We start from the raw sequence: 121,896 nt of genomic DNA on the forward strand, positions 1-121,896 counted from the left end.
TGTCTGATGGGAGAAGAGGGGGTGACGGGTGTGAGGGCCCTAGATTATGCCCGGCTGCTTTTTCGGGGCAGCGTGATGTAGATGGAGTCGCTGGGGGTTTAATGCTTCTGCTTCACCCTTAGAAGTGAAGACTTGCAGACAGTCAGTGGAGGGACACCAGCAGATGGTGGGAGTCCCGGCCGGACAGAGCAGTCTGGGCCAGACTCTGAGCTCGACAGGTGGGAGAGATTGGTGTTGTAGCTGCCTCCTCCACCAGCCCTCCCCCTCCCTCCCTCGCCCCTCCCTCCCCCCTCCCTCGCCTGGCTTCTCCCTCCCTCACCCCTCCCTCCCTCGCCCTCCCTCCCCACCCTCCCTCCCTCTCTCACCCTCCCTGCCCTCCCCTCGCCCCTCCCTCCCTGGCTCCTCCCTCCCTGGCTTCTCCCTCCCTCGTCCCTCCCTCCCTCGCCCTCCCTCCCCACCCTCCCTCCCTCTCTCACCCTCCCTGCCCTCCACTCCCTCCCTCGCCCTCCCTCTCCCATTCTCCTCACTCTCCACCACCTTCCTACCTTCCTCTCCCTCCTCCCTCATGCCCATCCTCCACTCCTCCCTATCTGCTCCTCCTCCTTTCTCTCCTCCATCCACTCCACCCCTCCTCTCCTCCCCTTCAACACCTCCCTCTCCCTTACATCCCTCTCCTCCTTCCTCTCCGCCCTCCTCATCTCCACCCTCTTCCTTTCCTCTGTTGTGTCTTTCCTCCTCTCCCCCTCCCTCTCCCTGCGCCCACTCACCAGTGTCTCCCCCTTCTCCCCCAGTGATGACGAGCTGGTTCCCTACGACCTGTCCAGAGACTCTGAGCTGGGGGAGGGGAGTGCCCCTGTCTACCTCACCGGCTGTCTAGAAGGTGAGACTGCTGGGGGGTGGGGCTGGGAACAGGGGGAGAGGGAAGGGGCTGGGAGGTTAGGGTGGGGTGAGCATGGGGTGGGAGGGGGAGGGAGTTGGAAGGAGTATGGTTAGGGGGGAGGAGGAGGGTGGAGCCGCTTAAGGATGTTGGATGGGTGGGCTATGACCTCCTCCATCCGTGCCTGATGTTACCTCCCCCCCCCCCCCACAGTGCTGCTGAACTTGGAGAGCGCAGGGCGGGTGGGGGCTACGCTGAACGCGCTGGAGAGGCTGGTGAGGAGCAACCCGACAGCAGCCCGAGAGGTGAGGGGCTGAGGGGGGGGCGGAGGAGGGGTGTGAGGGGCCGGAGAGGGTGCACTAGGGGGGGTGTGGGAGGGGAGGGGCTGGGGGGGGTTGAGGTATCCACAAGGGAGAGAAGGACCCAGGTGGTGGTGAGGGCTGAGGAGAGGTTCAAGGGAGGGGAGGGCTTCAGGAAATGGGGGGGCAGGGGCTCAGGAGAGCGGAGGGGTGGCCATGGTGCCTCTGGGACTGTCAACCTGCTTCCACCCGCCCATTGGTTCGGGTCAAGTCAAGTCAATTTTATTTGTATAGCACATTTAAAAAACAACCCACGTTGACCAAAGTGCTGCACATCTGATTAGGTACTAAGGAAAAAATGAAACATACAGTAGCACGCAAACATAACAGCACATACAAAACAGTTCACAGCAACAGTTCACAGCGCCTCCTCAATGAGCCTCAAACGCTAGGGAGTAGAAATAGGTTTTGAGCCTGGACTTAAAGGAGTCGATGGAGGGGGCAGTTCTGATGGGGAGAGGGATGCTGTTCCACAGTCTAGGAGCTGCAACCGCAAAAGCGCGGTCACCCCTGAGCTTAAGCCTAGACCGTGGGATAGTGAGTAGCCCCAAGTCGGCCGACCTGAGGGACCTGGAGTTAGAGAGGTGGGTTAGAAGATTTTTGATGTAGGGGGGGGAATGTCCATTTAGGGCTTTATATGTGAATAGGAGGAGCTTGAAGTTGATTTTGTACCGTACAGGGAGCCAGTGGAGAGAGGCCAGAATCGGCGTGATGTGGTCCCTTTTACGGGTACCCGTCAGGAGTCTCGCTGCGGCGTTTTGGACCAGTTGCAGGCGGGACAGGGAAGATTGGCTGATCCCAGTGTATAGGGAGTTGCAGTAGTCTAGGCGGGAGGAAATGAAAGCATGAATGATTTTTTCAGTGTCGTCGAATTGGAGGAAAGGTTTGATTTTAGCTATGGTACGAAGTTGGAAGAAGCTGGCTTTTACCACAGCGTTGACTTGCTTGTCAAATTTTAATGCAGAGTCAAATATCACGCCGAGGTTTTTGACATGCGGTTTGACTAGGCAGGATAGGCTTCCAAGACTGCCTGTTATCGATTTGATGGAGTCGGGGGGGCCGAATAGGATGACCTCAGACTTGCTCTCGTTTAATTGGAGGAAGTTCTGTGCCATCCAACATTTTATGTCCTCAAGGCAGTGTAAGAGGCTGTTTAAATTTGACTGGTTGTTGGGTTTCAGGGGGAGGTAAAGCTGAGTGTCATCGGCATAGCAGTGGAAAGAAATGCCGTGCCTTTGAATGATTTGGCCAAGGGGGAGCATGTATAGAGAGAAGAGAATGGGGCCTAGGATGGAGCCTTGTGGAACTCCGCAAGAGAGGCTAGCTGGAGCAGAGGAATAACTGCCTATGTTGATGGCGAAACTCCTATCTTTGAGGTAGGAAACGAACCAGCTCAGGGCAGTGCCATCAATGCCAACCGCGTACCGGAGACGGTCAATAAGGATGGTGTAGTCCACTGTATCGAACGCTGCGCTGAGGTCGAGAAGGAGCAGGATTGCACAGTCGCCGGTGTCGATGGCGAGACCAGGTCGTTGTGTACCTTCAACAAGGCAGACTCTGTGCTGTGGTGGGCTCTGAAACCTGACTGGAAACTTTCCAGGATGGTGTTTTGGTGTAGGTAGGGCACTAATTGGTTTAGAATTGCCTTTTCAAGGACTTTTGACAGGAATGGCAGTTTGGAAATGGGTCTGTAGTTGCTAGGCAAGGTGGGGTCTAAGTTAGGTTTTTTCAGTAGGGGCTGGACCACCGCGTGCTTGAAACAGGTTGGAACAGTGCCAGTGGCCAGAGAACTGTTGATAATAGAGAGGATGCTGGGACCGGCTATTGCAATAACATCCTTCAGAAGGGCAGTGGGGGCAGGATCAAGGGGGCAGGTTGCAGGTTTCATAGCGGAGACAAGCATTGCAAGGGAGGATAGAGTGACGGGTTGGAAACAGTCCAATTTAGATGAACAGACTAGTGAGACAGCTAGGTCACGGGTGGGAGGGGAAATGTTCATTCTAATGTTCTCAACTTTGCTGGTGAAAAATTTAGCGAATTCTTCGCACTTAGCAGGGGACCCAACTAAGCTGGTACTGGGGGCGGGACATATGACAGAGGTAATTGTGCTAAATAGGACCTTGGAGTTATGAGAGTTTTTGGAGATAAGGTTGGAGAAGTATTGTGCTCTAGCAGACTTTACTGCTTCCTGGTATTTGAGAAGATTGTTTCTCAGAATTTCTCAGAATTTCGAAGGAAATTTGAAGCTTGTCACATTTCCACCTCCAGCGATGGTGCCCTGTGTGTATGTGTGTGTGCAGCTGCTAAGCTGGCTGCTGGAGGCTCACTTCCCAGTCTCTGCTCCCTGTCCACAGGTAGGCGAGGAGCTCACCAAGGTGCTGCTGCACCTGGAGGACAGGTTCAGTACGCCGGGCTATGCGGGACTGCGGCAGCAAGCAATGGTGGCCCTGGCTGTCACCGTCACCGTCCCTGTAAGTACAGAGTGGGGAGGTTGGGTTGGGGGGTGGGGAGGTTGGGTGAGGGGGGGGGGGGGGGGGAGTCGGGGTGGGGGCCACAGGGTACAGATTGCGACCTTCACCTTCTGTCCTTGCCGGCAGGTCACTCAGTACCTCACCGCCGAGTTCTACGCTGTCAACTACAGCCTCTCGCAACGGCTCCACATCCTGGACGTGAGTGTCTGCCCCCTCGCCCACCCTCTCCACTCCACCATCCCATTTTCCCCCCTCCACCCTATCTCTCTTCCCCACTCTGCCGTTCCCCGCTCCCCTCTTCCCTCCATTCTGCCGCACCTTTCCTTTATCCTGCCCCTCCACTCCACCATGTCTCCCTCCGCCGCCCCTCTTACCCTTCCCCCTCCGTCGTCCCTCACCACCACCCTGAGTACCGACGGGGGAGAGGAGGTGTGTGTACGTGCAGGTTCTCACACTTCTGTTGTCGTCCTCCCACACTCACGTGGGCTCCCCCTCTTGCACTTTCCCCCAAACCACCCTTCCTCATGCACCCCCGCTACCCAGCCTGTTGACTGTGTGTGTGTGTGTGTAGGTGCTGGCACTGGCTGCCCAGGAGTTAGCTGATCCTGGGCTCCGCGCCAAGGGTGGGGACTCAGCGGGGGAGAGGGGCGGCCGCCACCCTCAGCTCCCAGATCCACCCCCCGCCGACCCCAGCCCTGGGTGGAGGCAGATCGTCGAGCAGCGGCTGCAGAGCAAGACTCGACGCTTCAGCAAGGTAGGCTTGGGGGGGGGGGGGGGGGGTGGGGGGTTGGAGGAACAACAGGGATGGGGGGATGGGGAGAGGGGAGGAGGGGTTGGGGGCAGGAGGGGAGGGATGTTGGAGGAGGCGGCCATTGCCGAGAGTGGGTGGAGGGTGGCGGGGGCACCCGAGGGTGTGGGTCGGCGTTCTGTGGCAAGTATCGAACAGCTTCAACCGAGAGACAAGGCAACCCTCTGAGCTCACCGTGTCATTCTATATGTCTCTCTCTTCCTCTCCCCCCTCTCTCCCCTCTGAGCCCCCCCTCTCTAACCCTTACCTCCACCCTCCCTCTGCCTCCTGCCCTCCCTGCTGTCACTACTGCTCTCCCCAGGGGGTGTGGATCCCGGGACCCCAGGCCACTGCCAACCGTTTTGCCCCCGTCGCCGGGCACTTCTTCTTCCCCCTCATCAACAACTACGACAGGTAACCCCCCCCCCGCAACGGCCAATCACGTCCCTCCGGACCAGTCGCCTGTGACCAATCATGCCTGTCCAGACCAGTCTGACCAATCGTGTCCCTTCCTGGCTGCGCCGGACCGTTTCCCTCCCTCCAGCCATCAGATTGACCAATTGTGTCTGTCCAGACTGGTTGTGTTTGGCCAATTACGTCCCTCTCTGACCGTGGTTGGTTGGTTGGGGGGGAGCAACATGGGGTAGAGCTTGGGATGGGGAGACTTGGAATCACCCCCACACTCCCCTGCCGAGCCCATCACCACAGTGCACTCCCACCTCCTGCCCCATCCCTCTCCCACCCTCCATCTCTCCCCTCCCCCACCCCCATCTCTCCCCCTCCCCCGCACTGACGCTGCTGCTCCCCAGGCCACAGGCCGCGTACAACTTCCTGGCAGAGGAGCCGCTGGTGCTGGGCCGGCTGGTGCACACGCTGGGCCTCCTCGTGTTCCTCGCCCTACACGCCCCGGTGAGTGGGAAGTCTGCAGGGGGGGGGGGTGGGGGGGTCCTGAGGGGTGGGCATTGTGTCTGTGGCATTGCCGCGGTGGGGGGGGGGGGGGGGAGAGATGGTTGAGGAGAGAACCGAGGAAGGGAGGAGGAGGAGGGTTGACTGGGATGCTGGAGGGTAATGAATGGAGGACATCGAGGGTGGGGGAGAAGGAGCTGGAGGGGAGGGGAGGGGGAAGGGTGAGTGTCGAGGGAGGAGCTGGACGGTGGGGAATGGAGGACATCGAGGAGGGGGAGAGCGGTGGGAGACAGAGTCGTGGGGAGGGGTTCTCGGAGTGAGGTGGGATCTCTCCCCAGCCACCAGCTGACCTCTGCCTCCTCCCCCAGATCGCCATCCACCTGGGCAGGGCGCTGCTCGGCTTCACCTGGGCCCTTCGCTACCACCCCGACACGTGAGTAGTGACCCCACCCTAACCCCCTCCCACGCACCCTCCCATCCTGACCCCCCCACCCCCTTCGTTCCCTGCCGCTGTCAGAGGGTACTGGCCCAGGTGGGGGAGGTTGCTCTAGTGAGGCTCACCGGCAGTGACCCGGAGTCTGATCAGTCCAGGCAGTCACACTGAGCTCACGTTACTTCATTCAGGCTTCAAAATTAATTTAGTTTATTGTCACGTGTACCGAGGTACAATGAAAAGCTTTTCTTGCGTGCTAACCAGTTTAATTGAAAAGACAATACATGATTACAATCAAGCCGTCCACAATGCACAGGTACATGGTAAAGGGAATAACATTTAGTGTAATATAAAGTCCGATTAAAGATAGTCTGACGGTCTCCAATAGAGTAGCTCAGGACCGCTCTCGAGTTTTTGATAGGATGGTTCAGTTGCCTGGGAACACCTGGGAAGAAACTGTTCCTGAATCTGGAGATATGTGTTTTCACACTTCTGTACCATTGCCTGATGGGAAAGGGGAGAAGAGTGAGTGACCAGGGTGAGACTGTTCCTTGAATATGCTGCTGGCTTTGCCACGGCAGCATGGTGTAGATGCAGTCAGTGGATGGGAGGTTGGTTTGTGTGATGGTCTGGGCTGGTTTGGTTGAAAGATACAGCATGGAAACAGGCCACGCCGACCATCGATCATCCATTCACACTAGTTCTGTGTTATCCCACTTTCTCATCCACTCACTGCACACTAGGGGCAATTTACCAAAGCCAATTAACCCTCAAACCTGCATGTTGTTGGGGTGTGGGAGGAAACCATACCCAGCCACAGCACCCGGACTAAACCCACGTGGTCAGAGGGGGAATGTGCAGACAGCACTCGAGGTCAGGATTGTGCCTGGGTCTCTGGCGCTGAGAGGCAGCGGGTCCACCCGCTTCCCACTGTCGCCTGTGGTTGGTGATATTTATATCTAGTAGCTTGAAGCTTTTGACCATTTCCACTTCGGCACCAGTGCTGCTGATTGGGGCATGTACTCAACCATGCTTTCTGAAGTCAATAACTAGCTCCTACATCTTGCTGACATCGGGGAGGTTGTTGTTCTGACACCATGTCACTAAGTTCTCTATTTCCTTCCTGTGTCTTGTCATTGTTCTTGGTCCGGCCCAACACTGTGGCGTCATCTGCAAACCTTAAGACTGAGTTAGAGCTGAATTTGGCCACACAGCTGTGACCTGGGTTGCAAGGTGGTGACCTGAACTGAGGGGTGACCTTATAAACCTTTATACGTCATCCCTCAGGATTCTGAACGACCCTTCCATGAGATCGAGTACTGTCCGATTCACCTCCACCTTATTGTGGACTTTGAACTTTTTGATGGAACTGATGCACTACAATGCTGAGAACTATATTCTGCACTCTGTATCTTCCCCTTTGCTCTACCTATTGTACCGGAGTTTGACGATTGTATTTAAATATGGTTTCACTGATCTGTTTTAATAGCATACAAAACAAAGCCTTACACTGTACATCAGTGCACGTGACAATAATAAACCTAAAGCTGTGGAGAATTGGGGTGGGGGGGACGGGACTCTGGGTGTGTGGGGACCCAGTGGGTGTGTGTGCGGCCCCTTTGTGTGTAGGGACCCTGTGGCTGTGTGTGTGTAGGGACCCTGTGTGTCTGTGTGTAGAGACCCTGTTGCTGTATGTGTGTGTAGGGATTGTGCGTGTGTGCACGCCCTGTGGCTGTGTGTGTAGGGACCCTGTGGCTGTGTGGGTGTGTGTGGACCCTGTGGATGTGTGAGGACCCTGTGGGTATGTGTGGGGACTCTGTCTTGTGTTTGGGGCCAGGGCCGCTCTGGTTTGTACATGGTCTGCCCCATGTCAGGTCCACCTCTCTGCCCCCACAGGTATGTGCGACAGGGAACGCTGTTCGCCATGTCCTCGCTGTTGCTGAGCGTTCCCAGCGACAGGCTCCTGGAAGACGTTCCTGATGAACTGCTGGAAGCGAGGTCGTGGCTGACGGGTGAGTCTGGCAAGTTTGCCCGGGCAACAGAGCAGTTTGCATGCGGCTGGTGCCCACACCAGGTTAAACCCAGCCCAACTTATAACATGTCCCACCCTGGTCTTTCCATCTTCTTGCTCCTGTTGGAAAGATGGTACAGAAGCTTGAAAGTGCACACCACCAGACTCAGGAACAGCTTCTTTCCCTCTGTTATCAGCCTTCTGAACGGTCCTTCCATAAGCTAGGGTACTGTCCAATACATCTCTACGCCATTGCGGACATTGGACTTTGTCTATGAACTGATGCGCTCCAATGCTGAGAACTACATTCTGCACTCTGCATCTTCCCCTCTGTTCTATCTATTGTACTTAAGTTTGACGTGATTGTATGGTGTTATCTGATCTGGTAGCATGCAAAACAGCTTTTCACTCTACCTCTGCATACGTGACAATAATAAACTTAGTAAAGTTGTGGGGGGGTGGATTGGGGGGAGAGGATGAGGATGAGAGGGCGAGAGGAATGCTGCACTGTCAAGGGAACACCAGAAGGTTCTGGAAATTCCTGCTTTGACCCTGGCCCAGTTTTGTGAGGGAATGGGGCAATGTGCTGGTGTTGTGGGAGGAGCGGTGGCTGTGGGTGGATCCCTGCCCCCTCTGACCCCTGCTGACCCTGTGTGTGGTCTCTCTCTCTCAACCAGATGTTGCAGGGAACGATCCCGACGACACCTGCCGTCGACAGGCTCTGCAAAGCCTGCTGCTGCTCGGAAACCTTCAGAAGAAACTCACTGGCCTCCCGGAGTAAGTCTATGGCCCGGACCCAGAGAGCTCCTCCCCCGCGCGTTCCTGGGCAACACCGACTAGGAGAAGAATGGAGGTGGCGATGGGGATGGTATTGGAGGCTGGTGAATGCTGCTGGGATGTTGTCGGACTGAGCAAAAACGGGCTGCTGGGCAAGCTGTGGTCTCCAGCGCTGCCTGTGGTGGCCATGGTCTGTGAGTCGACCTGGAGCGATGCCAGACCCTGATCCCCGCGCCTGAGAGTCTGCGGGCGACGGTAGCAGGTCCGGCCGGGTCAGGGGCTAACGGACAGGGGAGCTTCATCACTGCTCCTTGCTCAAGCTGGGAAACCATGGGTGGGGGCAGGTTTGGGGTGAGCACGATACTGTGTCGGACGATCCTGCAACCTGTGGTACAACTTTGAGCCCCTGGACGGTGGGTGAGTGGCTGCAAAGTATCCAGCCTGTCACGGTCCCACCGTCTACACAGGAACGTGACCGTCCCACCATTGTCAGACTAGGGGGGCAGGAGGCTGTACACACCTTCACAGTTTACCGTGGAAGAAACAAATATCACAATTGTACAGAATTATAAAACTGGTAATGCCAATAAATAAAACCTTGTTATTTTATCGTATAAAGTTTGAAATTTAATATAAACAGGTTAATTCTAATGCTAGGTAATCATATAGAAAAATATACACATCAATAATAAAACTTCCCCTCACTGTTGTAAAAAACCCTGGTGTCAAACTCTGGAGGTGTGAATGAGCTCACGATCTCCCTCCCACCGTTGCTGCGAGGTTTAGAGACGTAACTGTACTGGTAACACGATGTATGTGTGTGGACTGGCGTTTATTCATTGAGCTGAGCTACCCTCTACCCTACACTCCACCGTACCGCTCACCCACACTCTCCCCTCTGTCCCACGAGCTGGGCTGTGCCTTTAATGTTCGACAGACTGTTTCCCTCTGCACAAACGGCCCTGACACAGCTCCAACCAACAGCCTTGGGGGAGCTCAGCGGGTCAAGGAGGGTGAAAGACAGTTGATGTTATGGGCGGGGGCCTTTCAAACAAACTGAAGGAGTGGAAGGTAGATGGCCGGTATAAAGAGGTGAGGGAAAGAGGTGGCAAGTGGTGGGTGGCCTCCACTGTCTTCTGTGACAGAGAATTCCACAGATTCACAACTTTCTGGGTGAAAAGGTTTTTCCTCATCTCAGTCCTAAATGGCCTACCCCTTATTCTTAAACTGTGACCCCTGGTTCTGGACTCCCCCAACATCAGGAACATTTTTCCTGCATCTAACCTGTCCAATCCTTTAAGAATTTTATGTTTCTATAAGATCCCCTCTCATCCTAAATTCTAGTGAATACAAGCCCAGTCGACCCATTCTTTCATCATATGTCAGTCCCGCCATCCCGGGAAATAACCTGGTGAACCTACGTTGCACTCCCTCAATAGCAATAATGTCCCTCAAATTGTGAGACCAAAATTGCACACAATACTCCAGGTGCGGTCTCACCAGGGCCCTGGACAAATGCAGTAGGACCTCCTTGCACCTAAACTTAAATCCTCTCGCAATGAAGGCCAACATGCCATTAGCTTCCTTCACTGCCTGCTGTACCTGCATGTTTACTTTCGGTGACTGTACAAGCACATCCAGGTCTCGTTGCACCTCCCTTTTTCCCAATCTGACACCATTCAGATAATAATCTGCCTTCCTGTTCATGCCACATGACTAGATAACCACGTTTATCCACATTATACGGTATCTACCGTGCATCTGCCCACTCACCCAACCTATCCAAGTCACCTTGCAGCCTCATAATATTCTCCTCGCAGCTCACACTGCCACTCAGCTTTGTGTCATCCGCAATCTTGGAGATGTTACATTTAATTCCCTCGTCTAAATCGTTAATATATATTGAAAATAACTGGGGTCCCACCACTGAGCCTTCGGCACCCCACTAGTCACTGCCTGCCATTCTGAAAAGGACCCGTTAATTCCTACTCTTTGCTTCCTGTCTGCCAACCAGTTCTCTATCCATGTTAATACCCTACCCCCAATACCATGTGCTCTTATTTTGCACGCTAATCTCTTGTGTCTAATTTTGCACACTAATGCTTTTGCAGCATCTAGACGGATCCTTGAATGAACAGGGCTCAGAGGGTATGGAATTAATGTAGACAGCTGGGATTAGGATAGACAGGCCGTATGGTTGGCAACGACACAGTTTAAAAAAACGCAATCTGTGACTCTTGCAGGAATGTCCTGGGGATGGGAGAAATGGCCTTCAACAAGTGTGACCACTTTCCATAAAAAACAGTGCAGCACAAGAACGGGCCCTTCAATCCACAATGTCTGTGGCGAACATGATGCCAAAACTATCTCTTATCGCCATATCCCTCCATTCTCTGCATATCCATGTGCCTATCCAAAATGCTCTTAAATACCACTATCGTATCTGCCTCCACCACCACCACCCCTGGCAGCGCGTTCCAGGCACCCACTATCCTCTGCGTTTAAAAAAACCCACTTGGCCTGCACATCTTTAAACTTTTGCCCCTCACCTTAAAGCTATGCCCTCTAATATTTGATGTTTCCATCCTGGGAAAAAGGTTCTGATTTTTATTTTCTCTGTGTTTAAATCCAAGATGGCATTTTTTCTGCTTGTCAATTTTCAGAGTCGGCAATTGAACTCCTCAACACTTTAGCTGTATTTGCATTGTGGTTTTTGAACCGGATAGTTCAGCTAAAACAATTCTGCATCTAAGCTGCACAATAGTGCATTGTGTAATATATGACATCAGACTTTTATCATTCTGGAACAGAAATTTATCTCGGTTTCAACACTGCAGATTTGAAGAAGGGTCCCGACCCAAAATGTCCATGTCCTCCAGAGAGGCTGCCTGACCCGCTGACCAGCATTTTGTGTACAACACTGCAGGTTCCCTGGTGTGAAAGTATTGAAGATGATGGTACATTGTTCAGAGCTCCGAAACGGCAGACCCCACTACGCCTTTATTTATTTATTCTAAGGCTGGCAAGGCTGGATTTAGTTTAGTTTAGTTTAGAGACATAGTGTATCCTACACCCTGGGGACAATTTACAAAGGCCAATTAACCTACAAACCCGCTCGTCTATGGGATAAGGGAGGAAACCGGAGCATCCTGAAAATACCCACACGGTCACAGGGAAACGTACAAAATTTACAGACAGACCCATAGCCAGGATCGAACCCGGGTCTCTGGAGCTGCAAGGCAGCAGCTCTACTGCTGCACAATTGTGCCGCCCTTATTGCCCATGTTGGGTTCCTGGTGGGACATCGCCTAGTGTTCTCCCGTGTGCTCGTGGGGAAGATGCTACCTCCTTGATGTTATGGAGGATGTCCCAACACTTTCCAAGACATTTGATGGAGAGCTGGAAGTGACACAAGCTGGTGTGTTTGGCGTCTCAGCCCCAGTCCCTGGGTCCCGGCCTCTGGCGATGCTCCAGGGTGGTGTTCTGTACTTGCTGGGACCCCCCCTCTGCTACCTCGGCCAATACCCACATGTGAGCTCACAATGCAACAATGCTCTGGCAAGCCCAGTCTCAAACCTACACAAACGGCCGTCACTGTGTCTGCGATCGGGACCTAGGATTTGTCGGATCTTGCCCCTCTCCATTCTTCAGAGAGGTCAGCATAATACTGCCTATCTTCGGGGCTTGCGTCAGACTGTCTGGACAACTAAGTCTGAAGAAGGGTTCTAACCCGAAACATCACCTATTCCTTTTCGCCAGAGATGCTACCTGACCTGCTGATTTACTCTAGCACTTTGTATCTATGCCTGAACAATTGAATCTGATCCACATTTGTTTTATCCCCTCACTGGTTTATCTCATAGAATATTTTTCTTAAAGAACTTCTATTGCATCCAAAGTCAATGCAACACTCTGTTCCGACCGGGACTATTTTACAGTCTTATTGTTCCTGATATCAGCTGAGTGACGGGCAGTTTGGTGACTGCCAGTGACAAGGGCAGCAGGAAAGTAAGTCCATCTGTCTTGTGGACCGTTAGCTGCAATGAATGTGTAAGCCTCTGTGAAATTCTGTGCAGGCATAGATCGCCCACGCAATAAAAGGCAAGCACACAGATTTTTAGCCATGTCTGTGATTCGGTCTGTTTTGGAAAATGCTTCCACCACCACCACCCCTTGCAGCGCGTTCCAGGCACCCACCACTCTATGTGGAAAAAAACTAACCCTGCACATCTCCTTAAAACTTTGGATAGACACGAAGTGCTGGAGTAACTCAGCGGGGCAGGCAACATTATCTATCTAGAAACAGGGTAGGTGATGTTTTGGGTTGGAACGCCTTCCTCAGACTGCCTTTAAACTTTTCCCCTCTCACTTTAAAGCTATGCCCTGTATATTTGATGTGTCCACCCTGGGGAAAAGGGTTCGGACTGTTTACCCTGTCCATGCCTCTCCTAATTTTATAAACTTCCATCAGGTTTCCCCTCAAAATGTTCCAGAGAAAACAGTCCAGGTCCATCCACCATTGTTGCAAGGCATGTGGATAGATGTACGGATAGGGAAGGGGGGGGGGGGGTGAGGTCTAAATGCAGGCTAATGGGACTGGCCCAGTGTGTCGTGGTCAGCACGGGCAAGGTGGGCCGAAGGGCCTGAGCTGAGCGCCGCGTGGGCTGGGCCTCGGCGCCATGGCAACGCCCCTTCCTGCCGCGGGTGCGGCGCGATGAAGTCACGTCCGCTTGACGACCTTCCGAAAGGAGGAGACAGCGATGCGGAGGTTGGGGCTAAGGGGAGGGAAGAGGTGGGTGAGGGATGGGCGAGGAGGTGAAAGGGGAGGGAGGAGAGGGAAGAGGTGGGTGAGGGGAGGGAGGAGGGAGGAGGGATGGGCGAGGGGGGTGGAAAGGGGAGGGAGGAGAGGGAAGAGGTGGGTGAGGGATGGGCGAGGGGGGTGGAAAGGGGAGGGAGGAAAGGGAAGAGGTGGGCGAGGGATGGGCGAGGAGGTGAAAGGGGAGGGAGGAGAGGGAAGAGGTGGGTGAGGGATGGGCGAGGGGGGTGGAAAGGGGAGGGAGGAAAGGGAAGAGGTGGGTGAAGGGCCATGGGGAGGGAGGGAGGTCGATCAGTCAGGAAAGGAAAGGAAGAATTGTGGGGAGAGAAAGAAGAGTTGTAACTGGTGGGCGGTTGCCTGGGTGTTAGGGTGAGGTGTGAGGCTGGATTGAGGAATGTTGCGGAAGGGAAGATGGTTGGGAGGTGGCGGGGGGATGGGGATGAGGGATTGGGAGGTGGGGAGGAATGTAGGAGGGAGGTGGCGGGGTTTGGGAGATGGGGAGAGGTATCGGAGGACGATTGAGAGGTGGGGAGGAATGTCGGGGGGTTTGGGAGATGAAGGGTGCTATGTATGGGGAGGCGGGGACAGTTGGTGTGACAATGTTGGGAGGTGAGGAGGAATGTTGTTGAAGGGAGGTAGGTGGGGGCGGTGAGGGGTGTGTTGTGCGGTGGGGCATTGTACTGGTCTTTTACCCTTCAGTTGCGTTATTTTCAGTGATTTCTGTCTCACTGCCACCTCTGATGTTCCAGGGACCCTGCTACCTCCCGATTACCTGATTCTGAGCCATGAGCGTTCTGAGCTCCTCCATCCAGTAAGCAGCAGTAACAGCCCTGAACAATGGCGGCCGGTGAAGAGGAGGAGTACAAAATGGACGGGGACCCAGTCAGGTTTGTGGTGTTCTGCACTGGACTATTAGCCAATTCTCTCGAGTAATGGTTCAACGTTGTGCGTGTTTAACGGTTCTTGATGCTGCGTTAATTGAAAGATAATCTTCAGCATTTGTAGTCCTGGTGAAGTAATTCCCATGCTGGTGTTTGTGGTGGTTTCTAATGGATTTAGACCAAGTGGTAATGATATAATGGCTGTAAATGCACCGTGTGATGTAGAGGGGAGCCCAAGTTTGTGGTGTTTATGTACTCCCTTTGACAGCGAGCTGCTCGGGCGTAACAGTAGCAGGTTTGGGACAGGTGAAGGGTCCTTGGGGAGCACCAGGGCTCGTGTAGAAAGGATTCTGGTTCATCTGCATGGTCCCAGGTGTTGTAGAACTTGTTGTGTAGTTGAAGTTACCCTCATCCAGGCATGGGGAAGTGCTGGTTGTGGGTTGAGCACGGTGAGAGCCACATACCCTCACCCAGGTGGGGCAGGAGGCAGCGGACGGTTGGGTGTGGGTAGTGGGTGAAGTGGTCTGCTCCTTCACTCTGCCTCTGCCCCTTCGTGTTCCAAGTGCATGATCCTCGGAGTCTCGGTATCATTCTGAATGCTCCTCAGCTTTGAGCAATCGCAGGCCGGCGTTCCCAGGAGTCGTTGCGGGTTGCCATATGCAGTTCTAAAACTTTTCGGTGACAGGTCTGAGTGTCATAGAGTCATAAAGTCATAGATACAGTGTGGAAATGGTGTCTATTTTGAATGTGTAACATTAGCTGTGTGAACTATGTTCTATGGGTGCCTTACATTCATCCTCCACAATGAGATCTGGAATGTTTACTTCTGCGGCTTCACCATCTTCCCTTGTCTGTTTCAGATTGCAGTTACGTTTGTATACATTTGTGTGCACTCTTGTCTCCTGATAGAATTGGGTTTTCACCACCCTGCACACTTTATCCTTTCTCTTTGACTTTCTGAATTTCACTCACGAGAAACTGTACCTCAGTACACATGACAATAATAACCCTAAACCTAAGTGGGGCAGATTGAAATATCAGCCCGGGGTAGCAGATACAGAGGGCCAAATGGCCAACTACCATTTCCTGTGTTAGGAAGCTGGGGAGAGCAAGAACTAGAGCTTGCTTTGACATTGTGCATGAGTGTGAGCCTCACTATTCCATCATGTGTGTGAGACACAGGGTTGGCTGGCGTGACAAGGGAATAGCACACAGGGACTGGAGTCCAATTGCTCTGGTACTGCATGGGATCCTGAGCTGGGAATGCGATCCACCGCTCTATATCTCTTGTTTCCCTTTCCCCTGACACTCAGTCTGAAGAAGGGTCTCGACCTATCCCTTTTCTCCAGAGATGCTGTCTGACTCACTGAGTTATTCCAACTTTTTATGCCTGTCTTCACCTCTCTACAAGTAACGTTGCAGTATTTTGCTTGCTTTGAGAGAAGCACCCTGTGACCATGTGCGGCCCCCTCAGTCTCTGCCCAGTAGTTTGCTGGCTGTAGTATGCTCACTGCCACTTCTGTGTTTTCCCTCCAACCGGTCCCTCTCCACCCCAGCCCCACGGACCTGTCAGAGATCCTGAAGGAAGGAACGAAGGAGTCACACGATCGAGCAGAGAACACTCAGTTTGTGAAGGACTTCCTGAAGGGCAAGATTCATCGAGAGCTCTTCAAGGTGGGACAGATTGTGGTGGCTGCCTGCAATGGGTGGGTTGTGAGGGGTTAGGACATGGTTTAGTCCAGCCCTTCAGCTCGATTCCAACTTCAGTTTAAACTGATGCCATCTCTGCACAATGTCCCAATCCCTCAATTCCCGGCCTATCCACATCTTTGTGTGAAAACATTTTTGTGCAGCATGTTGTGACACATGTGATACACCTCTGGGACACTGTGGGCAGCATTGACCCTCCTACCCACAGAAAGATTCAGCAACTTTGGAGGCGATAGAAAGGAGATTGACTAGGCAAGGAGGAGGAAGGAGATTGAGAGGGTTGTCTCACTGAGAGGGGTTAGAACATAGAACAGCCCAACCTTCAGCCCACGAGTCACACAGCATGGTCACAGGCCCTTTGGCCCAACACATCTGTGCTGACAAAGATGCCCCATCTGAGCGAGTCCCACCTCCTATGTTTGCATAACTCAGGGCCGAGTTAAGCTCCTGTCCCATTGTGGAGGACTCTCTCTGTTCCAGGAACCCTGGGGGGCTAAGAGAGGCAGGGGTGGGTGGTGGATGAATCTGCCCTGCACCGATCTCCTGCCCGTTACATCTCTGCCCCCACCCCCTGTGTTCCAGCTGGGCACGGTGGCCCTGTACTTCACCTATTCGGCCATGGAGGAGGAGATGGAGAGGAATGCTGAGCATCCTGGCTTTGCCCCCCTCTACTTTCCCCTCGAACTGCATCGCAAGGAGGCTCTGGCCAAGGACCTGGAGTTCCTGTATGGGCCCGGCTGGGAGGAGAGGGTGGAGAGCTCGGAGGCCACGCAGCGATATGTGGAGCGGATCCACCAGGTGGGGCAGCATGAGCCGGGGCTGCTGGCTGCCCACGCCTACACCCGCTACATGGGCGACCTGTCGGGGGGGCAAGTGCTGAAGAAGGTGGCCCAGCGAGCCCTGGGCCTGCCGGCCACCGGCGAAGGGGTCCAGTTCTACACCTTCAACAATATCTCCAACCCGAGTCGCTTCAAGCAGCTGTACCGCGCCAGGCTCAACAGCCTGGAGACCAGCGAGGAGAACAGGAGGAGGATTGTGGATGAGTCTAACAGGGCCTTCCACTTCAACATAGAGGTGAGCAGCACCGTGTTATATCAACTCCCCACCTCTTCCGCCCCTCACCCTCCCTGGCATTAGGTTGCCTGGATCGACCCTGTGTAGGATGGGAGCTTCCCACCACCGTCCATCACAGACCTGCACTTCACGGTGCCTCAGGAAAGCAGCCAGCATAATCAAAGACCATTCACACCCCTGTCATTCTTCTCCCTTCTCAAGCCAGGCAGAAGAAGCAAGGATTCTGAAACAGCTTCTTCCCCACGGTTAACAGACTACTGAACAGTCCTCTCATAAACTAAGAGTGTATTCCCAAACTCCCGATTTACATCGATTCTCTGCAATTTTCTGGGGACTTGGATGGAGCTGAGACGCGCATCTGTAGATGTTTGCTTTCCTTTGAGCCCTCGGTTTAGATTCAGTGCCCAAAATAATCTCTGTGTGACTGCTGGAGAGCAATGACTGTCACTCTCTGAGCTTTGTTCCAATCATGCAATCTTGCAGGTCTTTGAGGAGTTGGATAAGATTGGGAAAACCCTTGGCGGAACTGGCCAAGAAAACAGAGTCCCACTTCACAATGGAAAAGGAGATGCTCGGAAGTGCCCCTTTTATGCTGAGAAAGGTAAGGGAAAGGTGGCGAGCTGAGTGGAATGTAACTGGGGCCAGGCAGGATCGATGGTCCGGCAGAGGGGATCCTCAGGCGAATGATGCGAGAAATCCAGGAGTTGGCTTGGGAGGTGCACATCCAGAAGTGGAATAGTGGGAGGGGAAAGCGGTTCTAGAAATATGTACAAAATCATGAGAGGAAAGGATCAGGTAAATGCAGTCTCTTGCCCAGAGTGGGGGAATCGAGAACCAGAGGATATAGGTTTAAGGTGAGGGGGGAAAGATTTAATAGGAACCTGAGGAGTAACTTTTTATCGCAAATGGTGGTGGGTGTATGGAACGAGGTAGTTGAGGCTGGCACTATCGCAATGTTTAAGAAACATTTAGACAGGTACATGGAAAGGAAAGGTTTAGAAGGATATATGGGTCAAAGGCAGGCAGGACTAGTGTAGAAGAGACATGTTGGTTCATGTGGGCAAGTTGGGCCAAAGGGCCTGTTTCCACGCTGTATGACTCTGTGGGGCATGGGGTAATAGTTGGCAGTTTGACAAACAGCCAGTATATATCCCAGGAATCTATTAACTGCAGAGCAACCATCCTAAAAATCAAAGCTCTCAGTTCCCACCCTACTTTATTCCTAGGACCGCTGCATTGAACCACTGCTGGCATGGTCTCCTGACTGCTCCCCCTGTAGCATGGTGTTGTCCAACTGTTGTCTCAACCGCCCATTCACTACCCAAGTTGGCACCTGTGAGTTCTGGACTCCTGGAAAATGTCTTCAACATTGTTTTATAATAAGAAAAACCAATTATTTACCCTCTCATTATTTCAATATATCATTCAAGTCTTTTTAAGGAACCTAGCGGCTGAGGGGAGACCTGACAGAAATATACGGTTGAGAGGCATAAATTGGGTAGACAATCAGAACCATTAATCCCAGGGCAGAAATGTCAAAGACATACCTTTTAACATCGAGAGGAAATTTAAAGGTGTGCAGGGCAAGATACTTTACACAGGGTGGTGGGGCCCTGCAATACACTGCCAAGGGTGGTGGTGGAGGCAGATATGATAGTGGGGTTTAAGAGGCTTTTGGATAGGCACATGGATGAGGGGGGATCTTATTGAAACATATAAGATAATTAGGGGATTGGACACATTAGAGGCAGGAAACATGTTCCCAATGTTGGGGGAGTCCAGAACAAGGGGCCACAGTTTAAGAATAAGGGGTAGGCCATTTAGAACGGAGATGAGGAACAACTTTTTCAGTCAGAGAGTGATGAAGGTGTGGAATTCTCTGCCTCAGAAGGCAGTGGAGGCCAGTTCGTTGGATGCTTTCAAGAGAGAGCTGGATAGAGCTCTTAAGGATAGCGGAGTGAGGGGGTATGGGGAGAAGGCAGGAACGGGGTACTGATTGAGAGTGATCAGCCATGATCGCATTGAATGGTGGTGCTGGCTCGAAGGGCTGAATGGCCTACTCCTGCACCTATTGTCTATTGATATGCAGGGAATGGAGTGATATGGATCACGTGCAGGAAGAGCTTAACCTGGCCTCATGTTCGACACATATAGTTGCCCGTGCTGGAGGTTGAATGGGCAGCTGAATATTACTTGCTGCACTGCACGGCCTTCTGCCCTGTCATTCATTCCTTGGGTCTTTCTCTCTCCAGGCAATGGTGAAATGGTCTGCCCACTCCACTCAGCCATGGCAGTAGTGCAGAGCTCTTCCTTCCAGCTGGTGCTAGCTGCTCTTGTGGCGCTCGTCGCCATCTGGTATCTGCTGTAAGGGTGACTGCCAGAGATGGACTGTCCAACAAAAGTGATGCAACCCCCCCCCCCCCCACTCATCCCCTCTGCCCTCTCCTACCCCAATTCATCCCCTCTGCCCTCTCCTACCCCACTTCGTCCAAGAAGAAATATGTGCAATTAAAATCCAGCAGGACTGGCAACAAGAGTTGGATCATGCACATCTGTTCCAGCGCTCCCCTTGAACAGAACATTTGACAGTGACTTGGTTCTTGTGTAATGGTTTAGTAAATCCTAGATTTAACACTGTCATAGCAAGAACCTATGAATGCATTAATGCAACTAACGAGGTGCATGGAGTTCCCTCACCATTCCAAGCTGCCACAAGACTGATTCCATTTTATCGAAGGGGTAGAGTTGTTCACAATTGACAAAACTCTTTACTGAAGCAACCTGTCAACCCAGATGGCCCTCACTCAATTAACAGGCTTCAGAGTGACCACATCGGCCTGGAACCATGGATGTTTCCCAGCATTAAGTGCTGGGATATAAAGTGTAACACTGAATTTCCACTTTCTACAGGTTTATGATCCCAACTCACTTCAGTGCTTTTCTTTACCCTATGTAATTATGTATGAACATTAAACATTCTAACAAGCTCGGGCTCTCTGTCATTATTTATAAACACAAAAATGGTGAAATTTATATACCCCGTGAATCCCTGGTCCACAGTCAATGTCAAATTATTTACTGTTTCGTGAAGTGTGAGATATGTTTGGAGTTATGAAAAAGACAACTCCAACTAGCAGCACAATTTTATCTTGTCCAAAACATCAATCACATAGTGCAACAGCTGTGATTAAATCCTGGATCTATCACTATATTTACATGGCTATTGACACTATACAGAGTAATCAAAAACGAAAATAAAATGTAATGGCTTTCAGATTGGAAAATGAAGGCTCCAGCTAGTCTCTGTGCATGCTCCATGGACAAGGAGTTCCTGCCGCAGCCCCTGCCCCAGTGGCAGTCGTGCATCCTCACACCAGCTTGGCTCAGTTCCCACTCGAACGCTTTCCTGCAATCAAAGTGCAACCAGTGAAATGTGCAGGATTTCCCAACAGGTTTAGAAAAGCTGGGCCATGTGAAAGTTCAAGGTAGTGGTAGGATATTTCACAGAGCACCCACACAGCAAGCATGAGAGATAACCAATGAGTGAGTGTGGTATCTGAACCACACACTGTTCAATCACGAAGATCATGGCTGATCTGATCATGGCCTCTGTTCCAGTTTGTCTGTTCACCTCAATCCTCGATTCCGCTACCCTTCAAAGGCCATGTCTTGCCCTTGAATGACTCACCTTCACAGCCGAGAGATACACAGGTCGGATGAGAAATTTCTCATCTCTGTCTTAAATGATAAACTTCTGAATGCAGGCTTCTGCATAGTGGATTCCCCAATGAGGGGGAACATTCACTGAGTCTAGAATCTCATCTAATCTCCTGTCCAACTTTGAGGCACAACCTTTCCTCACATGACTAACCGTTCATCTCAGCAGTCAATCTAATGAACCTTCTCAACTGTGTCAACAGCTAGTGTATCCCTTAAAAACACCAAAACTGTACAAAGTATTCCAGATGCACTCTTATTAACAGCCTACTCAGGTACGAAAAAAAAACTGCTGGAGTAACTCAGTGGGTCAGGCAAATTCTCTGGAGTAGATGTGGGTCTCCAGCATTGTTTTTTTGTAAACCAGCATCTGCAGTTCCTTGTGTCTCCTTGTAACCTACGTTAGCAATAATCGCCTACTCTCTGTCCCCTTTGCTCTATGTGTAAGCTGGCTTTCTTTTGTGAACAAGGACACAGATCTCCAAAACGGTCTGTAATCTCTCACCATGCAAAACCTTTTACTGCCCAGGTGGATTACCTCACATGTCTCCACAATGTATTCACCTCCAATTCGTTGCCCATTCAGTCTATTACCTTATGCAGACTGAGTACGCATCACAACTTGCTTCCCCTCCTATATTTGCACAATCACATTTCCTTGTCCCATCAAGTTAAAACAGATCATAAATAGTTGAGGTGTAGTAAGGAACTGTAGATGCTGGTATATACCAAAGATAGACACAAAGTGCTAGAGTACCTCATCGGGTCAGACAGCATCTCTGGAAAAAAAAGATGGGTGACGTATCAAGATCGGGAACCTTCTCCAGACTAGTGAAGGATCCTGACCCGAAACATCACCCAAAAATAGTGAGGGCTCTGCACTGATCCGTGCTCTCCACAGGAGAACATGTTTTGCACTGTGACTGATGCACCAAGAATCAGCCTGTCAAAACCTACATCCCTTGTGACAACAATATCCCACCTGAGGATTCCATCTGTGATCCATTACTTACTCATTTAACTGGCTCATTTAACCGGTGAACAGGATGGGTCAGAGCCAGGCTTCAAGTATCACAGTTTCAATAAAGCTCCAATAGTGACGGGAAAACAAAAAGATGACAGACACAAAATGCTGGAGTAACTCATCCTTCAGACTGATCCTAAACAAAAAGATTTATTCACAAAATGCTGGAGTAACTCAGCAGGTCAGGCAGCATCTCGGGAGAGAAGGAATGGGTGACGTTTCGGGTCGAGACCCTTCTTCAGACTGATGTCAGGGGGCGGGACAAAGGAAGGATATAGGTGGAGAAAGGAAGATAGAGGGAGATCTGGGAAGGAGGAGGGGAAGGGAGGGACAGAGGAACTATCTGAAGTTGGAGAAGTCGATGTTCATACCACTGGGCTGCAAACTGCCCAGGCGAAATATGAGGTGCTGTTCCTCCAATTTCCGGTGGGCCTCACTATGGCACTGGAGGAGGCCCATGACAGAAAGGTCAGACTGGGAATGGGAGGGGGAGTTGAAGTGCTCGGCCACCGGGAGATCAGTTTGGTTAATGCGGACCGAGCGCAGGTGTTCAGCGAAGCGATCGCCGAGCCTGCGCTTGGTTTCGCCGATGTAAATAAGTTGACATCTAGAGCAGCGGATGCAATAGATGAGGTTGGAGGAGGTGCAGGTGAACCTTTGTCTCACCTGGAAAGACTGTTTGGGTCCTTGGATGGAGTTGAGGGGGGAGGTAAAGGGACAGGTGTTGCATCTCGTGCGGTTGCAGGGGAAAGTGCCCGGGGTTGGGGTGGTTTGGGTAGGAAGAGACGAGTGGACCAGGGAGTTACGGAGGGAACGGTCTCTGCGGAACGCAGAGAGGGGAGGGGATGGGAAGATATGGCCAGTGGTGGGGTCCCATTGTAGGTGACGGAAATGTTGGTGGATGATATGTTGGATCCGCTGGCTGGTGGGGTAGAAGGTGAGAACGAGGGGGATTCTGTCCTTGTTGCGAGTGGGGGGAGGGGGAGCAAGAGTGGAGCTGCGGGATGTAGAAGAGACCCTAGTGAGACCCTAAACAAAAAGATCTCCTACCTCTGACACACATCAACTAAACATGCGCTTTAATTTGGTCAGGAATCCTTCCTTGTTTTCCCCAGGCTCTGGTTTCTCTGCCCGTCTTTCTCCCGTCTCAGTCCTCGCCTGGGCTTCAGTGCCTGTAGGTACAAACAGCGAGCCCAGGGTCAGACGTCAAAGGGAGAGAAATTGCCGACATGAAAAACAGTGCAAAGTAAAGGAGTGACGTGGTGTTAATGGCAGCCTGATCATCTCTGTTCATTCTCGGGTCAAAAACCCAGAGTAAGCAGCTAAAATTTCCTTTCCCCTCCCAGATTCCTCTCCAAGGGCAAAGAAATCTAACTCAATGAGAAATCTAATCAGAACCAGCAGCAAAAGCAATAAGATGACAAAACTAAATAGGAACATGTGTTGAGATGGGAATGCCAAAACATTCCAGGGGTTATTAATGAGTCGAATGAGTGAGGAACCACAGAGCAATGACGTCACCTACCTCGGCACAAACAACAAATGTTACGTATATTTTTAAATGATGGGAAACATCACCAGTAAAAGGTCCCCAAGTATTCTTGTACGTAAACACAATCATGCAGATACGACATACATTTAAGGTTAATGGAACTTGCCTTTATTGCATGAAGATTTGGGTAAAAGAGTAAGATGCCTTTGGTAGGGTCTTAGTGACTCCACACTTAGTATTGTCAACAACTTTGGTCTTGCCCATGGAAGGATATTCTTATTACAGTGGGACTGCAGTGGATTCACTAAGCTGGTTTATGACGTCTGTCATACGAGGAGGGATGGAAAAGGCCAGGCCTCCATACTCAATGAGACATGTACAATACTCAGGCCTCAGGGAGTATTATATATTATATTAATAGCAGGGAGTATCGGGGTCACCATTACAGGAAAAAGGGCAAGCTATTTTGGGCAGCGATGTGGAAAACCTCCGTGTGTGGTGAACCTTTGGAATTCATTATCCTGCATGCTCAGCCACTGCGTTCCAAAAAGAGAGATGGATATTTTTCTGAATACAAGATGAATCAAGGACTATGGGAACAGAGCAGAAAATCCAGAGGCAAAAGACCAGCTATGGTCTTGTGGAACGGTAGAGCAGGTTCTGGCCAAATGGCCTCCTCCTACTCCTATAACTTCTGTTCGGGGTTAACACACCCGCAGCCGTAGCTCTGCGCTGCAAACATGATGCTCACCTGTAGCTGTGTTAACGATTCCATTAACTGTGCCCTCCACATCCGTCTCCTCCTCCGCATAAGCTGCCATCAGGGAGCTCTGCCTAGACGATAGCCTCCTGCCAAGCAGAGAGAGCACCATTTCAGATCAACACTCATCTTCCACCAGATGGCCAACAATAAGATGCCCACCCCTCTGCTCCCAGCCACAGGCAGCTGGCCATACTCACTTGGGGATTTTCACCTTGATGTGGATGTAGTGTTCTCCGTATCCGTAACTGTTGATCTTTGGGATACCTTTGCCAGCGAGTCGAATCCTCTGATCGACCTGAATCCCAGCAGGGATCTGCAGACAGATGGAGTGTAATCAGCTACTGCCAGGGCAGGGCTCACTGCCAGATAGCAGTGATCAGCAGATAAAGCAGAAAGGGGAAGGGGGGGGGACAGACGCGAAGGGAAATATCAGATTCTTCCAATGCCAAAACAGACATTCAATTTAAGAGAGGCAATGAGAGATGCTGGTGTGGTCCAGGAGTTGAACCAGTGGCCATCACACAGGATCTGCAGGGAACGCTGCCTCAAAAAGGCAGCTAGTACCATCAAAAAGATGGCGGTGGTAGGGCTGTTTGATCTCAAGGGGTACTGGTCTCATGGTATAACTCAACACATACAGAGAACAGTGTCTGCAGCCAGCCACACTTACCGTGATGTTGAGGGTCTCGTGCAGCCCCTGAGGTCGGGCAGTGCCTCCGAGAACGGCCTGTGCGATGGATATGTGCAGGTCGGAGTGAATGTCTGCTCCGTCCCGCCGGAAGGTCGAGCTCCTCTGGACCTGAATAACGCAGAGAAAGTGAACCATCCAACATTGAAGGTCCCGCTGCAAGCTCTCACCCCCCCCCACCCCTCCAGCAAACCCATGACCCACTACCCCTGGACTAGCAGCGTGCGCACTGATCCCCAGCAGAACTGACCTTGCAGGCACAACACTTATATCCCATACATAATTGTATAGGAGCCTGAAAACTGTAACGTCCAGGTTCACGAGCACTCTCTTCCCTACAACCATCAGGCAATTGAACACTGCAAATTCCAAATAGGTTCCGGAGATAGACTTGGAGACATTATTTTTTATTTTGCACTATTATCGTTTGTTTATTTGTCTGTTATATATATATTTATAATTTTTAAAATAAATCTTTGATGTTTATTATGGGTTTTACAGAGTACTATGTTTACATATCTGTTGTGCTGCTGCAACTAATTCATCTCTTGACATTTCATGCTCCCCCCACCACAGTAACCAGGGGGGTTGACATCTTGCTTCTGACTGCACACTTCCAGATGTGGTCTCCGGATGGAGAAGTATAAACAGCCACACTCTCCACCTCACAGCAATCAGCCAGACTGTTGATATCTGAAGTGCCCTTCAGCATCGTTTTGTGCGGGAAGATAGTCTTCTCTCTCAAATTCAATTGATTTTTTTTGAGGAAGTTACGAAGATGATTAGAGTAGGCTGCTGTAGGCTGCTACAGAAGGTTAAATCACTTGGGATCCAAGATGAGTTGGTAAATTGGATCCAACATTAGCATGGCCTTTGAAGAGAGGGTGTTTCTGACTGCTGTTCTGTTCCACGGATTAGTGCTGGGACCATGGCGATTCCAAGATACATTCATGATTTGGCTCCAGTCATCATTCATGATGAGTTACTCCAGCACTTTGGTCTATCTGCTGTTCTACGAGACTGGAAAGTGCTTGGACGCTTCCCAAAGTTCCCTTTCACTCCAGCCCTCGAGATCATGTGAAGATGTGATTAGTTTAGCATGCCCCACAGAGACATGGTGGGCTATGCTGTCCGTATGTTTTACATTCCAGTCCTCACACGCTGCAGACCAGCTGTGAGGGCGGGTGATGCATGACCGTGACTTACCCTGAAGGTGATGAAGATCTCCTTGCGTCCCACCGGCATGCGTACTGTCTGTCCGTCCTCCACCCCTGCAAGGTGCATACATGTTAGATCAGGCACAGCGCAGATACAGGCGCCTGAACCGGCAGCCACTGCTCCCGGTAAAGGCAGCACCTGGGAGGCCTGTGGCCCAGGCTCAGCTCCGGCTCCCTGTAGAATCAGGCCATTAGACTGCAGCAGCATCATGGGACATGGGCTGCTCACCAACCTCACCCCCTCTGGCCCAACTCTCACACAGGCATCACCACAGGATGAATCAGATGAGGTGACCCGGTCTTGCGGGCCTGTGCCGATGTTTAGACTATGGATAAACTGTCCTCAATTCCATTACCCCCCCCCCCACTCATTGTTCCATACACTGAGGCAGAAGGGAGACCCGAGAAGTTTACAAAATTATAAGAGGCACAGAAATGGAAGGCAGTCAGAACTTTTTTCCCCAGGGTGGAAATGTCAAAGACGAGAGGGCATAGCTTTGTGGTGAGGGAGCCAAAGCTTAAAGGAGATGTGCTGGTAAAGTTTTTTTTTACACAGAGAGTGGGGGGAATGGAGGGATTTGGATCACATGCTGAAGCAGAGGTGATTAGTTAACTGGGCATCATGTCTGGCACGGACATTGTGGGCCGAAGTTCCTGTGCTGCTCTGAGAGACTGGAAAGTGTTTGGATTTGCTCCCCGAGGTTCTTTTCACTGAAGTCCCCGGGATTGCTGTCCAAGTCTCACCAGCTGGAACGGGCACCATCACAGTCTTCTTCTGCTTGCTCTGCCCGCTGCCTCGGCAAACGATACAAGGCGTCGTCATGACCGAGCCTCTGCCTCCGCAGCGCCGGCACGTGGAACGCATCACAAACGGACCCGTGTTCAGCGTTTCCTGTCACAGCAACACAAACAATCATGAGGGGCAACTTCTGCACACATGGAGATGGGTGCTGGGAACAAGCTGCCAGAGGAGGCAGTTGAGGCAGATACTAGAATAACACTTGATTGATTGATTAAAAGATACAGTATGGAAGTAGGCCCTTCAGCTCACTTAATCCACGCTGACCATCAATCAACTGGGTTTTCTCCGAGATCTTCGGTTTCCTCCCACACTCCAAAGACGTACAGGTATGTAGGTTAATTGGCTGGGTAAATGTAAAAATTGTCCCTAGTGGGTGTAGGATAGTGTTAATGTACGGGGATCGCTGGGCGGCACGGACTTGGAGGGTCGAAAAGGCCTGTTTCCGGCTGTATATATATGATGATATGATGATGATGAACTGTTCATACGAGGTCAATGTTATCCCACTTTCTCATCCACTCCCTGCACACCAGGGACAATTTTACAGTGGCCATTTAACCTACAAACTCGCACATCTTTGGGATGTAGGAGGAAACTGGAGCACCCACACGGTCACAGAGAGAACACGCAAACTCCACACAAACAGCACCCGAGGTCAGAATCAAACCCAGGTCTCTGGCTCGGTGTGGCCAGCAAGTCTACCAGCTTTAACAGACACTTGGACAAGGTATAAGGTACAAGGCTAGAACAGGTTTAGAGGGACATGGGCCAAATGTGGGTAAATGGGACTAGCTTAGACGGGGCATCTTATTTGCATGGAGGAGCGGGGCCGAAGGGCCAGTTTCCGTGCTGTGTGACACTCTCAGACAAGGCATGGTACCACAGTGGTCCTGGCAGAACATGTGCAGCAGCTCCTCCAAGCGGGACGAGGAGGATACAACAGTCGTGTGTCCTGGATTTCAATATTAAGCATGCATAGAAAGGTGGGTCGAATGGCCCTGTTTAGTTTGTACATACCATGCCAGTTCCGTTGCAGTAGTGGCAGTGCTGGACCTTCGTTCCCGGCTCGTTCCCTTTGCCATCACACCGGTGGCACGTGTCATCCAGGTTCACTGAGATCTCCTTGTTCACTCCCTTTGCAGCTTGGGTGAAGGTCAGCTCCATGATGTACTGAGGAGAGCAGCAATCACAGCACAGCAGTGAGATGAAGCAACATCACCGACAGCCAACAAACAGCTTTAAACAACAGTCTCTTCCTTTCAGGGAATGCTAGTTTAAATCAAAATTCACTCTTTGAACATGGTTTTTGTCGCCTATTTATTTGATGATGTCCCCTTAAATAGTGATAAATCAGAGAGGTTTCTGAGAGAACTGGAACCAAGCTTTTCTCAGTAAACTGAAGAGATTGAAGAAGTGAACCACAAACAGGTTCCTCAGCACACATTGGTCTGAAGGTGGTCGTTACTGGCACTCTGTTGGCAGTGGTTTATCGGTGAACCGAGATTCAGTGAGAAGCTTTTTTCAGATCACACTAAACACGAGTACAATCAAGCCCCACAAAGTACAACAGGTAGTGTAAAGAGAAAAAATCCCAGAATGCAGAATATATTGTATTGTTACAGAATTGTAGCCCAATGTCGGCAATGAGGTACGTTGGAAGATTGGGACTGCACCCTCGCAGATGGGAGAAGCGTTCAGAAGTCTGATAAGAGCAGGGTTGAGGATATTCCTGAATCTGGTGGTGTGTACTTTCAAGCTTCTGTGTGTTCTGCCCAATTGGAGGGAGGAGAAGTGGGAATGACTAGGAAAGTCATTGATTATGTTGGTTGCTATCTAGAGGCAGCGTGAAATGTAGATGGAGTCGATGGAGGGGAGTCTGGTCTGTGTGATGGACTGGGCTGCATCCACAACTCCCTGCAACGTCTTGTGGTTTTGGGCACAGCTGTTCGCAAACCCAAGCAATGTTGCAACCAGATTTCCAAAGAATAGGAAATGGCTCAGATCTTGGGAGTCAGTGCAGTGTTCTCAGCTGCCATCAGTACCAGAGGGGGTGGCTCAGTCTCTGGTGTGGTAAACTAGGGCCTTCTAAAACATCTTACAAAGTTCCCAGAATTGTGGACATTTTGTAGAAATCTCATGTCCCAAGTGGCAGGCGCTCAATCTGCAGAGCAAACACATGCCTAAGGTGCTCGGTGTGAATAAAATGACCCAAACAGCCTTGGAGGGATAGACACTAGGTGCTGGAGTAACTCAGCGGGTCAGGCAGCATCTGGAGAAAAAGGAGGGGTGATGTTTCAAGTCAGGACCCTTGTTCAGATTGGCAGAAACGTCACCCATCCTTTCCTTCCAGAGATGCTGCCGGACCCATTGAGTTATTCCAGCACTTTGTGTCTATCATTGGTAAGAACCAGCATCTGTTCTTTGTTTCTACTGGAATGGAGGGAGACTTTCCTCAAGGAACTGGATGCTTTGTACGGTAGGTGGCTGGTTCTGAATATAATCTGGGTGTATCTGCACGTGCACATTCACGAACAATCCCCTCAGGAGCTCCTGACCCCAACAGTATCTTGGAGGGGGAACAGAGGAGGTAGTGAGGGTGGGGAACTGTACACCCTGCAGTACTAGCTCTGTATAACCGGGCAGCCAGTACACTCACCTCATGCGGTTGGTCAAACATGCTGTTGAAGTCCGTGAACCGTGACCCAGAGAACTCCCCAAAGATGCGCCGGAACAGTTCCTCTGGATCGACGGAGGGCCCCGCCTGCCAGAACTGCTGGCCCCGCGCAGCGCCGGCATCGAAGCCCGCTGCCCCGTACGTGTCATACTGCTTCCTCTTCACCTCGTCGCTCAACACCTGCCAACAACAGTGGCAATAGGCTGAGCCTCAAATCTGGCAAAGAACAAACTGTGGGCAGTGCCTGGCAATGAAAACAGCCTTGGGTAGTGCCCAGCACAGTTTAGCTTAGAGATGCAGCGCAAAACCAGGCCCTACTCACCCACTGCCTCACATTGCCCAAGACCCCTGTTTGATCAAGTCTGTGTGGAGTTTGTATTTTCCCTGTGACCTTGAGGATTTTCTCCCACATTCCAAAGACGTGCTGGTTTGTAGATCAATTGGACTCTCTAGTGTGTAGGAAGTGGATGAGAAAGGGGGGTAATATAAAACCAGTGTGAATGGGCGATCGATGGTCAGCGTGGACTGGTTAGGCTGAAGGGTCTGTACCCTGCCGTATATTTCCATCAATCTATCAAAAATTAGAGGCTGGAATCTTGAGTAAAACAAAGCGCTGGAGGAACTCAGCAAGTCAGGCAGCATCTGGGGATGGAGTGAACAGACAATGTTTTCTTCAGGCTGATTGTGGAAGGGGGAGGAAGCTGGAACAGAGAAGGGGGCAGGTCCATGCCTGGCAAATGACAGGTGGATACAGGCAAGGAGGGGGTGATTGGCAAATAGGTGGACAAGGGCTCAAGATGAAATGGATCAAAAGGTTGTCAGATAATGCGTAAAGAAGAGTGAAATTTAATACAAAAGGGAGGGATGGTGGTGGAAGGGGACTGGGGGGAAATGAACCCTCACAACACCCACAGCCATTGCAAAATAGACATCTCGGACACTTCCACTGTGCTGCCCCTGATGGAAACACAGGGCATTTGCTGCTCTTGTTGCACTGTAGTGATCCAGGAGTAGAATACTCTCACCCTCGTTCTGGCCAACACACAACGCTGTCTGGCCCAGCCTATGCCGCATTGTGGGACGGGGGCAGCACCAGAGGATACAGAGCCGTGATCATAGATCTCTCAATGACTGCAGTGTCCACACAACCCTGTCCCGCTGCCCCAGGGAGGCCAATGGGATAGTTGCCAACCAATGCTCCCACCGGCCATTATCAGAGCGGATCCAGTACCTCATAAGCTTCTGCCAGCTGGGAAAATTTCTCCTTTGCCTTTGGGTCGTCCTTGTTTGTGTCTGGGTGGTACTTCTTTGCAAGCTGTGGGGCAACAGAAACGGTTGAACTGCGATGAGATATCACATGGAGTTGGAGACCAACCTCTCTGCCGAAGGCTTCACTGGCACACACTCTGTATCTCAAAGTGGATGTCAGTAAGCCTCCCATTTTGATCAGTTTTGATTTATTTTGTTTCAGTGTTCCAAATACAATGATGATTAACCCAGACTATATATTTAAAAACACGTTTATGAAAAGTCAGTTAAATTTGACTTGACAGCAGCCATTCCCAACCCCTCTTGTGGTGTCACAGATCCAGGCAAACTTTAGTCCACTGTCTAAAACATCAGAGGGAGTCGGTAAGTCCCATGAGGCGTGTTCAGTCACCAACCCCACTGCGCTCATCACCAGCTCATGCCATGCTACATTCAGTTACCAGCCTATGCCACACTATTCAGTCACCAGCACATGCCACACTATTCAGTCACCAGCCTATGCCACAATGTGGGACTGGGGCAGCACCAGAGGATACAGAGCCTTGATCACAGATTAGAGTGGCGGTGAGGTGAGTCTGTGATCCCACGATCAGGGCTCCTGCGGCACTGTGCAGGTACGGCCATAGTTTGAGGCTTGGTCTCACAACGCCTTCCAATTGAATACTCCAATTGTAGGTAACACCTCCCCCCCCCCCTCAACTCTCATTCCCGTGAACCCCCTTCTACCCTGGTGCACAACTATTTCTCCCATTATTCTGCCCCCTTCCCCTCCCCACTGTCCCCTTCCACCTATATCCCTCCGGCTTTACATTTTACTTCTCTGCTTAGCTGACACCCTTTTTCATCTCTGGCCTTTATCCACCCATCTGTCAATCAAACTCACCCCTCACTATACCCACCAATCACTTGTCAGGCTTTGGCCTATCCCAGCTCTCTTCCCACTCCCTCCCCTCTCCACCACAATCAGGCTAAGGAAGGGTCCCAACCCAAAATGTCCCAACCCAAAATGTCATCTGTCCATTCCCTCAAGAGATGCTGCCTGACCTGCTGAGTTACTCCAGCACTTTGTGTTTTACCTTTCCATAGTGGATCCTGCTAAACTCCTCTGTTCACAATTCCTATGCGGACATTTAGAGTCAGATAGTTGTGCATCATGGAATCAGGCCCCTCGCCCCAACTCGTCCATTCCGACCAAGTTGCAAAATACCTCGTTTCAAGCAGGCCCATATCTCTCCCATCCCTGTACCGGTCCAAGTGTCTATTAAATATCATTACCGTCCCTGCCTCTACTATTTCCTCTGGCAGTTTGTTCCATATACTTGGTCACATAAAATTGTGCATTGGCAAAACCAGGCCCTCCAGAAGAGTGGGTGAGACCAAAGGGATAGACTTTTGTCACATGGTTCTTGTTACTGCCGTTAGATGATCAGATGGGTTAGGTGAGAGATGCTGCCCGATGTCAGAAAGGTTGGTTTGTTTACTGGTTGTCTGACAGAATATTGGGCTACTGAATGGGAAATTTAAAACAAGTTAAAGCAACCTCCTCCTCCATACCTGATAATAGGCTTTCTTAATCTCCCGCTGCGTCGCATTGCGTGGGATCCCTAATACCTCATAATAATCAGTCTTGGCCAAACCAGTGGTGGTGTGAAATCCAGCCACACCTACTGGATAAGCAGTAGAGCCTGAAAAAGCAGGGAGGGGTGGGGGAGAGATGAAAAACAACCGTTAATAACAATTTAATTATCGCTAAGGGAATTATAACAAGTGGAACGTTTGCCCAGAGGAAGGGCACCAAAGGGTCACCATCCTGATTCCAGGGGGTAGTGAATCTGTATTAAAACTGAGACTGGAACTGCAACTTCCAATCTCTGGGTGGTACAGTGGCGCAGTGGGTAGAGCCGCTGCCTCACAGCACCAGACTCGGGTCGACCATGACATTAGGTGCTGTCTGTGTGTGCAGTTTGCACGTTCTCCCTGTCACTGCATGGGTTTCCTCCGAATGCTCAACTTTCCTTCCACATCCCAAAGACGTGCAGGTTTGTAGGTTAATTGGCCTTTGTAAACTGCCTCTAGTGTATAGGGAGTGGATGAGAAAGTGGGATAACATAGAACTAGTGTGAACAGGTAATTCTCAGGCTCTCAGTCCGAGAAAGGGTCTCGACCAGAAACATCACCTATTCCTTTTCTCCAAAGATGCTGCCAAACCCGCTGAGTTGCTACAACATTTTGTGTCTATGAACGGATGGTTGGCAGTGGGCCGATGGTCCTGGATGCTGTATCTTTTAATCAAAGTTCTCACGAATGAGAAGATCTGAGTGAATTAGAATGGGCTCGACAGATTCACACTCTGAGCAGAACTAATATGTGTTTGTGGTACAGTGTCAAAGTCAGTCCCTGAAGCAACTTGGGACATTTTGCCATATGAAAGGAGCTGTATAATAGATGGAAATATTTATTTGTTTTAAATAAAACAATTGACAAAGAAACTGGACCAGACAAGATACTTTTCTCTGTACTTTACACATAACCTTTAATCCCATCTGTCCATTGTGAATGTGTGATTTATTTCCCTGCTCAAATTCCATTAATGCATGTACAGAAAATGAAAACATCCCCTCTTGCCTGTTCTGCTCAACAAGATCATGGCTGTTACCATTAGGTTCCACTCTATTTTCTCTCCCATCCCATTACCATCACTTTCTCTGGGATCTAAAAAATTCTCTCTGCTTTGAATATACTTACTCAGCATCCACAGTCCTCCAGGGTAAAGAATTGCAAACATTTACACGCTCTGAATAAATTTCTCCTTATCTTTACCCTGAGATTATGCGCTTGGTTCTCAACTCCATCAAGGTAAACATCCCACCACAGACAAGGCTGACGGATTTGCAAATATCTTCAGCCAGTAATACGAGGCAGACAATGCAGTTCTACTTCTTCTGAGAATCTCATTGCCACAGAGGATTGCCTGCAATTAATTCAATTCACTCCACATGATATCAAGCAACATGCGAGAACACAAAAGGCAATTTGACCAGACAAGATCCTAAATCTGGTACAGGGGACTGAAAACCACCATCTGCAAACATTGCTGCTCGCCAAGTGGTGAAGCTACATCATAGTCACCGCTCAGATAGCTCTTGTTCAGTAAGACAAAAGAGGATAAATCTGACTGTGTTAATTATTGACAGATCAGAAGCAAAAAAAGCTTTTTTGTACAGTAAAGGACACAGTGCTGGAATAATTTAGTACATTACCCTAGCACTTTGTGTCCTTTTTGGTATTAATCAGCATCTGCAGTTCTTTGTTTCTATATTTTTGTACAAGGACACAGATCTTCAAAGAATACTTTTCTAACCCTCCTACTTCTCATTTCTTGTTATCACACTTCATTTCTCATTTATTCCAGGAGGGAAATTGTGTCTCCTTCCAGGCTTTGTCCGCCCCCACCTCTCTTCCTGCTTTCTCCCCCTTATAACCAGTTTGAGGAAAGTCGCGACCCAAAACGTCATCTGTCCATTCTCTTCACAGATGCTGCTTGGCCCGCTGAGTTCCTCCAGCGTTTTACTCAAGATTCAAGCATCTGCAATTTCTTGTTTCACGCAAAGTGACAGATGTTGCGCACATTATATTTCATTTGATCTATCTCAGTGTGGGGTGTGTCACTGACACTGACCATGAGAAGTGGAGAAGTGGCGAAGTGGGCATTTAGATTCGTGGGACTTCGTGAGTACAGCCCTCTCCTCTCCTCCCACCCAAAGGGGCTGCCAACTCCAAGCCCCCGGGTAGGGATCAGGAGGAGGTGGGGACAACGGAGGGGTCACGGCCGAAGGGCATTAACCTAACCCGCCCTGGAGGGTTAAGCATCCCATCGGGCCCGTGTCTTGCGATGTCCGGGGCAGCGGCCTCGCGTGTGCCGGCGTCCGCCACCGGCCCCCTCCTTACCGGACAGCCTGAGCCGCAGCTCCAGCCCACCAGCCGACAGCAATCCACGACTTCTCGCCAAGGTGGTTGCTAGCCTGCGGGAGCCAAAGATGGGCCCGGCGTCCAGCAGCGCTGTGCCGGCCGCCGAGCCCCAGGTCACCGACACCAAGCGCGCCCAGCACCTCGCCGCCGCCATCTTGTGCGCGCCTGCGCACGTGGGTGGCTGCCGGCACCGTCGCATACTGCGCCTTCGCAATAAGCCTCTCCGTTGCCTAGCAGCCTCGGAGATGGCAAACCCATGCCTTTTCCTGAGGGTCAATAGACAATAGGTGCAGGAGTAGGCCATTCAGCCCTTCGAGCCAGCACCGCCATTCAATGCGATCAAGGCTGATCACTCTCAATCAGTACCCCGTTCCTGCCTTCTCCCCATACCCCCTCACTCCGCTATCCTTAAGAGCTCTATCCAGCTCTCTCTTGAAAGCATCCAACGAACTGGCCTCCACTGCCTTCTGAGGCAGAGAATTCCACACCTTCACCACCCTCTGACTGAAAAAGGTTCTTCCTCATCTCCGTTCTAAATGGCCTACCCCTTATTCTTAAACTGTGGCCCTTTGTTCTGGACTCCCCCAGCATTGGGAACAAGTTTCCTGCCTCTATTGTGTCCAATCCCCTAATTATCTTATATGTTTCAATAAGATCCCCCCTCATCCTTCTAAATTCCAGTGTATACAAGCCTAATTGCTCCAGCCTTTCAACATACGACAGTCCCGCCATTCCGGGAATTAACCTAGTGAACCTACGCTGCACGCCCTCAATAGCATCTGCCTGTCCCTCCTTCAATTCCTCCCTCACTCCAGCCCCTCTCTCCATCCCTGTCCTTTCTCCATCCCTGTCCCCCTCTCTCCATCCCTGTTCTCTCTCTATCTCTGTCCTCCCTCTCTCCATCACACCAACCCGGCCCCACTCCATTCAATCCTCTCTTCTGGCATCCGGCCCAGTGCCCCTGACTCACCATCCAATATTTGGTCCTTTATTTCCATATAACAATGGGCAGGAATTCTAAACCAAATTCCATCCCAATTCTGGAGACACAAGAGACAGTAGGTGCTGGAATTCTGAGTCAAGGTTGTCCTAGAATATGTTTGATCAGCTCCAGGGTAGTATATCTTTACCATGAGATGTCTGAAACTAGAGGGCATAGATGTAAGGTAAAATGAAGGTTAAAAAGAAAGAAGAATCAGAGCGTTTTTTTTTTCACAGAAAGCATAGTTGGTGTCTGGAGTGAGCTGTCAGAGGAGGTGGGAACTGTAAAAACAGTTAAGCACTGGAGAGTGGGTTAATGTGTGCCTCTCATTAAAGTCTGCGAGAAAATGCAGTAACTACAGATCAGTGAGCCTTACATCAGTGATGGATATGTTATTGAATAGATTTGGGTTTATTATTGTCACGTGCACCGAGGTACTGTGAAAGGCTTTGTTTTGCAGGCGACCCAATGCATGCATTTGGAGAGGCAAAGAATTAATTAGAGGCAGCAGCATGGTTTTGTGTGTGCGTAATTGTGTCACTCCAACTCGAGTTTTCAAAAGGTGAACAAGAAGTGAAATAAAAAACAAAAAAATTACAGAAGCACTCAGCAGATCAGGACCTGGAACAAAAATGGTTTCTTGTGCCACAGGCGCCGAGAGTTTCTAGTGTTTTTCTATTTCAACTTTCTAGTTTTGTTGATTTTCAAGAAACAGTAAAAAAAGGTAGACGCAAAATGCTGTGTCGAGACCCGAAACGTGACCCATTCCTTCTCTCCAGAGATGCTGCCTGACACGCTAAGTTACTCCAGCATTTTGTGTACCTTCGATTTAAAATAGCATCTGCACAGTAAAAAAACTTTGTTTTGCATGCTATTCAGTCAAATCATACTATACATGAGTCCAATTAAACTAAGCATGAATATAGCAGGAGATGCAAAAGGGAAAGGAAGCAAGAGTGCAGAATAATAATAATAATAATAATAATAATAATAATAATAATAATAATAATAATATTCATTTATTGTCATTACTGCTGCAGAGAGTGCAGATATAAAAAGGTGCAAGATTTGGACGATTTGGCATTCATTGCTATCAGACAAATGGTCCGTTGAAGCATCTGATAACAGTGGGGGAAAGCTCTTCTTGAGTCTAGCGGTGCGTTGTTTCAAGCTTTTGTATCTTCTGCCTGATGCGAGAGTGGAGAAGAGGGAATGACCAGGGTGTGAGTGGTCTTCAATTATGTTATCTGTTTTCCCAAGGCAGCGGGAAATGTGGATGGAGTTGATGGGTATAATGTAGACAAAATGTGGCAATGTCCACTTTTGGTAGCAAAATATAGAAAAAGAAACTATTCTTTGAAACTCAGAGGTCAGGTAGTTCCAGCTCTAGAACATGAGGAGAATTGAATCAGCAGGGGACAAGAAAAGGAACGATCTGACAGCAGAGGAACTTTCCTCGTATACCGATTGACAATTGTCTCACAACTACATCATCAGCAAGCGCATTATCTGCCCAATGTGAGGGAGCTTGCTGTGGGCAATTTGGCTGCAGAGTTCCAGTATTATAAGAAGATAGTGCAAATTGAATTGAGAGAAACAACGTGGAAACAGGCCCTTCAGCCCACCATCAATCACACTGGTTCTACAGTATGTTACCTCACTTTCTCATCCACTCCCAACACACTAGGGACAATTTCCAGAGGGCCAATTAACCTACAAACCTGCATATCTTTGGGATGTGGGGAGGAAATCAGAGCACATGGAGGAAACCCATGCGGTTGCAGGGAGAACGTGCAAACTCCACACAGACAGCAGACGACATCAGATTCAAACCCGTGTCTCTGTGAGGCAGTGGCTCTACCTGCTGCACCACTGTGTCTCTTTCCACTAGGTACTTAAAGTGATCGAGCCTTACAGCATGGAAACAAGCCATTCGGCCCATCTTGCCCAAGCTTCCTGCATGTTTTATTTATTTGAGTAGGAAGGAACTGCTGATGCTAGTTTAAACCAAAGATAAACAAAATGCTGGAGTAAACATGGTTACATATCTGTCATGCTGCTACAAGTAAGAATTTCATTGTTTTGGGACATATGCCAATAAAACACTCTTATAACATATAACATATAACATATAACAACTACAGCATGGAAACAGGCCTGTCCGGCCCTACCAGTCCACGCCGACCATTCTCCCTGACCTAGTCTCATCTACCTGCACTCAGACCATAACCCTCTAATCCCCTCCTATCCATATACCTATCCAATTTACTCTTAAATAATAAAATCGAGCCAGCCTCCACCACTTCCACCGGAAGCCCATTCCATACAGCCACCACCCTCTGGGTAAAGAAGTTCCCCCTCATGTTACCCCTAAACCTTTGTCCCTCAATTCTGAAGCTATGTCCCCTTGTTGGAATCTTCCCCACTCTCAAAGGGAAAAGCCTACCCACGTCAACTCTGTCCGTCCCTCTCAAAATGTTAAAAACCTCTAACAAGTCCCCCCTCAACCTTCTACGCTCCAAAGAATAAAGACCCAACCTGTTCAACCTCTCTCTGCAGCCTAAGTGCTGAAACCCAGGCAACATTCTACTAAATCTCCTCTGTACCCTCTCCATTTTGTCGACATCCTTCCTATAATTTGGCGACCAGAACTGCACACCATACTCCAGATTCGGCCTCACCAATGCCCTGTACAATTTCAACATTACATCCCAACTTCTATACTCGATGCTCTGATTTATAAAGGCAAGCATACCAAACGCCTTCTTCACCACCCTATCCACATGAGATTCCACCTTCAGGGAACAATGCACAGTTATTCCCAGATCCCTCTGTTCCACTGCATTCCTCAATTCCCTACCATTTACCCTGTACGTCCTATTTTGATTTGTCCTACCAAAATGCAGCACCTCACACTTATCAGCATTAAACTCCATCTGCCATCTTTCAGCCCACCCTTCCAAAAGGCCCAAGTCTCTCTGTAGACTTTGAAAATCTACCTCACTATCAACCTATCTTAGTATCATCTGCATATTTACTAATCCAATTTGCCACACCATCATCCAGATCATTAATGTAAATGACAAACAACAGTGGACCCAACACAGATCCTTGGGGTACTCCACTAGACACTGGCCTCCAACCTGACATACAATTGTCAACCGTTACCCTCTGGTATCTCCCATTCAGCCATTGTTGAATCCATCTTGCAACCTCACTATTAATACCCAACGATTTAACCTTCTTAATCAACCTTCCATGTGGAACCTTGTCAAATGCCTTACTGAAGTCCATATAGACAACATCCACAGCCTTGCCCTTATCAATTTCCCTGGTAACCTCTTCATAAAATTCAAGAAGATTAGTCAAACATGACCTTCCAGGCACAAATCCATGTTGACTGTTTCTAATCAGGCCTTGATTATCCAAATAATTATATATATTGTCCCTAAGTATCTTTTCCATTAATTTTCCCACCACAGACGTCAAACTAATAGGTCTATAATTGCTAGGTTTACTTTTAGAACCTTTTTTAAACAAGGGCACAACATGCGCAATGCGCCAATCTTCCGGCACCATCCCCGTTTCTAATGACGTTTGAAATATTTCCGTCATAGCCCCTGCTATTTCTGCACTAACTTCCCTCAATGTCCTAAGGAATATCCTATCAGGACCTGGAGACTTATCCACTTTTATATTTTTCAAAAGTGTCCGTACCTCCTCTTCTTTAATCCTCATGGTTTCCATCACTACTCTACTTGTTTCGCTTACCTCACATAATTCAACATCCTTCTCCTCGGTAAATACCGAAGAAAAGAAATTGTTTAATATCTCCCCCATTTCTTCCGGCTCAGCACATAGCTGACCACTCTGACTCTCTAATGGAGCAATTTCGTTTTTTTTTTTGACTCTCATTTTCAGATTTCTGGCATCCGCAGCATTGAGGTTAAGATTTAATATTCAATCAATCTGCCTGAAACCCCGCCTATTCCATATTTAACCACGCCTTCCCCACAAGCCACGACGTCCCTCTCAGCCCCACCCACATGACATCATTGTCCCGCCCACTGCCGCCCGACCGTCATTCGAACAGCCACGCCCACTCATGTGACTGACAGGCGTGGCTGCCGGCGCCGGCGGACGCACGCAACTTGCAGGTCGTCCTAGTCGCTCGCCGAGCCACGCCCAGTCTCGACCCGCCCCGGGCAGCCGGCGCAATCGCTGACCGAGTGAAGGTACGGTAACGGTGGCGCCATGAGTCGGTTCAAGGCGTCGAAGTACAAGAACACGGCGCCGCGGCTGCCGGTTCGAGGGGTAAGTGGCAGCAATGTTAGTGACGGCCGGGGGCTGTGTGTGAAGGGGGAGGAGGGCAGGAGGGCAGGTACAGGGTCAGCCCGCGGGGAGGGTGAGGCGACCCCTCCAGACAGGGCCTCAGGAGCTGAGGGAGCGCGGCTCAGTCGCAGGAGCCGTCCTTTGCCAGAGTCTGAGACCAGTGTGCCGGTGCCGGTGTCAGTGGCAAACCCCCTGAAACAGGTTGCTTTACCATTACAATGGTGTTTCTGGGATCTTGCCGTGCACTGGTTGGCCGCTCTCTCCTACACTGCAGCACCGGTGCATGCAGGTGGCCACAAAGCATCTGCAGCCACTCTGTCAGTTTGGAAAGGGCTTTAGAAATAAACGTTTCTCTTTTTAATTGAATACTGATCATGTCAAAAGGCTGGAATTCACCCTTTTGTGCAGGTTGCAAGTTGGAACAGGATCTGGCCTTTTGTTGATGCATTTGAGATGTAGAGACATATCCCCGGCAGAAAGAGGCGAATATATTATAACCAACTCCCTTTCACCCAGTTGCTGCTCAGCGAAAATGCTGCAATTTCCTTCCGCTGCTTTTGGCGGAGAGAGGAAGTAAGCGGCTGCAAACTGCAAGTCTGACTCGCAGCAGGAACGTATTGAGCAGCGGAGCACCGTCCGAGGAAACTGTCACCACTTCTTAATGAGTCAGAGAATCTGTGCTTGCACAGGCAAATCCCGGGCAGGGAGGGAGGAAAAATGTCAGTGGCAGAGATGTTTAGGTTTATTATTATTGTCACATGTCCTGGGCTACAGTGAAAAGATTTGTTTTGCCTGCCATCTAAACAGATCAAATATACCATACATTGAATACAATGTATACAGTACATACCATACAATGAATTCAAACTCAAGTACAATAGGTAGAGTAGAGTACAATAAGGGGAAGATACAGAGTGCAGAATATAGTTCTCTGCATTCTAGTGCATCAGTTCCATATTGGGGTAGAGGTGAATCAAACAGTACCCTATTTTATGGAAGGACCACTCAGAAGCTGATAACAGAGGGGAAAGGGAACTGCAGATGCTGGTTTACACCGAGGATAGACACAAAATGCTGGTGTAATTCAGTGGGAGAGGCAGCATCTCTGAAGAAGGGACTCGACCCGAAACATCACACATTTCTTCTATCCAGAGATGCTGCTTGTCCCGCTGAGTTACTCCAGCATTTTGTGTCTATCCAACAAAGGGGAAAAAAATGTTCCTGAGTCTGGTAGTGCAAGATAGAAAGAGAATGCAACCGTGGGGATTGCACTGATGAGATGAGATAACATGTGGCAGGTAACTGAGGTGTGGCTGCCATTTGCTGGTGCGTGGCTCTGATGCCTGAGTTGTGGAGGGAGTGGGAGGGGCTGTGTACATGGAATGTTCTTCTTTGATGGCCAGCATGGTAACCGTGTGTTTATGCCACTACAGGACTGGATCAATGGCATTAGAAGCGGCTCTGCCACCTCCTGTGGAAATCACATCAAGTCGAGCTGTGCCTTCATCGCTTTCAATGCCAGCGGAACAGGTGAATGAACGTTTCATATTTCATATTATTTTCATATTTCAGATACAGCGCGGAAACAGGCCTTTTCGGCCCACCAAGTCCGCGCCGCCCAGCGATCCTCGCACACTAACACTATTAACACTATCCTACACACACTAGGGACAATTTTTAAAAACATTTTTACCCAGTCAATTAACCTACATACCTGTACGTCTTTGGCGTGTGGGAGGAAACCGAAGATCTCGGAGAAAACCCATGCAGGAGTACAAACTCCTTACAGTACAGCACCCGTAGTCAGGATCGAACCTGAGTCTCCGGCGCTGCATTCGCTGTAAAGCAGCAACTCTACCGCTGCGCTACCGTGCCGTTTCAGCGGAGGTGAACACTCCTAATGGCTAGGGCCAGCGGAGAAGCCACTTCGGCCTGAGGTTTTAGCTGGTTACAGCAGTGCCTGTGTCCAGGCAACGTGCTGATCTCGCCTGCAACCTCTTGTTATTTGTTTGATTTATTTATGTGTCACCAGCATTTGTTAGTTACAAAAACCCCCACAAAATGCTGAAGTAACTCAGCAGGTCAGGCAGCATCTCTGGAGAATATGGATCGGTGATGTTTTGGGTCAGGACCCTTCTTCAGACCTGTGTTGTGCAGTCCATATCCCTCTAAACCTTTTCTATCCACATACCTGGGACAGGCAGCATCTCTGGATAGAAGAAATGTGTGATGTTTTGGGTCCAATCATTAATTATCCCTACCTCTATCACTTCTGGCAGTTCATTCCACATATCCACAATAATGTGTGAAAACATTGCTACTCAGAATCCTCGTTAAATCTTTCCGTCACTTTAGATCTATGCCCTCTAGTTTTAGACCCAACTACCAGACACTGTGACTGTTCCTTATTTATGCTCCTCGTGATTTTATAAAGATCACCCCACAGACCCCTTCATTCCAGGGAAAACAGGCCTAGCTTATTTAGTCCTACCACATCCTTGTAAATCTTCTCCAGTTTAATGACATCCTTCATTTATAACTCAGTGACCAGAACTGCACACAGCACTTCGCGTGGTCTCACCAACGGCTTGTACAGCTGTACCATTACATCCCAATTCTTATACTCAATGCCCAGACTATTGAAGTCAAGCATGCCAAAAGCTGCCTTCATCATCGTCTCTGCTTGTGACACTGTTTTCAAGGAACTATGTATCTGTACCCATTGGTCTTTTTTAGTTCTACAATGCTCCCATGGACCCTGTTATTCACTATGTAACTCCAGCCTTGGTTAAAATGCGACATATCGTACCTGCCCAAGTTAAATCCCATCTGCCCTTCCGTGGCCCACTTTTCAAGTTGATCTAGATCTCTTAAAAATTTTAAATAACCTTCCTCACCGTCCACTACACTATCCGTTCCGGTATCATCATTGCTCCTGTTCTCGTCTGATTTCCCTGCTCTACACTTATCTGCACAATGCAGTGGCAGGAAAGGGTTGAGAAGGAAAAGTAGATCATCCATGATCGAATGGGGGAGCAGACTCAGTGGGTTGCTCCTGTGGCTTTTGGCTCCCACAGGACTGTGGCATCTTGGGGTGTTACCCCTCACTGCTGGTCCCAGTGGGTCTGGCCCAGGAGAGGCAATGTCCACAATGCCGCGGGGGAGAGATTAATTCTCTGTGCAAAGAGATCCGCACAAGGGATAGGGAAGGGAGAGATTCATCTTTATTGTCCCGTGTACCGAGCTATGTTTTGTATGCTATCCAGTTAAATCAGATGGTAGCCACCAATGCAATCAAATCAAACTTGAATACAATAGGTAGAGCAAAGAGAAAGATGACAGAATGGCAGTAAATCTACTCCTATCTATAAAAATCTACACCCATAAAACCCACACTTTATACAAAGGAAAGGTTTAGAAGGATGGGCCAGATGCGGGCAGATGGGACTAACTTAGATGGGACATCTTGGTCTATGAAAGATGCAGAGGGCAGAATATAGTCCTCAGCATTTTCAGCAGTTCCAGAGACCACGTCCAATGTCTGCAATGAGGTTACAGGAAATCAGCAATTAGAATTATAATGAAAAACATTTGGGGAATTTAGGTAAATGTTATCAGTTACATTTATTTGAGGTTAGCTGATCGAACGTTTATTTTAGATTAAGATGTGACTTCCGGTCTCTGCAGCGGTGTACTGGGAGTTAGTTTTTCACCCTGTCTTCTGAGCTGTAAATGTCTGTGTGGTTTGGCACAGGAGGTGGCACGCTTGGGATTCTTCCACTGGAGAACGGACGCCAAGACAAGCGGCGTGTGTCGGAGGTTCCTTGTCACGCAGGTAAGCTTAGACCTCTGTAAGGTGCACATAAGGTGGGACCTATGTAAGGTGCACATAAGGTGGGACCTATAAGGTGCAAGTAAGGTGGGACCTGTGTAAGGTGCAGGTAAGGTGGGACCTCTGTAGGGTGCAGGTAAGGTGGGACCTCAAAGGTGCAAGTAAGGTGGGACCTCTGCAGGGTGCAGGTAAGCTCAGGCCACTAAGGTGCAGGTTAGGTGGGACCTCTATAGGGTGCAGGTAAGGTGGGACCTCTGTACGGTGCAGGTAAGCTCAGGCCACTAAGGTGCAGGTTAGGTGGGACCTCTATAGGGTGCAGGTAAGGTGGGACCTTTGTACGGTGCAGGTGAGGTCAAGTTGCTGCTCTGGGCTGCATGGCTGCTCTGGGTGTCTGTCGGTGCTGTCAGGCAGCACCTCGCGTTCCACATTAACGGCACAGTGCCTCATCCACAAGTGTGGGTTTATTATTATCACGTGTACTGAGCTACACCAAAAAGCTTTGTTCTGCATGCTGTCCAATCAGATCAGATATTGGTCCACATTAATACAATCAATTCAAACTAAAGTACAACAGGTAGAGCAAAGGGGAAGATACAGAGTACAGAATATGGTTCTCAGTATTGTAGCGCATCAGTTCCAGAGATAAAGTCCACGGTCGCAATGGGGTAGAAGGAAATCGGACAGTATTCTAGCTTATGGAAGGATCTTTCAGAAACCTCAATATCAGAGGGGAAGAAGCTATTCCTGAGTCTGGTGGTGCTCACTTTCTAGCTTCTGTATCTTCTACCAGATGTGAGCAGGGAGAAGAAGGAATGACAGGGGTGGGAAGTGTAGATGGAGTCAATGGTGGGAAGTCGGCTCTGTGTGATGGACTGGGCTGTTTCTACAATGCCGTGCAAATTCCTGTAGTCTTGGGCAGACCTGTTCCCAAATGGAGCTGTTGCATCCTGACTGTATGCTTTCTATGGCGCATCTGTAGAAATTTATGAGAATCTTTGGAGACATGCCGAATTTCACCGGTCTCCTCGGGAAGTAGAGGCGTTGCTGTGCTGCCTTGGCTGTCGCATCAATGTGGATGGTCCACGACAAATCCTCAGTAATATTTACATAAACAAAGGAGGTGTGGATAGAGTCAATAGTGGGGTGTGGGTAGAGCAACAGTGCCCTGTGGGGAGTGGGTACAGCAACAGTGCCCTGTGGGGTACGGGTACAGTCAGTGCACTGTGGGGTGTGGATACAGTCATTAATAGGTGTGGGTACAGTCACAGTGCCCTGTGGGGTCTGGGTACAGTTACAGTGCCCTGTGGGGTGTGGGTACAGTCAGTGCACTGTGGGGTGTGGATACAGTCATTAATAGGTGTGGGTACAGTCACAGTGCCCTGTGGGGTCTGGGTACAGTTACAGTGCCCTGTGGGGTGTGGGTACAGTCACAGTGCCCTGTGGGGCGTGGGTACAGTCACAGTGCCCTGTGGGGCATGGGTACAGTCACAGTGCCCTGTGGGGTGTGGGTACAGTCAGTGCCCTGTGGGGTCTGGGTACAGTTACAGTGCTCTGTGGGGTGTGGGTACAGTCACAGTGCCCTGTGGGGTGTGGGTACAGTCAGTGCCCTGTGGGGTCTGGGTACAGTTACAGTGCCCTGTGGGGTGTGGGTACAGTCACAGTGCCCTGTGGGGTGTGGGTACAGTCATTAATAGGTGTGGGTACAGTCATTAATAGGTGTGGGTACAGTCATTATTAGGTGTGGGTACAGTCACAGTGCCCTATGGGGTGTGGGTACAGTCAGAGTGGGGTGTGGGTACAGGTGATGGTGCCAGTGCGGTGCTGACTCTCTCCTCTCCACCTGCAGACGTGGTGACTGACTTTGATTTCTCGCCGTTTGACGACGCGTTGCTGGCAACATGCTCGGCCGACACCACGGTAATGTGCCCGCGCAGTACGTCCCATATGGGGTGGGAGGTGGGCACACTGACTGGCAACGGGGACCCCTTGGGGTGAACATGGGGTGGGGGGAACCCCTCGGGCAGGGGGATCACTGGGGTTGGAAGAACTTCTCTGGGACGGGGTGGATGTCTAGTGGGGTTGGGGGGGAGGGGGTGGGCAAGCAGTGCACTCTGGAGTTCCACATGTCTAGGAATTGGGCCAAGCCTTGTGTTTCACAACGTAGACAGAAGGAACTGCGAATGCTGGTTTACAAAGAAAGACACAAAGTGAGTAACTCAGCGGGTCAAGCGGCATCTCTGGAGAACATGGGTAGCCGGGCGAGTGATAGGTGGATACGGGTGAGGAGGGGGGATGGGGGAACTTTAATTGCCAGGTTGGACAAAGGCCAGAGATGAAAAGACAAAAAGTGTGAGATAAGGATAAAAGAGGAGTGAAATCTGAAGCCAGAGGAAGGTGGAAAAGAATGGGGGGAAGAAAGAAATCGATGCGCATCAGGTGGGACGCAGCTAAGAGTGGGGGAGGTGGGGTGGTGTTTGGCGGGAGGGGAGGATGGTGTTTGTAGGTTAGTTACCTAAAACTGGAGAATTCAATGTTCATACCGTTGGGTTGGAAGTCACCCAAGTGGAATAGGAGCTGCTGTTCCTCCAGTTTTTGTGTCTCCAATAATAGTTGGATACATTCGTAATATGGGCTGATTGTGGCCAGGTGTGACTAATATAGATCTGGCATCTTGCTCAGCATGGATGTTGGGGTGAAGGGCCTGTGGATCTAAAGGAGAGTCCCGACCCTAAACATCAGCTATTTATATGTTTTCCAGCGATGCTGCCTGACCCGCTGAGTTACTTTTTGTGCCCTTCTGTGCGATATGACTACACTAAGGGGGATTTTGATTGGCAGATGGTTGGTCAAAAACTAGAGACGAAGACAAGGTTTTTTAATGCTGCACGTTTTCTGTGAACAGGTGAAACTATGGCGACTGGCGGACGCGGGGACGGAGGTAACAGCCGCGCAGAGCACTGCGCTCGGACCAGAGCCAGCGCCCGTGGAGTGTGTGCTCTTTCACCCTTCTGCTGACGGGGTGTTAGCGACTGGAGCGGGCAGTGTGGCCAAAGTGTGGGACCTGGCTCAGCAGAAGCCACTGGCAGGTGAGGTGACTGCGCCACCAAACGCATCTCTATCTCTCCGTCTCATTCCTGGCTGGCGAGGAGAGTGGGTCAACTCCGTCTCACTGAAACAAAGAAAACTCCTCGGCTTCACGGACTGCACAGAAGGATGTTTCCCTGGCTGGAGGGCAGCTGGAATCTGGGTGCTCACCACAGGGTTCAGAGCAAGACAGGATTGAAATACGAGTAGTTCTTTCACATGCGGTGTGGTGAAACTGGGCAACATTCTCTCACCAAAGCTGGTGGACATAATCTCTGAATATATGTAATGAGGAGAGAGAGAGAGAGATTTCTAGACACCAAAGATATTAAAGGGTTAAGTCAATTCCTTTTCTCCAGAGATGCTGCTTGACCTGCTGAGTTACTCCAGCATTTTGTGTACATCTAAAAGGTTGTCAAGTTGTGTTTACTATCATATGCACGTATAGTATGGGGCAGCACAGTGGTGCAGCAGTAGAGTTGCTGCCTTACAGCGCCAGTGATCTGGGTTCGATCCTGACTATGGGCGCTGTCTGTGCAGAGTTTGTACACCTGATGGTCTGCATCCCAGGGTACTTAAGGAGGTGGCTCTAGAAATTGTGGACGCATTGGTGATCATTTTCCAATGTTCTATAGATTCGGGATCAGTTCCTGTGGATTGGAGGGTAGCTAATGTTATCCCACTTTTTAAGAAAGGAGGGAGAGAGAAAACGGGGAAATTATAGACCAGTTAGTCTGACATCAGTGGTGGGGAAGATGCTGGAGTCAATTAAAAAAGACGAAATTGCGAAGCATTTGGATAGCAGTAACAGGATCGTTCCGAGTCAGCATGGATTTACGATGGGGAATCTTCTGGAATTTTTTGAGGATGTAACTAGGAAAATTGACAGGGGAGAGCCGGTGGATGTGGTGTACCTCGACTTTCAAAAAGCCTTCGACACGGTCCCACATAGGAGATTAGTGGGCAAAATTAGAGCACATGGTATTAGGGGTAGGGTACTGACATGGATAGAAAATTGGTTGACAGACAGAAAGCGAAGAGTGGGGATAAATGGGTCCCTTTCAGAATGGCAGGCAGTGACTAATGGGGTACCGCAAGGCTCGGTGCTGGGACCGCAGCTATTTACAATATACATTAATGACTTGGATGAAGGGATTAAAAGTACCATTAGCAAATTTGCAGATGATACAAAGCTGGGTGGTAGTGTGAACTGTGAGGAAGATGCTATGAGGTTGCAGGGTGACTTGGACAGGTTGTGTGAGTGGGCGGATGCATGGCAGATGCAGTTGAATGTGGATAAGTGTGAAGTTATCCACTTTGGTGGTAAGAATAAGAAGGCAGATTATTATCTAAATGATGTCAAATTAGGAAAAGGGGACGTACAACGAGATCTGGGTGTCCTCGTGCATCAGTCACTGAAAGGAAGCATGCAGGTACAGCAGGCAGTGAAGAAAGCCAATGGAATGTTGGCCGTCATAATAAGAGGAGTTGAGTATAGGAGCAAAGAGGTCCTTCTGCAGTTGTATAGGGCCCTAGTGAGACCGCACCTGGTACTGTGTGCAGTTTTGGTCTCCAAATTTGAGGAAGGATATTCTTTGTATTGAGGGCGTGCAGTGTAGGTTTACTAGGTTAATTCCCGGAATGGCGGGACTCTCATATGTTGAAAGACTGGAGCGGCTAGGCTTGTATACACTGGAATTTAGATGGATGAGCGGGGATCTTATCGAAACTTATGATTATTAAGGGGTTGGACACGTTAGAGGCAGGAAACATGTTCCCAATGTTGGGGGATTCCAGAACCAGGGGCCACAGTTTAAGAATAAGGGGTTGACCATTTAGAACGGAGATGAGGAAAAACATTTTCAGTCAGTGAGTTGTAAATCTGTGGAATTCACTGCCTCAGAAGGCAGTGGAAGCCAATTCTCTGAATGCATTCAAGAGAGAGCTAGATACTCTTAATGATATCGGAGTCAGGAGATATGGGGAGAAGACAGGAATGGGGTACTGATTGAGAATGATCAGCCATGATCACGGTGAATAGTGGTGCTGGCTCGAAGGGCCGAATGGCCTACTCCTGCACCTATTGTCTATTCTCTGTGACCCCGTGCAGCTTATCTGGGTACTCTGGTTTCCTCCCAGACTCCAAAGATGTACAGGTTTGTAGGTTGACTGGCTTCTGTAAATTGTTCCTAGTGTGTAGAATAGTGCTAGTGTACGGGGTGATCGCTGGTCGGTGCGGACTCAATGGGCCGAAGGCTGTTTCTGCGCTGTATCACTAAAGTCTAAAGTAAAGTGAGCCATGATGCCGTTGAATAAGGGAGCGTAGCAGTCTGCAAGGGCCAAATGGCCTGCTACTGCCTTTCTCCATCTCCGCTCATTGCATGTGACTGATCTGTCCCGAGGTGCTGTAAAGATGCAATACAAGGGATCATTTGTCCACCACAAGCTCCCACCAGACGGGCAGCACGTGGCTGTGATTTTGTCAGTGTTGTGATTTCTGATTCCTTATTGTAACAATCTGGCTGAAAATTGGCCCTGGACAACGCCTACTTTACATGGGTTCAAGTTTATCATCACATACTTGAGGAGGGCGAGGTAAAGAACGTGCTTATAGCACCAGCACAGGGACATAGACTCAGCCTAACACACTAAAGCAAATTATACGAGGATGTAACTAGGAAAATTGACAAGGGAGAGTCAGTGGATGTGGTGTACCTCGACTTTCAGAAAGCCTTCGACAAGGTCCCACATAGGAGATTAGTGGGCAAAATTAGGGCACATGGTATTGGGGGTAGGGTACTGACATGGATAGAAAATTGGTTAACAGACAGAAAGCAAAGAGTGGGGATAAATGGGTCCCTTTCGGAATGGCAGGCAGTGACCAGTGGGGTACCGCAAGGTTCGGTGCTGGGACCCCAGCTATTTACGATATACATTAATGACTTAGACGAAGGGATTAAAAGTACCATTAGCAAATTTGCAGATGATACTAAGTTGGGGGGTAGTGTGAATTGTGAGGAAGATGCAATAAGGCTGCAGGGTGACCTGGACAGGTTGTGTGAGTGGGCGGATACATGGCAGATGCAGTTTAATGTAGATAAGTGTGAGGTTCTTCACTTTGGAAGTAAGAATAGAAAGGCAGATTATTATCTGAATGGTGTCAAGTTAGGAGGAGGGGGAGTTCAACGAGATCTGGGTGTCCTAGTGCATCAGTCAATGAAAGGAAGCATGCAGGTTCAGCAGGCAGTGAAGAAAGCCAATGGAATGTTGGCCTTCGTAACAAGAGGAGTTGAGTATAGGAGCAAAGAGGTCCTTCTACAGTTGTACCGGGCCCTGGTGAGACCGCACCTGGAGTACTGTGTGCAGTTTTGGTCTCCAAATTTGAGGAAGGATATTCTTGCTATGGAGGGCGTGCAGCGTAGGTTCACTAGATTAATTCCCGGAATGGCGGGACTGTCGTATGTTGAAAGGCTGGAGCGATTGGGCTTGTATACACTGGAATTTAGAAGGATGAGGGGGGATCTTATTGAAACATATAAGATAATTAGGGGATTGGACACATTAGAGGCAGATAACATGTTCCCAATGTTGGGGGAGTCCAGAACAAGGGGCCACAGTTTGAGAATAAGGGGTAGGCCATTTAGAACGGAGATGAGGAAGAACTTTTTCAGTCAGAGGGTGGTGAAGGTGTGGAATTCTCTGCCTCAGAAGGCAGTGGAGGCCAGTTCGTTGGATGCTTTCAAGAGAGAGCTGGATAGAGCTCTTAAGGATAGCGGAGTGAGGGGGTATGGGGAGAAGGCAGGAACGGGGTACTGATTGATAGTGATCAGCCATGATCGCATTGAATGGCGGTGCTGGCTCGAAGGGCTGAATGGCCTACTCCTGCACCTATTGTCTATTGTCTATTGTCTATTGTCTACATACATTATACATAAATTACACTTAAAAGGAAAGAGACTGTAAAATTACAAAATATGCAAAAATATAATTATAATAAGTGCATGGTATTGCAAGGGATGATCATAGTGTTCCATTACCGACTTCGGATTAAAGTTGTGCAGTTGGTTCAAGAACCTGATAGTTGTAGGAAAGTAGCTCAAGTCAAGTCAAGTCAAGTTTATTTGTCACATACACATACACGATGTGCAGTGAAATGAAAGTGGCAATGCCTGCAGATTGTGCACAAAAAAGAATTACAGTTACAGCATATAAAGTTAATAAGTTACTATAGTGTAGACAAAAATTTAGTCTGGAGTTATAAAAGTTGACAGTCCTGATGGCCTGTGGGAAGAAACTCCGTCTCATCCTCTCCATTTTCACAGCGTGACAGCGGAGGCGTTTGCCTGATCGTAGCATCTGGAACAGTCCGTTACTGTTCCTAAACACGCTGGTGTGGGGCTTCAGGCTTCTGTACTTCCTGCCGGACGGTAGCAGCGAGAGGAGGGCACGGCCCGGATGGTGGGGATCCTTGATGATAGACTCTCTGCGGGGAGAGGTGCCCACGTGTTCTGCCACACTGCCGTGGTTGATGCCCTGCTGTGATTTTACCCTTTTGCCCCTGCCCTCGGCTGCCTCGCCTTCGCTTGCTGCATCGCCATGTGTGAGAGGGGTGCAGCGGTATCTGCCTCACTACTTATCTTCTCTCACAGCTCTCGGTGACCACGGGGACCAAGTGCAGAGCCTGACCTGGAAGGGGGACGGCTCCCTGCTGGGATCTTCCAGCAAGGTGAGTGTGTGGAGGGAGGGGCCGGGGGCTCAGTACAGTTCTGCTCATGGGGCCTCTGACAGATCCCCCAGTCCCGTGGGACCAGCGGAAGAGTCACAACTCAGGGCAGCTGTGACATCCTTCACCTTGCACTAAATTTTTTATTTGCTCATTCTTCATTTGCACTTAACATAATTCCCTTTATCCTGTATCTGTGCATTGTGGACGGCTTGATAGTAATGATGTATAGTCTATCCACTGACTGGATGGCGCCCACAATGTGACAGTAGTAAACAAAATTAAACATATCCAAGGCACAGCTCAGGCGCTACACAGCCAAGGCGCTCCAGTGCTGAGCGGGAAGTATTGTTGCAGTGGAGCATTAACCAAAGGGGAATCCATCAAGCAGACACAAGGAACCGTACGTGCTGGTTTACAAACAGAAACACAAAGTACTGGACTAACTTATTAGGTCAGGCACCATCTTTGGAGAACATGGATAGGTGGTGTTTTGGGTCAGGACCCTTCTTCAGAGCGTTCCTGCAGCACGTTGTGTTATTTTTATAAACAAGCATCTGCAGTTCCTTGTGCCTCCTCTAGCCGTTTTTTCGTTGCTCATGATTCTAGTAGCTGTAGTCTCCTGTGACTCCAGTCACCGAAGTTGCTGCAAAACCACGAGGCCAGTGGCCAGCAGAGGGCAGTATGTGCTTCTGGGTAGGCACCCGCTACTCCCACCTCCCGCCACCAGATGGCAGCCGTACCCCAACTCCCAGACCACCACTGCCAGCAACACATCCCCACCCTCCTGGTTCCCCTCCCCAACCCTCCTGGTCTCCCACACCCCCACCCCCCTCCAGCTCCTGGACCACTACTACCAGCTGCACCTCCCCACACCCGCACCACCCTCCCTGTCCCCACACCTCTGCATTTCCTCTGTTGCTGTCACATTGTGTTCTGCAATCTGTTTATCATTTTGACTACCTGAGTCATCTACTGGTTTGACTACCCATCATGGCATGATCTGCCTGCATAGCACGCTAAACAAAGTTCTTCCCTGTATCTCTGTGCACGTGACAATAATGAACAAGTACAACCGATACTCCCCCATTCCTCTCCCTCACCCTGCTCCCTCTCCCCTACCTCCGATGCCTGTCCCTGTCTCTCCCTGTCGCCCTCTCTCATTTACCCCTAGATCCTGGGCACCCCCCTTCTCCTATTGCCATTTACCGTCCACCGTTCCGTTTTCTGTGCACGTTGAATTGCACAGGAGTGTCACTTGGCGAGTGCCTGCCTAACCTCCTCCTCTCTGTGACTCTCCTCAGGATATGATGCTGCGAGTTTTCGACCCAAGGGCTAAGTCTTCAGCGGTGCAGGTAACCTCCCTCGCTCACTCCTGGCACGCTCAGGGACCCTGCTGCCCCAGAGATGGGCACTGTGGCAAAGCTCAGGCCTTATGGGGTGGAGTGGCGTGTGCTTTGGGCAAAGCATGTTTGTGCGTGTGTGTGCCCTGCCGAGTGAAACAGTGATGGCTGCCAACTAGGCAGCCACTGATTGTCGATAAATCTGTCGTCTATGCAGGACGTACTGGCTGGGGCTCAATGCTGTAATGACTCCCTCTTTTCTGCCTCCTCTGTTCTTGCACCTCTTCTCTTTCTCTCAACCCCCCCTCTGTTTTTCATTGCCATCCTGCACACTCTCCTTCCCCCCCCCCGCCCCCTAATCTCCTCTGTCTGTGCTGCTCTCTCTCCGTGTGTGGTAGAAACATAGAAAATAGGTGCAGGAGGAGGCCATTTGGCCCTTCGAACCAGCATCACCATTCATTGTGATCATGACTGATCATCCACAATCAGTAACCCGTGCCTGCCTTCTCCCCATTTCCCTTGATTCCACTAGCTCCTAGAGCTCTATCTAACTCACTTTTAAATTCATCCAGTGAATTGGCCTCCACTGCCCTCTGTGGCAGAGAATTCCACAAATTCACAACTCTGGGTGAAAAAGTTTTTTCTTGCCTCAGTTTTAAATGGTCTCCCCTTTATTCGTAGACTGTGGCCCCTGGTTCTGGACTCCCCCAACATTGGGAACATTTTTCCTGCGTCTAGCTTTCCCAGTCTTTTCATAATTTTATACGTGGTCTGTGAGGTTATGGGACTGCAGAGGGACTGGCCGAGTTAGCTAACACATGCCTCTAACCCCGTTCCCTGGCTGTGTGGTGCTGCCTCCTCATCGGCTGAGGTGTCACAGAGCTCTGGTTGCTGCCGGCGGAAGCATTGCCATGGTTACGGGCTGCGGGAGCAGGCTTGGCTGCCTCTGGAACGTGTGGTATTTGGGCCCTGCTTAATCTGTTCTTCCTGTGTAAACAGCCCTGAGTGTGCTGGTGCCTGTGGCCCCTCCTCTCCTCCAGGCTGGTCCCACTCACCGAACCGCAGCCTCGGTGATCGCCTGGTGAGGCCTCGATTGGCAGATGCTGCGGCCTCACCACCTCTCACTCACCAAGCTGCCTGATGCGACCTCGGCTCCACCACGGCCTCACCACTCGTGGCTCTGCCGACTGTCTTCCTCTTTGACAGATTGGGTTAAGTCGGGTTTACTGGTGAGGTGCAAATATAGTGAGAGTCCTGCCTGCAGTAGCACAAGCACGTAGACTCAGACTGCACACAAACACGAGAGCAAAGGAACTGCAGATGCCAGTTTACGAAAAGTGCTGGTGTAATTTATGTCTGAAGACGGGTCCCAACCTGAAACGTCACCCATGCTTTTCCTCCAGAGATGCTGCCTAACCCGCTGAGTTACTCCAGCAGGTTGTGTCTCTCTATTGCTGGAGTAACTCAGCGGGCCAGGCAGCATCCCGGGAGAACAAGGATAAGTAACATTTCGTGATGGGACTCTTCTTTAGACATAAATCACAGGCAAATCATACATATTATGCACATAATATACATAAATACACATAAATAAGCATGAAATGTACATAAATTATACAAGAATATCGACAAATATACATAAATATGCATAACATACACATAGATATACATAAATTGCAGAAATTACATAAAAATCGCATAAAATTATCCAAGACTTGGAAAGTAAAAGACCAAGACATTGGTGCAGAAACAGAATTAGAAAAATGTTCACAGTAGTGGGCTGTTGCTGAGGGAGGGTCAGGGCTGTGCATGGCGATTTTTATCCCTGCCTTCTCCACTCTGAAGAAAACTAAATCCACCTATTCAGTTTCTGAAGGAGATAGTAAAGATGAAAGAACATACAGGAACAGGCCCTTCAGCCCATCATGTTGATGCCGAACATGATGCCAACATAAACTAATCTCCCTTGCCTACACACAATGCTGGTCCATATCCCTCCGATCCCTGCATTTCCTAGTCTAAAAACCTCTTTCTAGGCTCAGGAACAAGCTCGGGTACTGTCCGATTCACTTTTACCCCATTGTGGACATTGTCTCTGGAACTGATGCGCTACAATGCTGAGAACTATATTCTGCACTCTGTATCTTCCCCTTTGCTCTACCTATTGTACTTGAGTTTGATGTGATCGGATAACATGCAAAACAAAGCTCGTTATTGTGACAATAATAACCCTGGCCCGAAGGAGAGTGTGGGTGGGGGCAGGAGGTGGGGAGTGGCGGAGGGGGAAGTGTTGGGGTATGTGCTGGTGGTCTGTGGGGAATGTCCGCTGGGGTGGGTGAAAGTTGGGCTGGGCCGGCTCGGGGCCGATGCCCTGACTATCAGAGGGCCGTGTGTAACACCGGATGCAGAGTGTCGGGGAAACAACAGCATGAAGCCGTCACCCAGGCTGCTGCCGCTGCTGCCCAAAGTTTACTTTCTTTCTATCTCTGAATCAGTTTAAAATAATGCCTCCCTCACAGTGGGAGGCTGCTGTCATTAAACCCGCGGACACTGAGCCGCCTGCCGTTAACTAGACGCCTCCTCGCACAAGGCGGCCCTGGTCTGCTCATAGTTTGAGAACAGACTGCAGTCAATCTGACCAAGTAACAGGGGCCTCTCAGTCTTCACTGACTGGTGCAAGCTTCTGTCAGCCTTTCCGAACAAACACCGTTCTGTTTACCTAGCACCTTCTGTGTAAAGGGATCGCATTGGGAAAGGAAACAAGCAGACAGACGCAGGCTGGTAGTGGAGACTGAAATCTGGGTCAGGAAATGGGCAGGGGGGAGAATATGGGGGGGTTAAAGTGTACCACTGGATACCACAGTTGCTCCATTAGATTGGAGAGCATTTCAGTCATTCTAAAGGGGCGACACAGCGGGTAGTGCTGCTGTCTCACAGCACCAGGGTCCTTGGTTCGATCCCGACCTCGGCTGTTGTCTGCGTGAAAGTTGCATATTCCCTATGTGACCGCGTGGGTTTCCTCCAGGTGCTCTGGTTTCCTCCCATATCCCAAAGATGTGCAGGCTGATAGGCTAATTGGCCCTCTGCAAGTTGCCTAGGAGAAAAAAACTGCAGCTGCTGGTTTAAATCGAAGGTAGACACGAAAGGCTGGAGTAACTCAGCTCGTCAGGTAGCATCTCGGGAGAGAAAGAATGGTTGACTTTTCAGGTCGAGACCCTTCTTCAGTCTGAAGTAGGGTCTCAACCCGAAACGTCACCCATTCCTTCTCTCCCGAGATGCTGCCTGACCAGCTGAGTTACTCCAGCATTTTGCATCTACCTCTGGGAAATGAAATGCGAGACTGGGAAATGAGATGAGCATACAAAGGAGGAGAAAGGAGCAGCGTGACTGGGGAGGTGGAAGATAGTGTGAGAAATGTGTACGTGCTTGGGTGAGGAGAAGTGGGGAATACCACTAGGCTAATCCACAGACCCCGAGCGGGGCAGTGTGAGAATTAACAGAGGTCCCGGCATGAAGGACCAGTCAAAAGGGGTGGGCACGACAGGCTCTCATCTTCGGGCATTCTGCGGGCATCTTCTGCAGCCTGGGAGGGGGAGGGGGCAGTGACCGGTCTCGGGCCTGCTGTGTTTCCCCAGCTCTCCCTGTCATCGGGCAACTCCGCGCGTGTCGCTGCCTTCACGGTAGACATTTATACAAGTGCGGAGAGCAAAGGGGGGGGGGCTTGTCCTTAGCCTGGGATCAGTCAACCCTGCTGGCCTGCTGCCTAAGCTGGTCAGAGTAGAAGGGGAGGGGATGGAGGGAGAAGCAGGGGAAGGCTGGTAGGGAGGGAGTGGGAAGCTGATAGGGAGGCTGGGAGGGAGGCTGGTGGGGAGGGAGGGGATTGGTAGGGAGGGAATTGGTAGGGAGGGGGAGGCTGTTAGGGAGAGTGGGAGGAGGATGCGAGGGGAGGGGGATGTTGGTGGGGAGAGGGGGGAGGCGAGGGCAGGGTTGTTTCACATATATGTAATGAATTCTCTGCTTTTCCCAGTCTGTTAAAGGCCATGACAACATCAAGGATTCGCGGCTACTCTGGCTGAGTGCACTGGATTTCGTTGTGTCGACTGGCTTCAGCCAGGTAATTGGTGCTGCTGCTGTATGGGGGAGGTGAAGGGGACGAATGGGGGTAATGAGAGAAAAGACAGTGAAGTGTAAAGCCAGGGGGAGGGATGTGGGTGAACAGGAGGAGGGCAGAGGGGAAGGAACAGGGTGACTGGAGAGGTTGTGAGGTGCCCCAGGGGTGGGTGTAGGGGAAACATTTCCCATCCACGTCCATGTCCAAATGCTCTTTAAATGTTGTTGTTGACCCTGCCTCAACCTCTTCCTTTGGCAGCTCGTCCTGTACACATACCACCCTCCGTACATCTTCGGGGTACAGTCAGGAGTGGTTCCTCTGGGTGCTCCCTCATTCTAAAGTGTGGCAGTGGGTGAATTTGCTACTAAATTGTATGAGAGGCTCGTCGATGGGCATAAGTTCCAGGGCTACTGGGAAATATGAACAGAGAGAAGGGACTGATCAGATTTCCTCTAGGGTGCTAGAATGGTCTTGATGGGTTGAACAGCTGCCTTCTGTGTTAGTAAGTGACGTCATTGATCCAAGGCAGAAGTTCGAATTCCACCGTGGGCTTTGGGAGAAATTAAATTCAAGTAATTAAATGAACCTGAAATCTTTTAAAGGTAGGCTGGCAATACAAAAGTATTGGATTGATGTAAAAACCTGTCTACTGCACAAATGTCCTTCAGGAGAGAACATTTCAGAAAGATCTCTCAATAAACGACCCTCCAGGGAAGAGCGATCTAACTTCGGTAGAATTTCAACTTCAGTGTGAGAGCGATAAACTTGGTGTGAAACTAGCATTCAAAACTTGTACGCAAACAATTACAAGGACATATTTGGCATAAGAGAAGTGGGAAGAGAGATTAAAGAGTAAAACGGCTGTTCGGCATCTGAGGACATTTAAGGAGACATTTCATAAATCTCCAATGATATTCCAATGACAGAGCAAGGCGCTACAAAGATGCTTTATCAGCAACCAACAGGACGACCATGATAGTATCAAATTGGAAAAGAAAACATATAGTGTGAAGATTAGTGGTTAGCTAGAGAGTTGGGATATTTTTAGAAACCAGCAAAGTATGACTCAAAAGAAATTATGATGATTAAGTAGAGTAAGTATGTGATGGTTTATTGTTGTTTCTGGTACCGAGATACAGTGAAACGCTTTGACTATGTGCTATCCAGTCAAAGCATACCATACATGAGTAAAATCAAGCCCAAAACATCTCCAGAAATGCTGCCTGACCCGCTGAGTTACGTCAGCACTCTTGTGTCCTTTTGTGTAAACCAGCAACTGCTGTTCCTTGTTTCTACATAACAGACTGGATAATTGGCTGGTCTTGTGATTGGCAGTGGGGGAACAGAGGAGTGGAGGTGGGGCAGAAGTGATGGAGGTACAGATGTTCACTGTCCAGGAAGGGATGCACACTGACACACCGACGGCCAGGGGTGGTGGTGGAGGCAGATACGATTGTGGTGTTTAAGAGGCTTTTAGATAGGCACCGAAGAAGTCCGCCTAGGCCTACCCGATCTCCCAGTTGCTGAACATTTTAACCCACCCACCTATTCCCATACTGATCTTTATGTCCTGGGCCTCCTTCACTGTCAGAGTGAGGCCCAATGCAAATTAGAGCAGCAGAACGTCATATTTCATTTGGGCAGCTTACTGCCCACCCCTGCTTTCCCTCTCTCTCTCCATCCTTCCCCCACCCTTGTTCTCCGACTAGTTTCACTATCTTTCTGATTAATTTTACTGATTGTATGCCTCGTTGTCATCTTCCCCTCAGCTAACAATAAGCCATTCTACATTTCCTTATCGTCTGCTTTGATCTGTCGTTTTTACACCTTACCCTTCCATATTTCTAGTCTCCCACTCCCCTGACTCTCAGTTCTGAAGAAGGGACACGACCCGAAATGTCACCTATTCTTTCCCTCCAGAGATGTTGCCTGTTCCACTGAGTTACTCCAGCATTTTGTGCCTACGGTGTAAACTGGCATCTGCAGTTCCTTCCTACATTTTTAGATAGGCACTTGGATTTCAAGGTCAGTTTATTGTCACATGTACCAATTAAGGTACAGTTAAATTCAGATTACCATATAGCCATACTAAAAAAAAGCAACAAGACACACAACTACATAAAAGTGAACATAAATATCCACCACAGCGGATGCCCCACGTTTCTCACTGTTGGAAGGAAATAAAGTCCAATCTCCTTTTTTCCCCGCGGTCGGGGAAGTCGAACAATTCGCAGCCGGTGGTCGAACCTCCCGCGTTGGGGCGGTCGAAACGCCTGCTGCTTGGAGTCTCCAATGTCGGTCTCTACCAGAGACCGCGGGCTCCGCGATGTTAGTCTCACTGTACACCCATGGTTGAAGCCCCAAAGACGATCCCCGACAGGGATCGCGAGCTCTGTGATGGTAAGTCCCGTGATAGAGCTCCCAGTCGATCTCCAGCAAAGGCCGCCGACTCCATGATGTTAGGCCGCAGTGCGGATGGAGATAAGATATGGATTTCCCCCAACTACCCCTCTTTCCCCCCCCCCCCCCCCCCCCCACACACACACACACATAAAACAAGCTAAAGAACATTACAAAACATACATATAAAACAGACACAATGAAGGAAGGCAGACAAACTGTTGGCGAGGCAGCCATTGCTGGTGCCACCCGGTGAATATGCAGGTAATCGAGGGATATGAATCACATGTAGGCAGATGAGATAAGGTTAACTTGGCACCATGGTCGACAGGGACATTGTGGGCTGAAGGGCCTGTATCTGTGCTGTACTGTTCTGTGTTGCTGAAGAGCTATGGGAGTGTTGGAATCTGGATCTGCTCTGTAACATCTGCCCCTTGCCTCTACACATCTGGGCCGATCGGCACACAGCATCAACCTGCGGCCAGAGCCCAGCCATGCTTGCGATGCGTTGCTGTGCAGCGGCTCCAGGCCATCCTCTCTCATCTCCTCTACCCTCCATGTCTCCACAGATGCGTGAGCGACAAGCCAGGCTATGGGACGTACGGAGATTCACCACGCCTCTCAGCACCCTGACCATCGACACAGCTCAGAGGTGAGTGATGTGTTCACCCTGACACACCCACACCAGGGTGGGTATAACATTACTACACAAGGTAGGAGCTCCTGGCTTGGGGGTAATATGTTGACCTGTGTGTGGGGAATGATAACTAACAGACTGGGTAAATGGCTGCTCTTGCCATTGGCAGAGGGTGAACAGAGGTGTAGTGGTGAGGACAGACGTACAGAAGCTCTGTCCTCAGGGGTGGGGAGGGGGGGTGCACACGAACCTCTTAAAACACCACTATTGTATCCGCCTCAACCACAACCCCTGGCAGTGCGTTCCAGGCCCCCACCACCCTCTGTGTAAACCAAAAACAAAATTGCCTCTACCTCTCCTTTACACCTTGCCCCTCTCACCTTAAACCTATGCCCTCTAGTCTTTGACATTTCTACCCGGGGGGAAAGAGCCTGACTTATCTACTCTACCTGTTCCTCTCATAATTTTATAAACACCTTCTAGGTCTATCCTCGGCCTCTGAGGCTCCAGAGAAACACTCCATGTTTTTCCAACTTCTCCTTATAGCTAATGCCCTTTAATAGGGTCAGCCTGAGCCCCTGAGCCTCGTCTCAAGGCATTGCACCCACCACACACTTACACAGATGCCTGGCGATTGTGCCAAGCAGCATCAGGTTTTGATGATTTCTGCAGTTGAATAGCCTTCTGAGTTGCTGCAGAGAAGAAAACACATTTGGCAAGAAAACACCAGAAAACAGGGCCTGATGAAGGGTCTCGATCTTAAACATTCTCTTTTCCTTTTCTCCTGAGATGCTAACTGACCCGCTGAGTTACTCCAGCATTTTGTGTCTATCTTCGGTATGAACCAGCATCTGTAGTTCCTTCCTACACAAATAGGAGCAGGATTAGGCCCCTCAAGCCTGCCTCTCCATTCAGTGTGATCGTGGCTGGTCTACACTGCCCTCATGTCCCCTCTGTTGTGCCATTCCTCTATTCATCAATCTATCAAATATTGAATGGCGGTGCAGGCTCGAAGGGCCGAATGGCCTACTCCTGCACCTATTTTCTATGTTTCTATGTTTCTATTCATCCCCCCCCCCCCCCTCCCGACTTTAAATACTTCTAACGATCCAGCTTTCACCAGAGATTTGCCTCCCTCTGTGGGAAGAGATTTCTAGGTACCTTTTCACTTTTTAATGACTGGTCCCCATATCTTGTTCTTATTTGAGGATCTACCACCAGTGAATACATCCCAATATCTACTCTCTCAGGCCCCCTTTTAGATGGGGGATTAAAACTTTGCCCAAGTGAAGCCTCACCAACACCGTTTACAACTGCAGCCAAACCTTCCTACAGGGGGGTTGCACGGCAGGCGAGGTCACGATCCCTGACCCGTGCAGTTGCCATGCAACGCCTCCTGGAGTGCAAGCAGTGAACTTCAGGTAAGCACTTACTATGGCTGCCATTGAAGAGTTGGGATATTTGCTTAGTCTTTTCCATTTTATGTTTGGAACAACTTCTGTTGTGGAACAATTCGTCGGTCCTAATTTGAGGGTGTTGCAGATGAATGTTCCGGCCGCACTTTGCTGCAGCTCAGCTTCCCCCCGTCTGCTCCCATCAGCGTGTCTCCGGCTCCCTCCCCGCGCTCAGCGTCCCGACACCCCTCCCCTTTCCTGCGCTCCTCGTTCCTCCAGGCCAGGCTTCCGTGCCGCGCTTCCTGCGGCTCTTCGGCCCCTCGCCACTCCTGTTGGCCCTCCAGCCCTTCTCCCCGCTCGCCATCTCCGTCAGCCAGGCTCCCTTTCCACTTGGCTGACGCTCAACACCTCAAGGCTGGGGCCGCCGAGAGAGCCATGGCCTGGTCCTCCGCCTAATGCCTCGGTGCCCAGTGTCCAGCCCAGCTCTCACTGCTGCTCAGCCTCCGCTGCCGATCGGCCTCTCCCCGGCTCCTCCGGGCTCGACACTCTGCTCCTCCTCCTCTTCCACTGCCTCCTCCTCCAAGACCGGTCGCCGACCTCCAGCGCTTGCTGCTTCTGCCCCTGCAGACACTCCAGGCCCCTCAGCTCAGGTTCTTCCCACTGCTCTTCTCCCAGCTCGCTTAACCCTGTCCTTTCCTCCTTTTCCTCCTCCTCTTCTCCCCCCGGTCGGCGGCCCTCTGCTTCTCGGCCTTGCTCTCCTGCCTTCCTTCCTGGCCGCGTTTCTCCCGCCGGCTGGCCAGACGTCTTCCCAGCTGCTTCTTGCATCCGCGGGCTTTGCAGCCCTTATCCCGGTTCCTCTTCCTCCGCCGGATCCTCCAGCTTCCCCATTTTTTAGAGCACAATAATTGGCCATTTTGGCGGTTGTTTCCAGGTAAGAACGCATGTGTTGCATGTATTGCTAGTGTATGCCGGAAGCTGCCATGTCCTCCAGATGGCTTGAGTGACTCCGTGAGTCACACCCTTTGACTGTACGACCTTGCATGCAATCCCCCTATTGTTAAACTCCAGCCCCAATGTATGGAGCCAAAGTCCATCTGCCTTTTTAATGATCTGTTGGACCTACCTGCTAGTTTGCTGTGATTTCTGTATTGGAACACCTCATCCCTCAATGGTGTTTGTATTGTCATATGTGCAAAGTGCTAACACAGTGAAATTATTTTTCTTACAACAGTACAGTAGAGTATTGTCAGTCCCCCACTGCCGATTAGCAAGTGTACAAAAGCAGTCTGCTGAGCCCGCCCGCAAGAGGTGCCATGTTTTGGCCCCATTTTCAAAGTCCACACTTTAGTTGTTATGTGTGGTGCCCGTACCAGGCAAGTCCCAGACTGTTGCAGGCTTCCAGCCATCTCCTTCCTTGGATGGTTCGTCCCTCTCCTCGCTCATCCACCGTTATTCCACGGGGGTGCCTTCTACAGCTGACTGAGGGCACGGTAGCCCAGACCATGGTTCCCTCTCCTCTCCTACCGGCCTCGCTCCTCGCCCGCCATTGCTGGCTCCATCTTCCTGGTCTTTGGGGGACGAGAAGGGGCCGGATCGGTGGCCTCTCCTTTCCTCTGTACTTCACTCATTGCAGTCTCACTCCATTTGGATAATAATGTACCTTCTGATTTCTCTTGCCAAAGTCAATGAACATACACTTTCCCACATTAAACTCCATTTGCCAGTCACCTGCCCACTCACTTAGTCGAAATCCCATTGCGGAATCCCAGTATCCTTATCGCCCTCCCACCTATTTTCATATCATCGGCAAATTTGGAAACCGTGTACACCGTTCTTTCCGGTCATTAATGTAAATAGTTAGCAATGCGGGGCCAAGAACTGATCCCTGCGATATTCCACTTAGTTACCTCCTTCCGGCCTAAAAAGGAAAGTATTGCAAGTGGCCAAGGAGCAGGGCAGTAGGGGAGAGAATTCGTTTCAAGGAGATGTTTTAGGTTTACTTGACTGGCTCTGAATGTGCTGCAATAGTGATATAAAATGGACCCGTTGGGAAGGGATGCCTGTTTTCCAGGTGAGCTTTTGCAAGACAGTGGATGAAACTAGTAACTGAGTCATCGTGAATACATTTTATAGTGGGGAATGTTGGAAACTTCAAGTATAAATGAAAACAACCTTAGTTTTGGAGTAAAGAATAAACCAGCCGCCACAAACTCTGCGTACCTGACCCTGGCCGCCTCAGCAACCCCCACAAAATATTTTGTGCAACAAATAGTTTCGCCAACACAAGCCTTGTCTGTTGTGTGTCTCAATGCCACAGTCTGATCAATACTTTCCACCCCCACAACAACGCATGCCCACCTTATCTAGTTAAAGATTATTTTGTCTTGTTGATATCTGTGAGAATTGCAGATCAACAACCCAACAGCAAATTGTTAAAAGTTTCAGAATGTGGAGCAGCAAATGTTAACAAAGCTGACAAAACCATACAGAGAATGTAGGCTGTTTATATTGGGACAAAAATATTTTAAATAGAAATATCCGTTCAGACATATGATGAGCAACTGTGTGAAAGGTTGAAGCCTACACACACACACACGCCGCATGCACGCGCGCACACACACACACACACGCCTGTTAAGTGTCTCAGACTTCTGGTACAGCTCGTGTATTTTGGGAACCTTGAGCAAGGAGGTGGTATCTTGTATGTTTACCTTTTGTCATATCAAAGAAATAACAGGTCTATGTGGTTGCAAAGTATCCCTGAGATCCTGTTCTCAGCCTTGATGTTGTATGACTATCTCGGTCTATTGAATTAATGTGCAGCTGAATGAATGAACGAGCCTTCAGGGGTTTTCTTGGTAAATCGTCCCCAGGCTCTCATTTGAATACAATTTCATCTACAGTTCACCATAATCCAAATATTTCACTTGTGTATTACATAAATTAAAATAATCTTTCTGAATTTAAACAAGGTTACTGGGTTACAATGCATTCTTCTTTAAAAAGACAAAAGGAGAAACAAATTAGTTTAGTTTGGAGATACAGCATGGAAACAGGCCCTTTAGCTTACTGAGTCCATGCCAACCATTGATCACCCGTTCACACTAGTTCTATGTTATCCCACTTTTGCATTCACTCACTACACACTAGGGGCAATGAACCTAAAAACCTACATGTCTTTGGGATGTTGGGGGAAACCGGAGCACCCGGAAGAAACCCACGCGGTCACAGGGAGAATTCCACACCGACAGCAGCCAAGGTCAGGATCGAACCTGCGTCTGTGGCGCTGTGGGACAGCAGCTCTACCCGCTGCATCACAGTGCCAACCAAATGATTAATTCTATAAGTTTTTGAGATAAAGTGTGTGGGCAGTTCACGAAACATGTTAATCAACCAATTCCTGCTGCTCTGAGTTGGAGGGGTAATATCAGGTGAGATATCAACTCTGGTGCCACCTGCTCGCTCAGGAAGATGTCTGTTTCTTTAAAAACGATACAAAGTCATGGAGTGTTCTGTTCCCTCTTGATTTTACACACCTCAATAAGATCAGTCTTCAGCCTCCTGCACTCCAAGAAATAAAGTTCGAGCCTGCCCAACCTCTCCCTGTGGCTCAGGCCTTCATGTCCTGGCAATATCCTCGAGTGCTGACAGACTACTGAACGGTCATCCCACAAACTGAAGTGTAGTCACAGTCTTCCAACCTACCCCTTTGCTGTTGTTGCACTTTTTTTCCTGTAATTGCAACTCTACAACGCTGTAACACGATACTCTACATTCTGGTATTTTTCTCTCTGCACTTCCCGTTGTACTTGTGATTGGCTTGATTGTACTCGTGTGTAGTGTGATCTGATTTCACTGGATCACACGCAAACAAAAGCTTTTGACTACCTCGGTACACATGGCAATAATAAACCATTGGGAGGTGACCTCTGACTCTGCCCTATTTTGAATAACCCCAAACTATTATGTATTGAGATTAGTTGACAATTAGCTCTGCCATATAGTCAGAGCGCTAACCTTTAACTCATTTATGTACTGAGATTGGGGATGTATCTTGGTCATTCCCTCTTTTCTGCTTTGCATTGAAATGAAGATAATTCCCATAAATTTGGCAAATATCAAACTTTTAGGTTTATTATTGTCACGTGCACCTAGGTACAGTGGAAAGCTTTGTTTTGCATGCTCTCCACTCAGATCAAGTAATACTACATGCAAATACAATCAAGTCAAACTCAAGTACAATAGGTAGAATAAAGAGGAAGTTACAGAGTGCAGTATATACAGTAATTCTCAGCATTGTGGCGCAACAGTTCCATAGACACTGGAGCGCTGGAGTAACTCAGCTTGCCAGGCAGCATCTGGAGAACACGGATAGGGGACATTTTGATATTCTCCAGAGATGCTGCCTGTTACTCTGATACATTTGTTTTGGTACATCAGCATTTGCAGTTCCTTGTGTCAACCATTCCGTGGACAAATTCCAAAATCCGAAAAGGATTAGAGGTGGATTGGACAGTATCCTAACGTGGAAAGACTGTTCAGAAGCCTGATAACAGAGGGGAAGAAGCTGTTCCTGAGTCTGGTGGTGCCCGGTTCAAGTCTCTGTATGTTTTGCCTGCCTGGAGCAGGGAGAAGAAGGAATTGTCAGGTGGTCAAGTCTTTGAAGATAATCCATACCTCTGGTGTCTTTTCAGTCGTTTATTATCCTCTAACTCTATTAGAGTACTGAGAATAGAGAGGTGATGTGTTGGAAGGAGCTGCAGTTGCTGGTTTAGACACAAAAGCTGTGGTGACTCAGCAAGACAGGCAGCATCTCTGGAGAGAAGGAATGGGTGATGTTTCGGGTCGGGACCCTTCTTCAGAAATGTTCAGAGAGACGCTGCCTGTCCCACTGAGTAACTCCAGCTTTTTGTGTCTATCTTGGGTGATGTGCCGGTCTGTTCTGACCTATGATTGTGAGATGGTCCCTGAAGGCAGATTGAGACATGACCCCTAAAATGGCGGAGTGGTGTTTTGAGCGGTGACTGGCTTGATGAATGCCAGCTGAAGAATCTGAAACCAATCACCAACAGTTTATTTTGAGAAGCACTTTTCAGAAACGCCCTAGGGAAGTATGGTCCCAAAAGAGTTGCTTCTTTAAACTATTTCAGCAAGAAATTCTTGTACAGCAGGGTTTGTAATCAATGTAAAAAGATCCTTCATTTTCAGAACAGGTTTAAGCATTCATGGAAATTCCTGAACTAATCCTTGAAACAGCACAATTGCAGGCTTCTTGGTTTTAATTATTGGCATTTGAAAAATACTCCAGATTATGAAATAGAAATCAGGTGTGCAGCCCGGGGGCAAACCAGTGCCAGCTGTGTGCAGACAATGGCCCCAGTGTGAGGAGAAACGTTTCACTTCAACACCACCCTGTATCTGATCCATCTCGAGGTAAATGAAAGGCTGTGAGAGGGTCAGCAGAGCGAGTCACAGAATCACCCAGCACAGAAACAGGCCCCTCGCCCCAACTCATCCCAGCCGACCAAGATGCCCTATCCACCCTAGTCCATTTGCCCACTGGCTCATTTTCCTCTAAACGAAGAGGGAACTGGAGTGGAGGGAGCAAGGAGCAGATTCTGTGTTCACACATGTAGCAGGACTGGGCAGTGTCGGCCTCTGGACCTCCTCACTAAACCACTGTGCCTCGGGTTTCTGTGCCGTATGAATCTATGGTACAGACTGGTCAGCTTTGTATCAGGGAAGGCAGGGGCTGATTGGGGAGAGTCAGCATGGCTCGACACAAGGGAAATGCTGCATCGCTAACTTGGTTGAGTTTTTTGAGGAGGTAACTTGAGGAGATTGATGAAAGCAAGGTAGTGATTGTTGTGTACATGGATTGTTGTGAGGCATCGAGAATAGAGCAGTACTGACACAAAGTGCTGGAGTAACTCAGTCGGTCAGGCAACATGGGATGCTCCAGGGATACTGCCTGACCCGTTGAGTTACTCCAGCACTTTGTGTCTTTTTGTAAACCAGCATTTACAGTTCCTTGCTTCTACCTAGAACAGTACAGCACAGGAACAGGCCCTTTGGCCTACAATGTCTGATCCGAACTTAGAGCCGTTAAACTAATCTCCTCTGCCTGCACGTGATCCTTTTCTCTTCATTCCCTGCATATCCATCTGCCTATCGAAAAGCGTCTTAAAAACCATGATCTTATCTGCCTCCACCATCATCCCTGGCAGTGCGTTCCAGGCACCCACAACTCTGTGTGAAAAAAACGCATCTCTTATAAACTTTCCCTTAAAATTGGATAAGGTCCAGCCTGCCAGTATGGTCCAGAAAGGTTAAGGCCATGGGATCCAAGCTTGCTAATTGGATCTACAATGGCTTGGTGATAGAGGGTACTGGTGGAAGGAGGCTTTCACCTGTGACCGGCCGGGTGCCACAGGGATCAGAGCTGAGAGCTTGGATGTGAAGGTAGAAGGAACGATGAGTAAATCTGTGAATGACACAGAAGCTGATAGTGTTGTGGATAGTGAGGAAGGTTGGCTAGAGCCTCACCAGGGTGTGGATCAGATGGAAAGTTGGGAGGAGAGTAGACAGATGGAATATAAACCCAACCAGTGTGAGGCGATGCATTTTAGGACATAAAATAGGGCTAGGGTATAGACAGTAAATAGTGGAGCATCAGGAAATGTTGATGAACAGAGTCCCATGGGGTCTGTCCATAGTTTCCTGAGAGTGGCAGCACCTCTGGGTAGGGCGGTGAAGGGGATGTATGGTGTACTTGCCTTCTTCGGTTGGGGCATAGAATATTAACCTTGGGAGGTTATTTTGCACTTTTACCATTTGGAGTATTGTGTCCATTTCTGGTTGCCACACTATCGGAAGGATGGAGGTGGATTAGAGAGCGAGTTCAGAGGAGATTCGCCAGGATGTTGCTTGGATTGGAGGGGGAGAGATTGGATAGGCTGAGTTTATTTTTCCCAGAGTGAAGGAGGCTGGGGGGAGGGGAGTGACCTAATAGATGTGTATCACAAAATGCTGGAGTAACTCAGCAGGTCAGGCAGCATCTCAGGAGAGAAGGAATGGGTGACTCTCTCAGTACTAATAGAAGTGTATACGATTATGAGCAAACACAGGAGAGATAATCTGAATCCTTTATCAATGGGATGGATATCAAAGACAAGAGGGCATAGGTTTAAGGTAGGAGCAGATTTAAAGGAGGTCTGAGGGGTAGATTTAGTACATAGAAAGTCATTGATATCAGGAATGCGATTCAGGAAGAAATGGTGGAGTCGGATTTAGTAAGAGACATTAAGACTGTTAAATGGGCAAGGCATAGACAAATACTACCCTATTGCAGGCAAAATGGGATTAATGGAGATGGGCAAAAAGGCCAACATGGATGTGATGGGCCGATGGGTTTATTTCTCTGCTGAATAACTCTAAATCTCCTTGTTTAAGATCCTTTTTAAAAAAAATTTATTTTATATAAATTTGAACAAAACAAATACATGTATGAACTCATAGTACGCGATGGTACCTACATTATAAATTCGATTATACCTTTAAATTCGATTATACCTGTATTGTTCTGTATTATCTCCCCACCCACAACCCCCCTCCCCCCACCCCCCAGTTAGAAAAAAGAGGAAAAAGGAGAAGAAGAAAGATAAAGAAATAAAAAAAATTAAAAAAGGAAAGAAAAAGAAAGAAAGAAGAAAGAAGGGAACCTGGAGACAAGAAGGAAACACTTCCGGCTAATTTCTTATTAAATTCTTTTTAGGGGTATCAAAACAATCCTGAAATTAAATATTTCCAATTCTTAATCCTAGTTTTAAAGTGAATGGGTTCCAAAGTTTCAAAAATAAATCATATTTATCTCTCAGATTATAAGTAGCTTTTTCTAATGGGATACAACTATGCATTTCTGCATACCATCTTGCAATTCTTATTTCATTGTGATCTTTCCAAGTGACCGCCACACATTTTTTTGCTATTGCTATTGCTATTTTGAGAAATCTTTCCTGATATTTATCTAAAATTAATCTTGGTAATATTCCTTTAGTATCTCCCAATAAAAACAACCTTGAATCCAATGGTATGGTCTTATTCATCAATTGTTCCAAAAAGTTTTTTAGGTCTTTCCAAAAAGGAGTTACCTTAGGACATGCTCATGTGGAGTGTAAAAAAGTACCCACATCCTGGTTGCAACTAAAACAAATTTCAGGTAAATTTGGATTTAAATTGTTTAATTTTTTCAGAGTTAAATATAGTTGATGTAAAAAATTGTATTGTACTAAACTATATCTCACATTAATAGTATTTTTCATACTTTCTAAACACAATCTTTCCCAATTTGGTTCATCAATGCTAATATTCAGATCTGTTTCCCATCTTTGTCTTGATTTTTGAATTCCTGTCTTTGGACTAGATTTTTGTAACAATTTATACATTAAAGATATAATTTTTTTAGTTCCCTTGCCCTGAATCAGGGATTCAATTCCTTTAATTTGAAATAAAAACATTGAATTATCTAACTTTTCCCTTAAATAAGATTGTAATTGATAATAGAAAAAAATATTATTCCCTGGAATTTGATATTTGTTTCTCAATTGAGAAAATGTCAAAAAATTATACCTTCATAGCAATCTCCCATATGTTTAATACCCTTCTGTTCCCAGACTTGTAATATTTGATTATTCCAAGCAAACGGCAGTAATCTATTTTTTACTAATGGAGTTTTAGCTGTTAGAAAAAATCTTTTATCATTAGCTTTAACTGTTTTCAACAATATATTAATTAAATGTATCCTTAAAACTACCTCTCCAGTAAACATTTGGTTCTAATGGTTCCTAAGGCAGTGGTATCAAATTCTGTCTGCAAATCATTTTTTGTGCAGCATCTAGGGAAGTATTTTCTCATCTGATCTGCCCTAGAAACAGATCAGAACAATGCTATTCAGAGGATGAAATAATCTCAGCTGGTTTCAGTATTCTCTGCCTAATGTGGGGCTGGGGCTTGTGTGGGGCTGGGGCTTGTGTGGGGCAACTGGGCTGTGTGAGCTATTTAAATAATCTCATTAACAAGGTCTGAAATCAGGCCACTGTTAATCCTATTAATAACTTCCCTTGTCTTTGCTCTGAGTCTGTAACCGTTGCCTTCCCATGGAATGCAGGTGTTTTATTAAAGAGTCGGCCCTCTCCGTTGCTGTGCCTTGGGCCTGGTCTCTGTGACAACACATACACAAAACAAAAGCATAGCTGCATCCTAGTAGCACCTAAGATTGCCACAAATTGGTGGAGTAACTCAGCGGATCAAGCAGCATCTCTGGAGAAAAAGAATAGGTGACGTTTTGGGTCGGAACCCTCCTTCAGTCTGAAAACCAGTAGCACCTGCCTTTCTGGTTGCAGGTCAGAGCACTGAAGCTTTCTCAGTGAGGCTGTAGTCAGAAGTTTATCGCAGTAGGCCCAGGGTGGCTGGCAGTGATTGGCTCAACCAAGGAGCTGGGCATCTGTCTCTGTACCTTCCTTAAAACCTCTTTCCACTTGGGTAGCTTATAACCCAATGGTATGATTATTGAATTCTCCTGTTTTGGGTAATTAAGTTACAAACATCCCCCCCCAATTTTTTTTCCCTCTTGTCCCAGTGGCCAAGTGGATATTCATTCATCATGCTGTGCTAGTAAATAAGGAGCTGGAAGAACTCAGCAGGAAGATGATGCTGGAAGAACTCAGCAGGTTAAGCAGCATCTGTGGAGGCAGGACATGCAAGCTGATGTTTCAGGCCCATAAGACCACAGGATATAGGAGCAGAATTAGGCCATTTGTACTATCCAGTCTACCACCATTTAATCATGGGTGATCTATTTTTCCCCTCTAACCCCATTCTCCTCCCTTCTCCCCGTAACCTTTGACAGCCTTGCTGATCAAGAACCCATCAATCTCTGCTTTAAAAATACCCAATGACTTGGCCTTCACAGCCATCTGTGGCAATGAATTCCACAGATTCACCACCCTCTGGCAAAATAATTTCCTCCTCATCTCCATTCTAAAGATACGTCCTTTTATTCTGAGGCTGTGCCCTCTGGTCCTAGACTCTCCCATTACTGGGGGAAACATCCTCTCCACGTCCACTCTATCCAGGCCTTTCATTATTCAGTAGGTTTCAATAAGATCCCCCCTTTATCGTCCTAAACTCCAGCAAGTACAGGCTCAGTGCTGTCAAATGCTCTTCATACATTAACCCAGTTATCCCCGGGATCATTCTTGTAAACCTCCTCGGGACCATCTCCAATGCCAGCACATCCTTCCTCAGATATGGGACCCAAAACTGGTCATAGTTCATTGCTCGAGACCGTGCATCAGTTCTGCGTTACCACATGGGCTTTAGGGGGAGTCTACTGTGCACAGGCTGGGCTATTGCACTCCCTCTGTTACTTCAGTGACTACAGACGGTCTTGCATTGATGGTGGAATGCTGAAGCTTAGAAGGGAGTCATATCGAAGCAAGGTTATATTTCCTCCCTGACTCAATGTTATGCTGTTTCCTTATCTCTCCCCCCTTGCCCCTGTTCAGTGTCTGATGTCAGCCAGGACGGGCTCTCTGACATTTATCATCCCCCATGCATGGCATGACTGCCTTACTATAATGCAGGGTTCACAGGGCTGCTTTGAATCAGCCCGCCACACACACTTGAGAAGTTACAGCTTGCAGCCCACATTTTGGAGTAGAGATGACCTTGCACCCTCTCTCACTCTTCCTCCTTCCTTTGCTTGTGGTTCTGTGCTTCAGAAATCTATAAATCTGCAGACCTATGTTGCTTGGACCCAGTGTTGGAGGGAGGGAGGGAGGATGTGCCTTTGAAATTCCTGTGATAACTCGAGGCTGTCCCCGTGCTGAATAGACTAGTCTTTCACAGGTGCACAGTGCTGGAGTAACCCAACGGCTCAGGCAACATCTCTGGAGGACATGGATAGGTGATGTGTCGGGTCTTCAGGCTGAAGAACAATCCCGACCTGAAACATCACCAGAGATGCTGCCTGACCTACTGAGTTAATCCGGCACTGTGTGTCTTTTTTTGTAAACCAGCATTTGCAGTTCCTTGTGCCAGTAGTTAACTGTCCCCCGAGTCATTGTGGGCTTTGTAACTCTGCTCCTAGCTCCCGCACTCTTCCCTCTCCCTCCCTCTATGCCATTCCCTGCAGCCGAGGCTCGATTCTGTAACAAGGAAAACGCAGCCAGATATCTGTTCTGTAGAAAAATATTTATTTGCTTACAAATACATACAATGTGTGGCAATTTACAGTAGTTAATGGGTGGGCTTAGGTAGTGGGTGTGCATGTGGCCATTCTGTCCCCTTGTGTGGCACCCTCAGGTGATGCAAGGGCAAGTTTATATTGGTCAGTACCGGCCGGGGCTGGCGTGCACCAGGCCATGGAATGCCACGTATTGATGCACGCTGAGAAGTGTCTGAATGGCAAGGGTGGCCACAGTGATATAAAGAGCCATGCATTGGAAGCCAGAATCCCTCCCTATGACTCGACTTTCATCAGGATCCTGGACTGCAGTATGTGGTATGGAAATCCCGGACTGGGTTAACAAGGCCCGGAAGTTGCTGGATATACTTGGAGTGGGAGACCATGCATGCGGCCCCTGGTTGTGGGGAGGGGCTTTGGTTGAAGCAGATTATCACAGCTGAGTTCAGGTCTGGAATTGAGGGTCATAAGGCAATGGGACCGTTGCTTTCGGGCTCTTGGATTAAGGGCAGTCCGCTCTGCAGAGCGAGGCACTCCGCTTCCTTCGACTCATCGGGGGGGATGGGCCCCTCCTGGAGACAGGGCCTGATCCCCTCCAGATCCTGTCCTGGTGTTGAGCTTTTCTTGATGCGCTTTCTGCGGTAGTAGCAAAGGGCAGTAGTGGCCAGTAGTGCGATCAGTAATGTGCCCGCCAGGGCCGGCCAGAGTATGCCGCTCAGACCCGGGGCCATGTCATGGACGAAGGGAGCCAGCTGGGCGGCGGGCATCGTCTGTACCACGGTGCAGGGCCCCTCCCTGGCCTCGCTCTCCCCCAGCGCCCCCACGCACAGCTGGTAGGTGGAGTTGGGCCGCAGTCCCCTGATACTATAGGCCTGCAGGGAGGTGGGGATGTTGAGGGAGACTGGCCGTGGGTCAGGGCCCGACCAGTTCCTGTAGGTCAGCCGCAGGCCCTTGTAGTAGGCGGGGGCCAGTCTGAAACCTGCCAGCTCCAATGTGACGGACGTGCTGGTTATGTGGCTGATGTTGACCAGCCTTTTGTCAGGACTTTGGAGATCGAGAACATTGTTCCCCATCTGGCAGAGGGCCCCATGGAAACCAGCTTGGCATTGGCAGACCCGGTGCCCGCTCCTGTCTGTCTGGCAGGTGCCACCGTTGAGGCAGTCCGTGGACAGGCAGGGTCTCTCCCTCTCGATGCCCGTGGTTTCAGTGGCTCCAGAGGTCACCCTGCCCCCGAAGGGCGAGGATCGGCCCGGTGCCATCGTTGGTCCAGTACCCAGCGTCGGGCCTATCCCCGTGGTGGCTGGGTGCCAGGGGATGGTGGTTCGGCCAACGGGGGAGCTGGTGGTGGGGCAACCCATGTCCCCCAGAGACAGCCCCACCAGAGGTCTGCCAGACAAGGCTGGTGGGAAGTGGCAGCGGGTCTCGGCGTGCCTCTGGAGGAGAGGTGTATTGGCCCGTGCCCACATCACCAGCCAGCCCAGCTGGCACACGCAGTTATAGGGGTTCTCGGCAGCAGCCAGGCTGCGGAGTTTGGGGAAGAGGTCCAAGAAGCCCTGGGGAATGGTCGTGAGACTCAGGCCGCTGACGTCGAGCTTCTGCAGGGCCCTGAGGTGCTGGAAGTCATGGCTCCGCAGATGGGAGATTTGGTTGTTGCCCCGCAGGCTGAGTGAGGTCAATCCTCCCAGGTCCTGCAGTGCAGCCAACACGCCCACCAGCTGGTTGTCCGAGAGGTCCAGCTCCTGGAGGCTCCCCATGCCCTTGAACATCCCCTCGTCGATGGTGCCCAGCCCCAAGCCCGCCAAGCCCAGCGACTCGAGCTCAGGCACGGAGATGGAGCTGAGCTGGGCGGCCGGGATGCTGTTCCTGCTGAGGTCCAGGAGCAGGAGAGTGGGCAGCTGCAGTGGTGGGATGCGGTGGAGCTGGTTGTCCTGCAGCTTAAGTTCCACCAGCCTGACCAAGCCCTGGAAGGCGGCCGCCTGGATGTGGGCGATCCTGTTCCTCTGCAGGTACAGGCGCTCGAGGTCCCTCAGACCAGCGAACGTGTCATTGGCAATCTCAGTGAGCTGGTTGGAGCTCAGGTCCAGGTTGGAGAGGAGGGTGAGTGGCTGGAAGACCAGCTGGGGCAGCCGCGAGATCTTGTTGTGTGAGAGGTGGAGAAGCCTGAGCTCCTGGAGGCCGGCAAAGTCCTCGCTGCGCAGCGTGACAATGGCGTTCTCGAAGGCGTAGATGCTGGAGGTTTTGGGTGGGATGCGCTGGGGGATGGCGGACAGGCCAGTCTTGATGCACCACAGTGAACCCGCAACTTCGCAGCTGCACTTGGGCGGGCAGCAGACCACACAGGATAGTTCAGTCAGCAGCACCAGAACCCACAGTCCGTACCAGGGCACCTCCCTGCGGGCAAAGCAACACAGGACATATTACAGGAGCGAGACAAACAGTGCTGCAGTTACTCAGCGGGTCAGGCAGTGTCTCCGGACAACATGGATAGGTGACGTTTCAGGTCGGGAGCCTTCAGACATTAACTCAGTCCCAACCCGAAACATCACCTTTCCATGTTCACCAGAGATGCTGCCTGACCCGCTGTTGACTGATTGATTCTTTATTATCACATTTGACATGTCACAGTGAAATTATTTTTGCATAGCATACACAAAGTATGCAAAGAGTCACCATGTATAGTTACTCCAGCACTTTGTGTCTATCTTTGGTAGAAACCAGCATCTGCAGCTCCTTTTTATCACGTTACAGGAACGATTGGTATGGGGCCACTGGCAACAAATGGCTTCAATGTCAGCCCCCCATGCACTCTGAACCCATTCGTTCATCTCTTAATGAGGGAAAAATTAAAGTTGCTCAAGTTGCAAAAGATTTGTTAAAAAGGATCAACTTCAATGTGTGGATAGTTCCGTTGCACAAAACACAAAGTGTTGGAGGAACTCGGCGAGTCGGGCAACATCTGTGGAGGAAATCGACAGGTGACGTTTCAGGTCAGGACCCTTCTTCAGATTGATCAGAGGGTACTGAGCCAAAATGTTGTATTCCCTTCACAGATGCTGCCTGACCTGCTGAGTTTCTCCAGCACTTTGATTTGTGCTCCAGATTCCTGCATCTGCAGTTTCCTGTGTCGGCACTTACAGCAGCGCAGGAGGGGGGAGATCCTGTCTGTTAGACTGTGTCTCACTGTCTCTCACCTCTCACTGTCTCTCTCTCCCACTCACTGTCTCTCTCTCCCACTCACTGTCTTTCTCTCCCACTCACTGTCTCTCTCTCCCACTCACTGTCTCTCTCTCACACTCACTGTCTCTCTCTCACACTCACTGTCTCTCTCTCACACTCACACTCACTGTCTCTCTCTCCCACTCACTGCCTCTCACCTCTCACTCTCCCCCTCGCTCTCCCCCTCACTCTCCCCCTCTCTCTCTGAGGGGGGAGTGGTGGCTGCAAGGGGGGATGGGACAGTGGGAGGAGGCAGAGGGGAGTGGGGGAGGAGAGAGTGGGTGGGGAGGGGTGAGTGAGGACAGTGGGGAGGAAGCAGGGAGAGAGGGTGAGGGGAGGGTGGGAGCAGTGGAGAGGAGGTCTTGCTATTGAGGGCATGCAGCGTAGGTTTACTAGGTTAATTCCCGGAATGGTGGGACTGTCGTATGTTGAAAGACTGGAGCGACTAGGTTTGTATACACTGGAATTTAGAAGGATGAGAGGGGATCTTATTGAAACTTATAAGATTATTAAGGGGTTGGACATGTTAGAGGCAGGAAACATGTTCCCAATGTTGGGGGAGTCCAGAACCTGGGGCCACAGTTTAACAATAAGGGGTTGGCCATTTAGAACAGAGATGAGGAAAAACTTTTTCAGTTAGAGAGTTGTAAATCTGTAGAATTCTCTGCCTCAGAAGGCAGTGGAGGCTTTCAAGAGAGAGCTAGATAGAGCTCTTAAGGATAGCGGAGTCAGGGGGTTTGGGGAGAAGGCAGGAACAGGGTACTGATTGAGAATGATCAGCCATAATCGCATTGAATGGTGGTGCTGGCTCGAAGGGCCGAATGGCCTCCTCCTGCACCTATTGTCTATTGAGGACGGGGTGGGAGGGGCCAGTTGGTGGATAGTGGATAGGCCAACGGCTTTCATCAGCCTGGTTGTCGTGCGGGTTAGGGGAGGGAGCCTCTCTTCTTATCCCCCACCTCAGCCCCAGGCAGTGCTGACAGGAAGGGAGGGAGGAGTGGGGGGGAGGGGAGGGAAGGTCAGCTTTGGGGAATGTTCTCTCCATAAAGAGTATTTTTAGAGCAGTTTGATTCATTCTGTACTATTTCCAGACCACATCAGGGAATGCTGGGGAGGAGGAATGTTCTGCAACAGGCTGAATTAATAAAAAGTGCATTTGAGACAGAGAGTTCCCAGAGCCCTGTGTAACAGGGAGCGGGCAGAGAGCCACCTCCTCTGTCTCAGCGGGAGCCATGCTCTCTCCCACAGCCCCTCCTCACACGGAGCTGCATTCCACGGCACCCTGCCCATCCCCGGCTGACCAACGGGCAGACAGCAACTGGGACCACTCCGGCCACTGAGACACTCTCTCTCTCTATCTGTCTGTCTCTCATACGGTCTCTGTTTCTGTCTCTCTGTCACTCTGTCTGTTTTACTCTGTGTCTCTGTCTCTCTCTGTGTCTCTGTCTCTCTCTGTGTGCCTCCCCCTGTGAGTCTCTCTGTCCCTCTCTCTGTCCCTCTCTCTGTCCCTCTCTCTGTCCCTCTCTCTGTCCCTCTCTCTGTCCCTCTCTCTGTCCCTCTCTCTGTCCCTCTCTCTGTCCCTCTCTCTGTCCCTCTCTCTGTCCCTCTCTCTGTCCCTCTCTCTGTCCCCCTCCCTGTCCCCCTCCTACCCCCCCTCCTCCTCCTCCTCCTCCTCCTCTCCCCCCCTCCTCCTCCCCCCTCTCCCCCTCCCCCCCTTCTCCCACTCCCCGTCCCTCCCTCTCTATCCTCCGTCCCTCTCTCTCTGTCCCCCTCCCTCTCTCTGTCCCCCTCTCCCTATCTCTGTCCCTCTCCCCGTCCCTCTCTCTGTCCCCCTCTCCCTATCTCTGTCCCCCTCTCCCTGTCCCTCTCTCCCCTCTCCCTGTCCCTCTCTCTGTCCCACTCTTCCCTCTCTCTGTCCCACTCTCCCCTCTCTCTGTCCCACTCTCCCCTCTCTCTGTCCCACTCTCCCCTCTCCCTGTCCCTCTCTCCCCTCTCCCTGTCCCTCTCTCTGTCCCACTCTCCCCTCTCTCTGTCCCACTCTCCCCTCTCCCTCTCTCTGTCTCCCTCTCTCTGTCTCCCTCTCTCTGTCTCCCTCTCTCTGTCTCCCTCTCTCTGTCTCCCTCTCTCTGTCTCCCTCTCTCTGTCTCCCTCTCTCTGTCTCCCTCTCTCTGTCTCCCCCGTCTCTCTCCCCCTCCGTCCCTCTCTCCCCCTCCGTCCCTCTCTCCCCCTCCGTCCCTCTCTCCCCCTCCGTCCCTCTCTCCCCCTCCGTCCCTCTCTCCCCCTCCGTCCCTCTCTCCCCCTCCGTCCCTCTCTCCCCCTCCGTCTCTCTCTCCCCCATCCGTCCCTCTCTCCCCCTCCGTCTCTCTCTCTCTCTCTCCCTCTGTCTCTCTCTCTCTCCCTCTCTCTCTCTCTCCCTCTGTCTCTCTCTCCCTCTGTCTCTCTCTCCCTCTGTCTCTCTCTCCCTCCGTCTCTCTCTCTCCCTCCCTCTCTCCCCTACGTCTCCATCTCTCCCCTCCGTCTCCCTCTCCCCGCTCCGTCTCCCTCTCCCCGTCTCCCTCTCTCCTGCTCTGTCTCTCTCTCCCCCTCCACCTCTTTACCTCTGTGGAATGGTGGGCCAGATTTATATCACTCCTCCCAACAGTATAATTAGCTGTTTTTGTTAAATTCATTTTTGTCTCAAACCCAAGATGGAATTGAAAATATCAGCACATCTGTTGGACTGTAAAAGCGGAAGTTGAGCTAGTTACCTCTTGGTGTGAGCCTGTGGCTGCTCACATTTTGAAATGTGTGAGGATTTAGCATTGCTGTAGCTGAGAGTCCACATTGGAGGCCACTCACCCCACCATTCTGTGCTAACTCCTTATGGTTACGTAGACCCATTCCTGTTCCCATTCCCTGCACTCAGCTTGTAGCAGTGCAGCACTCATCCAGGGATTTCCTACCTCAACCCTTCCCCACCACTCAACTCCCTTCTTGTCATTCTACCTTCCCCCTCTGGAAGAAATAGGTCCATCTCATTCACACCTCATTCACACATCCCCATCACCCCCTCATTCACACATTATGCCCTTATGACACAATCTAGACTGTCTCCAACTCAACAAGTCTCTTATAAAGTGGACAGCCCCATCATAGATCCTAACAATAGTCAGAACCTTTCTCCCAGGATGAAAAAATCAAAGTCAATGCACAGACTGACACAAAAAGATCAATTGGACCTAGGGAGTAATGAATGAGGTGAGAGGAACAAAGACATTTGGACAGGTACATGACAATAGACAATAGACAATAGGTGCAGGAGTAGGCCATTCAGCCCTTCGAGCCAGCACCGCCATTCAATGCGATCATGGCTGATCACTCTCAATCAATACCCCGTTCCTGCCTTCTCCCCATACCCCCTCACTCCGCTATCCTTAAGAGCTCTATCCAGCTCTCTCTTGAAAGCATCCAACGAACTGGCCTCCACTGCCTTCTGAGGCAGAGAATTCCACACCTTCACCACCCTCTGACTGAAAAGGTTCTTCCTCATGGATAGGAAAGGTTTAGAAGAATATGGGTCAAATGCAGGCAGGTGGGACCAGCATGGATGGGGCATCTTGGGTCGCTGGACAAGTTGGGATGAAGGGCCTGTTTCCGTGCTGCCTGACTCTAAATTGAAGGTGATGGGAATCTGCCGGGTCAAAGCTGCGCCTGTCTATGTGGGTTTGTAAAACCTGGTTTCAGATCCGTGTGCCCCCCCTGCCTCACCTTTTCTGGGATATCCACGGTGGCATCAGGCTGCTTCCTGTTTTTGCACTTGCACCGTACTAAAACCGTCCACCATCTTTGCTGCCGATTCTCACTTTCACATGGTCCACCCCGACTCTGCCTCCACTTCTTGGTTCCAGTGTCTGGGGTAATCTAGTGATTACTATCCACTCAGCACCCAGAGGTGAACCTGCTGAATTTCATAAATTTTCGGAGCAGCATTAGGCCATTTGGCCCATCAAGTTTACTCTGCCACTCCGTCATGGTTGACCTTTCTTTCCCTCTCAATCCCATTCTCCTGCCTTCTCCCCATAACTTCTGACACTCTTACTAATCAAAAAACTGTCGATCTCTGCTTTAAAATTATCCATGGACTTGGCCTCCACAGCCGTCTGTGGCAATGAATTCCACACACACAGACAGACACACGCTCACACACACGCATACACACCCCCACACACAGACAGACACACGCATACACACCCCCACACACAGACAGACACACGCTCACACACACCCCCACACGCAGACGGACACACGCTCACACACACACATGTGTGATGGGGCAACCTTGCTCTCTGCAGGGAGTCAGTGGTGAGGGCTCCCTGGACTCTGGCAGGCCAATGCGGTCTGGCAGGGTTAGTTTGATAGGGAGGGGTCACAGTTCAGACAGACCGTGTGGCCCAGCTGGGGGCTTTGTGAGTTGCCAGGAGCGGGGTTTGCCCCACGCCTCCCAAACCCAGGTTCCTTCCAAAACCAACATGACCGGGCGCCACGCTTCAGGGTAAGACAACACTGCCTGAGCTTATTTGTCCGGGGGATGAGTTCAAGATGTTTGCTGTAACGTGAAATGCTGCCTTTCACTGCGCTGCAGACCTTCCTCGGCTCTCCGGTCTGACGGGAGTAGGACACCAGAGGAATTTGGGAGCTGAGTGCAATGCGATGTACAGTCCCTGGGCCATCACCCCCCTCCACTCCATGCCAGGGTTTGCTTCTTCCCACACAATCCTCCTCCATCCTTTCAAACCACCCTCAACATCTCCTTCTGTTTATTCCTGAATGCACAGTCTTTTACCCAGAGTAGGGGCATCTAGAACCAGAGAACATAGGTTTAAGGTGAGAGGGAAAGATTTAATGGGAACCCGAGGGGCTAATTTTTTCACGGGTTATAGGAGTGGAATTAAGCCATTCAACCCATCAAGTCCACTCCGCCATTCAATCATGGCTGATCTATCTTTCCCTCTCAACTTTGTCTCTGGAGCTAGTGCTCTACAATGCTGAAAACTATATTGTACACTCTGCATTTTCCACAATTATATGTGAGTTTGACTTGATTATACTTGTGTATAGAGTTATCTGATCTGTTTGGATAGCAGGCAGAATAAAGCTATTCAGTGTACCTCAGTACATGTGATAATAATAAACCTAAATCAAAAAGGGAGACCAGAAATGCATCCGAAGCCTAGCCAGTGTTTTACAAAGGGTTAGTGTCATTACCCGAGTCCTCTACTGATACAGCAAAGATCAGGGGTGCTGTTTTATTCTGTGACTGTGCTGAGGGAAGCACCTGGCTGGGGTCAGTGCTGGCCAGAGGATGGGCCTGGCTGGGGTCAGTGCTGGCCAGAGGATGGGCCTGGGGGTCAGTGCTGGCTAGAGGATGGGCCTGGGGGTCAGTGCTGGCTAGAGGATGGGCCTGGGGGTCAGTGCGGGCCAGAGAATGGACCTGGCTGGGTCAGTGCTGGCCAGAGGATGGGCCTGTGGGGTCAGTGCTGGCCAGAGAATGGACCTGGCTGGGTCAGTGCTGGCCAGAGAATGGACCTGGGGGTCAGTGCGGGCCGGAGGATGGGCCTGTGGGTCAGTGCTGGCCAGAGAATGGACCTGGCTGGGTCAGTGCTGGCCAGAGGATGGGCCTGTGGGTCAGTGCTGGCCAGAGGATGGGCCTGTGTGTCAGTGCTGGCCAGAGGATGGGCCTGTGGGTCAGTGCTGGCCAGAGGATGGACCTGGGGGTCAGTGCTGGCCAGAGGATGGACCTGGGGGTCAGTGCGGGCTGGAGGATGGGCCTGGGGGTCAGTGCAGGCCAGAGGATGGGCCTGTGGGGTCAGTGCTGGCCAGAGGATGGGCCTGGGGGTCAGTGCGGGCCGGAGGATGGGCCTGGGGGTCAGTGCTGGCTTGATGACGAGAATCCTAACGAGTTGGTTAATGAGGCACATGAAAGCTCAGCAGACTAAGGAAATTCACATGTCTCCACCGACTCTTACCAACGTCTACAGATGCCCGTAGAAAACATCCTATCGGGATGCATCACAGCTTGGTTTGGGAATAACTTTGCCCAAAATCACAAGAAATTGCAGAGTTGTGGACATAGCCCAGACCATCACAGACCAGAGTCCAGCCCCTTGTCTCCATCGACACTTTACACTACCTCGAGAAAGCCACCAACATAATCAAGGACCACTCACATGCCGGTCATTCCCCTTTCTCTCGTTGGCAAAAGATGCAAAGGCTCGAAAGCACATACCACCAGATTCAGGAGCAACTTCTTTCCTGTTGTTATCAGGCTGCTAAACCGTCCTCCCATTGACTAAGGATGGATTCCCAATCACCCAAGCTACCTCGCTGTGGCCTTTGCCCTTTTTTAATCTGCACTTTCTCTGTAACTGTTACACCATATTCTGCACTGTATATACTTTCTCTTGTGTACAACCTCCAACTCATGTATGATATGGTCTACCTAGATAGCACAAATAACAGAGTGCTGGAGAAACGGGTCATGCAGCATCTGTGGGGGGAAATGGACAAGTCCATGTTTTGGGTCGGGCCACTTCTTCATACTGATGGGGTAGGTCGGAGAAACCTGGAATCGAGAGGTATGGGGGGGGGGGGAAGTGATAGGTGGATACAGGAGGGGGGGGAATTGGAGAGACAGGTGCTGGAATCATATCATCATATCATATATATACAGCCGGAAACAGGCCCTTTCGGCCCACCAAGTCCGTGCCGCCCAGTGATCCTCGCACATTAACACTATCCTACACCCACTAGGGACAATTTTTTACATTTACCCAGCCAATTAACCTACATACCTGTACGTCTTTGGAGTGTGGGAGGAAACCGAAGATCTCGGAGAAAACCCACGCAGGTCACGGGGAGAACGTACAAACTCCTTACAGTGCAGCACCCGTAGTCAGGATCGAACCTGAGTCTCCGGCGCTGCATTCGCTGTAAAGCAGCAACTCTACCCGCTGCGCTACCGTGCCGCCCATGTTGAGCAAACACAAAGTACTGGAGGAACTCAGCGGGTCAGGCAGAGAGAAAGGACAGACATTGTTTTGCGTTGGGACTATGTCTCTGGTTTTGGGATGTGATAGAGAGAATTCACTGGATCACAGGGTGGTGCAGCAGGTAGAGCCACTGCCTCACAGCACCAGAGACCCAGGTTCGATCCTGACCTCAGGGGAGATGTGTAGGAAAGTAAACTGCAGATGCTGATTTAAATCGAAGGTAGACACAAAATGCTGGAGTAACTCAGCGGGTCAGGCAACATCTCTGGAGAGAAGGAATGAGTAATCACTAGTCTTCCTGTCTCCTACTACATCCTATCTTTGTCCCGCCCCCTCCCCTGACATCAGTCTGAAGAAGGGTTTCGACCCGAAACGTCACCCATTCCTTCTCTCCAGAGATGCTGCCTGACCCACTGAGTTACTCCAGCTTTTTGTGTCTGACCTCAGGCGATGTTTGTTTGAAGTTTGGACTTTCTCCCTGTGACTACGTGGGTTTCCTCCGTGTGCACCAGTTTCCTACCACATCCCAAAGATGTGCTGGTTTGTAGGTTAATTGGTCTCGGTAAATTGCCCCTAGTATGTACGGAATGGATGAGAAAGTGGGATAACACGGTACTATTGTGAACGGATGATTGATGGTCACTTTGCCGCCCATATTTGTTCAATAAATTTGTCCAAAAAGTGAGTTTGTGGAGGATTTTGGTTTGTGGGGAATAAGATTTCTAAGTATTTAGCCTGTTTATGTTTAATGAAGGACTCTAGGGCAGGGAGTGACAGTGTGACTTGAGTGAAAATATGTAGACACAAACAAACTGCAGAAAAAATAGGAACACAAGAGCATGAATTAGAGTCCCGGCCCGAAATGTTGCCTTTCCACGTCTTCCAAAGATGCTTGCTACCTGCCCCGTTGTTACTCCAGCATTTTGTGCATTTGTTTATCAGTGGAGTACATTCACAGCTCGGAGGGAGATGGTGATTGGGTGACAGAGTGAGAGGGGTTGGGGCAGACAGTGGAGATAAACTCAGCAGCAGTGCACTGGGGAGGTGGAGCTGGGTCCCTGTACTGGGAGTGGGAGCTGGTGTCTCATGGCAGCAGGTCTCTGATGGTCCTGTGCTGGGAGTGGGAGCTGGTGTCTGCTGGTCCTGTGCTGGGAGTGGGGGCTGGTGCCTGCTGGTCTTGTGCTGGGAGTGGGAGCTGCGGTCTGCTGGTGTGTGCTGGTCCTGTGCTGGGAGTGGGATCTGGTGTGTGCTGGTCCTGTGCTGGGAGTGGGAGCTGCTGTCTGCTGGTGTGTGCTGGTCCTCTGCTGGGAGTGGGAACTGGTGTGTGCTGGTCCTGTGCTGGGAGTGGGAGCTGCTGTCTGCTGGCCCTGTGCTGGGAGTGGGAGCTCGCTCTGTGTCTCGCTGCCAGACCGGAATCACGGCAGCAGCCAGGTTTTCCTCTGATTTCTGACATTCTTCCCTCAGGCAATGCTGGTCAAAGGCAGCCTGACCTTTGCGCGGGTCACTCCTGGGTTACAGCCACACACCAAATCCATCCCAAGCCTCCAGGCAAGGGAGAGATGTTCCTGTCGAGCTCTGCACTTTTTAATTAAATGCCCATCACTGGGGGCTTGTTTACCTTCGCCATTCCAAGTGCTCCTGTCCACAGACTGGCCTCCGCTGCTGACAGGCTGCAGCTCTGGGCTACACCCCTGCCTAACATATCACTGCATCCGGATCAACAGCACAGAAACAATATCCCCTGTTTATAAAAAGGTTCTCTCACATGCATTTTGTTGCCAAGAAAAATCTCCACAGTACCAAAACTATAACTAGGGGTCTGTGATCACAGCCTGCATTATATGCTTCAGAATGACCCTTCTCACCACCCCGTCGCTGGGGGAAAGGATCACTCATTGCTCTGTCTGTGGGGGAGTGACCATGGGGAGAAGGTCACACTGCCCTGTGTGTGGGCACTGGGGGGGGTCACTGCCCTGTGTGTGGGCACTAGGGGGGGGTCACTGCCCTGTGTGTGGGCACTGGGGGGGGGGGGGTCACTGCCCTGTGTGTGGGCACTAGGGGGGGGGGGGTCACTGCCCTGTGTGTGGGCACTAGGGGGGGGTCACTGCCCTGTGTGTGGGCACTGGGGACGGTCACTGCCCTGTGTGTGGGCACTGGGGGGGGGGGGGGGGGTCACTGCCCTGTGTGTGGGCACTGGGGGGGGGGGGGGTCACTGCCCTGTGTGTGGGCACTGGGGGGGGGGGTCACTGCCCTGTGTGTGGGCACTGGGGGGGGGGTCACTGCCCTGTGTGTGGGCACTGGGGGGGGGGGGTCACTGCCCTGTGTGTGGGCACTGGGGGGGGGGGGGGTCACTGCCCTGTGTGTGGGCACTGGGGGGGGGTCACTGCCCTGTGTGTGGGCACTAGGGGGGGTCACTGCCCTGTGTGTGGGCACTGGGGGGGGGGGGTCACTGCCCTGTGTGTGGGCACTAGGGGGGTCACTGCCCTGTGTGTGGGCACTGGGGGGGTCACTGCCCTGTGTGTGGGCACTGGGGGGGGGGGGGTCACTGCCCTGTGTGGGCACTGGGGGGGGGTCACTGCCCTGTGTGTGGGCACTGGGACGGGTCACTGCCCTGTGTGTGGGCACTAGGGGGGGGGGGGTCACTGCCCTGTGTGTGGGCACTGGGGGGGGGGGTCACTGCCCTGTGTGGGCACTGGGGAGGTGGGGGTCACTGCCCTGTGTGTGGGCACGGGGGGGGAGTCACTGCGCTGTTTGTGGGCACTGGTGGGACGGGTCGCTGCCGTGTGTGGGCACTGGGGGTTGGTGGGGCACTGCCCTGTGTGTGGGCACTGGGGGTTGGTGGGGCACTGCCCTGTGTGTGGGCACTGGGGGGGGGGTCACTGCCCTGTGTGTGGGCACTGGGGGGGGGCACTGCCCTGTGTGTGGGCACTGGTGGGGGGGAGGTTGCTGCCGTGTGTGGGCACAGGGTCACTCTCTCTACGACAGTGCATATTTTCTCATAACCACCATTTCCTCAGGTTCCCCATAGCAGATTAGTGGATATTTTCTGAGATGTAATTACAAAAATCTCTGCCCTTCCACTGTGGGCTTTGTTGCTGAAAGGGTGTGTGTGTGTGTCGCTGCTCGTTATACAGTGGGGGAGCACTATGACTGGCCAGCAGAATCGCGCCGTCTCAACAGAATGACTCACAGCAGCGCAGGTGGTAATTCCAGATCATCCAGTTCCTTCACTATCTCTATCTTAATTTTTTTAACTCTGTGGAATAAAAACAAACTCCATTCATAAATCCGAGTGCCCTCCCGATGAATAAGGCAGCTGCCTCTGGACATGCAGTGATCACGCTGCCCAGTTACACAGGCATAAACCCAGGCCGGTAAGTGTAAACACTGTCCACACCTGTGTGCTCCCACACTGACCCGTGTACACTGTGTCACACGCTGACCTGTGTACACTGTGTCACACACTGGCCTGTATACACTGTTACACACTGACCCTTGTACACTGTGTCACACACTGACCTGTGTACACTGTGTCACACACTGACCTGTATACACTGTGTCACACACTGACCTGTATACACTGTGTCACACACTGACCCATGTGTACAGTGTCACACACTGACCCGTATACACTGTGTCACACACTGACCCGTGTACACTGTGTCACATACTGACCTGTATACATTGTGTCACACACTGACCCATGTGTACAGTGTCACACACTGACCCGTGTACACTGTGTCACACACTGACCCGTGTACACTGTGTCACACACTGGCCTGTATACTGTGTCGCACACTGACCCGTGTACACTGTGTCACACACTGACCCTTGTACACTGTGTGTCACACACTGACCCGTGTACACTGTCACACACTGACCCGTGTACACTGTGTCACACACTGGCCTGTATACTGTGTCGCACACTGACCCGTGTACACTGTGTCACACACTGACCCGTGTACACTGTCACACACTGACCCGTGTACACTGTCACACACTGACCCGTATAAACTGTGTCACACACTGACCCGTGTACACTGTGTGTTGCACATTGGGACCTGCGCTCCATCAGTTGAAGCCTGAAATTATTTTTGTCTCATTTATTTGTTATTAAATTCTGCCCAAGGGCTTTGAGCGGAGTTTGCTCTGCGCCGTCAGATGCTTGCGATTAGGAGCACCATTAGCTGCTGCAGTGTTGGGTGGATTGATGTGGGAGAGGGGGAGGTGGGATTGTCAGACTAAAACTGACGGAGAGACGAGAGACTTTCTAACTCAGCTGAGGGGAAAATCGCAGCAAGCCCTGCATTCCTGCTACTCAGTCATGAGATTAAGTTTCAATTCATTGACCTGGGCTCGGAAAGAGAGTGGTCGGAAAGAAGGAAGAGAAGTAGCGAGCGGGGCTGGATGAGAGAAGACACACGGTGATCTTACCTTGTCGGCTGGGTGGAGAGAGGGAAGGTTGGCATGTTGTACCGAGGTGTGGAGTGTACGATCACCCCTCAGGCCGGCGGGGGTCTGTGTACGGAGTGGACACGAAGCTCTCAGTCCAGGATCACAGAGCGGGAGACAGCATTGCGGGCTCCCTGTACCACAGCGTTGCGCTCCAGCCCAGCGATCTGGCACAGCAGCAGTAATGAATGCAGTCGGGACTGCTCTCAGCGAGAGTGGGTGGGAGCAGCATCGTCCCTCCCTCCAGCTCCAGCCCACTTAACCCTTCCCATGCTGGCTGCAAAGCTGTAGATTTCTGCAGTGTGACAGATATGAGGAAATATTCCGTGGGCTGTCTTATTCCCCGTATTTGAACATTCCATCATGATGTGATAACATGCAGAATTTTAAGAACATTAGCCCTGTCTACACTGCATTTGACAGCAGCGGTGGTCGGAAGTCACACATCGTATCATCACTTGCTCCCAACAGATCCATTTGTGCAAAAGACTCAACGTGCGGGAGTAACTCAGAGGGTCAGGCAGCATCTCTGGAGAACATGGATAGGCGACGTTTCATTTTGGAACCCTTCTTTAGTCTGAAGTTACTCCAGCGCTTTGTGTGTATTGCTCAAGATTCCAGCATCTGCAGTTCCTTTGGAGACACAGGGAACTGCAGATGCCGGTGTACAAAAAAGAATCAAAGCGCTAGAGTAACTCAGCAAGTCAGGCAGCATCTCTGGAGACCGTGTTCTCCAGAGATGTTGACTGACCCACTGAGTTACTCCAGCTATTGTATCTGCAGTTTCATGTGTCCACTAAATCCATGAGATTCACTTGGTCCACAGTATCATCAGTGCCTGGTAACACATTTTTCTCCTGCCTCTCCCACCCCATACTCTTTCAAATGAATTGTCTGAGCGTCCGGCTTCCATGGACAGTCCACCGCAGTCAGACTGTTCCCTCAAATAATTGAGTATAAAATATTGCTGATTGTGGGCAATATAGTGGGGGAGCGGGAAGAGCCGATGCCTCACAGCTCCGGTGACCCGGGTTTGATCCTGACTTCGGGTGCTGTCTGTCTGTGTGGAGTTTGCACGTTCTCCCTGTAACCACGTGGGTTTCCTCCAGGTGCTGCGGTTTCCTCCCACATCCCAAAGACATGCGGGTTTGTAGGTTACTTGGCCTCTGTAAATTGCTCCTAGTGTGTAGAGAATGGATGTGAAACTGGGATAACGTAGAACTAGTGTGTATGGGTGATCGATGGTCATCATGGACTCGGTGGACCGAAGGGCTTGTTTCCATGCTGCACATTTAATTCAGTCAATTACTGGACTTACAACTGTGTTTGACCCATATCCCTCTTAACCTTTCGACCTGACCAAATATCTTTTAAATGTTGTTATAGTTTCTGCCTCAACTACCTCCTCTGGCAGCTCGTTCCATACACCCACAACCCTCTGTGTGAAAAAGATGACCCTCCGGTTCCTATTAAATCTCTTCTCTCTTACCTTAAAGCTGTGTCTTCTGGTTCTGAGTCAGACATTTGCAGCCTACATTTCTTCCTCATGAGCACTGCCTAGTCAGTCTGATCCAGTTTGTTTAGATTCTGCCCACACCCCTCAAATAGGTATAAGTGCTGTGGAAGCACAGTGTTCTTTTGATAGATTGATTGAAAGATACAGCATGGAAACAGGTCTTTTGGCCCACCAAGTCCGAGCCGACCATCGATCAGCATAAGTGAGAGGAGCAAAATTAGGCCATTTGGCCGATCAAGTCTACTCCGCCATTCAATCATGACTGGTCTATTTTTCCCTCTCGACCCCATTTTCCTGCCTTCTTCCCTTAACCCCTGACACCCTTAAGGGCCTGTCCCACTTAGGTGATTTTTTAGGCGACTGTCAGCGACTGTCATAGACGTAGCAGGTCACCGTAAAACCGGCGACTGGACCCCCCCATGACAATGTCTCCAACAAGCTACAACAACCTACCACCTAGTCGACATCAAGCTACGGCAAGCTACCGACAACCGGCGACCCAATCGTTGTGACTCGGACGTCCACCTACGACCGCACCTACTTCAACCTACGACGACACCTATGACAACCTACGACCACCCAGGCGACAACCGAAGTCAACCTACGTCCACCCGCGACAAGCTACAATCCTGTCGGCGACAACTGACGACAATACACATCATTTTGGCCTCCAAAACAACGGAATCACCCAGTTTCCCTATAGAAGGGGGTGTAGGGTAGGGTTTCCAATCATGATTACCATGGAGCAACATCAGAGGGCATTGCTCTCACAAGAAGAAGAAGCCCTGCTGCTTGCAGCGGCCCTCATGTTTAAAGATCAGCAGGGCAGAAGGACAAGAAGAATGGGGAAGAAGAAGCCCAAGAAGAGGTCTGTGTGGTTGAAGCCCTTGTCCCTGAAGAGAACCAGTTTGGGCCAGTATGGCAACCTGATGACTGAGCTCCAGCAAGAAGATGAAGCTGCCTTCATAAACTTCACTAGGCTCCCCCCTGAGCTGTTTCACGGGCTGAAGTTGGCCCTCTCCTGGAGAAAAAGGAGACGTTCATGAGGAAGCCACTGGAACCAGGCCTGCGCCTAGTCATCACCCTCTGCTACCTGGCATCAGGAGACTCCTGCAAGAGCCTCTCCTACAGCTTTCTTGTGGCCCACAACACCATCAGCAAGGTTATCTGAGACCTGTGAGGCCATCATCAATGCTTATGAAGATGAAGTCATGGACTGCCTGAGTACACCAGATGAGTGGAAGAGAGTGGTGCAGGGCTTTGATACCAGATGGAACTTCCAGAACACATGTGGGGCAGTGGACGGCAAGCACGTGGCCATCAGATGTCCACCCCATGGAGATTCGATGTACTTCAACTACAAGAAGTTCCATTCCATCGTACTCATGGCTGTGGTGGATGCAAACTATAACTTCCTGTTTGTGGATGTGGGCACACCTGGCAGTGTCACAGATGGTGGGATCTGGAGAGAGACCTCCTTTGGGGAAGCACTGGAAGAAGGAAGAGCAGGCTTTCCTGATCCAGAACCTCTGCCAGGAGAAGCCAACCCTGTCATCCCATACACACTGGTTGGTGATGACGCCTTCCCTCTCAGGTCATGGATGATGAAGCCATACCCTCACAGGCAGATGTCAAGGGAGCAGAGGATCTTCAACTACAGGCTGTCCAGGGCTAGGAGGGTCGTGGAAAACGCCTTTGGCGTCCTTGCCAGCAGATTCAGATGCTTGCTGACTACGATGGAGCAGGAGCCCAAGAATGTGGAGACCATTGTCTACGCAGCATGTGTCCTCAACCTGATCTGCACCAGAAGAGCAGCAGCCATGGTGGAGGGTGACCGAGTGGACAACCAGACAGGCAACATCATATGGAGAACTGGAGTACAGGCTGCACCGATGGTGGGACTGGAGATATTGCCAGGAAACACCTCCAACAAGAGAGCCAAGGACCAGAGAGACCATCTCTGCACTTACTACAACTCCGAACTAGGCAATGTACCATGGCAGAACGACATGATCTGAAGATCAACAGCAAACAGCCCACACCACAAACGGAAGTCCACCACTCCAGGAGGAGAGCCCACGACAGACCACAAGAAAAGCCCCTTTTCAGGCCCACCCACATCCTCCCAAGAGTTTGGTTTTCAATCCAGTGCAATGCTAGTGTTTGTGTTTGTTTTATTGATCAAAATATATGAAATTAAAATACTTGAACGTGATGCCATGAGACACTGAAATACAATATCTTCATACATCAATGGAATTCACCGAAGTCAGCACCGGCGACAACCTACGACAGCACCTACATCAGGAGACGTCAAGCTACGCTCATTGGCATCAAACTCACTGTCGCCGAATATTTTTCAACATTCAGAAAATCCAGCGGCGACCAGAAAGACGCTGCGACTCTGGGCGACTGAGGAGACTCCTCACGACCATACAGGCAACACCCCGGCGACCATGTGGTGACAGCCTAGTCGCCTAAAAAATACCCTAAATGGGACAGGAGTTTAACTAATCAAGAATCTGCCAAACTTCACCTTAAAAATATCAATTGACTAGGCCTCTGCAGCTCTGTGGCAATGAATTCCACAGATTCACCACCTTCTGACTAAAGAAATTCCTCCTCATCTCCTTTCTGATGGTATGTCCTTTTATTCTAAGGCTATGGGCTCTGGTCCTAAACCTCCAACTAGTGGAAAAATCCTTTCCACATCCACTCTATCCAGGCAAATGGGACTAGCGTAGATGGGATCTGGTTTGCATGAACAAGTTGTGCTGAAGGGTCTGTTCCACGCTGTATGACTCAGTGACTCGTGCTTTTATATAGGACCGGAGTGGGTGGTGCTGAGTGTGGAAGGAGGCTGCGTGTGCAGGTCAAAAGGATTGGCTTTGCAGGGTAGGAGCTGAACTCTGACTGACGTTAATACAGAATATAAAGATGCCAGAACTGTTCCAGCCCACAGAATTAATGCCCACACAGCCCACCTCTCACCCTGACGACCGTGCAGTGTAGGAGGAAGAGCTGGCTGCAGCAGTACGGGTTTGTGTTGCGAATAAAAGAGCCTTTATCCAAGGCCTTTGCTGAACACGAGCGTTTGAGGTGGAGGACAGGCAGATCGCCGCGGGGTGGTCAGACCCTGCTCCCACTCCACTCGAGCCTAGAGTCAAGCAAGAGGATTTCATTGCCATTTATACCGACAATGGAACAATGAACAGTGGTAGCTACAGTTTTACAGTGTCAGAGACCCGGGTTTAATCCTGACTAAGGGTGCCGTCTGTACGAAGTCTACGTTCTCCCTGTGTCTGCGTGGGTTTTCTCCTGGGGCTCCTGTTTCCTCCCATATTCCAAAGACGTACAGCTTTGTAGATTAAATGGTTTCGGTAAAAATTGTAAATTGGCCCTAGTGTGTAGGATAGTGTAAGTGTACGGGGTGATTGCTGGTCGGCATAGACTCGGTGGGCCGAAGGGGCCTGTTTCCACGCTACATCTCTAAAGTTTAAAGTGCTTGTTCATGTTTTTAGTGACGATCTACAAAGCTGATGAAACAATTAGTGAGCAAAACACACAGTGCTGGAAGAACTCAGTGGGTCAAGCAGCATCTGTAGAGGGAATGGATAGGTGATGCTTCGGGTCAGGACCCATCAGACTGAGGGAGTAGGGCTGGAGAATGCTGAAAAAGAGAGGTGCATGCGGGGCAAAGCCTGGCAAGTGATAGATGGATACAGGTGAAGGGGATGGGAGATTGACAGTTGGTGGAGTAAGTGACAAAGGCTTGAAGTAAAAAGGAGGCAAAAGGGTTTCAGATAAGGAGAGGAGAGGAGGGGTAAAATGTAAAGGTGGAGGGGGGGGTTAGGTGGAAGGGGACAAGGGGAGGGGAAAGAGGGTGGATTAAAGGAATGGGAGACTCAGATATGGGAGATGGGAATGAGGAGGAGGAAGGAATGGGTGACTGGTGGGAGAAATGGGAGCTCAATGGGAAGTGCTGGCACGGGAAAGAGATGGCGGAGGTGGTAGTATAAATTCAAATTGGAGTACTTACGTTCATACCATTGGATTGTAAGCTACCCGATTTGAGGTGCTGTTCCTCCAGTGTGTGGCCTCACTCTGGCAAAGGAGGAGGCACAGGACAGAAAGGTCAGTTTGGGAATGGGTGGAGGAGTTAAAATGGTTAGCAACCAGGAGATCCAGCAGGCCTGACGTACAGGAGGCCAGATAGGGAGCATCCAACAATTGTAGTGCAGCTTGGTGGTCGAGTGGAAGGAGACCAGGACATGGTAGTAAACACAGAACCCGTTCAGTATTGGCTTGACAGAAAAGTAATCACAGATCTGGGGGAGGCAGGAGTGGGCCTGACAGGGTATGTTGGGCAGTTGAGTGGCCTCCTGAGCTGGGTTGTTCAGTGACTCTTTGAGTCCGCAACACTGATCCGTGGCTTGTTCTTGGAAAACTGCCAAGCACCCTCTCCCTCCCCACTGATCTCTGGAGAGCAACTAGCTAACTCCTCCAGCTCCACCATCCTGTTTTCTCAACAAATAGATTAGTTTAGTTCAGAGATACAGCATGGAAACAGGCCCTTCGGCCTACCGAGTCCATGCCGACTATCGATCGCCCATTCAACCTAGTTCTGTTATCCCACTTTCTCATCCACCCCCCACACTAGGGGCAATTTACAGAGGCCGATTAACCAACAAAACCCACATGGATGTGGGAGGAAACCCACGCCATCACAAGAAGAACTCCACACAGACAGCACCTGAGGTCAGGAAGCCCATTTCTCTGCCACTGTGAGGCAGCAGCTCTACCAACTGCGGCATCCATCTAGATTAGTTCTGCCTGATTGTCTGGTTGGAAATGTTCTGTACTTTCTCCACCCAGGAAGGCCAATACACACAACCTCAACTCCACCTCGGCACCTCTGCCCCAGCACAGGACTTGGGTTTTGTTTTTTACACAAATGTCTTGTTTTTTGCACTGCCTTCCTTCTTTGAGTTATTTTATGTATCATTTATGTTTTTATTTGCTTTTATGTGTTGTCTGAGTGTACGTGCCTGTGATGCTACTGCAAGACTTTCACTGTACCTGTATTACCTGTACCTGTACCTGTACTCACTGTACCTGTACTCACCGTACCTGTACTCACCGTACCTGTACTCACTGTACCTGCACTCACTGTACCTGTACTCGCTGTACCTATACACACTGTACCTGTACTCACCGTACCTGCACTCACCGTACCTGCACTCACCGTACCTGCACTCACCGTACCTGTACCCGTACTCACCGTACCTGTACTCACCGTACCTGTATCCATACTCACCGTACCTGTATCCATACTCACCGTACCTGTATCCATACTCACCGTACCTGTATCCATACTCACCGTACCTGTATCCATACTCACCGTACCTGTACTCACCGTACCTGTACTCACTGTACCTGTACTCACTGTACCTGTACTCACCTTACCTGTACCTGTACCTGTACTGACCGTACCTGTACTGACCGTACCTGTACTGACCGTACCGGTACTCACCGTACCTGTACTCACCGTACCTGCACTCACCGTACCTGTACTCATTATACCTGTACCTGTCCTCACTGTACCTTTACTCACTGTACCTGCACTCACCGTACCTGCACTCACTGTACCTGTACTCATTGTACCCGTACTCACTGTACCTGTACCTGTACTCACTGTAAATGTACCTGTACTCATTGTACCTGTACTCACTGTACCTGTATTCACCGTACCTGTACTCACCGTACATGTACCTGTACACACTGTACCCATACTCACTGTACCCATACTCACTGTACCTGTACTCACCATACCTGTACCTGTACTCACCATACCTGTACCTGTACTCCCCATACCTGTACTCGTTGTACCTGTACTCATTGTACCTGCACTCTCCATACCTGTACTCACTGTACCTGTACCTTACTGTAAATGTGGGCCGAAGAGCCTGTTCCTGTGCTGTACTGTTCTGCGCCTGGAGTTTTAGTCTCCTTACCTGAGACAGGATGTACTTGCCTAGAGGACGTGCAGTGAAGAGTAGACTGGACCCGTGTCCACCAGAGTTTACAAAATGAGATTGTCTTGAAACATAGATCATAAGCCATTGGAGCAACATTAGGCCATTCAGCCCATCGAGTCTGCTCCACTATTCGATCATGGTTGACCTAATTTTCCCTCTCAACCCCATTCTCCTGTCTTCTCCCGGTAATCTTTGACACCCTTACTAATCAAGAACCTACAATCTCCGCTTTGAAAGTACCCAACGACTTGGTCTCCATTGCCGTCAGCGGCAATGAATTTCACAGATTCACAACACTCGGGCTAAAGAAATTCAAGCTCATTTCCTTTCTAAAGTTACATCCTTTTGAAGCTGTGCCCTCCGATCCTAGATTCTCCCACAAGTGGAAACATCCTCAGCACATCCACTCCATCTAGGCCTAGACTTACAAACATCTAGCATGGTGGATGCAAGGAGAGTGTTGTCCAGCTGACAGTGTGGATCCAGTCTCAGAATGAGTATGTCATCAAGTCATACAGCACGGAAACAGGCCCCTCAGCCCAACCTGCCCATGCTGACCAATATACCCCATCTAAGCTAGTCCCAATTACCCACGTTTGGTCCATAGCCCTTTAAATCTTTCCTACCCATGCACCTGTCCAAATGTCTGAGAAATGTTGTTATTGTACATGCCCAATGTTGTAATGGCAGAGGATTGAAGGGCTGAATGGCTGGCTGCTGTTTCTCCACGGGTGGGTGCAGATTGCCGTTCCTGGCCGGCGGTCATGTGGCCGGCTGGTGCTGTGGACGTTAGGTGCCGAGGTTCCAGGGAACTGGTTCTAAGCATCCCATGCTACAGCTGATAGCAACAGGCTGAGGCTCCACCCCGCGCATGCCCTGTCACTGGGGAGAGATTATCTGGCACCACATCTGACAGTCCCTCTGTTCCCAGCCCACGGCATTGATTTGGACCAAAAGTGCAAATTAAAATTCCCAAGGACTTTACAAAGCTCCTTTTATTGTTAATTATAAGTGGTTTCTGGCATTGATCATCAAAACAGCCCCTAGGACAGGCCACTGGTGCCAAATCCTCCAGGCCAGCTGGATGAAAACACACTGACGACAGCACTGCCAGGGTGAGGGTTTCTCCGCTGCTGATGTGGAACCGGGACTTGCTCTGTTAGTCTGTGCAGCTCAGATTCCCGGGTCTGACAGACACTAACACAGGCCCATTCAAAGCCACTCAGTGAGAGCACCTCAGCAGGGTGGCACAGCAGGTAGAGCCGCTGCGTCACACTGCCCCCCCGACACCTGGGTTTGATCCTGACCTGAGGTGCTGTTTGTGTGGAATCTGCACGTTCTCTCTGTGACCACGTGGTTTTCCTGGGTGCTCCGGATTCCTCCCACATCTTAAAGATGTGCGGGTTTGTAGGTTAATTGCCCCTACGGTGTAGGGACTGGATGAGAAAGTGGGATAACAAACAACTAATGTGCTGGGTGATTGATGGTCGGCGTGGACCGAAGGGTCTGCTTCCCTGTTGTATCTTTCAGTCAATCAATTCTGTGCAGTGCCGCAAGGATCCGTGCTGGGGCCTTCACTGTGGGTAATATTTATAAATGACGGACTGAGAGTGCAGGTGATCTGATCAATGCTTTTAGATGTCATAAAGAATGGAGGAGTTGTAGATCATGCAGAAGGTTGTCAGGATATATTGGGGCATGGATCAGTTGGACTGTGGCGGATGGAATCTATTGTAGACAGGTGTGAGGTAATGCACTTTGGAAAGTCAGGTTCTGCTTGGGCATTTGCAACACCTCAGGGCCACTGATGGACAGAGAGCTCCCACCCACCCTGGGTCTGTCCCTGCTGTGGGAGATGGCACAGCACGTTGGGAGATGGCTCTCCCACGTTGCTGCGTTAATCCCTGTGCGTTCTTGCCCGACATGTGTGGCTCTAAGGCAGCGATACCGGCCGGTGTTGAGGTTCACTCCCTGGGGGCTGGGTCTACTCTGAAGCCTCGGCTGCCTCTCGTCTCCGCGCTGAGGCTGTGAGAGGGGGGCGTGCAGAGCAGAGGCTGACATTTGTTCGGGTTGAGCCTCTGGCTGGGACGTTGCCAGGTCCCTGTGTGGCTGTCAGTGTGGGAAGACTGCAGGCTCAGTATGTAAATAAGTTGTGTGGGAACTGTTGGTTTGTGCGGGGAGGAGGGGAGGGAGAGAATGTAAGGCTGCAGCCTGCGTGACTGTGCAGGACTCCAAGTGTGAGGAGCAAGGAGCTCCGACACTGGACAGTGACACAGCTGAGAATTAGCATCAGAAACAGCGTAGAAAGACATCCAGCGAGGGACCTCACAGCTTCCACCCCCACTCCCCCTGCGCTCACACAACACAGCTCCCACAGCCCCTCTCTGCTCTCACACACAACACACAACTCGCACACAACACTCAGCTCCCACAGCCCCTCTCTGCCCCGTCCTCTCTGCCCTGTGCTCGCACAACTCCCACAGCCCCCATGCCCTGCACACACACGACACACTACGCACAGCTCCCACTGCCCCAGTCTCCAGTATCTGATGTAGAAAATAGAACAGTATAAAAAGACACAAAGTGCTGGAGTAACTCAGCGGGCCATGCAGCATCTCTGGAGAACATGGACAGGCAAAGTTTCAGGTTGTAACCCTTCTTCAGATCTGAAACGCCACCCCATCCATTTTCTCCAGAGATGCTGCCTGACCTGCTGATATACTCAGCACTACTGTTCCTTTTTTTTGCATCTGCAGTCCATTGTATCAACATAGAACAGCACAGGAACAGGCCATTCGGCCCACAATGTCCGTGCCTAACGTGATGCCAGGTTAAACTAATCTGACTGTACGGGATCCATATCCCTCAATTCCCTGCATATCCATGTGCCCGTCTAAAAGTCTCTTAAATACCATGATTGATATCTGTCTACCACCACCCTTGGCAGCATGTTCCAGGCACCCACCACTCTGTGTAAAAAAAAAATTGTGCTCAACACATCTCCTTTACACTTTGTCTTTCTCACCTCATAGCTATGCCCTCTAGTCCTTGATATTGCCCCCTGAGAAAAAGGTTCTTCCTCTCATAATGTTATATTCTTCAATCTGGCCTCCCCTTAGCCTCTGTTGTTCTAGGAAAAACAATCCGTTTGCTCAATTTCTCCTTCTAGCTCAGAAGGAGAATAACTTCTTCCCTGCAACCACCCAGATTCCCCCCCAAATCTGGTGAAATTCCCCTGCATCCTCTCCAAAGCCCCTTTCTCAGTGCATCTCCTGATCTGTGTAAACCAGGTGCCCTGGTAGCGAGATTGGATGAACAGATGGGCCAAACGGCCTGGGCCAGTGCAGTGTGGTTGTGTGTGTGTAGCTGCTGTACCCTATGACCAAACCACCCCCTGGTGGCAGTGAGAGTTACTGCAGACGGGGCAGGTCTGCCCTAGCCTTGGCTGCACTGTTTACAACGCATTGTGGTGTTCTGTGAGAACCAGCCTGAGCCACGCTCGCTGATGTAACAGGGGATGTCCTTTTAATCTAAAGTCCTCAGCAAGAGGCCTTGCTTCCCCGCACTCACGCCAGCTAAAAGCTGCTGTGTTTTGCCTCCAACTGCGATCGGTTTATACTGCTAGTATCCTCATCCGTTGTGGTGGTGTGACGATATCGTGATTGGGACATGGTCCCACTGACAACTTCAGTAATCCACTCTCCAATTACTCACAGATCGTGATGGTTCAGTATCTGGCTCCACAGGTTCTGCTTCCCACGCTCACATCAAACTCACCCCATTCCCTGCACTCCCTTAAACTCACTGGGGCCCCATTTCCCACGCATCCCATTTCCTGTCCTCCCACAATGCTTATCGGGATAACCATAACAATGCAAAACTGAAGTCTTAGTGCAACCAAAGATACAGTCTATAGACTGTAAGATCATAGTTGCTGAGGTTGGTGTTGAGAAGGTTAGGTAGGGTTGGTGGTTGCAGGGAAGATGTTATTCTTGAACCTAGTGGTCATGGTTTTCGGGCTCCTGTACCGTCTCTCCATTGGTAGCAGTGAGATGAGAGTGTGGCCAGGGTGCTGTGGGTCTTTGATAACTGGCAGTTGTTTTTGAGGCAGTACTTCCTGTAGATTCCTTCGATAGTAAATATCTGTGATGGATCAGGCAGTTTAGTTTAGAGGTACAGCATGGGAACAGCCCCTTTGGCTCACCGAGTCCATAGCGACCATCACACTGTTCACACTGGTTCTTTGTTATCCCATTTTCTTTTCCATGCCCCACAAACCTGCATGTCTTTGGGATGTGGGAGGAAATTAGAGCACCTGGAGGAAACCCATGTGGTCACAGGTGGAAAGTGCAAAGCTGAGGCATTGGCTCTACCAGCTCTACCGCACTCTGTAGTCTCCTTAGTTCTTAGGCGTGAGACCAGAATTTAGAGCCCTGTTTCTATAAATTAGAGAGGAATTTACAAAAGGGTGCTGAAAGGTTCTGACTGGGGAACGGGGGCTTGGGAGTGGACGAGCTGATGTGGATATAAGGGGCCTCTAATGTCGTTCTGCCACTGGCTGGTGATCTCTGACTGAGACCCAGCCCACGGTGAGTTGGGCAGTGGGTGGGTCTTTTTTTGGGTCTCTGCTCCCGCTGTGGAAAGTGACCTGATGTGCTGTGTTCCCCTTTCACCAGCTCACTCATCCCACTCTACGACGTTGACTCCGGGTTGCTGATCCTAGCCGGAAAGGTGAGCAGTGATGATCTGACCTTCATTTACTCACTCACTTTCTCACACAGATACAAACTCCAAACCCATGCAGAGCTCTGTGAAGCATATCCCTCTGGCCCTGGGTGAGGCAGGTCTCGTCGGAGTGAATGTTTTAACAGGGGTTTTGACTTGTGACAGGAGGAGAGATGACGGAGGTGCGGAAATTGGTGGGAATGGATAATGTCTGAAATGCAGTGTGACAGTAAAATCCCGTACTATGACAACCCTATCAGTCTTATAGCTGCTTGCAATCTACCGGCATATTTGTTCTCTAATTGCCGTTGACTATTTGGGGGCCTATAGTACACTCCCAACTAGATGATCATCCCTTTCTTAGCTTTCCCAAATAGCTTCACTGGATGATCCATCAGTAATGTTAGGACTACTGCAGTGATGGTGTCCTTAATCAAGAAAGGTCTCCCTCCTCTCTTTCCCCATCTCTGTCTCACCTGTAACACCTGGACCCTGAACATTAAGCTGCAAGTCCTGTCCCTCCCTTAGCCAGGTTTCCGTATTAACTGTAACGTCCCAGTCACTCCACACCCTGAGTTCAGATGATGGAGGTGTGCGAATTGGTGGAAATAGTCAATGTCCAGAATGCAGATTACAGACGCACAAATTAAACAGCTTAGCCTGACCGTGGGGCTCGATCTCCCTTTTCAAACACAAGGCCATGGATTCAAAGCCCGATCCAAAGCTTGAGCACCAAACTTCTGCCAGAGTCCCTTCATGAATAGCCCGTCGTACACCGGCTGAGTCTGGCCTCCCTGTTAGACAGGCCATTCATGAAGGTCTGTACCGCACAGGACTCTGACAGACGTTTGGTGCTCACGCTTTGGACTAGGCACTGAACCCCAGCCACAGCCACCGGCTCAGCTTGTCCTACTGCCTGTGAACAGGAGGGGGACCTTGGCAGCGTCAGGGACCAGAGGATCTAAGTCTGGGAGCTGTCACTGTGGGGCAAATAGAGATGACAGTTGTGCTGTGTGCGTATTTGTGTGTGTAGGGGCATCTGTGAGTGTGGGCATTTCTGTGTATATCTTTGAGTGTGCACATGTATCTGCGTGTGTGTACATGATCGCATGTGGGCATGTCTATGCGTGTGCTAGTCCATGTGCTTAGAGCATCTGTGTCTATGTATGGGTGTATCCGTGTGTGCATGAATCTGTGTATGTGCCTGTGTGTTTGCGCATCTACGTGTGCTTGCATTTGGGTATGTAAGTGTAACTGTGTGTATACATGTGCATCTGTGTACGTATGTGTATCTATGTGTATGCATGTGTGCATCTGTGTATGTATGTGTATCTATGTGTAAGCATGTGTGCATCTGTGTATGTATGTGTACCTATGTGTATGCATGTGTATCTGTGTATGTATGTGTATCTATGTGTAAGCATGTGTGCATCTGTATGTATGTGTATCTTTGTGTATGCATGTGTGCATCTGTGTAAGTTTGTGTATCTGCGTGTGTGCATCTGTATGTATGTGTATCTGTGTATATGTTTTTTTATGTGTGTATGTATATGTGCGTCTGTATGTTTGTACGTGTGTGTGTGTCTGTGTTTGTATGTCTATGCATCTGTGTGAGTGTGCACGTGTTTGAGCTGAACCTGATGATTTCTCTTCTTCCCCGCAGGGTGACAATGTTCTGCGATGTTTTGAAGTGTCTGCTACAGATGCTGCACTAACACAAGGTGAGGTTCAGTCCCACCAAGAGCTCCAGCTCCAGCAGAGTGGGAGTAAAACAATTCCCTCAGGCTGGCTGCAACGAGGGGGACCTGGGGATCAGTTGTTCATCTTCTACACAAACCTTTAGTCTGAAGGGGCCAGGTTTGCTGATGTGAGTGAAGCTGATGCAAAGGAGTCAGTGGGATATAAAGCCGCTGAATGAGTGAACAACATCATGGCAGTGGAAAATGGAAAATGTGGAAAATTGCAGTCATAGAAACATGGAACATAGAAAAATAGGTGCAGGAGTAGGCCATTCAGCCCTTCAAGCCATTACTGCCATTCAATATGATCATGGCTGATCATCTAAAATCAGAACTCCGTTCCAGCTTTTTCCCCATATCCCTTGATTCCTTTAGCCCTTAAGAGCTAAATCTAACTCTCTCCTGAAAACATCCAGTGAATTGGCCTCCACTGCCTTCTGTGGCAGAGAATTCCACAGATTCACAACTATCTGGGTGAAAAGGTTTTTCCTCATCTCAGTCCTAAATGGCCTACCCCTTATTCTTAAACTGTGACCCCTGGTTCTGGACTCCCCCAACATCAGGAACATTTTTCCTGCATCTAGCCTGTTCAATCCATTAAGAATTATATATGTTTCTAAATTCCAGTGAATACAAGCCCAGTTGACCCATTCTTTCATCATATGTCAGTCCCGCCATCCGGGAATTAACCTGGTGAACCTACACTACACTCCCTCAATAGCAAAAATGCCCTTCCTCAAATTAGAAGACCAAAATTGCACACAATACTCCAGGTGTGGTCTCACCAGGGCCCTGTACAACTGCAGTAGAACTTCCTTGCTCCTAAACTCAAATCCTCTCGCAATGAAGGCCAACGTGCCACTAGCTTTCTTCACTGCCTTCTATAGCTGTATGCTTACTTTCAGTGACTGATATAGAAGCACAACTAGATCTCGTTGCACCTCCCCTTTTCCTAATCTGACACCGTTCAGATAATAATCTGCCTTCCTGTTCTTGCCACCAAAGTGGATAACCTCACATTTATCCACATTATACTGCCTCTGCCATGCTTCTGCCCACTCACCCAACCTATCCAAGTCACCGTGCAGCCTCATAGCATCCTCCTCGCAGCTCACACTGCCACCCAGCTTTGTGTCATCTGCAAACTTGGAGATATTATATTTAATTCCGTCGTTTAAATCATTAATATATATTGTAAATAACTGGGGTCCCAGCACTGAGCCTTGCGGCACCTCACTAGTTATTGCCTGCCATTCTGAAAGGGACCCGTTAATTCCTACTCTTTCCTTCCTGTCTGCCAACCAGTTCTCTATCCATCTCAATACCCTACCCCCAATACCATGTGCTCTAATTTTGCACACTAATCTCTTGTGTGGGACCTTGCCAAAAGCTTTTTGAAAGTCCAGATACACCACATCCACTGGCTCTCCCTTATCCATTCTACTTGTTATATCCTCAAAAAAGTCCAGAAGATTAGTCAAGCATGATTTCCCCTTCATAAATCCATGCTGACTTTGACCGATCCTGTCACTACTTTCCAACCCGACTCATCAACTTTGGTTCACAACATAAAAAAGCAGGGTACATTTTGTGCATGGGCCTGGGTTTATTGTGGACAAAGTCACTGAGAAAAGCTAAAAACAGTTTAAAGGAGATGTGCGGGGCAAGTTTGTTTTATCCAGGAGTTGTGGGTACCAGGAACGTGTGGCCAGTAGGTATGGTGGAGGCAGATCCAATAGTGGCATTTAAGAAGTTTTTAAATAGACGCATAGAAGGATATGAATCACTTGCAGACAGAGGAGATTAGTTTATCTTGGCATCATGTTCGGCACGGACATTGTGGGTTGAAGGGCCTGTTCCTGTGCTGTACTGTTCTGCACCTGGAGTAACGTGTGCAGTTTTAGTCTCCTTACCTGAGACAGGATGTATTTGCCTAGAGGAAGTGCAGTGAAGAGTAGACTGAACCCGTGTTCTCCAGAGTTTACAAGAAGAGATCGTCTTGAAACTTACAAGTCTCTTGCAGAGTGGATGCAAGAGTGTTGCCCAGTTGACAGACACACAAACACATAGGGTTGATAGGTTTTGGGACATTATGGGAATAGAGAGAGGTGGGGTGAAGCTGAGGTGGAAGATCCTGATGACTGGTGGTTTAGGTTTATTGTGGTCACGTACAGAGTACTGTGAAAAGCTTTGTTTTGCATGTTGTCCAGGCAGATGGTGTGAACTCCCCCCATGCTCGCCCGAGCCTGGTTCGTGTGGAGTGGGGCAGCGAAACCTTGAGGGTGGTGCTGAAGATCTTGGGCAGGGGGATGGGGGGGGGGGGGGGGTTTATGCACTCTAGATGTAAGTGTTTGTGCGCCCTCCACAGTCGGCCAGTGCCTGACAGAGGTGAAGTCCAAAGGTGTTGCAACAGTGCCCAAACTCGCGCTGGACGTGATGTCGTGTGAAGTGATCCGCCTGCTTCAGCTGACTGAGAATTCCATCGTGCCCATCAGCTACAGAGTGCCCCGCAAGGTAACCCCCTCCCTGGCCCTGCACATCGCCGCTCGTCACCCATCAGAGGCAGACCCCACCGCCTTTAAATATCCCAACGTCCTCCATGTGGACACCATCTCAGAACCAGTGATATTTTCTCTTCCCATCGGTCACTCCCACTTCATCCCATTCCCCCAAACAATTTTATTTAACTAATTGTGTTTCATTGCCTAATTCTCAATAGTTACAGGACAATTAATCTCACTCTCTAAAGGTCCTGTTGCTGTTTCCCACATTGACTGTGGCCTCTCCTGAGCTTGTATGGTCCATCATCCAGCAGAAGTACCAAATTACTTTCCACTTCCTCCAACACGGACTCTAAGAAATTCCAACAACCAAAATATCTCCACGAGCGTCCCCCATCCCCTTTCCACCGATGTATTTCCGACCAGAGCCCATTCTATCAATGAACACTGCTTCAATCAGACCTGCACCCAGTGATGGCCCCACACACTCCCTCGCCCCAAAATCCGCTCCCCTCCCCTCACCCGAGAAACCCACGATCAGACATACAGCCACAGTAACTCAGCAGCGATCAATAACCACCTTCAATAAGATGCTCCAGCCCACCAATTCATCAACGTAGGACCGGCCTTAGAGGCAGCAGCTGTTCAGCAGAAGAAACCTGTTCCTTTTCCAACAGCTGCCACTGCTGTAACTCTGCTTTTCTCTGTTCTCCCAGTCTCTCCAGGAATTCCATGCCGATTTGTTCCCAGACACTCTGGGAAAAGTTCCGGCAATGTCTGCACTGGACTGGTTCAACGGTTCCAACAAACAGGTCAGTGCAGGTCCCACCAGGGTTATGTGATGGCTGGGGTCATAGATCATTTCCCTGGGTTATTCGCTCTGATCTCTCACTCTTGGGGCCCTTTCTGATCTTTCACTCAGATCTTTCACTCTGATTTTTCACTCTGATCTCACTCTGATCACTCACTTTGGGTCTCACTGGTCACTCTCACGGGGACGCACTCTGTCACTCTGGGCTCACATCTGCTAGTCTGAATCACTCTCAGGTCCATCCACGCCAGGGATCACCGGTGAACACGGGCTCTCACTCACGGTCGCCTCGCGGGCTGTTTCCCCTCCCCTGGGGTCTCATTCCCCCCACACCGGAGAGCTGTGCTGCTCTCAGGGCTCTGCCCAGCTCGGCGTCTTGCCTGGTTCTCTGTGACACTGGGGTATGTTGGACTATGGGGCTTCCTGACGGGTGTACCTCCTGCTTTTACCCCTGCAGGTGCCGAGGGTAAGTCTAGCACCAGGCAAAGGCAGCAGGCAGGGCTTCACCTCTGGCGCCCTGCCTCCCACCCTGGACACAGCTACACAACCAAGGTCACAGGCTGCCAAGGGAGGCGGAGAAAAGGAAGAAGAGTCCTGGGGAGCTGGAGACACAGTAAGCAGCGTTCTTGTTGATATGAATCATTTCCCACCATGATTGATTAAATGATACAGCATGGAAACAGGCCCTTCGGCCCACCGAGTCATCGATCACCCGAACATGCTAGTTCTGAAATCCTACCTTCTCATCCCCACTCCTTACACACTGCAGCACTGTTGTTAGACATGAACAGCTGAGGATGGTTTAGGCAGGGCAACCATTGCGAGGGTCTGGATGAGCAAGGGGGCTACATGTTCAGTATATGAGGCTCCAGAACAGGTGAGTGTAAGATAGCCGTGTGTTCCGGAGAGCCCAGAGCTTGACCAGAGCCCAGTTAGACCTCATTGGAAAAACCCTGTGCATCAGCTGAGACCAACCACATCCTTACAACTGCCACCTCCCTGTGTATTCATATAATGCCTTCAGCACAGGATGGCACAATGGCGCAAAGGTGGAGTTGCTGCCGTATAGCAACATAGATCCTGGTTTGATCCTGATTACTGCTGTACAGGTGCTGGGTTTGTACATTCTCCCTGTGACTGGATGGGTTTTCTCCAGGTGCTCCGGTTTCCTCAAAAGACGTGTAGGTTTGTAAGTTAATTGGTGTCTGTAAATTGTCCCCAGTGTGTAAAATTGAACCAATGTACGGGTGATTGCAGGTCGGCGTGGACTTGGTGGGCCGAAGGGTCTGTTTCCACGCTGTATCTCTAAAACGTTAAACTAGCAAGGGAACAATCTAAAAACAATTTACTCTTTGCCACATGACAAAGGGGTAATAGAATTGGTGACCAAAGACTTGGTCAGGGCGGCTCGGTGTTGTAGTGGTAGAGCTACTGCCGTGCAGCGCCAGAGATCCGGGTTCGATCCTGACTATGGGTGCTTGTCTGTATGGAGATGTCTGTATTGTACGTTCTCCCCGTGACCTGCATGGGTTTTCTCTGAGATCTTCGGTTTCCTCCCACACTCCAAAGACGTACAGCTTTGTAGGTTAATTGGCTTGGTATAAATGTAAATAAATGTTTTAGAAAATGTAAAAAAACTCAGTGGGCCGAAGGGCCTATTTCCGTGCTGTATCTCTACATTAAACTAATAGTGTTAAGGAACATCAAACAGGAAGGAGTGGTTTAAGCAGAAACATCCAGAGCCCGGGCTGCCACCAGTGGACTGTTTGAACCGAGAAGGGCAGGAAGCCCGAACAAGAGTAGGCAGAGATTTAGAGGGTGGCAGGGAGAACGAGGTTAAAGAGAGAAGGGGAAAAGGTGTGAGCCATCGGTGCTGGCTCGTGTATCACCAAGCAATGTAACCGTGCAGCCAGATTCCCAATTCTGCTCAGCACCACTGGGGGAAGGTTACTGGCTGTTCCTCTGTGAGTTCTGATCTCTCCTTGCGGCTGTGTGAGTTCCAGGTTCACAGTGGACAGATATCATCATCAAGTTCCAATGGCTCGCTGACCTCGCCGTCCGTTACCTCCCTGAACAGCACAAAGTCCAGCGATTCTGTCACAACCCCTCAAAGCCAGAAATCTCTGCACAACTTCCTGGGTGAGTTGAAAGGAGAACCGAGAAAATGCCGATGTTCTAGGTGTCTTGGAATGAGTCGAGTAGCTGATGCCGATGGAAAGTGGAGAGGCTTTGTGCAAAGGGCCAGGGGATCGGTTGATCAATCAGATGGTGTATCATGAGGCTTTTAATGCAAGGAGGTAGGCGTGCAAGAGGGGTCAAGTGAATGTGAGGTGTTGCACTGGCAGGGGTGCCCATAGAGGCATCGATAATAATGGCATTTAAGCTGTTAAATAGACAACATGAATTTGCTGGAAACAGAGAGATTGAATTGAATTGAATTTATTTGTCATTCAAAATAAATATGAACAAAATGTTGTTACCAAATAGTCATAAGAATAAAAAGCAAACAAAACACAATTACATAAATTTAACATAAACATCCATCACAGTGACTTTCCTCCAGGCACCTCCTCACTGTGCTGGAAGGTAAAAAAAGTTCTTATTTCTTCCTTGCTGCGTCGAGGCAATCGAGGCTCCGATATTGAAGCCCCCCCCCCGGGCGATGGAAGATGTGGATCAGTGCAGGCAAAATACATTATTTTAACATGCATCATGTTTGGCACAAACATTGTGGGCCAAAGGGCTTGTTCCTGTGCGGTAGTGTTCTGCGGGATTGCATCTCGAGTGCAATGAGCAGGATGTGTTTGGTGTTGGGATGATTTACTCAGTTGATCCTGAGATAAGGGAACTGTGCAGTAATAGGATGGGCTTATCCTCACAAGAGTTTGGAAGAATGAGAGATGCTTTCAGTGAAACATGAGTGAGTCGTTGCTGAAAGACTGCTTATCTTGGCTAGATAGTTGGGAACTAGGGATCAGGCACCATATTAGGCACAGACTGAGGAAAAAGATATTCCTTCACAATGATGTCTATTTGAGATTCTCTTCTCCAGAGGCCTGTGGGTGTACATGTGCTGAGATTGATCTATTTTTATCAGTGGATGTGGGGACAGAGCAGGAAGAAAGACTCAGCCACAATCCTGCTGAAAGCAGTGTGGAGTCAGGGGCCGTACAGATGTCTCCTGACCTTGCCTGTATTCATACAACAGCGCTGTTTGGTGTGGGCCCAGCAGTGATGTTTGCACTTTGTGTTGCCACTCTCTGAACATCTGCTTCTTCATTTCACCCTTCAGGCACAAATTCAAAGTTCAGACACATTCAGGGGATTGTGTCGCACCGGGACACACACATCACCAACCTGAAGGGACTGAATCTGACCACCCCTGGCGAGTCTGACGGCTTCTGCGTGAATCGTGAGCGAGCTGCCGTTCCACTGTCGGTATCAGGAGGACAGATCGCTGTGTTGGAGGTGATCACTTAGTCATAAAGACATACAGCACAGAAACAGGCCCTTTTGCCTAACACGTCCATGCCAACCAAGATGCCCCATCTACACTAGTCCCACTTACCCACGTTTGGACAACATCCCTCTAAATCTTTCCTATCCATGTAACTGTCCAAATGTTGTTATTGTACCTGCCTCACCTACCTCCTCTGGCAGCTCTTCCACACACCCACCACTCTGTGTGACAAAATTGCTCTTCAGGTTTCTAATAAATATTTCCCCCCTCACCTTAAACTTATGTCCTCTGATACTTCATTCCCCTATCCTGGAGCCAAAGACTGTTATCACCCTATCTATTCCCCTCATGATCTTATACACCTCTGTAAGATCACCCCTCAGCCTCTTTTGCTCCAAGGAATAAAGTCCTAACCTGTCCAACCTCTCTCAATCGCTCAGGCCCTTGAGTCTGGGAAAAATCCTCTTAAATCTTCTCTGCACTCTTTCCAGGGTGGCCCCAACCTCTATTCCTGTCAATAACACGAGGGTGGATGTTCCTACCTAGGTCCCTATGTAGGGGACAAGTCAGATAGAAAGAAGAGCTCCAAGTGCAGCAGTGGGAACTTTACTCTCGATCTAAACTGCACTGTCCTTGCCCTGGGAGTGTGTGATGGGACAGTGCAAGGGGAGTTCCACTCTATATCTTTACTTGCTGTGTTGTCCCTGCCCTGGGAGTCTGTGACAAGACTGTGCAGAAGAAGCTTTATTCTCCACCCACACTGTGCTGTCCCTGCTCCAAGAGTACAAGATGGCTCAGTGCAGAGAGCTTTATTCTGAAGATAGACACAAATTGCTGGAGTAACTCAGCTGGTCAGGCAACATCTCTGGAGAACATGGATAGGACCTTTCTTCAGACTCTATGTCTTCATGTCAGCTTTATTCTGTACTCATTGTTCATGACATCATCTGCTGAAAATTTGCTGCTCAGGCAACTGAGAAGGAGACAGCAAGCGGTACGTGAAAAGAGAGAGAGTGTGAAGTGTTTATGAAGGCAAAGAGAATCCAATAAATTATCAAAGAATATTAAACAAATCGTAAAATTGTTATAGACAAATCAATTAAAAGAAGGTTTGGTTTGAAAAAAGGAATGGCCCAGAATGCTGTAGAACACAAGGTGCTGGAGTAACTCAGTGGGTCAGGCAGCATCTCTGGAGAATATGGTAAGGAGATGTTTTGAATCAGGACACTTCTTCAGACTCTATGTTCTCCAGAGATGCTGCCTCACCTGCAGAATTACTCCAGCACTGCGTGTTTTTCCTCAAGATTACGGCATCTGCAGTTCCTTGTGTCTCCAAGTTTCTTGCTACATGATAGATCTTTGATTCATTCTCCTTTTCTCCTGCAGCTGTCGAAGCCTGGCCGGTTACCGGATTCCTCACTGCTCACTATCCAGAACACTGCAGCCGTTGCCGACCTCTGTTGGGATCCCTTCGATTGCCAGCGCCTTGCAGTTGGTACTGACACTTCAGCGTCCGATCTCCCTGGGCAGGTCCTTTATTGGGGAGGCAATGTTGTAAAATGTTTCACTGAAACAACTTGGGGTGCAGGTGCACAAGATGTGAGAGAGAGGGCTGACTGCTGAGATGATGGGGGTTGATGTATGAAGAGATATTGACCAGGTTGGGCTGAAGGACATTGGAGAAGAGCGAAAGCTGATCTTAATGAACCACATAAGCTGGTTGGATCCAACAGGGTGGATGCGGAGCGGATTGACGAGATTGACGGACCTTTGAATTACATGGAGTCAGTGGAGAGAGTGATGTTGAGACCATGAGTGGATCAGCCACAATTTTATTAAATGTTTAGGCTGAGGAGCTTTCTGTTTCTCCTGCCTGTAAATGTTCCTGTTGTCATTTTGAACCCTTGTCCCTCAGCCCAAGATTTTCACTTCCACCTCACTCCCACTCCACCACCTACAGCTCAGTAGTTATCTCCCAGTAACCTAGTGAATGGGTTAACATGTGAATGTAATCAGTAGCAGGAGGATCAGTAACCAGAGGACATCAATGGAAATAAAAAAAGAAGAGGTGGCTTTCATTTGTTGAAAGGAGTTGATCTGATCTGCCACGTGCTTCCTGAGAGGGCAGTGGAGGCAGATTTTCTGAATGTAGGAAATGTCAGAGGGCCGTGGAGAAAGGGCAGAGCAGTGGGTGATAGGAGAGCGCCTTTAGAGGCACAGGCACAATGGGGTTTCTTTGCTGTAAGATTCCACGAGGCTGGGATTTTCCTGACTTCCTGGGTATGTTCAACTATTTGGTTTCAGCTGGTGAAGATGCAAAGATCCGAATCTGGAGGGTACCGGCCGGAGGGTTGACAGAAGTGCTCTCCAATCCCGAGACCATTCTCCATGGTGAGTTAGTGCTGAAAGACAGGCGATGATCATCTGGCGGCCCTTGTTTTACTGAATGTTATTGTGGGGAACAGAAATCATCATTTGTGGTCTTTGTACATAGTGATGTGCGACAGTGATGGGTAGAGGGGTGCTTTGAGAGTTGATACCACATACCCATGTGTTGACTGAATCAGTTTTCCTTTCTTTACAGGTCACTCAGAGAAAATTTATTCCATCAGATTCCACCCACTGGCCTCTGATATCTTAGCTTCTTCCTCATATGACATGTCTGTGAAAATCTGGAACCTCAGCTCAGGGAAAGAAGAGTTTGTACTGAAGGGGCACACTGACCAGGTACAGTAAAACTCTGGTAATCAGCACCCTGTAAACCTCAGTAGGGGGCTTCAAGGATTATTGGATATTGCTCCTGCTAATATACAAACCCACTCTTATTTGACATTTTTATCTATCACACAATAGTAGAATAAATTTTGCACTGAATCCAGTGAATTGAAAGAGAGCCGGAAATATGGCATTCGGGCTGGGGCTACAAGCCTTATTGCTGACCCCTGGAAAGTCTTCTTGGTGTTCTTCTTGTATTTCTAGAACTTGGTTTTTTAACAAATTATGTTTTTACACTAAGATCTTGTTTTTTGCACAATCTTCTTTTGGAAATTTTATGTGCGATTTATGTATAATTTATTGTTGTATGTTATCTGAGTCCTGCAATACTGCTGCAAGCAGAATTTTCGTGGCACCTGTCACTCACTGCACTCGTTTGACTTGAAAGTTCCTGTCCTCACAATCTCCTTCTTGCTTTCTCTCACACACTCACCACTTCCTCTCCCATCTTCCATTCTCTTTCTGTTTCGCCATCTTTCTTGGTCACGTGCTGCTGCTTCTCTCCTACTTCATGCGTACCCACCCCCCTTTCTCCTCCTAGCTCACATCTATCTATTCTCTTCCAGATCTTCAGCTTGTCGTGGAGCCCCGATGGACAGCATCTGGCAACAGTCAGTAAAGATGGCCAGGTTCGAATGTATGATCCTCGGCGCTCCATCGATCCACTTCAGGTGAAGTTCTGTCATTTCTTCAGCTCGTATATTGCAATATTTCCTCTCTTTGCACCCGTTGCTGCCAAGGGAGTCAGGCAGTGTCTGAATAGATGCTGATTCCAGCCCTGCTTGGGTTTTGCAGGAAGGACCAGGTCCCGCCGGCAGTCGAGGGGCACGGATTCTGTGGGTGAGGCAGGGGCATTATCTACTGGTATCTGGCTTCAGCAGGTGAGCGCAAGTAACATCAGGCACTGCAGAATGGGCCTGCATCACAGAGGGTCTGGATAAAAACAAAGCATTGCAATCCACAGTCTTTCACGCCTTCCAGCTGTCCCAAAGCACTTGAGACCAAATTTGGCACTGTCATCTTTGTTGTAGGAAAAACAGTGGCCAATTTATTTTAGGTTTGTTTAAAGATATAGCATGGATCCAGGGCCTTTGGCCCACTGAGTTCACTCCATCCATTGATCACCCGTTCACACTAGTTCTATGTTAACATACTTTCTCATCCACAACCAGGGGCAAATTTTCGAGGCCAATTAACCTGCAAACCCACACATCTTTGGGATGTGAGAGGAAACCGGAGCAGCCGGAAGAAACCCACATAGTCAGAGAGAATGCAAACTCCACACAAACAGTACCTGAGGTCAGAATCAAATCTGTGTCTCTGGCACTGAGGCAGTAGCTCTACTCGCTGTAGCCCCATCAAGCTCCCACAGATAACAGTCTGATAACGAGTAGGTGATCTGTTTTCATTATTCACATTAAATAGGAGCAGGAGTTGGGTAATCCTGCCCCAGCCTGTCAACATGTGACACCACACTCTCTTAAACCCACTCTGAAAAGGCTAGCAAGCCACTCTGCTTGGCAAATAGAAATGGACAATAAATGCTGGCCACAAGAACTGTCCAGTTGGCTAAAAAAATGAACAAATGCACAGTCTTTTACCTGGGGTAGCGGAATCAAGAACCAGAGCCCAGAGGTTTAAGGTGAGAGGCATAAGATAGGAGCCTGAGGGGAAACTTTTTCAGTCAGATGGTCAGGTGCCAGAGGAGGTAGCTGAAGTAGCTAAAAGACATTTGGGCAGGTACATGGATAGAAAAGGTTTAGAGGGATATGGGTCAAAAGCAAGCAAATCGGACTATCTTGGAATGGGCTTTTTGGTCAGCATGGACGAGTTGGGTCGAAGGGCCTGTTTCTCATGCTGCGTGATCCTAAGTGTAATGGGCCCTAGAAACTGTTCCCCCCCGGAAGTAAGTACGGATGTGTGTGGATCCAGGACGGCTGAGGGCTCGGCCTGACGCTCGGTGCTCTCTGTTGCAGCCGCAGTGAACGACAGATCTACCTCTACAAAGTGGGCTCGTTGTCATTGGGACCAATAGCAACATCTGACATCAACTTAGCCCCGTCCACTCTCATTCCCTTCTATGATGAAGACACCAACACTCTCTATCTCACCGGCAAGGTTAGTTCCCGGAGGGTATGTGGTGTTGTGAGCAATTTCTGGAAGATTGGGACCAGTGTTTCCAAAGGTGATGTGAGGAAACATCTTTTTATGCAGCAAGAGGTTGGGATCGTAGATGGCATCTTGGTGCGTGTGGAGAAGGGGACTGTATGACTCTCACTGCTCCTCTCTCTGTCCCCGCTCCCTCTTGGGCCTCTCCCTTTACCATTCTGCCTTCCCCATCTCCCACTCTGGCCTCTGCTTCCCAGCTTGCTTATCATGACTCTACTGAATGACAGATACCTATTTGAGTGGTAATTGTGGGTGCCACTGGGTCCTTGTGTTGCGGGATACTGGTGATGTTCACAGTGTTGCCGCTTCCTTTGGCACTAATGCTGCTGCATCCTCACAGGGTGATACCAGGGTTCACATCTTCGAGGTACAGTCAGAAGATCCTTATTTCCTTCATTGCAGCAGTTACAATTCTGCTAATCCGCACAAGGTAAGTGTAATATTATTGAACTTGTTCTGGGGCTTTACATGAACAGCTGACCAAATCTTTACCATACTCATCCAGTGGGTACCGAACCCTTGTGTCCACCTTTATCTGTTTCTTTCTAGGGACTTTGCTTCCTACCTAAGACTGAATGCAATGTGAGGGAGGCGGAGATCACACGAGCCTTGTGTTTGGGGAGCAACTCCTTGGAGTACGTGATTTTCAAAGTTCCCCGAGTCAAGGTGAGAAGCTGGTGGTGTTGAAAATGTGGGAACCATGGGATATGTTTTGCCAAAACTGTGAGGAACTGTCAGGGCTCTGAGATTTAGACATCAGTAGACAATAAATCAGCAGACAGCACATCTGGGGAGCATTGAACCAACAGACAGCACATCTGGGGAGCACAGGGCCAGCAAACAGCACACCTGGGGGGCACTGGACCAATAACTACACTACTGAGGGAGCACTGAGCTATGAGATGGCATATCTGGGGAGCACTGGACCAGCAGATAGCACATCTGGGGAGCACTGAACCAGTAGACCCCACATCTGGGGAAGGGGTTGGACCAGTGAAGCCACATCTGGCTGATTTGGGTGCCGAGCAGGTTATACCAGTCCTTTCCCCATGGTTCCTTCTGCAGAACTGTTCTTATTTTCTGCTAATTATTCTTCTCTCTTCACAGAAAGAGTTTTTCCAGGATGATATTTTCCCAGACACCACCATATGGTGGAAACCAGCTCTCACAGCCTCTGCCTGGCTGGCCGGAACCAATGGGCAGCATCAGAAGATGGGGCTGAAGCCTGACAATATGACCCCAGGTACCTGCACTACCTCCTCACCCCCCCCCCTCCTCATTCCCAATAACAAGGGATGACCGATGCAGAGACCCTAACAAATTATACACTCTGTGCAATTCAGCACTCACTCACTCACTCTTCCTCTTCACTTTCTCATTCATTCACTCATTCTCCCTCTTCACTCACCTACCCTCTCACCTCACCCACTCACCCCCTCTCCCTCTTCACTCACCCACTCCCTCTTTCCTCGCGCACTCATTCACTCACTTTCCCTTCACATTTTTACTTGATATTAATGGGGCCCCTGTAATGCAAACACTTTCTCACATTTATATACAAGAGATTGGAAATCTGAAATTAAAAATGCTGGAAACATTCAGCGGCATTTGTGGAAAGAGAAACAGAATTAATGTCTACAATATACTCACCAAATTACAACTACAGGCCACATCTTAAAGGCCAGTTGTATCTCTGCTGATGGTAGGACGTAGTTATGTGGCATCCATCCTACATTTTGACATGGATAAGAAGTAACGATTTCTTGATTGTGTTGTGCTTCATATCTGTTGTGTGTAATCTCCATCTTGGAGAGAACATGATTCCTGTGTATTTGAGGCCAGTATTAATGGTAGATTTCTTCCACAGTGAGTGCTGTGCCTAAAGAGGCACCTGTCAGAAAGTACCAGCCCTCATCTTTCTACCTGGAGGAGAAAACAGATGAGGAGAAAAAGGAAGAGGTAATATTGACTTCAGTGCCCCTTTTATTAGCCTTTCTTTCTTTTTTGTGCGTTTGTGTATGTCTCTCTCCCCTCGCACTTTGTCCCGTGTTCCTTTCCATTGTCACTTCCTCTCCTTTTGTCGGTGTTTCACTTTCATTCATTATCTTTGTCCGGCTCTCTTTGTTCATTTCCTTCTCCCTGTTAGTCTGCTTTTCACTGTTGCTATCACGGATAACTGTTTCCTTCACTCCTCTCTCCTCCATCCTCTTTAATCTTCACCCTTTGCTTCTTTTTTAAAGAAATAATGTGATTATATGTGGTTCCCATTTTCCACAGAGCACCCTCCATCAGCAGTCCTGCTCTTGTTAGTTTTTCCTTGTGCCTCACACCAAAGAACGACTTATTCAGAGTATCATTTACCGTGAATGAACAGTCGCAGGAACGGGTGATGGGAGATTCACAGGAAAGATCCAGAATTAACTCCTGCTTAACTGGAATTTTCATCACTACGATTTAGTAGTGTTTTTCTAAGTACAGGTGATTAGATATGTGAAGCAAAGGCGGTAAAGGGTGTTATAGAATCTTAGAGTTGTACGACACAGAAGCGGGCCCTTCGGCCCACCACATCTATGTCGACCATTTAACCTTTCCACACTAATCCCAAGTTCCTTGAGGGAAGGGAAAGAGCGGGGATGAAAAGGACTTGGAGATAGGAAATAAGTGTACGAAATAGGGAAAAAGGGCAAGGTGACTGTTCAAATGCACTTCAATTACACTTCCCAGTAGTCCTGCCCCTTTCCCCACCTTCACACACACATCTCCCATTCTCAAGGCTCTTATTTCCTTTATATCTCCCCTGTTTTCCCTTCCCCCCTCCCCGTCCCCTTCTACAATGAGATTCCCAGGCAATATGAGTGGTTAACATCACCTGGAGTACAACAGATGCCACAAAGAAGTGCGAAAGAACATTAGGAGGGACAAAAGAACACAGGTGGAGAGGCTAGCCAAGGAGGCAGAAATTGCGGTAACTCAAAGAAACATGAGGGAGTTATATACGATTACAAGGAAATTGGCCGGGACATACCTGCATAATAATAAACCAATTACAGACAAGAATGGCCAACTGCTTTCAACCCAGGAGGCACAGCTTGACAGATGGGTAGAGCATTTCGAAGAAGTCCTAAACAGGCCACCACTGGCAGTACAGCCACATATTCCCAAAGCCAGGATACCACTACAAATTAAGTGTGATAGACCAACAAAATCGGAAATAAAGGCTGCAATCAAGCAACTGAAAACTGGCAAGGCTGCTGGCCCTGACAATATTCCACCCGAAGCCCTTAAAGTAGATATAGACTCATCAACAGACATGCTCTGCGGCTTCTTTGGGAGAATTTGGGAAGAGGAAAAGACACCCACAGAATGGGCAGAGGGATACATTGTGAAACTGCCAAAAAAGGTGACCAAAGAAAATGTAACAACTACCGAGGGATCACCCTACTTTCTGTACCCAGTAAAATTCTCAACCGGGTCATCCTCAACCGTCTTCAGGAAGCTGTAGACAAGAGGCTACGGGACCAGCAAGCAGGATTCAGGAAGGATCGCTCATGCACAGACCACATAGCAACACTGCGCATCATCATTGAACAGTCTATTGAATGGAACACGTCCCTGTACATCAACTTCATCGACTTTGAGAAAGTGTATGACAGCTTAGACAGGACAACACTATGGCGCCTAATGGACCACTATGAAATTCCCACCAAGATCATAAACTTAATCAAGAACTTGTATGATGGAACCTCGTGCAAAGTTATGCATGCAGGCCAGCTCTCCTGGAGCTTTAGTATCAAGATGGGCGTCAAGCAGGGATGTTTACTGTCACCATTCCTGTTCCTCCTGGCAATGGACTGGATCATGATGGAAACAACTGAAGGGAAAAGAAATGGAATTCAGTGGACAATGTGAGAGCAGCTAGATGACCTTGACTTTGCAGATGACTTAGCTCTCCTATCACACACACGGATAGAAAAGCAGGAGAAGATGGACAGACTCTTACAAGCTGCAACAAAACTTGGTCTTACACCCAATACAGCAAAGACACAGGTGATGAAGATCCACTCCGAAACCAAGCAACCCTGTCCTCATGCACAGCACAGCCCTAGAGGAGGTAGAAACATTCACATACCTAGGCAGTGTTGTGGACACCACCGGAGGGGCAGATGCATACATAAAAAGCAGAATCAATAAGGCTAGAGTGGTGTTTTTAGATTTATTTTTAGAGATACAGCGCAGAAACAGGCCCTTCAGCCCACCGGGTCTGCGCCGCCCAGCGATCCCCGCACATTAACACTATCCTATACCCACTACGGACAATTTTTACATTTACCAAGCCAATTAACCTACGTACCTGTACGTCTTTGGAGTGTGGGAGGAAACCGAAGATCTCGGAGAAAACCCACGCAGGTCACGGGGAGAACGTACAAACTCCGTACAGACGGCGCCCGTAGTCAGGATCGAACCTGAGTCTCCGGCGCTGCATTCGCTATAAGGCAACAACTCTACCGCTGCGCCTCCGTGCTCAGGAAGATCTGGAGCTCAAAACACATCTCAATCAACACCAAAATATGCATCTTTAACTCAAATGTGAAGCAGGTGATGCTGTATGGATCAGAGGCATGGAAAACAACAAAATACACAACAAACAGGCTGCAAACATTCATTACCACCTGCCTCAGGAGAATACTAAACATCTGGTGGAGAGACAAAGTAAGCAATGTGGACCTGTGGAAAAGAACAAGCCAGGATCCCATTGACTTACAAATTCAAAGGAGAAAATGGAGTTGGATTGGACACACCCTCAGAAAACCTGCCACAAACATCACCCGGCAAGCCATGAAATGGAACCCCCAAGGAAAAAGGAAAAGAGGTTGCCCCAGGAACAGCTGACGAGGTGTCCAAGCAAAAATGTCTGGGAGTGGGCTCAACTGGGGAGTTCTCGAAAGAACCGCCAACAACCGAGTGAGATGGAGGACATTTGTCAATGGCTTATGCTCCCTAGAGGAGCAAAGACCTTAAGAAGAAGAATAGCATCACCTGCTATCTCAGCCCTATTATTCTCACAGCTACTTTTGATCTCCCTACATATTTGCTCCCTAACTCTCACTGATTATTGGTGGGGTCTATAATACAACCCCACCAAAGTGATCACCCCATCTTATTCATGCAGCCTCACTGGGCTGTTGCTGTGTGACAAACACCCAACATTAGGAGCTGTACTGCAGTGGAAGAAGTGGTGTTGCTATAAGACTTTCCAAAGGAAGTGACAAATATTGAATGATTGAATCTGCAGAACTGCCTGCAATACTCCAAGTGTGGACTAACCAGTCTTTTGTAAAGTTCCACCATAATGTCCCAACTTTTATAATCTATGCTCTGATCTGTGTAGACAAGCATATGTCTTCATAAGGAAAGGTGTGGGGTACAAAGACAGGAAGGCGATTCTTTATAAGTCAATGATGTTCATACAACTTTAGTATGCCATCCAACTGTGGTCATCACACTTAAGGAAAGACATGATGGTCTTATAGATATATCAAACAAATAACTGGACTGGTCTCAGGAATTTCAAATGCAACATTAGGCTGGAGAGAAGCTGGGTTCCTCTTGGAGCAAAGATGATAAGAGAAGAGATTTGATGGTAGTGGACAAGATCATTAACAAGATTAGCTTGGGTAGGTAAATTGATAAAAACTGTTCTCATTAGTTGCTGGTTTAAGAAATGTAAAATAGATTTAAAGTGCAGGTCAAAAGATACAGGGGGATGTGAGGAACTGGATCGGCACCTGAAGGACAATAATTTGCACAGCTGTAGCAATGGAGTGGAGACGTAGGTGTGAATGCTGGGGAGCCAGTATGGATTTGGTGGGCTGAATGGCCTCCTGTATCATACTCTGATTCTGTGAACAGATCAGATAGAATAGCCAGCCTTATATCGGGATGACTCATTGACTTCTCCCCTTGCAGCTGCTGAGTGCCATGGTGTTGAGACTTGGGAACCTGGATGATCCTCTGCCTCAGGATTCCTTTGAAGGGGTAGATGAGGAGGAGTGGGTAAGTACCATCGGTGGTGCACTCTGTGGATGGGCTGGTGGAGCTGGCAGTAGGTGTGCAGTGTGGACAGGGTGCACCATGTCTGACTGTAGTCTTCCTCCCCTCAGTGTACCTTGTACAGGAGTGTGCAGCAGAGTCCGAAATCGCTCGCTCACAGGGATCAGCACTGGGTCTCAGTCTTTTACAATTTATATAAATGATCTGGGTAAATACTCTGAACTTTGGTTGCTAAATTTGGTAATGAACAAAGCTAGGAAATGTTATGAGAGGGACATAAAAAGGCCATTAAGTTCTGCATGGACAAATAGAATATAGTGTGGAATAATATTGCAACACGTGAAATTGTCCATTTTGAAACACATAATTCAAAATTGAAACACTGTAGAGCTCTGAGGGGTATCTTGTGCATATTTGAAGGTCGAGTAAGTAATAAGGACAGCTAGTAGAATGTATTAGTATTGGTTTATTATTGTCATGTGTAGTGTACTGATATTCATTATGAGCTTATGACTGGAACAGGATCTTTCCTCTTGTGGTAGAATCTGGAACTGAGGATTGCTTTTTAAAAATGGATTTCTCTCATGGGTCTTTGGAACTCTCTTCATCAATGGAAGTGGAAGCTGAGGGATTGTTTTTTTTTATAGGTAGAAGTAGATAAATAAGCAAGGATACAATGTTGGCATGAGTAGACAGTAATGCAGAGTAGTTTAAAATCTCATTAATGATCTAATTAATGGTTTGAGGGGCTGAGGCTGGGAACAATAGTTGGAACTCCTTCTCTGCTGTTTCAAGAACCTTCTCTACTAGAAATGGACTGCAAAGTACCACACTAGCCTCGTCATCCCCTTTCTGATGAGTTACGCAGTATTATGGGTTGTTCGGTGCTCTCAACTAAGTACTATATCAAATTATCTTCCTATATTACAATAAAGAACTAGATGATACAAATGTTACCCTCACGGCTCTTTCACAGTGCTATATGTTACAAGCTAACCTGCTTCTTTTTTGCTATTGCAGGATGACTAGATTTCGGCCAAAGATCCATCAGTCAACGGAGGAGCAACTTCCTCTCTGGTCAAGTGCCATTATTCACAAGATCATTAACGGGCAAGAGACTGCCTCTCTCACCCCTTGCTCACACTCACCATCTCCCTCACCTTTTGCTCACGGCATCCCCCTCATCCCTTGCGCACCTTCACCATCACCCCAACGCTTCGCTTTGTGCAGCAACCCCTGCATCGCTGGCTGAAGCTCACCATTGCCCTCATTGCACCTCACACTCACAGGGCCATCCTTGCTCCTGCCACACTTGGTCACACATCTCCACGTGGATTTTTACCAGGGTCAATATTTTGCATTGTTGCTAATTATTTTATTAACAATCAAGAACGCATGTTTATTAAAAAAATACCTCCAACCAAAGGTTGAATGTTGTCCTGGTTTTTCATTGTCCATTGAGAGGAATGTACCCAGGAAATGGGAAACCTCAGACTCGATCAGCTTTCAACTGATACAAAAGCCATGTATTATATTGTGGTGAATGCTAATTGGCTACCTCAGAACATACAAGACTGAAATGGAACCAGGTCCCCTTCAATCCTGAAAGGTGCCTAAGAAGATGATCATAATCGGGATATTTTTAACCATGTAGACTGATCCAAAATAATTATTTATCATCTCTGCCATGTCCTCATTTCCGTTACTAATTCCCAAGTCTCAATATCTAAGGGATCAACTTTTGCTTTAGATACTATCCTCCTTATGCTATACATGTAGAAGCTTTTACAGTATATTTTATACTATTTGCTACTTCACTCTCATACTCCATCTTCACCCACTATAATTTGTTTTATCATCTTTTACTTATTTTTTTTAATTGCTAATCCTCTGGCCTACAATCAAACTTTGTAATATTTTAATTTGATACATCCAAATCTGACTAGACATAACTAGCAAATTGACGCAGTAAATTATGAACATCAAACCGTATTTTGTTTATAGGTAACTAGGACGTTATTGAATCTGAACCAAGATGATTTTTTTCACCTCAGCTTTGCCAATCCATTTGAGTGGTAAGAGGTTTGAACAGTTGCATTTCAATAGTAGTTAACTGTATGTGGAGGCTTTACTCTCAAGTTGTGTGCTATGTTGCACACAGATCAATTATCTTAATGTAGTAGGATAGTTTTCTGTTTTAACCATCTACAGATCATTAGAACTAACACCAAGAGTCTAATTTACAAAGATCAATGATGGCAGGTTTGGGTAAAGAGCAAACTCTGACTGAAGATTTCTGTGCCAAGAAAGGAACTGTTAACAGTGATGGGGTACATTGTTCCCAATGGTCAAGCATTCAATCAAACATTCCTGAGGTAAACAAAGATTGTGAGATACCCTTGGCACATAAATATATTTAACTCTTTCTGATATCACCAACTCACTGAAATGCCCGAAAGCACTATTCAGAATTGGTGTACATACTTCATGGTTACCAGAATCTAAAATCAGCTCTATTTTACAAAGCAGAGGGAGCCAGTCTTGTCTAAAAATAAATGAACTGGTAACAACTAGCCAAATTTGTTTTAAAACAAATCCTGGATTAAATAACAAGG

At 49.4% G+C, this 121,896-nt stretch overlaps 5 protein-coding genes across 13 annotated transcripts in view; 3 read left to right on the forward strand and 2 right to left on the reverse strand.

Moving 5' to 3' along the window:
* The window catches only part of telo2 (TEL2, telomere maintenance 2, homolog (S. cerevisiae)), an 18,947-nt gene extending 9,650 nt beyond the window's left edge, over nucleotides 1-9,297 (forward strand). For 2 of the 3 annotated variants that reach the window (XM_078418524.1, XM_078418526.1), the window contains 11 exons: nucleotides 123-218; nucleotides 792-880; nucleotides 1,091-1,182; nucleotides 3,591-3,707; nucleotides 3,834-3,905; nucleotides 4,279-4,461; nucleotides 4,817-4,908; nucleotides 5,304-5,403; nucleotides 5,769-5,833; nucleotides 7,730-7,845; nucleotides 8,522-9,297. In XM_078418524.1, coding sequence (XP_078274650.1) covers nucleotides 123-218; nucleotides 792-880; nucleotides 1,091-1,182; nucleotides 3,591-3,707; nucleotides 3,834-3,905; nucleotides 4,279-4,461; nucleotides 4,817-4,908; nucleotides 5,304-5,403; nucleotides 5,769-5,833; nucleotides 7,730-7,845; nucleotides 8,522-8,625 — 1,126 coding nt within the window. In that variant the 3' untranslated portion in view covers nucleotides 8,626-9,297. The remainder of the gene's footprint in view (nucleotides 1-122; nucleotides 219-791; nucleotides 881-1,090; nucleotides 1,183-3,590; nucleotides 3,708-3,833; nucleotides 3,906-4,278; nucleotides 4,462-4,816; nucleotides 4,909-5,303; nucleotides 5,404-5,768; nucleotides 5,834-7,729; nucleotides 7,846-8,521) is intronic. The other variant, XM_078418525.1, reaches the window with a different exon arrangement.
* Nucleotides 9,298-13,334: 4,037 nt separating this feature from the next.
* hmox2b (heme oxygenase 2b) lies at nucleotides 13,335-20,089 on the forward strand. 5 transcript variants are annotated; one of them, XM_078417980.1, is made up of 6 exons: nucleotides 13,335-13,389; nucleotides 14,187-14,324; nucleotides 15,875-15,992; nucleotides 16,611-17,102; nucleotides 17,586-17,703; nucleotides 19,355-20,089. In XM_078417980.1, exons 2-6 carry the CDS (start codon nucleotides 14,275-14,277, stop codon nucleotides 19,468-19,470), a joined length of 894 nt encoding a protein of 297 aa, XP_078274106.1. In that variant the 5' UTR covers nucleotides 13,335-13,389; nucleotides 14,187-14,274; the 3' UTR covers nucleotides 19,471-20,089. The 5 variants fall into 5 exon arrangements, with proteins under 5 accessions (XP_078274106.1, XP_078274103.1, XP_078274104.1 ...); XM_078417977.1 differs by having other exon boundaries at nucleotides 13,356-13,413; XM_078417978.1 differs by having other exon boundaries at nucleotides 13,359-13,413; nucleotides 14,152-14,324.
* Nucleotides 20,090-20,239: 150 nt separating this feature from the next.
* On the reverse strand, nucleotides 20,240-34,896 carry dnaja3a (DnaJ heat shock protein family (Hsp40) member A3a). Of its 2 annotated transcripts, XM_078417983.1 has the most exons (12): nucleotides 34,697-34,896; nucleotides 32,303-32,433; nucleotides 30,711-30,794; nucleotides 29,462-29,659; nucleotides 27,823-27,975; nucleotides 26,748-26,895; nucleotides 25,993-26,057; nucleotides 24,769-24,897; nucleotides 24,296-24,411; nucleotides 24,087-24,184; nucleotides 22,894-23,015; nucleotides 20,240-20,508 (listed from the first exon to the last, which is right to left on the reverse strand). In XM_078417983.1, exons 1-11 carry the CDS (start codon nucleotides 34,869-34,871, stop codon nucleotides 22,906-22,908), a joined length of 1,407 nt encoding a protein of 468 aa, XP_078274109.1. In that variant the 5' UTR covers nucleotides 34,872-34,896; the 3' UTR covers nucleotides 20,240-20,508; nucleotides 22,894-22,905. The 2 variants fall into 2 exon arrangements, with proteins under 2 accessions (XP_078274109.1, XP_078274108.1); XM_078417982.1 differs by lacking the exon at nucleotides 22,894-23,015 and having other exon boundaries at nucleotides 34,697-34,877.
* A 4,934-nt stretch (nucleotides 34,897-39,830) lies between these two features.
* coro7 (coronin 7) lies at nucleotides 39,831-120,706 on the forward strand. 2 transcript variants are annotated; one of them, XM_078417985.1, is made up of 28 exons: nucleotides 39,831-40,013; nucleotides 41,465-41,561; nucleotides 43,786-43,866; nucleotides 45,710-45,780; nucleotides 46,766-46,949; nucleotides 51,597-51,673; nucleotides 52,975-53,025; nucleotides 57,041-57,127; nucleotides 60,094-60,176; nucleotides 99,727-99,781; nucleotides 101,439-101,496; nucleotides 103,883-104,028; nucleotides 104,732-104,827; nucleotides 105,284-105,439; nucleotides 106,824-106,965; nucleotides 108,119-108,294; nucleotides 109,673-109,781; nucleotides 110,591-110,677; nucleotides 110,871-111,013; nucleotides 111,628-111,732; nucleotides 111,857-111,942; nucleotides 113,038-113,179; nucleotides 113,571-113,660; nucleotides 113,780-113,896; nucleotides 114,338-114,473; nucleotides 115,098-115,189; nucleotides 119,198-119,284; nucleotides 120,302-120,706. In XM_078417985.1, the coding sequence occupies exons 1-28, from the start codon at nucleotides 39,954-39,956 to the stop codon at nucleotides 120,308-120,310; spliced, it is 2,823 nt and encodes a 940-aa protein (XP_078274111.1). In that variant the 5' UTR covers nucleotides 39,831-39,953; the 3' UTR covers nucleotides 120,311-120,706. The 2 variants fall into 2 exon arrangements, with proteins under 2 accessions (XP_078274111.1, XP_078274112.1); XM_078417986.1 differs by having other exon boundaries at nucleotides 106,830-106,965.
* On the reverse strand, nucleotides 72,794-87,663 carry vasnb (vasorin b). The gene is made up of 2 exons (XM_078418527.1): nucleotides 87,479-87,663; nucleotides 72,794-75,191 (listed from the first exon to the last, which is right to left on the reverse strand). The coding sequence occupies exons 1-2, from the start codon at nucleotides 87,511-87,513 to the stop codon at nucleotides 73,265-73,267; spliced, it is 1,962 nt and encodes a 653-aa protein (XP_078274653.1). The 5' UTR covers nucleotides 87,514-87,663; the 3' UTR covers nucleotides 72,794-73,264.
* Nucleotides 120,707-121,896: the final 1,190 nt, after the last annotated feature.

The sequence above is a fragment of the Rhinoraja longicauda genome, chromosome 21 (assembly GCF_053455715.1).
Source record: "Rhinoraja longicauda isolate Sanriku21f chromosome 21, sRhiLon1.1, whole genome shotgun sequence".
NCBI lineage: Eukaryota > Metazoa > Chordata > Chondrichthyes > Rajiformes > Arhynchobatidae > Rhinoraja > Rhinoraja longicauda.

Excerpts from the sequence above, each read along its gene's own strand:
- hmox2b (XM_078417980.1), top strand. The coding sequence starts at position 14,275 with ATGGCGGCCGGTGAAGAGGAGGAGTACAAAATGGACGGGGACCCAGTC. Across the intron at positions 15,993-16,610 it reads TTCATCGAGAGCTCTTCAAG|CTGGGCACGGTGGCCCTGTA; the intron begins GTGGGACAGATT and ends CCTGTGTTCCAG. Across the intron at positions 17,704-19,354 it reads CCCCTTTTATGCTGAGAAAG|GCAATGGTGAAATGGTCTGC; the intron begins GTAAGGGAAAGG and ends TTCTCTCTCCAG.
- dnaja3a (XM_078417983.1), bottom strand. The coding sequence starts at position 34,871 with ATGGCGGCGGCGAGGTGCTGGGCGCGCTTGGTGTCGGTGACCTGGGGC. Across the intron at positions 29,660-30,710 it reads AGCTGGCAGAAGCTTATGAG|GTGTTGAGCGACGAGGTGAA; the intron begins GTACTGGATCCG and ends TGTTGTTGGCAG. Across the intron at positions 26,058-26,747 it reads GATGGTGCCCGTTCCAGCTG|GGGTGGAGGACGGACAGACA; the intron begins GTGAGACTTGGA and ends TGCACCTTGCAG.
- coro7 (XM_078417985.1), top strand. The coding sequence starts at position 39,954 with ATGAGTCGGTTCAAGGCGTCGAAGTACAAGAACACGGCGCCGCGGCTG. Across the intron at positions 108,295-109,672 it reads GACAGATCGCTGTGTTGGAG|CTGTCGAAGCCTGGCCGGTT; the intron begins GTGATCACTTAG and ends TTTCTCCTGCAG. Across the intron at positions 111,733-111,856 it reads GCTCCATCGATCCACTTCAG|GAAGGACCAGGTCCCGCCGG; the intron begins GTGAAGTTCTGT and ends TGGGTTTTGCAG.
- vasnb (XM_078418527.1), bottom strand. The coding sequence starts at position 87,513 with ATGCCAACCTTCCCTCTCTCCACCCAGCCGACAAG. Across the intron at positions 75,192-87,478 it reads CTCTCCACCCAGCCGACAAG|GGAGGTGCCCTGGTACGGAC; the intron begins GTAAGATCACCG and ends CTTTGCCCGCAG.